This window comes from Panthera leo, chromosome A1 (assembly GCF_018350215.1).
Source record: "Panthera leo isolate Ple1 chromosome A1, P.leo_Ple1_pat1.1, whole genome shotgun sequence".
NCBI lineage: Eukaryota > Metazoa > Chordata > Mammalia > Carnivora > Felidae > Panthera > Panthera leo.
Genome location: NC_056679.1, coordinates 209852265 through 209968074, shown reverse-complemented (window position 1 = coordinate 209968074; position 115810 = coordinate 209852265). Strand labels below are relative to the sequence as shown.

Here is a 115810-nt window from a genome sequence, read left to right as displayed (position 1 = left end):
ATGAAATAGCAGTTCTGAATTCCTAAAGAATTTAGAGGGAGGCAAGCAACAATGAAAGGTGAGGCTAGAGAGGCAGATTACTATAAAAGGTGGATGGGGGTGTTTATAGCAGCACTATCAACGATAGCCAAAGTATGGAAAGAGCCCAAATGTCCATCGATGAATGAATGGATAAAGAAGATGTGAGGGGCGCCTGGGTGGCTCAGTCGGTTGAGCATCCGACTTCAGCTCAGGTCACGATCTCACGGTCCGTGAGTTCGAGCCCCGCGTCGGGCTCTGGGCTGATGGCTCAGAGCCTGGAGCCTGCTTCCCATTCTGTGTCTCCCTCTCTCTCTGCCCCTCCCCCGTTCATGCTCTGTCTCTCTCTGTCTCAAAAATAAATAAACGTTAAAAAAATAATAATTAAAAAAAAAAAAAGAAGATGTGGTATATATACACAATGGAGTATTACTCGGCAATCAAAAAGAATGAAATCTTGCCATTTTCAACTACGTGGATGGAACTGGAGGGTATTATGCTAAGTGAAATTAGTCAGAGAAAGACAAAAATCATATAACTTCACTCATATGAGGACTTTAAGAGACAAAACAGATGAACATAAGGGAAAGGGAAAAAAATAATAAAAACAGGGAGGTGGACAAAACCTCATAATGAGGTGGACAAAACCTCATTATGAGAAAAGACTCATAAATATGGAGAACAGAGGGTTACTGGAGGGGTTGTGGGAGGGGGGATGGGCTAAATGGGTAAGGGGCATTAAGGAATCTACTCCTGAAATCATTGTTGCACTATATGCTAACTAATTTGGATGTAAATTTAAAAAAATAAAAAATAAAACAAGTTAAAAAAAAAAGGCAGATGGGGGAAAGACATGGAAGGTGTTATATCAATGCTTAGGAACTTGGCTTTTATGCTGTATATGCTAAGAAGCCACTAAAAGGGGAAAATGATATGCTTAGCTTTGCAAATATTATTTATGAACAGGAATTTCTTAGAAGAAACAAGCAGAGAATAAATATCTGAAATATACTCAACCTTATTAGAAATTAGAAAAATACAAATTAAGGTAATTTCACTGAAATAGTCTTTCATATCCACTAGATTGGCAGAGATTAAGAAGTTTTGCCAATCTTCTAAATTATTTGAAAGCTATTACATCAAGGCTTTATTAGGCTAAACATTCCCAGTTATTTCAATAACTTCTCCAATGCCACAGTTTCTAAATATCATCTTAGAAACTTTAAATGTGTTCATGTATTCCAGTTTGTCCACTCCAAGTCTGATGTCAAAAATCATGCAGTACTGTGGGTATGATCTATTCATTGCAAGACAAACAAAAGTGCTTGCATTCATGAATTTAATATGAGTTTCAGTACTCTCAAACTACTAAAATAATCTGTAATGTTACTGAGTTTCAAACTCAAACCCCAGGTCTGGCAGTGCTGGTGTACTTTTCTAGAGTAAGCTTACCCAACCACCTGGTAAACACATCTCAAGAAGTTTACTTGTTTTCAACATTTTATGGGAAAAGTTCTATATCATTGTGATATTCACAATTTGAGGATTTACAAAGCTTAAGATGCATCCTTCCCAATCCCTAGATCCCCCTCCAACTCACTTCATGTACATTCTGACTCTATGAAAGATATACACCCCCGCCCCTTTTCTTTAATGGCATCCACATACTCTAAGACTTGCATAGGTCATTAGTCTCTGGGGTCAAAGGGTTCCTGGCTTTGGCAGTAATGGATGTAAAATAATAGTTTAAAGAGAGAACATTTTGACGGGCCATAAATTAAGCTGAATAACTTGGTAAAGTCTAAAGTCCTGTTGAAAGAGAAGACTGTTAAGTTTATTATATATCATATATATATATACATATATATGATATATAATTAAATATAATGTTAAATATATATCTAATATATTTGGGAAATATTTAATAAAATTTTAATAAAAGCAGCTTCTATTAAAATCTAAGAAGATGTGTGCTTTGAGATCACCTAATAACTTATGAAAATGATTATCATTGTATGATGATCTCTTCATGTTAAAGAGAGGTCAAAGTATGCAGAAAAGCCAAAAAAGGAGGTTAGATGAAGAAATAGGACAAACAGAAACTATAAGATGTTTCTACTATTATCCAAAATATTACTAAATATTTGCATAAAGATTGTAAGAAGGAATAGTACAGTGGACAGAAAATGATTTGAAAGTCACAAGCTAAATAACATGTTTCTGCTGTGAGTAACCATGTCGTAATCCAGAAATTTTCACTCTTTCTCTGCCTTCCTGATATTCTAATACTATTTTTGATTCTGTTGCACTGGCATTAATATATAGACAAGTAATTGAAGTAATCTAATTTTTTTTTGCTTGCTATTTGCAGAGAAGTTCAAGGAAAATCACAGAAGGAAAGAATGAATTCAAATTATATTAAAATGTTTGAGGCATTGAGAAAACATTGCTCTATCTCCACCTTAAAGTGAGGGCAAGAATGAACATGTTAGGAGGATAAAGATCTCTGTTCCCTGCTTCACTTTAACAATTTAGTGCAATCACAATGTTCCCCTATTGGCTAAGATCTTATAGGAAAAGAGAACCAGTTCTTTAATTTCTTCTCCAAATGTCTTCCTGTTTATGTTAGCTTCTAAAGAAAATTTTCACTGACTATGTTCTGCATCAGAGGCACTTTTTGGGATTGAAAAAAACGCAACCAACTGGGTGGCTCAGTCGGTTAAGCATCCGACTTCAGCTCAGGTCATGATCTCGTGATCTGTGTGTTCGAGCCCCACGTCGGGCTCTGTGCTGACAGCTCAGAGCCTGTAGCCTGTTTCAGATTCTATGTCTCCCTCTTCCTCTGACCCTCCCCTGTTCATGCTCTCTCTCTGTCTCAAAAATAAATAAATGTTAAAAAAAAAATTAAAAAAAAAAAAAAAGAAGTAAAGGATGCTGTATTTCTTCCTCAGTCACTAGAAAAATGAATTGGCTTCTCTTAGTAGCTCACTTTTTCACTAAGTTATACTCAGTTATAGGGAAGGAACAAAACTCTGAACAATTTATATTCTAACCAAATTATGGTTGAAAGAGTTAACTCAACTTTCACATGCCAAACTAAAATTTTCAGGCATTAGTTCAGGTTTTAGTGTATCTATATGTATCTATATATAATTGCTTTTATTACTGTAAAAGGTATTGTAACAAAATAACGTAACTTTGAAAAATTGTGTATTCACATGTCTACATCCAAATGAATATTGTTCTTCAAAGTAGCGTTTAGTGAAGTTAGACCCATTATTCCAGATAGATGTCGTCATTGTTCAAAAACTTTTCAGAAATCATTTTGGAACTGTAAATCTTATTCCCTAGTTATGGACTGAATGTTTATGTTCTCCCCCTAAATGTCTATGTTGAAGCCCTAACACCCAATGTGATGGAATTTGGAGATGGGGCCTTGGGGGATAATTACAGTTAGACAAGTTTATGAGGGAAGGGCCCTGGTGTAATGGTATTGGTGTATAGGAAGAGACCCTAGGGAGCTTACTGTCTCTCTGCCTGTGTCCCACAAAGAGATCCTGTGAGTAGCCTACAACCAAGAGCAGAGGCCTCAGAATGAAACCTATTTTCTTGGCCCTTTGATCTTCGACTTCTCAGACTCTAGAACTATGAGAAAGAAATGTCTGTTGTTTAAGCTGCGTAGTCTGCGGTATTTTGTTATGGCAGACCGAGAAGAGTAAGATGCCTCTAACAAGGGACTATTTAAGAGTGATGATCAAAAGTCATTTTGAAGTCATGGGGTGATCAAACTTGATTAAAAAATGAAGTATGGCTACAAGCACTGAGACTACTTTTTTGTGTGTAACTCATGAAGTATCTCTGAGACAAATCTCAAAAGAGGAGCATCAAAACTCTGTTGCACGATTGTTAAAATTATTACAGTCTACCATTATTATGGTACCATTTGGGGGCGCCTGGGTGGCTCAATCAGTTGAGCATCAGACTCTTGATTTTGGCTCAGGTCAGGAGCTCCCAGTTCATGAGTTTGAGCCCTGCGTCGGGCTCTGTGCTGAGAGTGCAGAGCCTGCTTGGGATTCTCTCTTTCCCTCTCTGTGCCCCTTCTTCATTCATGCACTCTCTCCCTCTCAATTAATTAATTAAAACAAATTTTATTATTAGATAAACACTTGTTTATTTGTTTTTGAGGGGGGAGGGGAGTGAGAGAGGGGGCAAAGATTCTGAAGTAGGCTCTGCACTGACAGCAGAGAGGTTGACGTGGAGCTTGAACTCATAAACTATGAGATCACGAGCCGGGATCAAGAGTCAGATGTTTAACCCACTGAGCCACTGAGGTGCCCCAATAAATAAACATTTTTTTAAAAAGAAAAGATTTATTTGGCTATATGTATGTATAAAAAAAACAGGCTCTATACAGCTACACCCATAAAATGTTAATGACAATTTAATTACATAAAGCAAAGAACGAGTTAACATATTTTACTTTTGTATACTTACTGTTTTGTTACATAGGTAATGTATTTTGTTCATCCCTTCAACAACTATTGGATGCTGACCTGGAATCAACCATATACAAGGTACAATGGATACAGGTCCAAGAACAATACTAAATTTAAAGAAATTCATACCATGAATATATAATCTTATAGTATTAGTAAATCCAAAGGTTAAATGAAAATACTCATTTCCCAGAAAATAAACACAACTTAATCAAATGTTAGCATGCAGTTACAGTGTTTTTGAAGAAATGACTGGAAATCTTTAAAATGTTTGTTTTATGACCAGACAGTATATGACTGAAAAAATAAATATCTTAGTTAGATATTTATCAAATCCAGAAATTTATTTTAACTATGATATCCACCAATGTGATGAATAGTCCAAATTAGTTATCAAACCCTATTCTAAATTACCTCTCCAAAAATGATAAATTTTGAACTTCCTAAGTCCATGCATTTCTTAAATTCTTTCATTTTCTCCACAATAATCAAAATGTAAAACCTTACAATTATTTGACTACATAAGAGAAAAATTTTAATTGCAACAAATTATGTTTTATGAACTTTGCTATAAAAACTCTTCAAGGGATGAATAGGATCTTCTCATTTACTTAAGATGATTTAGGATTTTCAGTAAGGTGATCAATCTTCTTGTAGATATTGTCACATTTATAGTAGATAGTGCTCATGAACAGGCAACCGACTGTCTGTGGGTCCACCTCGAAGGATCTGTGATATAAATTTAAAATGTTAGAAAATGTTACATTCAGATTAGATTTAATATTGAACACAACTGAACATGAATATGCATGAATTTGCTTACAGGTGATGAAATGCAAAATGTAGAATTTACATTTTATATGTAACATTTGGAAATTTGCTAATTTTAAATTTTAATTTTTTTTTTAACGTTTATTTTTGAGACAGAGAGAGACAGAGCATGAACAGGGGAGGGTCAGAGAGAGAGGGAGACACAGAATCTGAAACAGGCTCCAGGCTCTGAGCCGTCAGCACAGAGCCTGATCCGGGGCTCGAACTCACAAGCCATGAGATCATGACCTGAGCCAAAGTCAGACACTTAACTGGCTGAGCCACCCAAATTAGCCGCCCTGAAATTTGCTAATTTTAAACATGATATTTCAGATAACTAAACCCTTCCTTAATTCATGGGAAACAAAGTTTAAAAAATTGGACTTTTTATTGCTTTCATAACAGTTCAGCATTTGTATGCATCGCCTCCTGGAGAAAGTACTAAGTGAAAAGGGAAAAATGGCAGAGGAAGAGGGGTTCATATGGTTGACATTTATTTTCCATTATTTCCATTGTTTCTCATTTTGTATGAAGGTAGTTGTATATTACTCTTTCCTAAAATGGAATATAATAAAATATAGACTTCATAAATGTGACTTTTATTGATGAGAGAATTTTGCCATTTAATCCTTATTTCATGTTAACATTTCTAATAGATACCAATTCATTTTCCAATAGACCCTATTTTATTATTGACAATACAAACATTATAAAAGATGATTTTGTTTATACATTTCACACATTTTGAAGAATAAGAAACTATTTGTTTAATAGTGACAAGAAAAATCATATTCATTTAGTTCTTTGGCTCACTGAGTCAAGCAATCTATAATCCTGATCTGCATATATTTAAAAAAAATTTTAATGTTTCTTATTGAGAGAGACAGAGCATGAGTAGGGGAGGGGCAGAGAGAGAGGGAGACAGATTCCGAAGCAGGCTCCAGGTTCTGAGCTGGCAGCACAGAGTCCAACGCAGGACCTGAACTCACAAACCTTGAGATCATGACCTGAGCCAAAGTTGCATGCTTAACCAACTGAGCCACCCAGGTGCCCCCTGGTCTGCATATTTTGTACATTTTGATTACATTTTTTAGTATTAGGCAAAGGAAGATATTTCCTCAAGTTTTACACATGTGCTTTGATAGATTCTTAAATTACGTGTGATTAAGTTACCTTTAAGATTTAAAATAAATAAAAGTTGGAAAAATGCTTGCTAACACACTATCTTTGTAGGTATGTCGCTCAGTTCTCTGTAGAACAGAATTCAGGCCTAAATGAAACTATTACTGAAAATACTTGGCTCCATTTATATAACAAAGCAGGACTTATTATTTCCTAGACAATCTTTTTCTCCAAAAATAATCATAAGTTTTTGTTTTAAATCTACTCACCAGGGCAAGCACTGAAACCTAAAAATCTGATAACTACTGGTTCTATTTTAACCTTGCTCAATTCATGAATCCTGACAAAAAAATAGTACTTTTTGGCCTATGCAAAAAAGGTCCTTGAGAATAAAGCAAATTCCAAAAAAAGGAGATAAATAGGAGTTTCAGTGTTTCAAGCCAGCTCTGCCTGGTGGATCCACTGTAATATGTTTATTACATTTATGATGTATTTATAAAGTTCTTCTACTATAGCCAATAATAGGAAAATGAGAACAGGTGAAGAGAAATATGAATAAATAGGTAGTTTCAGTGTATGAATGTAATACTTTGTGGTATTTTTATTAAATTTATGCACAAGTGACACACAGGCATCAAAATGAGGATGACTTTTGGTAAAACCCTGATGGAGGCCACACATAGAAGGCAGTCACTTTCAAATCCACTCCTCTGATCCAAAGAGCTAGGACTCTAATTCCCATCCGCTTTATTTTTTTTTATAAAAATTTTTTATTTATTTTATTATTTTACAGAGAGAGCGGGGGGGGGGGGGAGAGAGAGAGAGAGAGAGAGAGAGAGAGAGAGAGAGAGAGAATCCCAAGCAAGCTCCATGCTCAGTGCAGAACCCGACACGGGGCTCCATCCCATGACCCTGGGATCATGACCTGAGACAAAATTGAGAGCCGGATGCCCAATTGACTGAGCCACCCAGACGCTCCCTCATCCACTTTAAACATACCAGTTCCATTAAAAACAACAACAACAACAACAACAAAACAATTTCATATATTAGGATTGTGTAGAAGATTTCTTTCTTATACCTCCGACCTAACAAAAGAAAAATTATTTACCTGATCTATTCTTAGTTGCTTTGATGAAATCATCCTCATCCTCATCACAGCTTTCACAGTTTAATTGTTGGAGGATTGCATCTGACTGGCTTTCCGCTTGGTTTACATCTTCCTGTTTACCAAAGCTTCGAAGTGCAACGAGCCGATGATGTATTGCCGCGTACAGATACCCTGTATCTTTGGCACTGGCCTGCATGAGGAAAATTAAGTTGTTAAGAATATAAATAACTGAATAATAGCCACGTTTTAGAGATTTTTAATCTTTCACTCTTAGTAAGGAAGGAATTATATGGCAGAAATCTAGGATATAAATAACCCTAGAAGTTAAAGGGTAAAAAGCCATACATCCTGAACCAAACAAATTAAATCCAAAAGTGAATAATTTTATAACAGGTCCCTATTTGTGTGTTTTAAACTGAGAAATGAAATTTTTTGATGTAAAATTTCTACTTGAATTCAAGACTATCCCTCCTCCGCTATTTTACACCATAGAAAATTATAGGGTTTGGTGAATAACAGACCTCCGCTTCCTTTACATCACTTTATTTAGACATCCCAACAAGCCTCACAGCTCTGTGGAAAAGCAGAGCTCATTAAAGCAGTCTAGTATTGCATCATAGAAGTCAATGCGCTGTCCACTGTGCCACAGAGCCGTCCTTATGATATTGTATCATAAACACATCATAAGTCTTTGCTTTCAGTACTTTTCTATGCTATTTTTAATAGTTGCTGTTAATATAAAAAATGGTGGTAACAATCACATTTGTATACCATTTACGGTTACTACGTTCTTTTTTTATTCAACACTTACAACAAAACTATGAGTTAGTCATTTATTCCATTTATATTAGCAAAAGCATTTAGCACAAGTATTCAATTTATACTTACTTCCCATGTCCCTTTACAGATGAGGAGATATGGCTCAGAAAGGTACAATGATTTGCCTGCATTTACATAGCTAGTCAGCAAATCTGCTGGGCTCGAATCCCAGACCTTTGTCATCAGAGTCAGTGCTCTTTTAAGGCAACATGGCAGTGGTTTACATTTTTGTATCTTTTCACAATATCAAAGAGAAGGTAGGTAAATTATTCTCTTTGCTAACCCTCCAGAAAGCTATCAAACTTTTCAAAGCAAGAACAAACTACATGCCAACTGTTTGGGAGAAGGGTCTTCAATTATATTTTTTTCATTTGCATGTTCTTAAGTTCCCTTAATTACTTTGGGGCAAAAAATAACTATAAATTAAATAAAGTATTTTTGTTTCTCATATTGTGCTAAATAATCTATAGGGGTGTTGAGTAAATAAATGTTGACTCTTGACTGATTTAATTTTTTACATTATGTGCAAAGATGTCATTTTTCCTTAGTACGTTAATAAATATTGAAAGTATTTAAAATATAAATGCTACTCTACCACCTTCACTTTCTAATATTAAAATTTAAATATGCCTTTCATTAGTCAATATATTGCCTTTGGCTAAATTCATTTAGATATATTCACTCAAGAAATTCAGAACAAGAAGTTAAAAATAAAATCACAATGACATATTTTTCGGATAACAAATTCTCAATGCTTAAAAAAAGTATAATTCCCAGGAAGTCCCATAAGAAACTGCTGGTGAGAATGAAAACTGGTTCAGTCTTTCTGAAGAGAAATTTGTCAAGACAAGTCAAGCCTTTTCCCAAGAAAATTAACACGTGTACAAAGAGAATTCCTCACATCTTTCTTGTAGAATTTATAATAGTGAAAGACAGCAAATTGCATAAGTATTTAACAAAGCAAGATTAATGGAATAAATTATGGTGCAGAATAGAATTCTTTTCACCTTTAATGACTATTTAATGACATGAAAACACTCATTTTCATTGATGAGTGAAAAGGTTACGCATGTGTACTTCGTAATCAAGTATTAGCTATCAAATCTACCCAACCATTTTATAAAGTGTATCATTATAATATTTATTGGGCAGATGAGTAAAATCAAGTTAAGGAATCTATATAACCTGCCTGAAGATCATACAGTTGGCACATTATATACATATGTACACACACACGTATGCTGAAATGACAAAAATGTTAATAGTGACCATCTCTGGGAATGGAATTTGGGGTGATTTTTATTTGCATTTAGCAAACTAAATTTGGTTTATTCAGCAAATATCCTACAATTTACAGGGTCAGTGCGGGTCAGACATTGAGCAGCAGAATCTCATCATAATTAATAGTCTCAATCTCAGTGACAGTGGCAGCAGGCTGCTTTACTCACTCAAAACCAGGAGATCCAGCCTGGTGGGTTATCAGGTATTGTCTGTCTCCCTAAATGGTAAACAGGGTTTGGGCATTATCTCACTCTAACATCTTAATACTCAGTATCACTTATACCTAACAGTGCACTTATTGGTAGTTAATAAAACTTTTGGTTTTTCATCACTGGGCACTGGCCAACTTTTTTTCCATTACTGTATGGAAGTTTATTTACTTGCATTGTTACTTTCCGCCTGAGTCACGTAAGTACCCAGTCTTCTCCAGTCTTCTGGGTCTCAGCTCATGTGGGAAACCTAGCCTTTTTTTCTAGCCTGATCCCTGCCAGCTCTCTCTCTCTTGTGCCTGGATTTTGTATTTGAGGTCAAGCATTCCTGCTGCCAGGAAGAGCTAAAGCTGTGCTCCCATCCTGTTACCTTGGCGACTGACACATGTCCAGAATTGGAATTTGCTGTTGGACTGGTTGTTTTAACTTACTAGCCCTGTGTTTTTCCATTTCTCAGGGGGTCCTTTCCAGTGATCTCAAAGCCTTCTCAGTTTCAGCATTCAGTGTAAGCACTGGGCTATGTATTCCACTGGACTCCTAGGAGCCAATGTTGACAACGGTCCCTTTGGTAACTTTGTAAGATTGTTGACATAATTTCAATGGAAAAAAAAATGTGAAGGTTTGAAGCATATATCAATACAAATGTCTTGGGACACATGCCAATTGGTTACTACAGATTTTGGTGTTAATCTGTAAATTTCATTTAAAATTTAGGTCTCATGTTAAACTGTAAACAACCAAAATAAATGGCTGGTTGTTTTTTGTTTTTTGGTTTTTTTTTTTGGCCAATGGTGCAAGTTATTACAATATAGTGAAAAAAAATTAGCAATTGCAGAGATCTATAAATATAGTAGGATAATCCTCTATCACTGAAATTTGTTACTTACCTGAATTAAAAACACTTTGATGTTATAGTCTTCTAAATCAGTAGCTGTTATTCGTAAATTTTTGTGGTTCGCTCTTTGAATCTCCATTTGAGCCCAGAGTTTGCTATTGAGAATCAGCCTCAGGCTGCCTTGATTGCGCATAACTAAAATAGGAAGGTGAATATATAAGACTACAGAACAGTTGATTCCTTAACCTTCCCCGGGGAACTTGCCATTTTTGAAAGTAAAGTAAATCCTCTAGTTGTTTTTCAGACTATATTTTCACTATTAAATTGTAATTTGGCTTGATTATAAGTTCGTTTTCAAATTGGCTTTACTAGGTTGGAAGACCATTTTTAGCTTAAAAGCTGGAATTATTTTTTTACTATAATAAACAATGATTACAATTTTAGAATTCTTTTGAGGACTTAGTGGTCTGAAGAATATTTATCCAAAATGGAGAAAACAGAAGCAAAACCTTAAGCATTCAAAAAATGGAATTAGCTAAATAAATGATGACATGGCTATTCAAGATAATATTACAAACCCATTAAGAATATTAAAGAAAGATCATTACTGGTGTAGAAAGGTGGTCATGGTATATACTATGTAAAAAGTAAAATCAGGTTACACAACAGTGTAAATACCATGCATTGTAACTTTTGGCAGGCAGTGGCCAGAGTGGCATTGAACAAGAGTAGAAAATAACTAGCACCTGCCTTGGGAATAATACTTCGTTGGGTTATTTAGAAACCTGTTTGCCAGTTATAGAACTGAAAACACGGTTCCTATTCTCTCAGTGTGAATTCTATTCCTTACTGGTTTCTTGAGCTTGATATCTGAAACTCAATAAAAATCCATATACATGGATCCCACTTCTTCCAGTGGTTCCTTCCACAGCTCTGATTGCCCAATGTTGGCCAGTAAACCTACACACCCCGCCCAGATCTCTGCCTATGCTCACTTTCGGTTTGGGCCTCTGAACAATGCCCAGTGTGTCTTTTCAGATGCCAAAAACTTTGAGAGCCTCTCAGTTTGACTGACTCCAGATTCCTACCATCACTATGGATGTCAGTAAACACGCACAGGATTCAATAACCACACATCTTAATTTCCTTGGAAACTGACTTCATCTTGCCCCACACAACATGCTTAGAATGCCAAGAATAAACTATAGGGCAAATATCCTCTTTAGGAAAAACCATTTTCCTTTCAAAAATATCATCATATTGCTTTCAATATTACCGAGATTACTATTTAGGGGTGTGCTGGGCTGTGTCATAGGTGCATTATCTCACTGAATTCTCACAATTGCTCAATAAGTCATGGAGTATTACTATCCCCATTTTAAGCTGATGTAACTAGGCTGTGGGGAGATTAAGTAACTTGCCCAAGGTCACCAATTAGTCAGTGATAGAGGCAGAACCGAACCTGTGTAGTCTGACATCAGAGCCTGCTCTAAACAGGAAGATCCTACAGCACATTAGAAACAATATTGTTTTCAACAGTGATTTGTTGACTATTTTATAACACATCTCCAGAAAATGATGTGTGCCTATTGGAAATTTTACCCTGAGAAATGGCAAGTTGCTTTACAAAATGATTCCTTACTTAGTCTCGACTGGAATGTTCCACAGTCACTGCTTGCTGTGTCATTCAGCCTCAAAGCTCCTCTGCCCCTTTCAGTCCAGGACTGTGTTGTTTTGTTGAATATAAAAAGCTTGCAGTTGATCTAAAGGACAATTTTTGAAATGTCAAATATATAAAAATTTATTTTAAAATTATTTCTTTCTATGCTACAACACTTTTATTTGCCTGATTTTTACCAGAATAACCTTGGTTAATGATTTGTAAACCAGCTTAAAAAATTTATTTAACTTTTAAAACATATAATTGTTAAATAGTTCAAATATCAAAAAGCAAAAAGATGTACAAAATGAAAAGTCCTTCCCAACCTTTGTTCTTCATCTGTTGATTTCTACCCCCTGTGATCAGGTGATCGCTATTGCTAATATTTTGTTTATCCTTCCAGAGATATGTGTGTTTATATACATGCCAGTGCCTATGTCCCCTATTTTTTCTATAAACAGTAGAATATCATACATACTTTCTGCATCTTGCTTTTCCACTTAACAAATATATTTATATGTACCACATTTTAAATGAAATTTAATGTTATTCAAGTTAAGTAACTTTATTTGTAAGTAAAGGAATAGTGCAAGTATTTGTATGCCTAAAATATTTCAAAGAATGCAGCATCAGAACTAGGATGTGGTACCATGGAGCACCATACTATAATTTAATGCTTACCAGCATTAAATATTACTGTGGTAAAGAATCCCACATGACTTGTTAAAAATATAGCATTCCAGGGCCTCACTGCTAGCAGTTACTTCAATGAATTGTGGTTAAACCCGATCTGAGAATTATGCTTTGAAGCACACTTGTATAGTAAATGTATCAGTAAACCATGGGAGAAGAGAAGAGAAATGGAGAGATTTGGGGGTAAAAACAGATGGATAAAAGGAAAGGGAAATCTGTTCCTTGTTGGAAAATGACTACCTTATTTCATGTGACTACGCTGATGGCTACGTCACTCAACATTCAAATCCTATGCATGATACTATATACTATGTGTGTGAAATTCTTGCTTTATATGAAATTCAAAACTTATTTAAAACAACTTTTCAAAGGAAACCAGAATTTTTTTTATCTTGAACTGAAATCTATTCATCTTATCATTTAAAAATGTCCAGTGTAAGTAGAACTTTTAAATCACACAATAATAGCACTGATTTGGGGTGCCTGGGTGGCTTGGTGGGTTAAGCGTCCGACTTCGGCTCAGGTCATGATCTCACGGTCCGTGAGTTCAAGCCCCGCGTCGGGCTCTGTGCTGACAGCTCAGAGCCTGGAGCCTGTTTCAGAGTCTGTGTCTCCCTCTCTCTCTGCCCCTCCCCTGTTCATGCTCTGTCTCTCTCTGTCTCAAAAATAAATAAACGTTAAAAAATTAAAAAAAAAAAAATAATAGCACTGATTTTAAAAACAGGCATGTAAAGTATAAAATGTAGGTCTGAAGTTCTTTTAAGACAGGGTCCCTGGCTGTCTTCTTTCTAAGAGACTAATGTGAATGGTTGTAAACCCAGTAACACATTTTCCTGAAAATTACCCATACAAAAATAAGAATACAACAAAATATTGGCTTAATCTTTGGAAGTGTCTAGCATGTTTAGTTAAGCAGCTCAGTCTTCATGAAAACTATACTTCTGCCTTTATTTTTAAAGGTGCTTCTGCTGATAGAAACTTGGTTTCGTGTATGTAAGTGCTCCCAGAAAGAGCAATGTGTGATATACAGACCTTCAACACATTATGTTCAGCTTCCTCCCCTGTTACAACATCAATTTTCTGCAGCAAGCATTTGGGTGATGGCTTAGAAGAGAAAGCAGCAGCTGATTCGATTAGGGATATATTTTTAATAGAGTCTGTTTGTAAGAAAAAATGGGAAAAGACACGTAAAGACCCCATTTTCTCTACTGTAAAAGTTCCTTGTTGTCCCCATTAATATACATGTCTCCTTTGCTTTTTATAATAATGAGTGTTACCAAAAATATGAAACTACTTGAGTTTAGATAAATCTCTTTAATGATTCCTCATATCCTTAAGTAAAAAAAATTTTAATGCTTATGTATCATAGAACAATATTTTCTATGCTTTAATCTTTGCCAAAAAGCTTTAAAGTGCTGCATTACTGTTTTTGTATTTTATAGCTATTGAACAGATGACATGGAAACACAGGAAATATAATAGTTGAATCAAATTTTTTACAAATCAAATAATTCTTACTTGAATTTAGAGAGTTGACAGGAAATTCTAGTATGGATTTGAATGGTTGTTCCTTGGTGTATGAATCATTTTCAGGTTGAGACTGGGTGAGATGTTGAATATCCTAGGTGAAGGAAAAAGATGTATTACTTAATTGTATACCCATATATCTGCAGTAAGCCAAAAGAGACCTTTGTTCCACTTCAACAGGGCAAATGAACTCAACTGCTCTGTTTTTGTTTTGGACTCCCTATGTGCTGAATGGGGAAATCCTTCCTATCATCAGAGGACCCTGGTTCTCATCCTCAGGAAGCATAATCTAGTTACCACCAGCTTATTTCAGGTGGGATCTAGTTCCAGGGACAAAGGGAGAAGGTTTAGAGACCAAGAAGGAGGTAGCAGCTGTTCCATGCTCCCACCAGACTAACCTGATGCCTAGAAGGAGACGTAACTATCATTTCTTTTCTTTTTGTTTTAATGTTTACTTATTTATTTTTGAGAGACAGAGAGAGAGAAAGAGCAAGGGAGGGGCAGAGAGAGGGGCGGGGCAGAGGATCTGAACAAGGCTCTGTGCTGACAGCAGAGAGCCCGGTGTGGGGCTCGAACTCATGAACCATGAGATCATGACTTGAGTCAAAGTCGAACGCTTAACCAGCTGAGCCACCCAGGTGTCCCTTATTTCTGTTTTAAGGTATTTCAGTGTTCCCAGCACTTCACTTTATACCCACTTCATATGAATGAATGAATAAATAAATAAAGTTGTCCAAAGAACGCACTAGCTGTCTCAGAGCTCATCTTTACAGAAAGAATTGTAATTTTTCTCCCAAGACAATTTATTTTTTTTAAGGATATTCTTTTTTAAAATGATTTATCTTTGAGAGAGAGAGAGCATGAGCAGGGGAGGGGCAGAGAGAGAGGGAGACAGAGGATCCGAAGTAGGCTCTACACTGAGAGCAGAGAGCCCAATATGGGGCTCAAACTCACCAACTATGAGATCATGACCTAGCCAAAGTTGGATGCTCAACCTACTGAGCCACCCAGGGGCCCCTCTCCCAAGACAATTTCTGCCAACAATTGCCTTTAAGGCTGCACACATGGGGCTTTGTGCATGTGCTATAATCAAGGTCTGTGAAAAAAAACCGAGTCATTGCCATGCCATTTCTGATACTGGAGAGCCCCCTGGAGAACAGGGAGAATTGGAACAGTACTTCAGAATTTAGGTTTCTATCTTTTTCTTTATGAACTCAAAATTCTTCCACATTATTTAACTGGACATTAAGATATTCTGTTAAAATCGGTAGAGTTGGGTGTGATTTTTAAAAAAATTTTTAATATTTATTTTTAAGAGAGAGAGAGAGAGAGAGACAGAGGTGAGTGGGAGAGGGGCAGAGAGAGAGGGAGACACAGAATCCAAAGCAGGCTCCAGGCTCTGAGTTGTCAGCACAGAGCCTGATGTGGGACTCGAACTCAGACACTGCGAGATCGTGACCTGAGCCAAAGCCAGATGCTTAACCGACTGAGCCACCCAGGCACCCAAGACGGGTATGATTATTTCCATTTGAAGAAAATAAACACTAAGGCTCAGAAAGTTTAATGACCCCCTTGAAAAGCACATGGTCAGCAAACAAATCAGGAAGGCATTCTGACCACCAAATCGCAAGGCCACAGGATTATAGGATTAACTAGAGGACAAATACAAGTGCTCTCTATAGCTCCTGCTGTCCTCAGATGTTATCAACTTAAAGAGACAGGAAGTACAGTTTCCTTCACAAGCCAGATTTAAAGTGCCCATAGGAAATATACGCAAGTACCTCCCTAAACCAAATTTACAATCCCAACTGTAGTTCATTTGTTCAGGGATCTGTCTCCCCTTAGATTATAAACACCTTTAGAGCACAGTGGCTCCCTTAGCTTTGTATAACCACTTACCCAGATGTTTTTCAATCCTGGTTGTACATTCAAGTCACCTAACATCTACCCTCACCCACAGAGACTCTGATCTGTTTGTGGAGATGCCCTAAGAAATCCTTTAGTGGCTCACCAGATGATTGTTAACACGCAGCCAAAGCTGAGACCAATGCCAGTGCTTTAGATGTCATGAGAACACAAAACATGTTTGTTGAATTGAATTGAATGTTAAAGTTGATCCTGTGAGGCTTGGGAAATGTTTTATTTGTGTCTGTGACATCTTATAGAAGCTGTGACTAATCTAGTGCCAAATTTGGGAATAAGTGGTTTGGAAGAAATGTGCCTGAATGTATTGCCCAGGACTTCCCTCTAGAAGTTGGTCGATTCTGGTTCAGATTCAAAGAGGTGAGTCAATAGCTCTAGAACTGTGGAGTTGACTTTCATCTTGAGAGTGAAGGATGGTGCCTCTAAGCTGAAAAGCTATGATACTACTCTTGGGATTGGGGTTCGGCCTGAGGCAGGTATGGCATAAACAAGGTCTTCAAAGTGATTGATTTGTGAAAGCCCTAAGAAACTTAGAATAGACTGACCTCATGACTTGGTCCTTTTGTTATTCTGAGCCTTTACACAGGTTTTAAAACCTTTGTAGCCTCCTCTGGATCCTCCATAGAACTAGTAGCCACAAGATAAACTGGTCACCTTGGCCTATGTCAACCAAGACCCTGGTCTGGGTGAAAGCAGCATGAAGGTGTGATGGACCAGGTGCACAGCCTTCACTTTGCTGTCTACTTCCCTGCTGTGCTTTACAAACATGCTCTGTGGAGGATGGGGCAGCAATGGCCTCTTGGAGGAGGATGCTTGATATTAGATAAGGATGATAGTAATACTAGTTAGGCATTTCCATTTGACAAGGATGTTTCCCTAGGCAAGTTAAAGTCTTATTATTTTCCTCTTAAAGCTAACAACAACAACAAAAAAAAGTTATAATGATGTTTTTCACTATAAAAGATCTAAGGGGAGGGTTGTTGTTAATAAGAAAAAATAAGTAAATAGTTTTAAATGCACCATGTTATGAAAAAGGCTATCAAAACCCTACATTAAAATATCGTTACCAGTTGAGCTTGTCTATTGCAGATGATTCTGGGATTTCCATGCATACCTTCAGTTTAACACACGTGAAAGAACTATTTAATATTTCTCATCAGTAATAATGTTATAATTATAGAATCCCCTTCCTCTGCGGGTTCCTGTCTATTATTCTAACAACTAGAACTTGCTTCCCAGGAGAACATTTCCATTAAAGAAAGAAAATGTGCCTTTGAACTCAGGAGTTAAAGTATGATCCAATTTAACATTGTTTTAATTAATTTGCCTCCAGAAACTTGAAGTGACAGCTTTTTATATAATAGACACCTTTGCCAAATTCTTACCAAAACTCTTTCTACCATGTTTTCTCCAAACACGAAATCAGACCTGCAGCTTTTAAAAGAATACTTCTGTTCATTTGGTTGACATCTAAGGAAAAGAAATAAGCATTTGCTATTTAAAATACATGGATAAAGCCATGTTAAACCTTAACACATGAAATAGTCAAATGGTTTAGTAGATTTATGTAAAGCATAAAAACATCTGTTAACTCTTACTCATCTGCAGATATTGAGAAATGAAGGGAAAACTGAGATAGGTACTTCCAGGGATAATAGTTAAAATATTTCACAGCTGTGACAGTGCTAGTTGAGGCCAGTCCAAACACGTGTCATGCCCATCACTCTTCAGGCCGTGTGATCAACCAGGGGCTGCCCAGCCCTTATCTTCTTGCTTTTCCAGCACAGCCTCTGTCAGTCTCTAATTTCTACTCTCCTCCTCCCCAAGTGGCCAATGTTCTTAGCCACCAGAGACCTCCAGAGCAAAGTCATGACCAATGCATCTTGTCAGTGATACTTGAATTTGCATTTGTCTAATTTGGGTTTTTCGTCCTGGAACTTTTTTTTTTTAATGGTAAAAGTGTTCTGCATGATGAGAAACTCAGACATACAGCTGTCTATCTGTAGGCCGATGTACTCCGGGGTCCACATTGCATCCCTAGTATGCGCTGTAGGTGAGCTCTGTGGGACCCACACGGGCCCTAACCATGTGAGTCCGTTTATGTCCATGGCTTGTCTTAATCTCCTCTCAACTCAAACCTGCCTTCATGCTTGATGATACCAGGAAATACTTACTTTCATTGTGCACATTTATACTGCTTTCTTTTGTTGTCTATCCAATGTATGTCAATAAATAATGAATAATAATTTAATATTCAAAGTAATTTAAAAAAGGGGAACATCAGAGAAAAGGTAGAAAAGGCTAAGCTAGCAGTCAGGTAATTAATTCCCAACTAAATAAAAATTTAGCTACACAGTTTTGAAATATTCTCACCCAAGTCAATGAAAAAGTAGAAATAATCCAATATTAATAGGATAATCTTTATATATTAGAGATATTGGGAAAAGCATTTTATTTTTAATTTAATTTTATTTAATCCAAGTTAGTTAACATATGTTGTAATAATGATCTCTGAGTAGAATTTAATGGTTCATCACTTACATATAACACCCAGGGCTCATCCCAACAAGTGCCCTCCTTAATGCCCATCACCTATTTAGCCCATTCCCCCCACCCACCTCCCCTCCAGCAACCCTCAGTTTGTTCTCTGTATTTAAGAGTCTCTTATGGTTTGTCTCCCTCTCTTTTTATCTTATTTGAAAAGCATTTTAAACTTGTGTTCTTTATAAAATATCAAACAGAAATCTTGACAATTTATCTGTGCATATCAGAAAGTTATTTTTCCACAAATGATTATAATGGTAAAAGAAAGCAAGAATAAAAGGATATCCTCTCTGTGTCCTCAGCATTAACTTACCCTACTGATGTAGCACCTAAACAATTCTGTTTAGTAGTCAGCAGGACTGAAATTCTGGTGCTGGGTAATTTTTCACCTAGCAAACAGGAGCTCCCCTCAGAAATCTGAAAGACAATCCATCAGAAAGTTCCTTTAAGTTGCCTTAAAAGGAGCATCAGACAAGGAAACAATAGTTACGGTTAAATGTATTGAAAATTTACTGTGTTCAAGTACTACCCTAAGCATTTTAGGTACATTATCTCATTTACTCCTCACAACATCTCTCTATAGGTTGTATGTCTATTATCCACATTTTACAGTTTACAGATGAGTAAACTGACCTAATGAGTTTAAATAACGTGGCTAGGCTTGGGCAACCAGGAATGGGGTTGACCTTAGAGCCAGGGTCTGTCTGACACCAGAGACTGTATACTTAGCCATCATATTCAGAAATCCCACCTCCTTTTGTTATCTTTTTAGCCACATGGAGTTAATTCTCATTTCTAATTTAGCAGATATATCCTTCAGGACTGTTTAACCCCCCAAAACACCCTAAGAGCTTTACCAGCACAGCCACCAAACGTTGGAGGGAATCCCATTCATCTCTTCATCTAGAAATTTTTGACTGGTAACTTAATCAACTAGTTTGTCTGATGTATATACATATGCACATTACCTGACTAATGTATAGATGAAGGTGCGAGCAATTTTTTTTTTTTATTAAATGTTTATTTTTGAAAGAGAGAGAGCGTGCCAGTGAGCCTGCCAGTGGGGGAGGAGCAGAGAGAGAGGGAGATAGAAGGTCTGAAGCAGGCTCTGCACTGAGAGCAGGAGAGCCCGATATGGGGCTCAAACTCAGCAACCATGACATCGTGATCTGAGTCAAAGTCAGAGGCTTAACTGACTGAGCCACCCAGGTGCCCCCAGGTATGAGCAATTTTAGAACCAGAAGGAGCCCTATAAATTATCTGATAGAGTGTCTCCAATGTTTTCTACACCTCACCCTTCCCCCAGCAGGGATTTGCAAAGATGTTGCAAGAAGTTCATATCTTTAAAGGTAGATAGGGTCTGTTTCCACTTCAATTTCATATCAATCAATAAAAATAATTTTGAGCATTTTTCCCTTTATAACAGAATTTATAGACCTGAGAAATATGTATGAAGAGAATACATGCTGTTGGCAAGCAAAGATCAAAGTGCATGCCTCATGACTCCGTCACTCAGATGACTTAACTCTCAGCCAAAATGTACTTTTATTCTTATGTACTTAAAATATACTCCTATGTAAAACAGTACATATGCTATATTATATGTATAGTGCATAAGTGACCATTGATTAATGACAGAATGATTTTATATACAAGTTAATAAGAAACATGAAAATAATAGTTCTATGAAATCCACCAAGAGATAATTTTCACTAGATCTATAAATTACATTTTGTCAGAATTCTTACATTGCATCATTATGCTTAATACATTTATTCAAGAAGAAATGCTTGCAAACAATAGCCTGAAAATTTCTCTTATTCTTTATCATTTAGGAAGAAAATACAAGAGAAATATTAACAAACTTTATTTTTAAAATATATAATGCAAAAAAAAATAAAAAAATAAAATACATAATGCAAAATTTCAATAAGCCATGCCAAATAAGAAATATTGATTTATAACATGTAACAAAAATTTTAATCTATAATTTATAGTATATACTGTTCCAAAATCATATGCAATATAATAACATTTAGAAATTAGTCAACATATCATACTTTTTTAACATACTTTAACACAAATTAAACAACATGCATCATTTCTTAAATAGATAAAAGTAAGAATTTATGTAATATGGTAATGATTATTAGATTATATTTCAATGAAAACTTTTAACAATCTACTGATTTGAAAGTTTTTTGAGAGAGAGGGTGCAAGTAAGCGAGGGGCAAGAGAGAGAGAGAGAATCCCACGAGGGGCAGAGAGAGAGGGAAGGAGAGTGGGAGAGAGAAGCAGAGCTCACCCAAGTGGGGCTCATGTTTTTACCCAAAGCAGGGCACGAGCTTACAAACTGTGAGATCGTGACCTGAGCCGAAGTCAGAAGGTTAACCGACTGAGCCACCCAGGCACCCTGGTTTGAAATTTAAAACATGGTTTACTTAAAACTCATACCATATACCATGCAGAAATGATTAAATGATTTTTAAAATTCAAAATAAGTCTCATGAAGTCATATCTTACAAAAAAAGGATTTGAAATTATAAAAATATTGTCAAATGCTGACCAAGTTCAACTCTCTCACTTCACTGATAGAGAAGATTGGGTGCTTTGTCCAAGAGTGTAAACATAGTGGCAGAGGTAGGATTACCACCCATCTTATGTTTTTTTCATTGCATTGATGAAATGGCTGGTATTATCAGCTTCCATGTGTCACTCTCTTTATGTTCAGTATGGAAAACAAAACAAAACAAAACAAAACAAGTGACCAACCCTCAACAGTTTAGCTGGAGACGAATGAAGGATGGCATTACTCTCAAATCCCAACCTACTGATTTTGGTACCATTCCTCTCAACTATTGGCTTCTGGAAGACACAGAATATCCCCAAACCCAAATCTGCATGGCTTGAGCAAAATGACAATCTCCCTAGAAAGGCCCACACTGAGGAATTCAGTCAGCCACAACAACTGGAAGAGAGACTTCTTCCCTGTCTTCAGAAGCTTCCCCAGCCCTCCCAATTCCCTACCCTGTGGGGGTAGTTCCCTGCTCCCATTATCCATGAAGGTGGGTCTGGATGGATACCTGGTGTGACCTCAACTGGCAAAGCCACACTAGGATGTCAACCACCTGGAGATGCTGGAAGCCCATGTTCCTTTTTTGACTTCTGACTCCTGGAGCTGGCCACCTCATTGCTCCCCCTATTCTCACGTGGGATCAGTGCACTGGAATAAGACCCCAGAAGTTTCTACCCCAAGGGACTCAGTTTTTCAGCTTAGGGGAGACCACAAAACTAGTTCCTAGAAACTACTCTCCAGTTTAAGAGGACAAGTTGAATAAGGTTACTGAGGGCTTTTTGCTATAGTCTGGGGTGTTTCTCCAGCCTGGCAGTGATCTGAGCAACAGAACAAAAGTCAGGCAGCCCCTAACTTTGGATGTAGGGCCCACAGCAATCTACTAAATGAAAGACGGAGAATTTGTGTCAGTCCTGCCATTGGAGGTTCCTTACCTTATTTTTTGTTTTGTCTTTAATCTTGCAGGATTCCAAGGTATCGTGTCCAAATGTTTTTCTTGCTTTTTCACACCTTTGAGCTTGAGGTGGTTGCAAAATAGCAGGTCTTAGAACATGTTCGGAATGTTTCACGGGACCTTAAAAGAACAGGATTCGAGAGTCAATATATCTTTAGGGAAATACTTCTTCCTCCATATTTTGACCAATGTAACGCTTATTTTCTAAACTCATCATTAAATGAGGGGTTAATGTTAATTAACCAAAGTCAAAATAGCCAATGAATTGGTTAGTGCTTACTTTTGGCCTAGATTTTACCCAATAACCAGTCATTTTGACCATGGGACTTGGCTTACCAAATATATTTTTTTCATGTTTTGTCACTGGGTCCTACCTTCATACCCCAACACACACACACACAACAAATTAAAATATAAATGGTAAAATGTAAAATTTCAGAGGTTCTTGTAATAAACTACATACCTTGTTCTGCACTGTTCATATCAACATTCCTTTGCACATGAGTTGATGTCATAAAAACATTGTTTTTCTTCACTGTAAGAAAAACAATTTAGAAAAATTTAAATCTAAGAGAGTGTCAGTTTCTACATGATTTGGGTTTTAACAGTCCTGTCTTAAGCTCACCAGTAGATGTCACTGTTGGCAGTGTGCTGAGAAGGCAGGTGGGCTAACAATGACTGATGGCAGTGAGTTTTGCCACATAGTTCTGTTTGCCTTCAGAAATATAAGTGAAAATTGGGCCACTAATGGAATAGGCGGTCTTCTCTAGAATCATAAAAATGAGTACTGAAATGAGTACATATTATGAAATCTGATGATAGTGATCCCTATGTGTACGTTAATATGTATTTCTTATAAAATGTTATGAACCTATTAGCAAATTCTGCCCCTTTCTCTACCCTGGTGATACCTACAGACAGAAGATGACTGTTATGCTAGGTGATTTTTCTATGAGGTGTGTTCATAGTATGAAGAATATGGTGGTAGCTGAAAATACAGAATTACTGTACATTTCAAAGAGATCATCTCTTGGTTGCAAACTGCAGAAACAGCAACCTTCGAGCATTTGATTAGTGGAAATGAGAAAAGAATAAGAATTGCTTCTTCTAAGTATTATAACATATTATAAATGTTGGGGTAGAATTGCTTCTCTAATTCAAAGTGCAACTAAATGGTTTATGATCTTTATTATTGAAAACGAGCACCAAAGGGCCGTATAAAGTTGTACTATTTTTCTCCATTCCAACACCACCAACATACTGCACAACATAAAGTGGAATGATGTTTACTGATATCAATGTTCTTTAGTCTTTTTGTGTATGTATGTCTAACTTAAGATACTAATAAATCGAAACAGTTATTCAGATACTTACAGCCATCCCTTTATTTTATGCACAAATACAATAAAACAAATTCTCTAGGCTAGGACCCCAATTCCTCTTAATGTCTGTAACTTGTCAGTGAGGTTTAAATGGGGTATATTGAGCTAGAAAGTATTTCTTCTGTATCTGAAAGGTATCTGACATATATGTTGCTCAACCATGCTTGGAATTATTAATAAGAATATAAATTCGTTAGTTTGAGAACTCTGTGGCTCTCAGGTAGAGAGGCATCAGTTGAAAGGAAGTGAATAGTTTGTATTTTTTTAGTTTCTTAGTGGCAAGATTAACTTGGAAAAGGCAGCTGGTTGTTCAGTAGAAACAAACACAAAAAGAATATAAATCATAATTTTTATGTAGAGAATGTTCCAACCATCTCAAATATTTTGTAATGATAAAACAGATCTAATTAGCAAAGCACTACAAATTCCAAATCAAAAGAAGTAATGTTTTAATTAGTGAAAAGTTTAAAAGGGATCATATTCTAAACCTTAGAATATCATCTAAAGCATAAACTTTAGAATAAGAATCTGAAGCATAGCTGTATATTTTGAGTACCATAGCTACCATGAACCATACAGATGCACAATAATAAGTGAAATAAAACAAGTTACTCTGTATGGCTGCCTTACAGAAAATATTTTTATCATAAACATGAAATCCTAAAAAAATTCAAGTTCAAACTTTCTACCAGAAACAAACAGGATTTGTGGAGGTGGGATTCATAAGGCATTCTTCTAATCATACTTGGCTAAGGGCTCTATTTTATTTTCCACTAAAATGCCAGCATTTTATAATAGCTGAGTAAGAAAGTTCACCATCAACGAGAATGGATTTTGAAAAACCAGAGTGTCAGGCTTGAAGTTCCAGAAGCTGTTTATTACCTGGCCCAGAAGGAGGGAAGGTCGGGAGGTCAGTGAAGGATGATGATCTCATTCGATTCTGGGACAAGGCTGATGCTAGAAGCAAATTGCAAACTAAAGTCAGTAAGGAGGTTGGTTTTTGTGTGTCTTTTTATTTGAACTTCTGCTGTTTCAGAAAAATTTCTAAATCACTAATTTAGACAAGATTTTGTATGTTTATCAGTAGAAATAAAATGTGGCTGTGGTGAGAATTATAAATTAATTTCTATTCGGACCAATAAATATCAGAGTACTCAGCACGTGTAAGATACTCTATCAGGCAAGAAGATGACCCCCAGGAATTCACAGTGGGAAGCAGACACGCACACAAATAGCTGTAGTACAAGGCAGGGGGCAATGCGGTCATTTATAAAAGGGATCACCAATGAGCTTTGAGTGGAGAAGAGAGGCAAACTAAGTTATGGATTTACTCCGAATACGTACACGATGAAGTTCTTAAAGTGTTCTTTTGAAGGCAAACATCTGTTTGTTTAAGTAGGTGGTTACTTAGGGAGAAATGGCAGTTTCCTCTAATTACAAAGCTAATGCATACTTAATGCAGACACTTTGGAAACACAACAAAATATAAAGAGTGGGTAGAAAACCCCAAATCACCTGTAATCCCATTACCTAAGACAACCACTGCTGACATTGTGGCTTATGTCCTTTCCATCTTTCATCCAATGTTGATAAATTGAATTTGTACATAGTGACTCACTATACAATCCATTTTTAGACTGCTGTTTTCATACAGCAATTTATTACATTTTTTTTTTAATGTTTATTTTTGAGAGACAAAGCACGAGTTGGGGAGGGGCAGAGAGAGAGGGAGACACAGAATCTGAAGCAGCTGCAGGCTCTGAGCTATCAGCACGGAGCCTGACTCAGGGCTTGAACTCACGAACCATGGGATCATGACCTGAGCTGAAGTTGGACACTTAACCGACTGAGCCACCCAGGGGCCCCTCATACAGCAACTTATTATAAACATTATCTGATGGGTAGACTTTTAAAACATTTTCCATCTGGAAGGTTTCTCAGTAATTTCACACTCGGAGTAAACATAACAGTGAACGGCCAACAGTCAGGTCTATACCTACCTCCTTGAGACTGAAGATGTGTAGTATGCAAAGTAAAAGATGAAGACCGTACGCGCTTTCTCAGAAAACCATTAGACTCTGTAAGAAATTCAATGTGAAGGGTAAAATTGCTTGGATAACAAATTATCCTCAAGCAAAGATATGGAAAGGCAAATAGAATTACCTCTTGCCTACATAGATCATCATCTGATAACATGTTAACTCCTGAAGCACAAGTTTAAATACTGGGGGTAACAGCTTGGTGATTATAAAGCAGTAGGCATATCATCCTAGTAAGAACAATTAGAAACAAGTGGCTTCAGCAAGAAACTGCATACGAATTTTGAGATCGTACAGAGAATGTTTTTGGCAGGTTGAGACACAGGCAATGGAGAAACAAGGGAGTTTAGTGTCACTAGGGTCAGGTTCTCAGGACCTACATGTCATCTGTCAAAACAAAAGCCACTCTCCTTTCATGTTTAAACACAAGAAAAACCATTACATTTTACACAGTTGTTGCCACATGTCTACATGCTTGTGCCTGCTTATTTTCTTTGTATGCAGATTGATTTTGAAATAAGGATGTAAGTCATTACCATGTTCTGCTGCTTCGTACAGGGTGTCTTCTGCAGGTCTCTGGAAAGAAGCAAAGCTGTCAATGAGAGCTGAGTACTTGCTGATTTTAGGTCAGAATTCCACCCTGTCACTTGATCAGAGAATTCTCAAAAGCCAGGTCTATTCAGATGGGCCAGGTTAAAGCCACTCACCTTTGCTCACTAGGTATGTATTCAAGAAAAAGCAAAGTCTTCGTAGAGCGGTTTTGTATTTCAGTGACTGCAGAATTGCTTGCGGGAACTGATTTAAAAGTTGGTTGGTTTTGAAACACCAACTCTCAAGATTCTGAAGCGGTTGGCCTGGGGTGGGGCCCAGGAAACGGACTTTTCGACAAGGGCTTGGGGTTGAGCTTTTCTTTAGTTAGTTTTGTGGGTGGTAGGGTAAATGACCTGGCATAAGCAAGAACGAATAACAAGAAAATCCTAATCAAGCTAAAGAGAAAAGCCATGAATCTTATCGTTCGTCTTTCAAAGCAGTGGCTTTTAGTTACGAGGCTGAAAAGGCAGATAAATTCTTCAAGATCCCTTTTAAATCAAGTATCAGAGTTTAGAACTTATCTGATACCCAGTTTTAAGCTAGGTCAGTGGTGGAGACCCACAAGGAGTCTCAGTCCTCCTGACCTCTTTCAGTCCTGCCCCTTTCCAAGTCACTCCAAAAAACCCTATAATTTTGGTAAAAATGGTATGTTATTCATAGCTTCAAGACAAGGCCTCTGGCCTCCCATTTCAGCCGAATTGCTGCCAGTAAAAACCGACTATATAAATATTCTGGAGGCACTTCTCTGCTAAGTAAAGAACAAGAGCCTAAACTAAGGCAGCAATGATATTTAGTAACAGCAGCTTCTTGAGAGATAATTTTCTTGGTCAAAGTGAAAATCAAACAAAGAAAAGTAGCTTCGTCTTACCTTAAAAGTTTGTTCTCTCTTTGCAAAAACAAATATTGGCTGAGCAATGACAGATTTTTCTGTAAAAGGAAAAGAACAGGCAAAAAGTCAAATCATATTCTGACATTTCTAACACCAACTACGAGTATTTGAAGATTTTTTGTTTTGTTTTGTGTTTTTCCCTGCCTTTAGGTAAAATCCAAACTGTGTTTACATGGACACTAGAACTTGCATATTTACAAATGATTTTCAGTTATTTACACATATAAATAGTTGGGGAAAGTGATAATAATTTGTTTCCACAAATAGTGAGCTCATCCCATTAAAGAACACACTTTAAGTGTTTAAGGAAAACAAAGTATAATTACCTGCATTTAGAATATCATTAGGGCATAATGATTAACATGTTTACTTTTAGAATGAAAAACCACAAAGGGCTGAAAAATGTCATCTAAGAACAGTTCTTCTACTTGGGTTGGATCTCAAGTAGATCCTTAGAATAATCCAGAAATAACGCATACTTCCTTGATTAGAGGAAAATACTTGCCATGTTTTAAATATTTAAACTAAGAATCAGTCTTGTTAAAAAAAAATGTTTCTACATTTTGAGAGAGAGAGAGAGAGTAGGGGAGGGGCAGAGGGAGAGAGAGAGAGAATCCCAAACAGACTCTGTACTGTTAGCATGTAGCCCAATGTGGGGCTGGAACTCATAAACAGTGAGATCGTGACTGAGCCAAAATCAAGAGTCAGATGTTCAGCTGACTGAGCCACCCAAGGTGCCCCTAAAAATCAGTCTAAAACAGTGTTGTAAAGTAGATAAACTTTGTCTTCAGCCCCATTGACCTTATTAATCTTTTATATTTTCCTATTTTAGGTAAGACAATGGAGAGAAACTCATTTATTCTAGGGTGTAAATGAGGGATAACAGATTTAAATATCAGCACTCCAGAATTCTTAGGGAAAATGACATGTTTGTTAAGAGCTTAGGCTCTGTAGTTAGGGAGGCTTGTGTAGCACTAATTCTTGGGGAAATAATATGTTTGTATCTTTAGTTTCTTCATCGGAAAACAAAATGAAGACTATAACAGTACTTACCTCTCAGAGTGTATGTGGCAATGGATTTTTAGATATAATTGCTTAGATTTTTACAAGACAAAAAAAAAAGCTTTAAAGAAAGAATATTAAATATATGGCACGCCACCAATCCTTAGCTGACATTGACCACTTAAGACAACACTTTCTTTTTTAAATTGAAGTAAAAATGACACTTTCTTAATGAGCCCAAATATGATCTCAGAATTTTTCTCATTATAGGTTTTCAATAGCCATTACCAGTATATTGTCCTGGCATACAAGCCAAGGTAATTTGCCATCCCTGGGATGAATAAATAAAACTCTCACTGAGGAGTTTCAAGGAACTGCCAATTACATTTTGTTATATGCCAGAAAGGGGTTCTCCAGTTCCCCATATTTGAATCCCGTAAGAGAGTGTCAAAACTCTGCCAGGCCACTCTTGCCAAGCTCCTGGGGCCCTATGACCTGGGGGTACTTCTTGTGGTCCACGGAGATAACCTGCTCAGTTTTTCATGCAAGTTTTTTACTGCACTGTCTGTCCTTGGAACCAAGTGAGTCCCAGCAGAAAATACTCAAGAACATACTGGCAGTCCCATCCACATGAAACTATCGTTCAATTCTTTATTCCTTCTCAAACAAGCTCCTGTTCAGCAATTATATTAGAGTTAAGAAATGAGAACTCCAGTGACTTTGAAAGAAAATAGGCTTCGTGAATGTGTAGGGGAATACTTATGAAATGGAATTATAAATCAGCCTCTTCTAAACCAAACTTAGGATAGTTATGCCTAAAATAGCATGATGAGGCCTAATTCTAGACAAATAACACGTTGACTTTCCCTCAATCAAAACATTCAGCTAAACACAGGCAAAAGCACTCTTCAATGCAGCATTAAGGAGGAAATCGTAAAGGGTTACTTGCAGCTTGGAGAACATATGATAAAGTAAGAATGTCACTTTTATTCATTAATTCAACAAATATTCGTTGGGCATCCTTTCTGTGCCAGGCATTGTGCTGGTATGTAGGGATACATTGTCTGATTGAAGGTTTATTAGCCTCAGCATAGCCACCCTCTCTCCCTGACTCGGCCCAGCACATAAGTTGCAAAGCAGATAATCTCCATACCTCCTCTTCCATCTGGATTCTGTTCCCCCCTTCCAAGCAGTTCTTTTGGCTCCAAAGCCAAAGCCAAAGGTAAGCATTTATCCAGCCGTCGGGTCCATAACAGTTTTTTTACTTAACCCAGTAGGAAATTTTCAAAATAAAAGCAAGGTTCTTATGATTTTCTAATTTTAAGTTTATGCTTTTTTGCTTTATAATGTATTCATTAATCGCTTCTCGGCCTTTTGGCTAAGATCAAGTGTGTAATGTATTAATTAATCAATCTATTTATTTAAAAAAAATATATGTATTGAGGGTTGACCATGTACAAGCCACCTTGCAAGGTAAGAGAGAGAGGATCAGTGGTACAAGATGAGGCTGAAGGTGAGTAAATATAAACTTTTCCTCCTTCTAATATGTACCATAATTCCCCTCTCCCCCAGTTTTAGGTGGGTCATAAGGCCTTGTCCCTATCCTTTATTTTCATATGTTTCATCAAAACGTAACTGGAGGATTTTCCCAATGAATCATCTCAGAGAAGGAGGTTCAAAAGGATCTGCAGAGCCAAAAGCAGATCCAGAAGAGGAGAAAGACACTGAGCACGGAGCACCCCCAACTCAGAGTCCCAGCGGGGACAGGACCAGCACCCTTAGGGGCCCCAAATTTCTACTACACAGCAGAGTCCTGCGGACCGCCTCTTGCTGCGTTGGGATTTGGGGAAAGGTGAACACTGAATCCTCCACACTGGATAGAACCAGGCTGCCCTAGCCGGGGCCAGAAAGGTTGTGGAAACGGACTTGGCAGGAAAGAGAGTGGCAACAACCCCTCCCACTGAGAGGCAGGTGATGCCAAATGGGTCACCTCTTAATTGCTACCAGGACTGGAATTATCCACTTGGGCTGCAGCCCTGGCAGGTCCTGCCTTTTCCTCTCCCTTTCTTCCTGGGCCTATCCACATGTCTGCCACATCCTCTTCTCTAATTTCTTCTCCTTGTGCACTGTCTTAGCCCAGGCTCCAACATTGTTCATTATGCCCCTGTCCTCTCCACCCTCTTTGACTTGTGTCCAGCTCTCTAACTGGTCAAAGCATGGATTTGGGAGCTCGGAAGGCAAATAGTCCTAGAACTGTATTTTTTTTTTTTTAATTAATCCAAGCCTCAGTTTTATGATCTGTGTCTCTGTGTATATATTTTAAAAGCTTGTCATGAGGCTTGAAGCAATGTATGCATATAGAAGCATCTCGTACGGCTTCCTCCTCAAACCCATTTGGAACAAAGCAGAACCATCTATCATCTATCTATTCTCTATATTTGCACACATCTCTCTATATATCCAGATATTTACAGTACATTCCAGTATCTATTTGCCTATCATCTATCTATCTAGCATCATCTATCCATCCATACATAAACATATAGCAATATATCAGACCACAGGTTGCACAGGAGACATTCAATAAAAGTGAGATTCCCTGTCCTCTTCCCCTCCAGTCCGATATTACCTGTGGGTACTCTGTGACTCTTGTTAGTCTGAGGGAAATGCCTCATTGTTCCTCAAAGATCTTTCTTTTTCCTTTCACTCATTACCATATTCTTATCCCTAGTTTTCTTCCTCATTTCTCTTCATCGAGCCCCTATCTTTCTTCTTCTTCTTTTAATGTCAGGAGCACAGCCTGAATTCAGGCTGTGGTCCATACAGAGTTTTAGAGATTGTTGGTCAAAGTGTGGTCCAGGTAGACCAGAAGCATCACTGGGTGTTTGTTAGAAACAGAAACTCTCAGGCCCACCCCATACCTACAGAATGATCGTATTTGACACGATCCCTAGGTGATGTATACATATGGTTAAGAGGTAGTCCTAGAAAGCACCTCCAGGTCTCTGTCACCTGATACCACATTTAGGAAGATGGCAGTGGAGATTCCTGGAGTCAGTGACTAACTCTCCAGATGTTCTGAGTAACCTGACAATTAATGAGAAAAGGATTGCTACTCAAACCCCATACTATGATTATGATTCAGTGTAAGCTGAAGTTAAGGGCTATTCAGAAGACTTCAAAAGAAATCTCTGTAGTAAGGATATTAAAATATTGACACTGATGCTGAAATCAGTCATTCAGATATTTTGCTTGAAGCCATTAATGATTTCCTCTCAAATGCAAAAGTTTGTTTGCTGTTTTGATATGTCTGAAATCTGACGTTGGTGTCCCTGAAAAAAAAAATGTTTTTGGAAAATGTCTTGGCTTGAGATTATTAAATGTTCGTTAAAATGTTCATTTCTGAGAGGCAAAAAATTAGGCTGGAAGCATAAACTACATCAAAAACATTGCCATAGTACTAGGATTCTTCACCAAAAATTTGAAACCTCTGAAGTTTCAACTCTAAAAATGAGATCTTCTGTAGAAAAAATAGGCAAATCATAGGAAGTGACCTTAGTCTCTGTATGGAACCCCAGAAAGAAGAGACACAGAGGGTCTGAATCATAATCTTGATTTTTGTAAAAAGAAAAAACAAACCTCAACATTATATTAAAATATTCCAAGACATTTTTATTTTTTTTTCATGTTTATTTATTTTTGAGAGAGAGAAAGAGAGAGCACAAGCAGGGAAGGAGCAGAGAGAAAGGGAGACACAGAATCCAAAGCAGGCTCCAGACTCTGAGCTGTCAACACAGAGCCAGACACGGGGCTCAAACCCATGAACCGCGAGATCATGACCTGAGCCGATGTCAGAGGCTTAACCAACTGAGCCACCCAGGAACCCCTCCAAGACAGTTTTAATAAGGGCAAGTGGCAGCCCCAGAAGAAAAAGGAATCTGCCAATTTATGAGGGAAGCACTAGCATGAGATATTCTGTACTTATTTCTAGCCCTACACGGAGGAGCTCAATAAAAATGCAAGAAGAATGAAATAACAAATTACCCACCATCATATAAAAAACTATGTCTTTACAGAGGGGGTGGTAGGGCCACAGAGTGACACTATTAACTGTGATGGAACACTCTTGGTTCTATTTTATGAGATGTTTTGTACTGAGGTGAAGTAAAATAACCAGGACCCCAGAGGAAAATAGAGGCAGTTTACACAAGAAGTTTCCAGGCTGATTCACAAAGCTACTAGCTCAACTTGAGACACAGGATGAATGGATCCTGCTGGAAGCATTCCAGTACTGGTCATTGCTGCTAAAGCAATAACCAATTCTGTGTGCTATAAATATAAAACTGTTATAGTAGTACAGTATATGAAGTAGAAGGGAAAAACACTCAGCCTTTCAACTAACGTCTAATTTGTTTGAGCTGCTTTAAGTTCTTGTTGAAAATGAAGTTATGAAACTGCCAACTCGAAGAAATCGAGCATTTCTAGTTTTGATTCATTATGAGAGGCCCACACTAGAGACAAAAAATCAACATTAGAACAGAAAAAGAAAGCTACTCCTCTTCTCGTCAATACCACGCTGATAAAGAAATCACTCATTTTCAGAATGGGAATCATTTCATAATAGGAAATCGGAGAAGATGAGAAAACTCTCTCTCAACCCACTGAACACAACCATCATCACCCCGAGTTTGCCCAAGCCATCCTATTTTCTGAACCCATCTGCTTCTCATACTGATAGTGTTCAAGGGATCTGTTCATCGTAAGTTCTAAAGAGTCTAGACACTTTCCTCCCTTGGTTTGTACATCGGTCTAGATGTATACACAGACCAACTTTGGAAAATCAAGGCATAGAGATAATAAAAGTCTTTGATGTGAGCAAGAAGCAAAAAGACTCAGACTCTGTGTCAAACATGGCCCTTGCTACCATTCTGGAGGCAGGACCAAGCCCTCAGAATTCCGTGTTGAATGCATTCACCCAACCTCACCTCTAAACTGTGCTGCTTAATTTATAATCCAGTTATGTGCGGTAGTGGGCGATAGCCAGTGAATTAATTTCACTTGCATTTTAGAATCTGGAGATTTATAGCAGCAGGAATTCAACTGAAGAAAATTTCCTATTTTTCAAAATCACTTCACTAATGCCTGTGTAAGTAGAGAGGTTCACAGATTAAATAACAAATAATTTTAATTAAGTCATGTGGTATAGAACATCTGGCAAAATCACTCTGTCAATCAAAACACAATGGTGAGGGGTAAAAATGGCTTTATAATTTTGAGAGTGTTCTGTAATTGACCCCAAAAGATACGGTCATCATGTGTAGTATGCTTTATATTTGGGGGTGAGTGGTGACCTTTTCAATAGGTATCATAGCATACGCCATTAAATTTTACTATTATTCCAGTGTCAAAACTGGAATTTCTTTCTTAAATTATTAAATTTAAGAAATTTCTTTTTTCGTTTCTTTTTAAATTCTTTTTTTTAATTAAAAAAAAATTTAATATTTTATTTATTTTTGACAGAGAGAGAGCCAGAGCATGAGCGGGGAAGGGGCAGAGAGAGGGAGACACAGAATCCGAAGCAGGTTCCAGGCTCGGAGCTGTCAGCACAGAGCCTGATGCGGGGCTTGAACCCATAGACTGCGAGATCATGCCCTGACCCGAAGTCGGATGCTCAACCGACTAAGCCACCCAGGCACCCCGACTTTTTAAATTATTTCTTTTTTTCATTCTTAAAGACAGTAGCTACTATATGATATGCTTATGCATGTCACGACTAATCTTTATCCTTTTGCCTTTTGTTTAACTTAATATGACCTTAAGAAGTAGTATAAAAGGTTGGACCTTGGTGACCTCCCATGATGCTTCTTTTATGCACTGGGGTAATTTAAAGACTTCCATTTCCATCCTACTTTACCTATTGTAAGACAGATTTAAATATATTAGTTTTTGGTGACTCAATGAATCCTTACTAAGGTCCGGAATGCGTGGTTTTAAAAAATCCAAGCTTTGTTGGAAAAGAGACCTGGATTCAAATTCCATCTCCTGAATTTACTAACAATAAGCCAGGGCAGGGCATTTGATGCTTCTGAGCCCAGGTTTCCTTGTCTGTAAGACGGAGATAATAAAACATACTTCACAGAGTTGCAAGGTAACGGAGGTGAAACACCTGGCACGTACGAAATGCTCAGTAAGCTGCCGCTCTTACTGAATTACAGGATTCTCAAAAAGTAGGTTATTAGACCCTTGTGCTTATGAGAAAAGAAAGCCTCTAAAATTACAGGATGTGCCTGAGACCAGACAGCTAATATTTAGGGACTAAAGCACGGGAGAGATTTTTCCTGTAAGAAAGGGTCCCTCCTGGCTTCCATTGTGAGTTAAATGACTACTTGACAGCTTCCTCTCTTCTGAAGTTGTGATGTGCCTGGGCTCTGAGGGTTCTCCTGCTTCCATGGTTTGTAAAAGCCTCGTTGAGATGTGGCCACAGACTGTGTTAGTCTAGCTGCACTTTGGTTTTGCCCTCTGTAAACACTGTAAGATGCTTCACTTGGTCTCACCATTTTCTCTTCGTATTCTGACCAAAGAGGTTTGTTTTGGAATGTCGGCAGGCAAATGGCATGGTGAACCTTGCCATCTAAAATCTTCTTGTCAATATATATATATATTCAGCTGACGAAAATAACCCAGACGAATGTATTACTTTGGACAGAGCATACCCATTTCTCCATAATTTGAAGGTGTTATTTTGTTTATAAATAAAGCTATGTTGTGATAAGGTTACTTGCAATCTTTGATTACTTGAATATGTGTCCCAGCAACAAACATGGGACTTCCGGATGGAGGATGCTAAAAGGGGCTGTTTGCCCTTCTCTAAACTGTTCCTTCATTTATGCATATGGGGTAATAAAGATGTGGAATCTGTCATAGGATGTGCTTGGTCAACTTGGTACCATTTGGAAATACATATTTCATTTGACAGCATTTATGAATCACATATTTTCCCCTCGGAATAACTTGCGGTGTGAAACTGCTTCCATATGTTAGAAATGGGTCTCTCCATTTTGCTGAGGGAGGGGGAACAGAAATATAGTCAAGGTTTTATGACATGTTGAAGATTAATATTGACCAGGCACATGCACAGGTTTAAAATGGTATCTCTTTATTTTAAGTAATTCTCTAGCATTTCTGTACTGCTAAAAGTAAAGAGGTGATTCTGACACGAAATACCATATTAGTAAGAAGTCACTCTTCACATAGACTATTAATAAATCAATATGGCTGAAGCGTAGCTTCATACACTGAATTCAGATAAATTTAAGCTCTTCCTCTTCACTAAAGAAACACACTATTTTTAAATTCCTTCCTAGATTCCAAGGACACAGACCGGATGGAGAAGTTTGATTGCGGCTTCTTCTAATTCCAAATCTCTTTTCCTTATTCCTCTTTGTCCTGAGGCTTTGAGCAAGCAGGAAAAAAAGGCTCCTTGTTTTCTTGTTTCCACAAGACTAAATGGATGTTGTTCCCCTGAGAACAAGATGTTGGAGGCCTAGGCCAGAAGAAAGGAGCAAGAACTGCCCACCCAAGGAGCTCACAAGCCCAGAAGGCCCAGACCTCATTCTCTTCTTGGGAATTCACAGAAGCCGGCAGGCGGCCATTCATCGTCACTGAAATGCCCTGCTGGCCCACGGGCACAGAAATGAGCAGGAATACAGCAATGCCGGCCGCAGATACCTTATTGCATTGATTTAGAGCTAGTTTGGCAGAAGTCAAGGCCAGGTAGCAATTTGTAAGCCTTACCAGAAACATTTTGTTCATCATGCTAAAGAAAACTATAAGAGAAAAACTTTCACTTTTCAAATGTATACGACTTGAAGAATTCTCAAGAAAACTGAGAACAAGCCTTTAAATCTATTCATTTTCTTTCCTTCAAGTTTTCATGATCAGTGAACTATTGTGATAAGTCCAAAAGAAAGGATTAGAGGAGATCCTGTAATCAATTCATTTCTTTTAAGTGTTTTTTTTTTTTTTTTATTGTGGGAAAATATACATAACATTTTACCATTTTAACCATTTAAAATGTACGGTTCAGTGACATTACGTATATTCACACTGATGCGTAACTATTACCACCGTCCATCTTGGAACTTTTCCATCATCCTAAACTGAAACTCTGTATCCACGAAGTGCTATTTCCCCATGTCTCTCTCCCCAGAGCCTGTGTCACCACACTCTACTTTCTTCTTTTTTTAATTTTATTTTTTATTTTTTTAATTTACATCCAAATGAGTTAGCATATAGTGCAACAATGATTTCAGGAGTAGATTCCTTAGTGCCCCTTACCCATTTAGCCCATCCCCCCTCCCACAACCCCTCCACTAACCTTCAGTTCTCCATATTTATGAGTCTCTTCTGTTTTGTCTCCCTCCCTGTTTTTATATTATTTTTTCCCTTCCCTTATGTTCATCTGTTTTGTCTCTTAAAGTCTTCATATGAGTGAAGTCATATGATTTTTGTCTTTCTCTGACTCGTTTCACTTAGCATAATACCCGCCAGTTCCATCCACGTAGTTGCAAATGGCAAGATTTCATTCTTTTTGATTGCCGAGTAATACTCCATTGTATATATATACCACATCTTCTTTATCCATTCATCCATCGATGGACATTTGGGCTCTTTCCATACTTTGGCTATTGTTGATAGTGTTGCTGTAAACATGAGGGTGCATATGTAGCACACCTGCATCTCATGGATAAATGCCTAGTAGTGCAGTTGCTGGGTCGTAGAGTAGTTCTATTTTTAGTTTTTTGAGGAACCTCCATATTGTTTTCCAGAGTGGCTGCACCAGCTTGCATTCCCACCAAACCACACTCTGCTTTCTGACTCTGTGGATCCACCTGCCCTAGGACACTTTGTAGAAGTGGAATCATGCAATCTGTGTCTTTTTGTACCTGACTTACTTCACTTAGCGTATCTTCAAGGTTCATCCGTGCTGTAGCATGTATGAAGAATCTCATTGCTTTCTAAGGCTGAATAATATCCCGGTGTATGTATGTAGCACATTTTGGACCTTTTTTTTTTTTTAAATCAGCTTTTCTTCATTTGCTTCTCCTTTCTTTGCTCTCAATTGGCTGCATATTTCTCTCTAGTGCCTGGTTCCTCGCTTCTCCGCGCTTTTCCCTTCCTCCCTCTTCCTGTTTCTCCTTCCCCTCCCTCGTATACTCATCATTTTCTCTACCTGCTTAATACTAAGATTATTACTCAAGTAAATACTCTTTCTGTGGGTATTTTTAAATAAGGTACAACTCAAGTTTATTTTGTCTTAATTTTTTAATGCATTGTAGATACTTTTTATTATGCTGGCCCTTTCTTCATAACATTCTCAAACAAATGTAGAAGTATAGTACCGGCTCTTTGCACTAGCTATTAACTTTGAGTAAGTCACTTCTCTCCTCTGCTTTCAGTTTTCTAGTATGTGAAGATCCATTGCCCTAAGTGGAGTTTAAAGCTCGAACACTCAGTAATTTAGGAATATTAATCACTTGGATGAACTTTTGGGGAAAAAGTATTGATTTACTAAATAAACATTAATAGCCTGCTACGAGCAAAGTAAAAGACAATAACAATATTGTGGATTTAAACCTTAAAATATAAGAAATGTTTACAAAATTAGAAAGACATCGGCACATCTATTATGGGTGTTTTTTGAAGATTTGTTTTCTAAATCTTTATGCTTTTTTTCTCTTTTTATTTGTAGCTAGAGCTTTCTGCAAGTCCCTCAAAATCTACTTTGCTTCAGCCTACGATCAAAACAATCACCTCTACTAATTAATTTTAGTGTATTCAATTTTCAGAAAGAAAAATGGCAACTAATACCAAAACTAATCCACACTTGAATCCATACTTCATACATGAAGTTCCTTATGACAAAGTCGGTCTTGTTGAACGAATAGACCCTCATAATCTGTAGCTCTGGTATATGTCTTACTCACACTCAATTTATAAAAACACACATACACATAAATCCTTATCTGTGACTTCATTTCTCTGCAAGTCAACTACAGTTTAACACAGACAGGCCTAGACCAAAATGGTCCTTTTCCATCAAGTCTCCCTGCTTTACTCTTTTTTCTCCAGATGGTAACATACCTTCTTGTCATGAACTACTTCCTTTTATCAGAACAAGAAAGGATTTGGAGCCAATTATTGAAACCAGTCATTACAGATTCCTACTCAAGAGGGACAATCCAGTTACTAAGCTGTCATGTCCGGAGACTTGGTACTTTCTCTGCATCTGCTGAGGGAAAGGAACTTGTGTCCTGTTAGCTGTGGGTTCTTTTAGGACCTGAAGCCCATTCTGCAGTGATACGGGAGACTTAGAAAAATCTTTTCGCTCTCCCGTTCGAGTATATAGGTCAGTTTCCATTTCATCAGTTACAGTTTAGCCTCTGTCTCCTTCTGGCTCAATTCACAGATGCATGTTTCATGCTCTTTGATGGTTTAGTATCAAAAGGTATCTTCCGACTATCATCATCTCTTGTCAGTAATCTAGATCTCACTCTTATGACCTCGTGCTTATTTATTGACCATCTACATAGGGTGAGATATCTGATCATTGGGTAGAAGGAATGCAGCTTTTTACTGGATATGAGTATTTACTGCATTTTGAATCCTGCCTTTGGTTATTATGCTAGCTTTACCAATAGATTTCATTAAAAAGCAAGTCAGGTGTGAAATTTACCTGGCCTAAATGTTAAGATTTCAAGTCAAGTTAATGATTTAATATAATGAGCACTTTGAGCCAGCACTTTATTCTGAATAGAGTCCCCAGTTTAAATAAAAAAGTGAGTTATATTGGGGCGCCTGGGTGGCTCAGTCGGTTAAGCGGCCGACTTCGGCCCGGGTCATGATCTCGCGGTCCGTGGGTTCGAGCCCCGCGTCGGGCTCTGTGCTGACAGCTCAGAGCCTGGAGCCTGTTTTGGATTCTGTGTCTCCCATTCTCTGACCCTCCCCCGTTCATGCTTTGTCTCTCTCTGTCTCAAAAATAAATAAATGCTAAAAAAAAAAAAAAAAAAAAAAGCGAGTTATAATAATGACTATTGCTTAGCCTCTGTTTAATTTGGACTTTTTGATACTTCTTATTTATTTTGTTAAAATCTAAATCATCTCTCCAAGGCCATATTGGCCCAGTTCCAAAAGTGGTACATTGCAATCTTTCACACTTCATGCAGTTTAAGAAACATATGTCATGCAAATATTTAAATTTCAGTGAAAACTGCTAGCCCAGTAAGCAGGCCACCTGCTCTGATCTGATGTGTTTGCACTGATACTGCTGCATTTTCTTACCTATTGTTTTACAGTTAAATACCCCTTTTGGGAGACATTTGGATGTGGTGAGCGGTTTACATACAGATCAACTGGTGACTCGAATAGCAACACATTTAAAACTGAATGACAAACTGAGTTCAAGGGCCAGCCATCACTCAGATCGTTTGCAGGTACTTAAATGAGCCCACATGAGAGGAAGGAAACTCGGGCTATAGCACAGGCTCTGGAGTTTTTGGGTTAGGATGACATATGACAAAATATGATTTGTTTACCGTTGACATGTAGTGCTGTGAGTGGTTTCCAGTATAAACCCAGTTTACTGCTCCCAAAGAACTTGCACAACACCGTTGAGGAGACAACATCAAAATGAATGAAAGAATTGGGGGCAAACCACAGAATCTTGGTTTTGAAAGGGATCTTGCAGTTGCCCTAGCAGAATTTTCCATCTGAGATGTCTACAGCATCCTCAGGAGATGGCCTTCCATCACACAGCATAAGGGTTAGAATCTATGCTACTGCCAGAGCTTACCAGCCCATGCGCGGCAGCGTACTGCTGTATGAGCTGCACATGTGCCAAGCCCTTGGTCCTTCACCCCATAGACCAGCCTCTTGGCTTCACCCCCCAAATGTCGTACAGTTTCAGATTCATCCATGTGGTTATGTGTAACCTCAACTTACTGCTTTCTACTCCTGGATAACATTCCAGTCTACGGACATACCACAGTTGGCTTATCCATTTACGGGCTTATGTACATTTGAGTGGTTCACATGTTGGAGCTCATAGGTATAAAATCTGCCATGAACATTCTTCTCTAAGCTTTTTGTTTTTCATTCCTCTTGGGAAAATACCTAAGAATGTGATCGGTTATCATAGGGTAGGCGTAGATTTAGCGATAAAAGAAATTGCCGGACTATTTTCCAAAGTGGTCGTATCACTTTACAGCAATACATAGGAGTTCTGATTGCTCTACAGTCTCTGCAACACAGTATCATTGGCATTCTTAACTTTAGCCATTCTAGTGAATGGGAAGTGATATCTGACAGAGGTTTTAATTTACATTTCCCTGATGACTAATTACGTTGAGCATTTTTTGATGTGATTCTTAGACATTTATATGTCCTTTTTCTAAAGTGTCTGACAGATTGTTTGCTTATTTTTTAATCAAATTGTTTATATTGAGTTCTTTACATATTCTGATTACAAGCTTTTTTTCCAGATCTATATATCACAAATGTTTTCTCCCAGTTTCTCTTTAAAAAAAATTTTTTTTAATGTTTATTATTTTGAGAGAGAGACAGACAGAGCACAAGCAGAGGGATGGGCAGAGAGAGAGGAAACACAGAATCTGAAGCAGGCTCCAGGCTCTGAGCTGTCAGCACAGAGCCCTACATGGGGCTTGAACTCACGAATTGTGAGATCATGACCTGAGCCAAAGTCAGAGGTTTAACCAATTGAGCCACCCAGGCACTCATCTCTCAGTTTCTCTTTTCTTGTATTAATGTAATCTTTTAAAAAACAAATATTTTTAATGTTGGTAGTCTAGTTTATCTATTTTTTATGGTTAGTACTTTCTGTGTCTGTAAAAATTACCTGTTCCAATTTATGAAAATATTTTCCCGTGTTTTTCCTCCAGAAGTTTTACAGATTAAGCTTCTGTGTTTTCATATTTCATCTCAAATTAATTTTTGTGTGAGGTGGGTAATGAGGGCTATTTGTTCCAGGGGTATTACAAAAAGTAGTATCTTTTCCTTCTTTGAACTATCTCGATATCTTTGTCAAAGACTGGCCAAAAATGAGTGAGTCAATTTCTGGGCTCCCTCTTCTGTTTCAATAATAAATTTTCTAACTTTATACCAATATTATACCATCTTGATTATTATAAGTTGAAATCCAAAGCATAAGTTATCAAATTTGTTCTTCTTTTTCAAGATTTTAGCTATTTTAGGTCCTTTGCATTTCCTTATAAATTAAAGATTAGCTTGTCAAGGAAAAAAGAGTCTGCGGGAATTTTGATTGAGATGGCCTTGACTCTCTAGATCAATTTGGGGAGGGTTAATATCTTAATAAATTGAACCTTCCAATTTATGTATTTAGTTCAATCTTCTGTAGCTTTTCTCTACAATGTTTGTTTTAAGTGTACCGGTCTTGCACATCTTTTGTTAATAACTCCTTTACTATTTTTTTTATAAAAAATGTACTACTAAAAGAATACTTAAAAGTTTTCAACTTCCAATTATTCTTTGCTAATATATAGAAATATGGTTGTTTTTAGTATACTGACTTTGTATGCTGTTATCTGTGATCTTGGTAACTCATTTATTAGTTGTAGTATTTTTTTTTCTTTTAATTGATTCCTAAAGTTTTTCCTATACCAGCTATCATTCATCTGTGAATATAGTTTTACCTCTTTATTTCCAAAATATAAAATTTTATTTTTTTCTTTTTCTTTTTTAAAAAAAATTTTTTAATGTTTATTTATTTCTTTTTTTTTTCTTTTTTTTTCTTTTTAACGTTTATTTGTTTTTGAGACAGAGAGAGACAGAGCATGAACAGGGGAGGGGCAGAGAGAGAGGGAGACACAGAATCGGAAGCAGGCTCCAGGCTCTGAGCCATCGGCCCAGAGCCCCACGTGGGGCTCGAACTCACGGACCCTGAGATCGTGACCTGAGCTGAAGTCGGACGCCTAACCGACTGAGCCACGCAGGCGCCCCAATGTTTATTTATTTCTAAGACAGAGACAGAGCATGAGTGGGGGAGGGGCAGAGAGAGAGGGAGACAGAATCAGAAGCAGGCTCCAGGCTCTGAGCTGTCAGCACAGAGCCCAACACGGGGCTCGAACTCACAAACCATGAGATCATGACCTGAGCCAAAGTCAGATGCTCAACCAACTGAGCCACCCAGGCACCCCTATTTCTTTTTCTTAACCTAGTACATTGGCTAAGACCTTCAGTCCTATTCCATAATGTTGAATAGAAGTGACTATAGTGGACATCCTTGCTTGCTTCCCAATCTTCACAGGGAAGTATTAAGTCTTTCATTGACAATGAAAGCACTATACTAGCTGTCAGTTTTTTGAAAATGTTCTTTTTGGGTTGAGGAAGTTCCTTTCTATTCTAAATCCTTTTGGAGTTTTTATGTGAGTGGCTGTTGAATTTTTTTTTTTTTTTTTTTTTTTGGTGTCTTTCTGGCACACTGTTATTCATAATATTCCTTTATTATCACTCTAATAGCTGTAGGATCTATAATGACACTCTATATCATTCTTGATATTGGTAATGTTTTGTTTTTTTTTTTTTTTGTAAAAATTAGGAGTTTATTAATTTTATTAATGTTTTCAAAGAAATAGCTTTTGGGAATCAGAGATGAGCAGAATATTTCCTTCTAGTTTTGGTTTTAGGAATAGGAAAAATGAAGGTTTGTTTTGTTTTTGTTTTTTTAAGCCCAAATTCAGAAACATAATTAGGGATGGCTTTGGCCAGTAATGGCTTAAAAATTTTTTTCATACCGTAAAATTTACCATCTTACTCATTTTTAAGCACATAGTTCAATAGTGCTAACTGATTCACACTATTGTGCAATCTCTAGAACGTATTCATCTTGCAAAACTGAAACTCTATACCATTAAATAATAACTCCCTATTCCCCCTCCCAGCCCTTGGCAACCCCCATTCTGCTCTATGTCTCTGAAAATGACTACTCTAGCAATCTCATATGAGTGGAATCATATAGTATTCATCTCTTTGTGACTTGCTTGTTTCATTTAGCATAATGTCCTCAAGATTCATCCATGATGTAGCATGTATCAGAATTTACTTTCTTTTTAAGGCTGAATAATATTTTCTTGTGTATATATATATATATATATATATATATATATACATATATATACCACATTTTGTTTATTCACTTGTCAATGGAAAGATGTGCTTTAACCTTTTGGCTGTTGTAAATAATGCTGCTATGAGCATTGGTGTGCAAGTACCTGTTTGATTCCCTGTTGTCACTTCTTTTGGGGATATACCTGGAAGTAGAATTGCTGGATCACATGGTAATTCTATTTGTAGTTTTTGAGGAATTGCCATACTATTTTCCAGCAGATGCACTATTTTCCATTCCCACCAGCAGTGTATAAGAGTTCTAATTTCTCCACATTCTTGCCAACACTTGTTATTTTCTATTTTTTTTCTTTTGATAGTAGCCATCCTAATGAGTGTGAAGTGGGAAGATGGAGTTTAAACCATTATATATATATTTCAGATCCTCATAAATGTGCCATCTATTAAGAAAGCTTAGTGGAAAGAATTCCTGCACTGAGTGGGAGCTTGAATATGATCAAATCTAATAGAATATGAGTTCTCTCCTTTCTAGTTATTTTTAAATGGTCTATATTTGTTTCCACCAATTTGTGCCTTTAAATGTGAGTAATGGGGGGGGGGGGGGCGCCTGGGTGGCTCAGTCGGTTAAGCGGCCGACTTCGGCTCAGGTCATGATCTCGCGGTCCGTGAGTTCGAGCCCCGCGTCGGGCTCTGTGCTGACAGCTCAGAGCCTGGAGCCTGTTTCAGATTCTGTGTCTCCCTCTCTCTGACCCTCCCCGGTTCATGCTCTGTCTCTCTCTGTCTCAAAAAATAAATAAACGTTGGGGCGCCTGGGTGGCGCAGTCGGTTAAGCGTCCGACTTCAGCCAGGTCACGATCTCGCGGTCCGTGAGTTCGAGCCCCGCGTCAGGCTCTGGGCTGATGGCTCGGAGCCTGGAGCCTGTTTCCGATTCTGTGTCTCCCTCTCTCTCTGCCCCTCCCCCGTTCATGCTCTGTCTCTCTCTGTCCCAAAAATAAATAAAAAATGTTAAAAAAAAAAAATAAATAAATAAATAAATAAATAAACGTTAAAAAAGATTTTTTTTTTTTTTAAATGTGAGTAATGGTTTTGTAGATAGAACAAAACTCATTTGAGCCACTTTGAGGTTCCCTTTTGGTGGAAGAAAAACAAAAATATGTGCAGGGTTCCTTCCTCTGATCCTCGTTTATTTAGCCATGTATCACCCAAAAGATGTCATGTTGTCTATGCCATTTCACTGTTTTAGAATCACAAAGAAGGAAACCTAATACAAATCTATTTTGAGAAGCATAATGTGTGTATCTCACATTATCTTTTCATATAAAAGGCATTATTTCATTGTTTGCCACCACTACGTTTCCTTTCTCATGGTTGTATCTTCATTCCTTAGCACTTAAATTTTTTAAGTGTTCTAAATTAAGTATATTCATAAATGTTCACAGAGTATTTTCAAGGGAAATAGTGCATTTGCGGCAATCTAAATATAATTTGTGTTTTATGGTTTAGACTCAGAGCAAATTTGGTCTCACAGTAAACATGCCCCACTTAGCCTTTATATTTATATTTACTAAGTTCAAAGCTAAATTAAGTGCCTTCTGAAACCCTCAAGAGGAGTGTGGCCAAAATACACAGAATGAGGATTAATGCAGCAGGGTCACAATATTATGGAGTCAAATCACTTTTTCGTTCACCCAAAAAGTTGAAAAAGTACCATTAGCTGAGTTCTTATTACTGAATTCCTCAAAAAAGCACATGACAGAAAATAAACTTGGGCAGAAAAACTTGCATTTCTGGTGTCTAATATAGCTCGCAGCTCTTGGTAAAAACTGTACTGAATAAATAAGTGGTTGAGGGCGTTAATCTGTGCTCCTTGACTTGCAGGAAACTGTCTTAATATTAAGAAAAGAATTCATCCTGAAAATGACAGCCAAAATGTGATGTAATAAAGAATAGATCTGGTTTTAGCTCTCCATTCCCTGCACAGAGCTTGAAAAACCCTCTGAATTTCCTAACTGATGGCCATTTGTCTTTGTTATGCTAACGAGGAAACTCAAGGGAGAGGCTGGCCACACCAAAAAGAACAAGGTTGTATAGGCTTGGACCTTCTAGCCCTACTTTCCATTTCCAACCTCCAGAGAGGGAAGAGAGACTGAAGCCAGAGTTCAATCATAGTCACTGATTTAATCAATCATGCAAATGTAGCGAGATCCCATGTGGAAACTCTGGACACCATGCTTACTGGAGCTTCCTGGCTGATGATCTTACTGATGTCTTGAGAGAGTGGGATACCCTGACTCCATGTGCTCAGAAACCCCCGACACTTTGCCTTATGTATCTGCTCAGCTGGCTGTTCATTTGTATCCTTTATAATAAAATGGTAATCATAAGTATAGGGCTTTCTTGAGTTCTGTGAGTCATTCTAGCAAATTTTCAAACCTGGGAGAGTTGTGGGAAGCCTTAAATTTGTAGTCATCCAGGCAGAAATGGAGGTGGCTTGGAGACACCTGAAATTTGTAGCTAGCATTTAAGTGGATCGGTCTCTTGAGACTGAGCCCTTAACTTCTGGAGTCTTCATTAACTCTGGATAATGACAGAATTTAATTAAATTGTAGTACACCCAGTTGGTGTCAGAGCAAGAAAAATCAGAAGGAACACTAATGCATCTTGAATATCTGCAGAGAAGTTTCTCTGATATGGATCAGTAAAAAAAAATTAAACATTGCATCTCAAAAATCATGGATTTTATGAGATAGCTATATATGAGCATGAGCAGGGGAGGGGCAAAGAGAGAGGGGGAGACACAGAATCCAAAGCAGGCTCCAGGCTCTGAGTTGTCAGTGTAGAGCCCAATGCGGGGCTCAAACTCACAAGCTGTGAGATTGTGACCTGAGCTGAAGTTGGACACTTCACCAACTGAGTCACTCAGCTGCCCCTGGATGATATTTACATTTAAACTGGTGGATTGTGAGTAAAGCGGATTGCCCTCCAGAATGTTGGTGGGTCTCATCCATCAGCTAAAGGCCTGGATATAAAAAAGACTGACCTGCCCTGAGCAAGAGGGAATTCTGCCAGCAGACCACTTTCAGATTTCAACTGTAATGTTGGTCAGCAATTTGCCTGGGACTCCAGCCTGGTGGCCCACACAGTGCATTTTGGACTTGCCATCTTCCCTAATTGTGTGAGGCAATCTCTTAAAATAAATTTTGATCTCTCTCTATCTACACACACACACACACACACACATCCTAGAGATTCTGTTTTTCTGGAGAACCTTGACTAATACACTACCTCACCTGACTATTGTAAGAATTAAATAAGATAATGTATTGAGAATTGTGTAATTTTTAAAGCATTCTAAACATTTACTTTGTGAATTTTAAAGTATATAAACATAAATATGGTTTATAAAACATAAGTATGGTTAAGTCTACCTCGCACATGTAATGTGAACTGAACTTTGTTGAGGCTTTGTAGACATATAAGTTAATGTTTATAAATGTGATCTCAGATCAATGTTATAGATAAATGGATTTGAACTATCACAGAAGAATCTATAAAGACAGCAACAAGTAGGGAGAGAAGCCTACTGGATTCCTGTGCTGGACTGTTTAGCATCTGCTGCTGTAGAATGTAAATACTATGGGGACTGGAAACCATAGTTTAGTTGGCTTGGTTCAACTGATGTACCATGTCTGGCACAGTGCTTTGCATAGTCGTCGTTCAGATAGTTGCTAAACAATAAGTGACTTTTATCTAAATGATCACCCAAAAAGTACAATTTTATAACATAAAGCACTTCAGCATATAGCAGGGAGGGTTAGAAAGTACCTATGTGTTGAATCTGGTTATGCCCTCTGAGGAGTTAAATGCCAATTAATCATGGTCTGTATATTAAAAAGCTGGAACTTTGGTGTGGTTGGTGGGGGGGGGGGGGGTAGGCCAAAGCCACAAACTCAGAATGCCTCCATAAACAAATCCATAGCCAGACCTCACTCTCTGAAACCAATCGCTTTGCTTTCTTGGACCTCTGCTGAACTTTGCATAATAGCAAGGTGCCAATGTAGCTTGGAGGAAAAAAAATCAAGGCCACTATGCTCAATGAATACTTTTAAACTCCAGAAGAGTAACTGAATGCTACTCAGCAGCATAGCAAACACTGCCCAGTGTCACTTGTCAATTCAGATCTCTAGATGATAGTTCTTGTAGCAGTCAATGCTGTTGAACGCTGTTCTCAATTGCATTCACGTGCTTTACAGCCTTATGGATTGTGGTTTCTGGGGACTGATATTTTGAGACTCAGTTGTGGAAGAATATGGTTGCTTTCAAAATATTCTAGGCAAAAGCTTCAGTCTGAGAAAAAAAGACTAGACTTCTAGTCTTCTTGGTATTTTGGGAAGTATGTCATCATAATGATTTTTCCAGTCTCCTCTGGGTATGGCCAATAAAGGAAGAGAACATTAAGACAGCCTGCCTTAAATTAAAACCACAGTAGCATAGTATTTTCCACTTTGAAAATTGGGGAAAAATAAAAATAATACCCAATATTACTGAGAATATACCCCTATACTGCTGATTGGAGGGCCAACTGTCAAAAAATAAGCAAACAAACCAACAAAAAAAACCCACAACAACAAAAATCTTAAAAAAACATATATATCCTTTGACCTCACAATTCCACCACTAAGAATGTATCCCAAGAAAATAATCTTACCTCTGCAATGATTTATCCATTTGCTTAGGTTAAACACAATGTTGTTTGTAAAAGGGAAAAAATAGAAATAAAATACATGTCTAATCATAGAGAATTGCCTAAAGGAATTTTACTACATCCATTTAAGGAAGAGCATACAACTGCTAAAAACAAGGCTGCAGAGGGGCACGTGGGTGACTCGGTTGAGTACTGGACTCTTGATTTGGGCTCAGGTCATGATTTCAGGGTCATGGGATCAAGCCCAGTGTCGGTCTCCATGCTGAATGTGGAGCCTTCTTGGGATTCTCTCTCTCCCTCTCTCTTTGCCCCTTCTCTGCTTATGCACTCATGCTCTCTCTCTTTCTCAAAAATAAATTTAAATGAATGAATGAATGAATGAATGAATAAATAAATAGCTAAAATAAGGTTGTAGAAGAATATATGCACATGAATGATGACATGGAAATTTGTTCATAATCAATTATTAAATTAAAAAGCAGTTCATACAATGTTATATATAAAATAACTCTATTTTGTTTAAAAATCAAGCAAAAGAGTACGTTGTACATGGGCACAGAAGAAAAGGCTGGAAGACTATGCACTAAAGGGTTAAGAACAACACTCTCTGGATGGTGATTTTAACCATCTCCTCTATGCTCCCCCTGGCAAATTTTATATAATAAATATTACATTAGCAATTGGAGTGGGGAAGTAGCTTTAAACATTTCAAACAAAATGAACAGCCAACAAAAACCTATGATGGACTAGCGTTTACTAACAGAAGAGCACAACTTTTATAGTGCTATGATTAAATTCTGGCACATTCCAGGACTTTACATGCTAAAGCAGTTAGTTTAAAATGACTTGTTTCAGCCCTGATGACACCGAACGGTCTCAAAAGTTTTTGCTGTTTCCATTTATTATAAAGCATTTTCTACCCCCACTATGGTAAGCCTTGTACAGCATGAAGTCCAGGAACTAATGCAAGAAAGTGGCCTGACACCTTCATGCAAACGTTAGCACACAGGTGCCACCTTGGAAATGGGAGGTTTCAGCCCGTTAGCCAGCTCTGTCTATGCCACTAAAATCTAAAACCGTGTCTGTGGAAAAGTAAATAAAGAGCATGCAGCCTAGATCCCTACATAGACAGATCCATCAGTGGTTATTAAGGGCAAGTTAGAAATGTCCGGGGCCAATCCTTAACCTCTGGGGAGTGATGATGTCATCTGTGACAGCACCCTGCCTTTTTTTCAAGTGTCCTTTGCTGTCCGTGCCAGAATGGGTTGGAAAGATCATCTTGTCTATTCATGTCAGCCATCTGCCACTAATTGATGCAGCTGGCTGGGTAGTGGATTTGAAATTTTAAAAAAGACTGATGGTGAAAATGGCTGCCAGGTAGATAGCTTAGTCTGAATGAGTGCCCATCATGTGAAATGTGACCCTTTTCACTGTCTTTCTCCAGCTGTTCCTACATCGTAACAGGGAAAGAGCCAAGAATATATTTATTTTTCCCACGAATGAGTGAGTCAGAGATCCAGGCAAAATTAGGCTTCAACTTTAAATCCAAAAGTGTGCCATTAGTGGCAGGACAGGGAAGACAGTTCCAGTGTAACATAAAGCTAATCTCAGCAAATTCCCCTTGTAGCTGATTTAGCCTTCCCTGGATGGGTGTTTTGAATTACACAAATATAGCATACTCTAGAAAAACAACAGTGGCTGGAAGTCTCAGCACATAAGCCTCAGAAGGACAAGTCCAAGGAATAGCATTCTTGATAGTCTCCCATAGTCCTTTAAAAACCAGGAGTGAACCCAAGTTAACTCACCCTTATGCATCACTATTATGTCTATTCTCAGAGTTAAAAAAAAAAAATCAAAGATTATAAAGCATCTTCCAACCAGAGATTCCCCAGGCACTTCCCCAGCCTACCATTCCTCCTGGAATGCAAATGGCCAGGTCACAGAACGCGTTAGCCTGGCTGACTCACCTTGCTGTCGCTGGTCTTCTGGAAGCTTCAGTTTACAGGTATAAAAACTGTTAAACAGGTGCCTGCTGTCTTTTCTCTGTGCAGTAGACATGGTGCTGGCAATACGGCTGTGGTTCCAGTATCACTAGGACATTTCCTTCCCCTGGTTAGTCACCTAAAATGGTCTTCACCAGACACCCAGAGCCACAGAGGTACATGCAGATCCTGTCCTTGAGTGTAAAACATTTACTTCTCTAATAAACTTCCAAGTGCTTTCTAGTCATGATCCTTGAAATAAATATTGACCAATATAACTTCCCCTACATACAAAGATGCCAATTCATTTGGATAAAAGCACAGCTTAATTCGTCTTTCATTTCAAAGTACTTTGAAGCTTTCCCCTTTACAGTGTAAAATCCTACAAAGTAACTATTTCTAACCAATTACAGTTTTGGCAATGTTTTGACCCATCTGCTGACACGAAACCTAATGCCTCTAGTATTTCGAGAGGACTGCTAGAATAAGATACACAAAATTTAAAAAGTGCTGCTGAGTTAAATCCAGTGATTTCCAAGCCTGGTCTGAGTTACCCTCTGTGACAGCTGAAAGTGAACAGTTCTTAAAGGAAGCTGAAGGAGGAGGGGCCGAGGGAGCTAGGCTGATTAGCATAAAGAGGCAGGCAAGAAATGGCATTGGAGTTGCTTTGAATAATAGTGACCAAAGCAGGGATTCTAAAAAGATGCCCTGATGTTATAGTCACCACGTTTCTGACTTGTGCTACTTTGTAATTAGAACAAAAGCTCAAGGCAGGGGTTTATACTGCATGGATGTTCATTTGCACATGCAACATCTGAAGGGTATAAGCGGAACTGGTAATGAGCTCATGGAAATATACTGCTGGGACTTTCAGTTTCTGTAAACACCTCTGAGTCTTCAGAAGGGGGCAGTTATAGAGCAGCCTGCCTGCCAACGCAACTATTTGGAGTTCTGGAAGACAAATAAACACATAAAACATTATCTTCCCAGAAATCTACCTCTGATTCCCTTTAGACTCTCCATGTCTACTTCTAGGTCACAAAACAAAGAGATTTCCAGTGGTTTCTTGTGTTGAAATAGCATATTTCATTGAAATATTCATTGAAATAATAGCATAGTTAATTTCTGTTTAAAAACAAACACTAAACACCTTTCATTTAACTCAGAAGCTGTTACCCCTGAAATTGTAATGAACGTTAGTAGATGCTGCCCTTCAAGATTCCACAGCTCTTTGTAGATTCTGAACGGAGGTGGTGGGCCAGGATGAAGGAGAAAGGCAGAGTGCTTAGCCTCAAAGTCTGAGCTCCACAGCTTCCTGGGCGCACTTGGAAATTGGTACTAAGTTTGAAACCCTAACTAGAAGGTTACCTCTTTGCCGGATCTGGATGGGTGTTCTCCTTCCACTTTGAGGCGATGAACAATTCCCCAAACATACTCTGACTTATAAAAACCCTTGTGATATGTGTGATTGTTCTTTCATAATTGCCATGACTTATTAAACCACCTTTATTATTTTAATAGTCTACCTGTTTTGGGCCCCTCACAGTACAACAGGTTATAGAAGTATTTAGCTACTTTGAAAGAGATTCCAATTGTTAGAGAAACATAGTTTCTGCTTTAACGGTTGGCATTTATCTCCTGCTTCACAGCAGTCATGGCAGAAGGCTAAAGCATTTTCTTCCAGAGTGACATAAAGCTATCAACATTCTATCAAGTTACGGACCTCACTGATAAGCATATTATTATATAGGTAAGTCAAATAACCCATAAAACTGTAAGTCAGCCCTTGAGAGAAATGGATTCTTTTAAAAAAAAGTTTTATAGTGAGAAATTTAAATATATATATATGTGTGTATATATATATATATGTATATATATATATGTGTGTATATATATATGTATATATGTATATATATACACACATATATATATGAATTATATATATGTGTGTGTGTATATATATGTATATATGTACACACACATATATATATGAATAGGTAGAAAGAATAGCATAATAAGCCCTATGTGCCCATCACTTGGATTTAATCATTATCAATAATTTCAAAACATTTTTACATTTTGTTCAAACTGGACCCAAAGGTCTACACATGGTCTTTGGTTGATATGTCTCATAAGTCTTTTTCACTGTGTAGGATTCTGAGAGAAAATATTGCATGGGGATTAATATCTTACATTTACCCTGATTTATGTCTGATTTTTCAAGGAAGCCCCTAGACGCCTCCATTCTTCTTACGCTTGGATGTAAAGCTGGGGAGAAGGGGGAAAAGGAATGGTCAGCTGACCACAGAGGCTAAAACAGCCAGCCTTCTAGCCCTGGTGCTCCATTAGTGGACTGTGTAACCTTGAACTAGGTACTTAACATCTCTGAGTTTGTGTCTTCATTTGTCAAATGAAACAAATGTTTGGTAAACAATGCAAGAGGTTATTCAATACTTATTCTGTGAATATAAAGACTTGAGAAAATAAGGAGATTCCTGTTTTGTCTTTGGCTATAGCCTGAGGAGAAAGAAATAGATTTAAAACAAAAAATATGAGTAGGATTTGGGAGTGTATCTGAAAATCTAGGCCCTTGATTTTCCAACCTGGCTGAGCACTGTAATTACTCTGGGAATGTCATAGAGATTCCTGACTCCCAGCTGCAGTGTTGGAGGTACGGGTGGTGTCTGAAATATATATATATGCATACATATATATATTTAAACATGGTTTATATTTTATATAAATATATGATTTTTTTTAGATGGAATATTTATAAAGTCCTCTTGTCCAGGTAAACATGCATAACCTGCTTAAATAGTATGCTTTGCTCATTCTTTCATTCATTATATCTCTCCTGAGGGCTGATGACACCAAAAACAAGAATGCTTTAAACTTAGTTTCCAGTGCCACAACATTAGGGAATAGGGACAATCCCCAGGGAGACTTACTGCCTGGTTCCTCTATGTCCCACTGTTGTGCATTATTGAGTCAGCCCTGGGCAGTGACCCTGTGGTTGATTACTTGAGTTACAGAGACTCCTGGGTTCTTACACAGCATATCGAGTCACATTTCTGCTCTGGGAGGAGACTGTTTTGACTCACCAATTTCCACTGGAAAAAAGCCAGGATAGCTGAAAGTATGTAATAGGAATATGTAAAATAATATCAGCTCTATCAGCCCTAGTTAGAATCAGTTATAATAAGCCATACCCTTATTTTTCAGAAACACTACCAAGTTAGTAGCTCATAATGGGCATATTATACTTTGCTTTTTGCTTGTAAATAAAAGCAAAGAGTCAGAGTGTAGAAAGTGAAGTCTGGTTGGGTCAAAAAACAAGTGAATAATATTTGGCATTTTTTACTTGCAATTTGATTAAAGATGAGTTAGAATTTCTATGAAACTCGAGCTTATTCCCTTACCAACTCGCTGTGATGTCAAAAAGACGCCACTGTTGAATGGCATGTTACAGGTAAATAATTGATCTTCTCAACGACTGCGTTGGGGATGGATACTGGGAAAAATGATATTTTATGATTAGAACTTATAGCTCAGAAAGCATAGTGCTTGGTTAAATAATATGAATGGTCCTAAGTTTATAGGCGAGTTTTCTTTTTTCAGTTGAACCATATTTAAGAAGCAGGAACATATGCCTTGGACATTAGTATGCAAGTGAGTTATTTAATTAATAACCTGCCTTGTTTCAAAAGTGTTTATGATAGTGTATATCTACTCTTCGAAAGTGTTCAGAGTGCTTTGAATGACAAGTGTAAGTAAAAAGCAGCAGTATTACATTTATCACTCTTATCCTCAAAGAATAGGATAAAAGACCCCTAACATGCAAACATGAAAACCATGAAGCCCTGGCCAGAGCCTCACTACAACCCCCAAAGCACTGCAGGGATTATTACATGGCCATTTTAGTTCAATACTCATGAACTAGTGTTACGACTTTAGAATTTCTATTGATTTTAAATAACAGATCCTCTGCTCCTTTATAACATTCCATGGTAGATTTTTTTTTAAGATCACGCTTCCTTCCATCAAAGACATTGTGGACGAGAATGTAGAGTTTCAGGCTCTCACAATGGCTTATGTAACATGCTTATCATAAAGCTCATCAAGGCAGGCTTTTGTGGCTGTCTAGAGTTGTGTTACTCTAAGTCACTGTATGTTTTTAGCTCAAAGAATTTCTCAGGTAGCACAGTTGGCTGGATTCCCATAATTGCTATTTGTTAAAACATGGGAGATGCAAATGGCTGTATTAGAGGTTGTTCTGCTTGAAAGCTTGTTCCTCTCTACGAATTGAGGAGGCGACACTGGCATAGCACCAAACTGCTTACCTATTCAAGGTGCTCACACTCTGAAATTGCCACCATTGATCTTTAATCCATTGAACATCAACATTCGGGTCTTGGTTATCAGAAATATTGCCTCACTCCATAAACATTGCCTTGGCATTTGAAGCAAAATTAATTTTGGCCCTTTCACAGATGAGCCTCAGATCTGGCTACAACAGGGCTCCCTCTGGAGGTCAGCAGAGACCAAGGTCAGTTAGCAAAATAGCCTTGGCCTCAGCACAAAATAAACCCATGTCTTTAGAATGGGGTCTTGTATTAGTGAGCTCAGGAAGTGCTTGTCTGTGTCTGAAGTTGTAGGAAAGTTACCTGATTATTCTCCTACGGGTGAAATTTGATTGTTGCTATGTGCTGGTATTTAATCTCTGTAGCTGTACATTTTTTCTGTCTTTATAGCCAAAGTGAAAACAAGACAAAATAAAACCAAAGGGCAGAAAAATGCAGAGTTTTATTTTGTTTGTTTTAAGTGGCAAGGAAACTGGAGTACGGTGGTTCTGGTTCCATAATGTCCACCATCTGGGTAGGATCAAATGATCCTACAGAATCTGAATTCCACCTAAAAGTGTTTGAAGAATATGGGCATGGGGTCAATGGGTTTGCAGCAAAACTGAACTCTTTGAAGGTAAACACTCATTAACTGGGATCATTTCCAAAATAAAGCAAATTAACTTGCACCAGACCCAACTTTTGTTACTTGATATGAATTTACATTCACAGGAATAAAATAATCACCGAACTATGTTTTTCCCTCCCTACCTCCTTCATACCTTCCTTCTTCCATTAGTTTGTTTGTTGGTTCCTTCCTTCCATTCTTCTTTTTCCTTCTATTTCTCCTTTCACTCATTTTCTTTTATGTTAATTAAATGGAGTATAATGTATTATACTCCATAATATACGTCTGGAATCTGCTTCAAAATAATTTGAGTGAGGGAGATATGGAGGGTATAGACAAAATAAGACTTGCCATAAATTCTACTGTATTTTAACTAGTGGTTGTAGGGGAGAGGTGACTGAAGAAAACAAAGTCACTTCCCTTTCTTCAAATAAGGCTAAAATTTGAAAAAATGTATTTTTTGTTCAGTAAAAATAGGAATAGAATCCCAATGTCCTAAGCCATAAAGGATCAGTTCCACTGAAAAGTGTACAGTGGGGACTCAAAATTTTAAAAACATTTGGGGACAGGGAAAATTGGCTTTCTGTTAATTGGCAAGCATTCCAGTGGGACTCTGTTTTTGTTGGGATGTATTATGTTGTGTGTACACATATATGGACCAGAGTCTCTGCTGAGTCTATAAGGTTTAGGAAAAAATGGTTGATAAAATCTTGCTTTTTGTCAACTTATCTCAATAAAAGCCTATTGGAATTCCCCACCCCCTGCTCATAAAAAAGACTTGCCATAAATTGATATTTATTAAAACTAAGTGAACACATGAGACATATTATTCCTTCATTTATATATTCCTACATATATATATATATATATATATATATATATATTTAATTTCCATGATTAAAAATTTTAAATATAGTTACTTTTAATGAACCTGATTGAAAGAATACAAAGAATGGGCAATGTGATTTATTAGGACGTGGAGAGAAGCTCTCCCCATTTCTTTTCCTATTTAACTTTTTACTCTCTATATTATAAAACATATACAAAGATGGGAAATGTTAACATTCATACTGTATTTGTGGAGCAGCACATGAATACAATTTATAAGCAAACAAACAAACCCACATTGGGCTACACTCGGAAACATCTGCTATTGACAAAGGGGCATGATCATTAAGCTCAGAGAGACCTCTGTGGCAGAGGAGAGCCACGTAAGGCTGGGCCTTACATGAAGATGCCACACTCATTTTTAAATAGGACCAGATGGTCATTTTACTCACTACTTCTCAACCGTACAGATGTTCCCTTCTACACCACTTAAAAAAATTTATTACTATTTTATTTTTAAACTTCCGATTAAAAAAGCAATTAGGTTGTGTGTTATGGGGCTGCTGTAACAAAGTATCATAAACTGATGGCTTATAAACAACTGAAATTCATTTCTCACACTTCTGGAGCCTGGAAGTCCAAGATCAGGGTGCCAGCATGGTGGGGTTCTGGTGAGGGCTCTCTTCTGGCCTGCAGGCTGCTGACTTCTCACTGTGTCCTCACACAGTGGGAACAAGGTGAGAGACCTCTCTGGAGTCCCTTTTATGAGGGCACTAATTCCATTCAGGAGGATTCCTTCCTCATGACCTAATCACCTCCTAGAGGCTCCACCTAGCACCATCATATTGGAGGTTACGATTTCAATATCTGAGTTTGGGGTTGGGGAGGAGACAAACATTCACTCCGGAACAGGTTGTATTTTCAAGAATGGGAGAGGTTTTAATATAAATTCAGCTCCTTGGCGGGGCATTGGAGAAAAGGTATCTAGGAACTCGTTACATTCCCACATATATGACTTCAGAGGCCTGCTCATGATAGTCAATAAATATTGACTGTTGGACTACAACCACTTCTTGCCTCCCAAACCACACACACACACACACACACACACACACACTCCTTATCTCTCTGGCATTCATGACTGGCATGTGAGGATCAGGTTTTGTAGCTCAGACATTGATATGTAGCTTCAAATAACAACAGCACCTACAGTGCTGTAGGTGCTCACCTACAGTGAGCTGTAGGGTGGGGACTCCCTGAACAGTTGTGTCAGAACCAGGGCCACCAAAGCCACTCCTTTGTTGTACAGTGAGGACCCAAAGCGACTGAGGTTGAAGAAGATGGAAGGGTCAGAATACAGGATCCTGCTCATTGTCTCAGGGGTCCAGTTGGGTAAATCAAGAAAGAATCAACCTTCTACTTCTGATCTTTTAAATTGTTTCTCAATTCAGAGGAGCTTGAAGCTCTCCCAGGAACTCTGCAGTCTACCTAGACTTAAGTGTTATTGGTACAATTAAATAAAACTCCTGGTATGTTTTCTTGTATATTACATACATCAGCTGCCAGCAAACATACACTTCTTCACTGTCAGCTTTCCAAAGTAAGCCCATGTAGATAATCAATCCTAAAAAACATTTAAAGAAGACAATAGAGAAAGGAACTTTTAAACTTACTTACAAAAAAGACTAATTAAAATAACAAGCTGAGCACACACTTCAAAATCCATTCAGAAAATATGAAAAGTCATACAAAGGGGTAAGTAAAAAATATAGGTGATGCTCATTAAAGTGTCACCTTTATGTACATGCCATCGTTGGATGAAAAATTATGAGGACTTCTAAGAAGATTTAAAAAGGGGGGGGGGTGGTGGAATCTGAACAATAGAGTGGAATAAACCATAGTAAGAGAAATTTGGCATCAATAAAGATGAGCAACACGGACAACCAGTATGTATTAACGAGAAAACTGCATGTGGAAGAGTAATGTTTATCCACAGGATGAATCCTGATAATTTAAGAATGTAGGTTATCTGCTTGGAAAAGTCTTCTAAACAGGGCCCAGAAAGAGAAGTAGAGCTGAAAGTAACCTAAGACCGTCCCCTTTCCCCTTCCACCCAGAAAGAGACTGGAAAGAAATGTACTGAAGCCTTCCATAGCCAAAGTCCTCCTTTGTGGTAATTGGAGGATATCTTCAGGCTGCCTGTCTGCTTTATATCCATGAACCCAAAAGACTGTCAATACAACCAGGGCACTTATACAAAGCATGCAGTCAACCCCTAGGAGAAGTCTGCTGGGGAAAAATGACTCACACACCTACAGAGGAAAATCATGCTAAGTCTCCATACAAGTCAACCTAAACCTTCACTCATAAATGGGACTGACAAATGTAAGATCATTAGATATTTGAGGAAAACCAATAAAAGTAAGGAAAAGGACCAGATGAGCAAACAGAATAGATGACCTTGGAAAAACGAAATAGAATTAATGCAGGAAATGAAAGAGAACTTAAAAAAATAATTTGTTAGTGTCCTTAGAACAGAAAGGATATTACGTCCATAATATATGAACAGGTTGCCATCACAAACTGAGTTGCCAGGACACTAGAAAAATTCTTGGTAATTAAAAATATGATTGCCCAAAAAACCCCACACCTCAATTAAAAAGTGAACTAAATAATGAACCTGATTAAAGATAGAATTAGTCATATAGAAGATAAAGTAACGGAAATTTCGAGAACATAGAGCAAAATGACAAAAAATTTTGAACAAGTTGAAACATGAAAAGTCTGTTTAGGAGGTCCATGTACTCCTCTGCTGACTAGCTGTGACCTTGGGCAAGTTGCATAACACTAACACCCAGTGTTAAGTGTGTGTTTACTGTTTTCCAGCACTGTTTTAAGTCCTTACACATGTTAACCCATCTAATCCCCTCGGCAGTCCTCTGTAGGCTGTCCTTCCGTTTGCCATCATCTACTACTACATCCTTGATTTGAGGAGCTGGATGTTCTGTAGTACTTTCACCTGATAAATTAATTTCTGTATAAAGTACCAAATAAGGGACATAGAGAGTCCACAACCTACCATTCATCCTCTCTTTTCAAATATTGGCCAGGGATCCCCTCTCTGCCTCCCTGCAAATACTGTTGCATCTGTGGTAGAGTCAAAACACACAAGCAGCCAGTCATAAAGCCAAGAAGTGTTGGAGGCAAGAAGCCATGCCAAAGAGGCAGTGGTGATGTGTGGACATGTGGTTTTTCCCTAAACAGGGCTTCAAATAATATTGAATTAACAAGCAACCTTTAAAAAAAAAGAGAGACCTGTAGATTTTATACAAAATTCTAAATTTCAGGTTCTTGTGACAAAACTGGAAGATTTGGTCCCTCTTCAAAAAAGGTAACGAGTGTGTTAGTTAGGATAGACTATTGTAATAACTAGCCTCTAAGGGCGCCTGGGTGGCTCAGTCAGTTAAACCTCTGACTTCGGCTCAGGTCATGATCTCACGGTTTGTGAGTTCGAGCCCTACGTCGTGCTCTGTGCTGACAGCTCAGACCTGGAGCCTGCTTTAGATTCTGTGTCTCCCACTCTCTCTGCCCCTCCCTCACTTGTGCTCTGTCTCTCAAAAAAAATAAACATTAAAAAAATTTTTTAAATAATAATAAATAGACTCTAAAATGCAGTGCCTCAAAGAAGATAGAATTTTTTCTTTTATAATAGTCCAGTGATGATCAAGAGGTCCAGACTAGGTAGGTGGCTTTCCCTGAGATCATCCAGGATCTCTGGTGGCTTCTATTTTGTTGTTCCAGAAGAAACATTTTCATTTACCATCTTTGATTTTAGAAAAGACTACTTTCACAAGAAAACAAATCCCTTGCCTTCTATACGTATTCCAATATCGAATGAATCAAGGCCAATTTAAAATCTCCTGCACCTTGCAGATGATGGATAGATATTTCAAAGCACTTTTATAAAGCACTGTTTTGAAAATGATAAAGATGTGACAAAACAAAACAAAAACTAACAAAACTTCTCTACAGACCATTATACATGACCTATAATGATATGGATGGTACTAACAGAGAAAATATGCAATGCTCCTTCTTCATTAGTACAGGAGTGCCAATTAAGTATCTGTACTTAACTGCAAAGTCAATCACCTTGTCCCTTCATTTTTCATTCGCTCTGTAGCAGACATAGTTGAATGCCTGCCCAGCAGCGATTTCCTCCCTCCTTGATGTTGACAGAACTCTGACATTGTGCAGCTATGTGCTTCAGGAGAGGCGGGCCTCATCCCTGTCATCATGGATTGGTCTAAATCATCACGTAGACCCCACTCTCCTTGCATTAAAGATTTCCAAGAAAATAATTTGTATCATGTCACATGGCTTTTACAACAAACAGGAAAAGTACTGAGAAAAACCGCCTGGGTGGCTCAGTCGGTTCAGCAGTTGACTTCAGCTCCGGTCATGATCTTGTGGTTCATGAGTTGGAGCCCCCACATCGGGCTCTCTGCTGTCAGCACAGAGCCCCCTTCAGATCCTCTGTCTCCCTCTCTCTCTGTCCCTTCCCCAGTTGCACACGCACATACACTCTCTCTTTCTCTCTGTCAAAAAAAATAAACACTAAAAAAAATGAAGTATTTAGTATCATAATTTCCAGGAGAGAGAGAAGTCATTCCATCAACACTGACTGGCTCGGTGCCATCCCTGCAGCTGCCTCACCTTCCACTCTAACAATGCTCAGAGCAGCAGGACACTTGTCTTTGGAAACCACACTTTGCCAATATCAACACAATACTTGCTCGGCTCCACCTTTCTGCATCTCCCTTCCTCTTCTTAATATTGCACTGAGTAGTCACTGGTACAGGAATCTGTAGCCAACAAAGACACATCAGGACTTTTCATACTCTGTGCTCTCTCCCTGAGCTGCTCTTCCTCTTGCCTCTTCATTTTTCAAGCATCAACATCAAGTGTCTTCTGGGTGAAAGATTCCGTGGCCCCACCGTCTTCAGGATAGAGTCAACCATACTCTCTTCTGGGCTGGACCTATATTTTGGCTATATTTCTCTTATTGTATAATGCGTATTTCCTGATAATTCTCCATACACATATGTTTCTTCCCACTAGGATATGAGTGAATTGGGCTGAATATATGGTACTTTTAAATAGGAATAAAAGGCAGAAAGGAAAGGAGATGATAAGAAAAAAGAGAGGGAAAGATGGAGGAAGGGAAGAAAGAGAAGTGTTATGGTTTCTTTCTTTTTTCTCAATGAGACCATGATGAAATAACCAACTTGTGTCATGTTTAGATCCTAGCAGATGGTTCCCCAAACTGGGAAAATTTCTGCTCCATTCATGGTTAAGAAACAAAATGGAAAACACTGAAGCCAATTTTTAAAAATATTTATTTGGGGGGTGCCTGGGTGGCTCAGTTGGTTAAGCGTCGAACCTCGGCTCAGGTCATGATCTCACAGTCTGTGAGTTCGAGCCCCGCGTCGGGCTCTGTGCTGACAGCTCAGAGCCTGGAGCCTGTTTCGGATTCTGTGTCTCCCTCTCTCTCTGACCTTCCCCCATTCATGCTCTGTCTCTCTCTGTCTCAAAAGTAAATAAACATTAAAAAAAATAAAAAAATATTTATTTGGGAAACATAGATTCATTAAGTGATTGACATCCATAATAAATAGAAAGAATAAAGTGCTACTGACCTAAGAACCAAAGACAGGCTTTTATACCATTAAATGAGATCAAGATCATAACATTGGAAGGTCTCTGAAATCAGGCAGGCCTGCTGGAATCTGGGCTTCACCCTGTGCTAACTGTATGACCTTGAGCAACTTCCCATCTTCTAGCTTCCAGTTCTGCATCACACAAAATGAGTACAATAACACCGATCTTATATGATTAATATGCAGTTTGCATTAAATGAGATAACTGTACCTAGCTCAATGCTGGGCACAAGCCAATTAGATGTTTAGATGTCAGCATCTTTTTATACATGGAAAGTACTGACTAGAATATATATATTTCTTACCATGAATATATACATAATGTTCTGGTTTGTTTAGGATGAGTCAACTCTCTATAGAATGACCATTCTTGGACAAATTGATAAATTTGAGTTACCTAATTTGAGGCCTGTGGAATGCAGGGGTCTCAACAATAGAACATCAAGATGTTCTGTGGACAGGGAACATGTCTAGTTCAACTTTGGGTCCCAAGAATGGAGCACAGAGCCTGGCACACCCTAGATGGCAATGAGTTTCATTGGAAGAACGAATTCATGAAATCACTCTCAAGGTCTCATCTGAGCCATATTGCTAAAATTTATATCAACATAAGATCCCAGAACTCCTGGCAGGATCTTTCTTTGTAACATGTTTTTAAAACCTGCATAACATCAAACAGAAAAGAAGTAGGGTTTCATTCTTCCTTGACTTTCCTCGCATTGCCATTTTCTCTCAGTGCAAGGAAACCTTTTTCAGCTCCATGGCTGAGAAACAGCCAACCTTTCAGCTGTAAGAATTTTCCAGATGCATGCGAGAGCTTCATTAGAAACCTTCTCCACTCTCACCCTCAAAAAACCCCCAAAACACAAACCAATAAGCAAACCAACAAGCCAACAAACAAACAAAAACAGATATTTTTCTTTCTCTTTTTTCCGACCCTGTTATTATGGGTTGTGAACTGCAATGTTTAAAATTACATCATTCTTATGATTTATGAAGTTCTAAATAAAATACTGTTTACAAATGCACAAAGCACAAAAGATGTTAACTAGATATGATGGAAAGATGGAGATAGCTGCCCAGTCTGAACTGAAGAAGAGCACCCCACTGGGAGTCAGCTAACATGATTTATTTTGTCAGCATTTGGCAGACCCAGTAAATTACAAACATAGCAGATACCAAGTGGAATTACCTACAATGCATTTCAGAGGGCCAGCTGTGCTTGGTATAAGAAATAATATTTCATTTAAGGGAATTAGTATTATGAGATAGAGTTAAGTATGTAAGTGGGAGCTGTCTAAAAATTATTTTATAAAAATACTTGGTTTTCCCTCTTTGAAGCTCATTTGAAACAAACTTTATAAACTTCATTTTGAGTTTAAAAGGAGGCAAGCATTTTGTAGTTTAAAGACACTAAGACTGACAGAAAATTAAGATACCTGAATTGTCTAGCAGTACACGGCAGAGATTTCTGAAAGTCTTTGTGTGGTTTGGGAAGCTGGTTCACAGCCTGGAGTCAGCCTGGTGTTATACCCGCGGGCAAAAAGAAGTCATTAAAGTCATGAAAAAAGTGATGTCCTCCAACCTGCAATGTGGCATAAAGCCTAGTTCACCACAGCCAGCTGGTGAACAGTCCTGGGATGATTTCAGAATGGCAATCTACACGTCTTACTTTCTTCCCTTTGCTATGAACTCCTTCCTGGGTCAGAGACCGGACACAAGGACAGATGTGTAGGCTCAGCGAGGACCAGTCAGGCGTGAGACAAAAACAATGGAGTGACTCAGAAGTGAACTAGATGCCTCACTCCACCGCTAGAGGGTGGTGTGCAGAGTGATACAAGAGAAAGACTGGGGAGACTTCTTAAAGAGATCTTGGAGTGTTAGAGTTGGAAGCCTTGTTCTTTCCACATCCTCACACTCTTGAGAAAGGGGAGCACTTGCCATGGTTTCCTATAAAGAGGATCCCCAGAGAATTGCCTGTGAAGTTCAGGGATACATCTGAACATAGAGACTGGTACCAGCAGAACCCGTGGGCACGTCCAGAGCTGCCAGGGCACGGGCAGAAGACACCAGCGGGCTTTGGACACAAGCAGTGGGATCAGAAAGAGGGCAGAACAAGCCAGGAATGGCTACAAATTACCCCCGCAGTGTTCCACAGAGCCAAGACGGTTCTAATAGGGAGTCTAAGCTTCCCAGGGCCCCGGAGGTCCAATAAGATGGTTGGAAGCACAGGTCAGCTGGCTCCGCAAATCCTCTTTGCCCAGACACACAGGAAGCAAAGGTTCCAGGACCACGCTTAGTCTTGGCAAGAGGGACCCCCGTCCTGGACCCCATCTTTACAGGGCTCTGCTGATCACCAACAAGTGCATTTGCTGAAGAATACATGGTGCTGCTGCCACCCAGGATCCAAGGTCAGAGGCAGCACAGACCAACGTAAAACCCTAAATATTTGCTCTCCGACTGACACTATTCAGGCCCCAGGGAAAGCTTCTCCATTCCCTTAGATCCTCTAAACAAAAGGCAATTGTGTCCAAAGCCCAGAGTTTTGTGGACTGCGCTTGTGTCGATGCTGCTTGGGAGCATGGGGAGGATTTCAGCCATGTATTTGGTGACAACACTTTGGGGAGGAAAAAGCCAAATTAATTAACTTGTAAATCCTTCCTCTCAAATAGTGTGAATTCAGAAGTGTCTTTTATAATGAAATAGCAATTCCCTTATGGTGCCAACTGTCCGTTTTCTTTGTTCCCTTTATTTTATTTTTTGTACTTTGCAGAGGTGCTCATGCATTTGCCCACTATTTTCTTTTTTTTTTTTTTGAATGAAAAATAAAATAAATACATATATATATATATATATATATATATAAGCATATACAGTTAATGGATCACGTTTCCTGAAAATACTACATTCAATTAAGTCACAATTACCCAGAAAAACCAAAGAGATATAATAACTGGCTTATTTATTTATTTTTAAGCATCCCATTTTTATTTATTTTATTTTTATTATTATTTTCTTATATAATTATTGTCAAATTGGTTTCCATACACTACCCAGTGCTCACGATTTTCAACAGTTAACCTGGTATCTGAGAATTAGCTACAGTATTATTCATATTATCCTTACGTGCATGTATAGTGTAGGTCTAGTGTAACAGGCATGAAGCGCAATCGCTTTCCTTTATATTGGCAATTTCATGGGCATTCAATGCTAGAATTACAAATAGTTCTGGTTCTATAAAAATATTTACTAAGAATTAAAATTTTGAAATTTATAGTGTCAATGAATCGCTTTGCTATAAAATTTTGTGACAAAATGAATTGATATTCATTGTACTGTGTAGTTTGCCGTTTAATCTTAATAGATAATTTAAATATTTAAAAAAATTTTTTAAGTTGGCTTATTTTTTCGAGAGAGACAGAGAGAGTGAGCGGGGGAGGGGCAGAGAGAGAGGGAGGGAGGGAATCCCAAGCAGGCTCTGCACTGTCAGCATGGAGCCTATGTGGGGCTCAAACACACAAACCGCGAGATCATGACCTGAGCCGAAATCAAGAGTTGGACGCCTAACCCACTGAGCCACCCAGGCGTCCCAATGATTTTAAATATTTTAGAAGAAATCTTACTTACTTAACAATCTAGGCAAAACAATTTTATTTGTTTACACTTACTTTAAATTTTCTTAAAACCTTACCCAAATTTTATAGTTTGGATATAGTTACAGTTTACTTTTTAATTCATGTGTTCATTAGTGAACACAAGAAAACAAGTTATATATGAAAATTTTGATTATATCACCAAAATTAGTGACTTTACTTGAAATGATGGCCAAAAATTTGGATTCCAGGAAACCAATATACACTAATTTCTGAACTATTACTCATCCAAACATTGCCATCCCATCAAGAGAATGCTCTGGCATGTGCAATACAAATTAAACTCAGTTGTAGTCAAGTGATATTTTGCTAACTCTCAGCTTTATATATATTTTTCTGATGTGTCCTTACAAAGTATATATTTCAAGTTAGGAGGATAGAACATATTTCATTTAGCAATTTATTGATCTGATTTATAACTTTTAAATATATAGACTTAAGATATGTGGACCTCCTTTTGCCTCGAGCCCTAAAAAGGTTGGGTAATTGGGGTGCCTGGGTGGCTCAGTTTGTTGGGCATCCAACTTTGGCTCAGGTCATGATCTCACCGTTCATGAATTCAAGCCCTGCATCGGGCCCTGTGCTGACAGCTTGGAGCCTGGAGCCTGCTTCAGATTCTGTGTCTCCCTCTCTTTCTGCCCCATCCCCACTCACACACTGTCTCCCTCCATCTCAAAAGTAAATAAACATTAAAAAAAAAAAAAAAAAAAGGTTGGGTAGTCATGAAGGAACCCCACAAGCAGAGATTCAGCGTAGACCAGCACTCTGGGGATAAAGCAGAAGTGAATCTGGGGATAAAGCTAGGAATATTCAGGGATTGCGGAGCCAACAATAAGATGCCCACAACCAGATGGGGTGATGACATTGGCAGTTGGAATCAGCTCTTCAGTTTTCTGCCCTACCGGTCTGTTACCAGTCAGCTCACTCACCCTGACTTCATCTCCCTGCTGCTTTCACAAAAGTCAAGCATGACATTTCTTCCCTGGAAATTCAGTAAGAGTAGGGAGTAAAGGCAGCTTGGAGAAAGGATTTTGAACTGGATAGTGATTGAAATGGTTTGACCTGAATATGATTACAGATACACTAAATTAGACAGATGATTACCTAATTACACTGAATTATATTCTCCTCCTGCAGAACAGAAATAGAGGCTTGGAAAAGGAAAATGGGCACCAATACCAAAATAAAGGGAGTTTCACATCTGCTAACATCTGACTTGGCATTTTTCTAATGCATAACTCTTACTGGTAGCATCTTGCTGGAGAATAGGACACCTTTTGAATGGGAGAGACTAACAAAGGTAAAAAGATGGGGATTATTAATTTCTTGGCTTGACACAGGAATTTGTAACCCGAGCTATATGATGAAATTCCTGAAGAGCTCTACAAATATTCAAATTTCCTTCCCCACTTCAGAGTAATTGAGGCTGAATTTCTGGGTATAGGGTTTAGTATCTGTATATTATAAAAACAACTCAAAGGAGCACCTGGGTGGTTCAGTTGGTGGAGCATCCGACTTCGGCTCAAGTCATGATCTTGAGGTTTGTGAGTTCTAGCCCCATATCGGGGTCGCTGCTGTCGGCCTGTCAGCAGACAGCCCACTTCAGATCCTCTGCACCCCCCTGTCCCTCCCCCGCTTGCACTCTCCCAATAAATAAATAAATATTAAAAAGAAAAAATAAACACAACTCAAGTGATTCTAGAGAGCAGCCAGGGCTATATTCCATAGGGCAGGTATCTTCCCAGTCAGTTCTTTGTGTCTTTGTTCCCAAATCTTGGCAGATTCACCAGTTAATGCTATACTGTTTCTTCTATCCCTGTCTAGGTTGTCATGGTCCAAGATCCTGCCAACTGATTAGGTCCCGTGCCTCAGGTGCCTTGCGTATCAGCTTATTTACAGTGTGTGTGACAGCCACATCACTGACTTGGGGAAATTAGCCTGTGTCAAAGCCAATTAGTCTCACTGTTTCCACTTTAATGAACCAGATCAATTAAGAAGAGGGCTACACTGGAAAATTCCTGGGCCAGCCAGACCAGCAGTCCTTAGGTACTATGTGGTTAGACATCAAATTCATTCATTCATTCATTCATTCACTCATTCAATAAGCATATACTGAGCAGCAGCTATGTTCTGGATATTGGAAACAAAATGTTTAATGAAGATACACTCTCAACATTCAAAGAGCTCACAGTTTTTTATTTGCCACCTTAGAAATCAAGGGGCACCTGGGTGGCTCAGTTGGTTAAGCATCTGACTCTTGATTTCCACTCAGGTCATGATCTCATGGTTCTTGAGATCAAGCCAAGATCTTGTTGGGCGTTGTGCTAACAGTGCGACACTGTGGAGCCTGCTTGGGATTCTCTCTCTTCCTTGCCCTCTGCCCCTCCCCTGCTTGCTTGTGTGCATGCAAAATAAATAAACATTTTTTAAAAATCAATTATTTCCCAGGGGCGCCTGGGTGGCGCAGTCGGTTAAGCGTCCGACTTCAGCCAGGTCACGATCTCGCGGTCCGTGAGTTCGAGCCCCGCGTCAGGCTCTGGGCTGATGGCTCGGAGCCTGGAGCCTGTTTCCGATTCTGTGTCTCCCTCTCTCTCTGCCCCTCCCCCGTTCATGCTCTGTCTCTCTCTGTCCCAAAAATAATAAATAAAAAAAAAAACGTTGAAAAAAAAAAAAATCAATTATTTCCCAGCCATCTGAAGTTCACCTGTTTTTAGTCCCAAAATTTACCACTCCTTTCCAGACTTTAGAATTTGATAAGCCAGTATGTTTTTTAGTTGGAAGATAAGCAAGTTTTAATTTTACAAGGTAAAAAACAAAACCAAATGAAAGTCTTTTTAACACACAAAAGTAGCAAATATATATCTTAGCGTAAGGAACTGACATTTAAATGAAAAAAATTAGCTTCATCAAGAACTCTACACTATTCTTTTTTCCCTCATTTTGCTACCTCCCAATAATCTCTCTCTCTTTTTGTTAAATGTTTATTTATTTTTGATACAGAGACAGAGCATGAGCAGGGGAGGGGCAGAGAGAGACACACACACAGAATGGGAAGCCGGGTCTAGGCTCTGAGCTGTCAGCACAGAGCCTGACACAGGGCTCGGGCCCACGAACCATGAGAGCACAACCTGAGCTAAAGTCAGATGCTTAACTGACTGAGCCACCCAGGGGTCCCCCAGTAATCTCTTTCTATAAGATTTATTTAAAACCAAGTTTTCCTTTCTTTACTTCTTTCTTTTTCTTTCTTTCTTTCTTTCTTTCTTTCTTTCTTTCTTTCCTTCCTTCTTTCCTTCCCCGCCCCCCCCTTCTTTCCTAATAGTGAATAGTATCTATGAAGAAGTATATTCTTCTCCAAATAAACATGCTGGAAACTGAATTACACTTCTGGCTGAGGTGGGGTAACAGGACCAGATTTACATTTCCACATTAAACAATCAATAAGTGAAGAAAATATATGAAACTATGGTTTTCAAGACACGGGATATCATGAAACGAAGAATATCAACTTCTGAAAGAAAGGAGACAAATGAGGTGAGTCCTGTGATTATCCCAGCATACTGTCTTACGAGGGATTCCAGGCTGTAGTGCAAGAAAGGGGAACACAAGTGGAGCCTGGGTGATTCCCTGACTTGAGGCGGAGCTATAAGTGTGCAGTGAACAAGATAGCTAGAGGTCACAGGAAAAAATACTGGAGAGAAAAAGAGCTTTCTAGACAGAGATACCTGATGATCTGCAGAGTTTCCCTTGAATTTTCACTTGAGTACTAGCTAGCAAATTCATGTGAGGACACTGCTTTAGGCCAGGGACAGAATCTCCTGGAAAGCTAGAGAAAGAGTACCAAGCACCCATCCAGAGACAGAATAGTGTTTGCACCCAGAATTCACACTGGGAACCTCATGATTCACAAAGCAGTAGGTAGAGTACTCAGAAAGGTGTCATCTTGGTAGTGGGGAATAATCAGCCCTATACTGAGGACCGTTCTGATCTTACTTAATAAATCATAAAAGCAAGACCCCCCCAAAATCAAACTGTTTTCACAAAATGTAACTGCGCCCTGGAACAAAGTACAAAAATATGTATAGAAATGTAGAGCACACGCTTCGGCAGCACATATACTAAAATTGGAACGATACAGAGAAGATTAGCATGGCTCCTGCGCAAGGATGACATGCAAATTCGTGAAGTGTTCCGTATTCTTTTTTCACTCTTAAGTGGATCCTGAGAAACTTAACAGGAACCCATGGGGGAGGGCAAGGAAAAAAAAAAACAAGAGGTTAGAGTGGGAGAGAGCCAAAGCATAAGAGACTCTTAAAAACTGAGAACAAACTGAGGGTTGATGGGGGGTGGGAGGGAGGGGAGGGTGGGGGATGGGTATTGAGGAGGGCACCTGTTGGGATGAGCACTGGGTGTTGTATGGAAACCAATTTGACAATAAATTTCATATATTAAAAAAAAAAAAAAAAGAAATGTAGAGCACATATCAAGGTAAAACTCACAATGACTGGCATCCAATAAAAAATTATCAGGGGAGTACCTGGGTCGCTCAGTCAGGTAAGCATTTGACTCTTGATCTGAGCTCAGGTCATGATCTCACAGTTTGTGGGATAGAGCCCTGCATGGGGCTCTGCACTGACAGTGCAAAGCCTGCTTGGGCTTCTCTGTCTCCCCCCTCTCTGACCCTTCCTCAATCATACTTGCTCTCTCTCTCTCAGTAAATATATAAACTTAAAAAAAAAATTAATGTCCACTCTCACCACTGTTGTTTAACATAGTGTTGGAAGTGCTAGCATCAGCAATCAGACAACAAAAGGAAATCAAAGGCATCAAAATTGGCAAAGATGAAGTCAAGCTTTCGCTTTTTGCAGATGACATGATATTATACATGGAAAATCCGATAGACTCCACCAAAAGTCTGCTAGAACTGATACATGAATTTAGCAAAGTTGCAGGATACAAAATCAATGTACAGAAATCAGTTGCATTCTTATACACTAATAATGAAGCAACAGAAAGACAAATAAAGAAACTGATCCCATTCACAATTGCACCAAGAAGCATAAAATACCTAGGGATAAATCTAACCAAAGATGTACAAGATCTGTATGCTGAAAACTATAGAAAGCTTATGAAGGAAATTGAAGAAGATATAAAGAAGTGGAAAAACATTCCGTGCTCATGGATTGGAAGAATAAATATTGTCAAAATATCAATTCTACCCAAAGCTATCTAAACATTCAATGCAATCCCAATCAAAATTGCACCAGCATTCTTCTCGAAGCTAGAACAAACAATCCTAAAATTCATATGGAACCACGAAAGGCCCCGAATAGCCAAAGTAATTTTGAAGAAGACCAAAGCAGGAGATATCACAATCCCAGACTTTAACCTCTACTACAAACCTGTAATCATCAAGACAGCATGGTATTGGCACAAAAACAGACACATAGACCAATGGAATAGAATAGAAACCCCAGAACTAGACCCACAAACGTATGGCCAACTAATCTTTGACAAAGCAGGAAAGAACATTCAATGGAAAAAAGTCTCTTTAACAAATGGTGCTGGGAGAACTGGACAGCAACATGCAGAAGGTTGAAACTAGACCACCTTCTTACACCATTCACAAAAATAAACTCAAAATGGATAAAGGACCTGAATGTGAGACAGGAAACCATCAAAACCCTAGAGGAGAAAGCAGGAAAAGACCTCTCTGACCTCAGCCTTAGCAATCTCTTAGTTGACACATCCCCAAAGGCAAGGGAATTCAAAGCAAAAATGAACTACTGGGACCTTATGAAGATAAAAAGCTTCTGCACAGCAAAGGAAACAATCAACAAAACTAAAAGGCAACCAACGGAATGGGAAAAGATATTTGCAAATGATATATCAGACAAAGGGCTAGTATCCAAAATCTATAAAGAGCTCACCAAACTCCACACCTGAAAAACAAATAACCCAGTGAAGAAATGGGCAGAAAACATGAATAGACACTTCTCTAAAGAAAACATCCGGATGGCCAACAGGCACATGAGAAGATGCTCAACGTTGCTCCTCATCAGGGAAATACAAATCAAAACCACACTCAGATATCACCTCACGCCAGTCAGAGTGGCCAAAACAAACAAATCAGGAGACTATAGATGCTGGAGAGGATGTGGAGAAACAGGAACCCTCTTGCACTGTTGGCGGGAATGCAAATTGGTGCAGCCATTCTGGAAAGCAGTGTGGAGGTTCCTCAAAAAATTAAAAATAGACCTACCTATGACCCAGCAGTAGCACTGCTAGGAATTTACCCAAGGGATACAGGAGTACTGATGCATAGGGGCACTTGTACCCCAGTGTTTATAGCAGCATTCTCAACAACAGCCAAATTATGGAAAGAGCCTAAATGTCCATCAACTGATGAATGGATAAAGTAATTGTGGTTTATATACACAATGGAGTACTACGTGGCAATGAGAAAGAATGAAATATGGCCCTTTGTAGCAAAGTGGATGGAACTGGAGAGTGTGATGCTAAGTGAAATAAGCCATACAGAGAAAGACAGATACCGTATGGTTTCACTCTTATGTGGATCCTGAGAAACTTAACAGAAACCCATGGGGGAGGGGAAGGAAAAAAAAAAAAAAGGTTAAAGTGGGAGAGAGAGCCAAAGCACAAGAAACTCTTAAAAACTGAGAACAAACTGAGGGTTGATGGGGGGTGGGAGGGAGGGGAGGGTGGGTGATGGGTATTGAGGAGGGCACCTTTTGGGATGAGAACTTGGAAACCAATCTGACAATAAATTTCATATATTGAAAAAAAAAATTACCAGGTATACAACTTATTACTAGGGATGAGGGAAAATACAACCCATAGTAAGGGAAATAATCAAAATAAACTCAGAACAAAATAAATGTTAGAATTAGAAGACAAAAAATATTAAAACTGTGATTATAAGTATATTCCTCGTGTTCAAAAAGTTAAATAGAGACGTGAAAGATATAAAAAAATAGACTCATTTTCAGCTCAGGCCATGATCCCAGGGTTGTGGGTTCAAGCCCCACAACAGGCTCTATGCTGAGGGTGGAGCCTGCTTAAGATTCTCTCTCTTTCTCCCTCTGCCGCCTCCCTAACTCTTGCTCACTCTATCTCTAAAGTAAATAAAATGAAAAAAATAATTAAATAAATAATAATGTGATATATAGAGAAAAGAGATTTTTAAAAAATGAACAGAGCATCAGTGAGCTGTTAGGCAACCTCAAGTGAACTAATATATGTGTAATGTGAGTCACCAAAAGAGATAAGAGAATTGAGAAGGCAGGAAAAACATTTTTTTTAAATAATAGCCAAAATTTTTCCCAGTTTGATGAAAATGATAAGCCCATAAATTCAAGCACAAGAAAGATAAAGAAAACTACACCAAGTCACATCAATTTGTTCAAAACCAATAATAAAAAAATTTAAAAGCAGTTAGTGAAAACATGTGTCTAACACATGTGATATACAGGACAAGAAAACTAAGGTTAGGAGCAGGTTCCAGATTAGAAGCAATGCAAGTGAGGACAGTAGAGCAACATCTTTGAAAGTATGGAAAGAACAGTACTGTCAATCCAGACTTCTACTCCAAGCAAAAATATCTTTCAAATATGAAGGCAAAATAAATAATTTTTTTACACACAAAAAGCTGAAAAAAACCTAATCACTATAAGACCCTGACTATAAGAAATGCTAAAGGAGGTCCTTCAGGCAAAAGGAAAATTATATCAGTTAGAAATGTTGATCTATACAAAGGAATGAATATCACTGGAAATGGTAACTACATAGGTAAGTATATATGATGTTTTCTTATTATTTAAATACATTTAGAGGACAACTGTTTAAACAAAAATATTAACAATGGTGTGTGAGATTTATAGCATTTGCAAAAATAAAATCTGTGGCAACAATAACACAAAGATCAAAAGGGAAATAAAAGTATGCTGTTCTAAGTTTCTTAGACTATGCGTAAAGTGCTACAATGTACTTCAAGGTAAGCTGTGATAAGTGAAAGGTGTAACTTAAACCCTTGAAACAAGAAAACAAAAAGTTAGAGCTAATAAGACAACAAAGGATTATAATTTAAAAAATACTTTGAGAGAATGAGTAAACAAGTTGAAGACTGGGAGAAAATATTTGCCTAAGACATATCTGATAAAAGACAGTTGTTATCCAGAATATACAATTAACTTTTTAAAACTCAACAATAATAAAATGACCAATATGATTTGAAAATTGACAAAAACCTGAACAGACACCTCATCAAAGAAGATGTACAGATGACAAGAATATGTATGGAAAGATGTTCAATATCAAAATTGTTGAACAGAATTGTAAATTAGAATAATGAGATACCACTCATACCTATTGAATGGCCAAACTAAAACACTGACAACACAAAATGCTGATGAAGATGTGGAGTACCAGGAAATCTCATTCACTGTTGGTGGAAATACAAAGTGGTACAGTCACTTTGGAAGACAGTTTGGCAGTTGATTACAAAACTAAACATATTTTTACCATATGTTCTAGTAATTTCACTCCCAGGTATTTACCCAAAGGAGTTGCAAATTATATCCACACAAAAACCTACACAAAGGTGTTTATTGAAAATCTATTCATAATTTCCAACACTTGGAAGCAACCAAGATGTTTTTCCAGTAGGTGAATGGATAAATAAACTGTGGTACATCTAACCAATGGAATATTATCTGGTGTTTTTAAAATGAGCTATCAAGCCATGACATGGAGGAAACCTAAATGCATATTACTAAGTGAAAAAAGCCAATTTGAAAAGACCACATACTATGATGACATTCTGGAAAAGGCAAAACTCTAGAGGCAGTAGAAGAATCACTTGTTGCCACATGGGTTAAAGGGGAAAAAGGGATGAATAGGTGGAACACAAAGGATTTTTAGGATAGTGAAACTATTCTGTATGAAACTATAATGGTTGATATCTGTCATTATATACTTGTCAAAACCCATAGAATTTACAACAAGAGTAAAGTCTAATGTACACTATTGATCTTGGGTGACAATGATGTATCTATATAGGTTCATCAACTTTAAAAAATATATCACCCTGGTGCAGGATGTAGATAGTTAGAGAGGCTGTGCATGTGTGGGGGCAGGGGTATATAAGATACCTCTTTACCTTCCACTCAATTTTGATGTGAATCTAAAACTTCTCTAAAATATATAGTCTATTTAAAAGTAAAACAAGGGGCACCTGGGTGGCTTGGTCAGTTAAGCGTCCGACTTCGGCTCAGGTCATGATCTCACGTCCGTGAGTTCGAGCCCCGCGTCGGGCTCTGTGCTGACAGCTCAGAGCCTGGAGCCTGTTTCAGATTCTGTGTCTCCCTCTCTCTCTGCCCCTCCCCTGTTCATGCTCTGTCTCTCTCTGTCTCAAATATAAATAAACGTTAAAAAAAATAAAATAAAAATTTTTTTAAAAAATTAAAAAAAATAAAAGTAAAACAGACAGTAAAAACAATGCTCAATGCAAAAGAAGGCAGAAAAAAATGAAAGACAACAAAGACCAGATGGGACACAGAGGAAAAACTAGCAAGATGATAGATTTGAACCTAATCATATCAATGATCACACTAAATATAAATGGTCTAATACCCTGTCAGAGATTGTAGATTAAATTAAAAAGTAATACTAACTCTCTGCTGCTTCCAACTGACCCACTTTAAATGTAAATACACAAAAAAATTAAAAGTAAAACAATATAACAGGTATACCATGCTAACATTAATCAAAAGACAGCTTGAAGGGTGCCTGGGTGGCTCGGTTGGTTAAGCTTCCAACTGGATTTAGGTTCAGGTCATGATTTCATGGTTCCTGAGATCGAGCCCTGCGTCAGGCACTGCACTGACTGTGTGGAGCCTCCTTGGGATTCTCTCTCCCTCTCTCTCTGCCTCTCCTCTACTCGTGCTCACACTCTCTCTCTCTCAAAATAAATAAATAAACTGAAAGAAAAAAAAAAAGCAAGCAAGCAAGCTTGAGTGGTGATATTACTATCAAATTACATTTCAGATAAAAAACTATTACCAGGAATAAAGAAGAGCCTTTCATAATGTTAAAGGGGTCAGTTCACAAAGACAACATAATAATCTTAAATATTTATGCACATAATTATAGATCTTCAAAATATATGAAGAAAAAACTGATAGAATCTCAAGTATAAATAGACAATTATAGTCAGAGATTTCAATACCTCTCTCTCAATAGTTAATAAAATAAGTAAACAGAAATCAGTAAGGATATAGAGGACCTAAGCAACACTATCACACAATTTGACCTGATTCATTTACAGAATTCAACAACCCAGAACATATTCCTTTCAAGAGTACATAGAACATTTACCAAGAAAGATCATATTGTGAGCATCAAATAAATATGCATACATTTAAAATTATTCAACTTATACAAAGTATTTCTGTAACCACAAAGGAAATAAATTAGAAATCATTAACATAATGATATCTGAAAAATTTTCAAGTATTTGGAAACTAAGAAACAAACTTGTACATAACCTATGGCCCTAGAGAAACCAAAAGGAAATTAGAATGTATTTTGAAATAAATGCAAATGAAAACACAACACTTCAAAAATTGTGGAATGACACTAAATCAATATGTTGGGAGAAATTTATAGCAGGAAATGTCTACATTAGAAAGGAAGAAAGTCTCAAATGAATGACCTCTAAGTCCACCTAAAGTTATGATTTTTATTTTATTATTTTTTTTTTAATTTTTTTTTAATGTTTATTTTTGAGACAGAGAGAGACAGAGCATGAACAGGGGAGGATCAGAGAGAGAGGGAGACACAGAATCTGAAACAGGCTCCAGGCTCCCAGCTGTCAGCACAGAGCCTGACGCAGGGCTCGAACTCACGGACCGCGAGATGACCTGAGCCAAAGTCGGACACTCAACCGACTGAGCCACCCAGGCACCCCTTTGATTTTTAAATAGAGAGTGAAACCCTGAGTAAATAGAAGGAAATAAATAACAAAAATCAGAAAAGAAATTAAAAAACAATAGAAGACAAAACAAAAGAAAAAAATCAGTGAAACCAAAAGCTGTTTTTTTCTTTGAGAAAAATTAATAATGTTTATTAACCCTTGGCACACTGATCAGGAAAGAAAGAAAATATAAATTACCAATATCAGTAATGAGAAAGGTGACATCAATACAAATAGATGGATATTGAAAGGATAATAGGGAAATACTATGAACAATTTTATGCCAAAATCTTTAATAACTTACAGGTAATTGGCAAATTCCTTGAAAAACACAAACCACTAAGCTCAATTAAGAAGAAATAAATAACCTGAATAGCCCTATATCTATTAAATAAATTAAAATTGAAGTTAAGCACCTTTCACACATAAAAAAAAAATCTTATAAGGCTTTGTTGGTGAATTTTACCATACGTTAAAGGAAGAAATGATAGCAAGTAGATAAAAACTTTTCCAGAAATTTACGTAGGAAGGACTATTTCCCAACTCATTCTATGAAGCCAGCAGTACCTTGATTCCGAAACCAAAGATATTACAAGAAAAGAAAATGACAGATTAATATTTCTCATGAAAATAAATGCCAAAATTCTAAGTAAAAAAATTGTAGATCGAATCCAAAAATATGTAAGAAGGATAATACATCATGATCTGTTTGGATTTATCCCAGAGAAACAAAGGTGTTTTATTATTTGAAAAGCAATTAATGTAATTCACTGTATTAAACAAAGAAGAAAAACCATGTGAGCATCCCAACATACCCATAAAAAGCATTTTATAAAATCCAACTTTCATTTATACTGATTAAAAACTTCTTAGTAAATTAGAAATAAAAAGAACCTCCTGAACCCTATAAAGGGCATCAATAAAAAACCTACAACTAACATCATACTTACTGGTAAAAAATCAATGAATCTCTCTAAGATCATGAATAAGAAAAGGATATCCACTCTTACCAGTTCTATTCAATATCGTATTGGATTTTCTAGTCAGTGCAATAAGGCAAGCAAAATCCATCCAGATTGAAAAGATAGAACTATTTTTTCTCAGATGACATCATCGTTTAAATGGAAAATCTTAATGGATTTACAAAATAAACCAAATGAATAAGTGAGTTTAGCAAGGTGGCAGAATATAAAATTGATAAATCGTATTCTTATATAGCAGCAAAAAACAATCAGAAACAGAAATAAGACAACAATACCATCTATAATAGCATCAAGAAATATGAAATATTCAGGGATCAATCTGACAAAATATGTGAAAAACTTAAATCTGAAAACTAAAAACAATTTGCTTAAAAAAATTGAAGGCCGATATTAATAGAGATATATTACTGGGTTCATGGGTTAGAAGACTCATTATTGTTAAGATCTCAGTTCTCTCTGAATTGATCTATAGATTGAACACAATCCCAATCAAAATTTTAGCACACTTTTAAATAAAAATTGATCAACTGATTCTAAAATGTACATGGAAATGCACAGGATCTAGACTAGCCCAAATAACTTAGACAATGAAGAACAAAATTAGAGGACTAACACTACTTGCATCAAGACTTATTATAAAACTATATTAATCAAGACACTGAGATATTGGCATCAAGATAGACAAATAGATCAATGGAAAAGAATAAAGAGCCCCCAAATAGGTGAACACACATATATACAACTGATTCTTGACAAATGTACAAAGGCAATTTAGTGGGGGAAAGGATAATCTTTTCAACAAATGGTACTGGGACATTTGAATATCCATGGGCAAAAAAATTGAACTTTGCATTTATCTATACCTTCCATCATATACAAACATGAACTCAAAACGGATCATAGACCTACATGTAAAACTCAAAACTTTAAAACTTATGGAGGAACATATAGGGAAAAATCTTTGTGACCTGGATTAGATACAGATTTCATAGATAGCATATGAGTGGTTTATAGGCATGAGCCATTAATAAATGATATATGATATGGTCATAGACATGAGACATAAAAGAAAAATGTGATATAATGAATTCTGTCAAAATTAAAAACATCTGCTCCTCAAAAGACACTGTTAAGAAAATAAAAAGACAAACTACATACTGGGAGAAAATATCTGATAAAGGACTTGTATCCAGAATATAACAAGGAACTCTTAAAGTTTAATAACAAGTAAACAAGTCAATTTTTATCGTTTTAGGATTAATTTCAATTTTGCAAAATAAGGCTTTTTTTTAATAAGTCATTAGGAAAAGACATAATTTGGAACTAGAATTTTTGTCAAATAAACTCTTCCTCAAACTTCAAACACTGTGGCTACAGAAGATAGATATATAACATCTAGAACTGGAATTAAAACTAAATAAAGAAATATGTAGTTACTCAGTAAAATAAAATGGGCAGTTCTATAGTATTTTATAGTGATCACATATATTAAGAATAAAAAACCTTACAGCAATCCAAATATGTATGTCATTTGTATCATATGTATATATGTATGTATTTTATATATGTATATATTACACATATATAATACATATATATTATATATACATATGTATTTTATATATATATATATAGAGAGAGAGAGAGAGAGAGAAAGAGAGAGAGAGAGAGAGAGAGAAATCATATGCTATGAACTAAGTCAAAATTTAATCCTCTAGCCAGAACTGCTGACTGCTTAGGGTACCTGTGATGAGTTGTGGTCTTCAGTTAACGGATTAAGAGGTCCAGGGGGGACCTGTTTCTTCTATGCTCTTAAATGACACAAGAACTTTTTAAGCCCTCCATCAAATGTTTTAAACTGATGAAGCTTCAAGGGATTCACACGCGATCATGCTTGTGAATCTCAGCAGGGGCTCGCCAGGTGCAGCAAGCAATTGGACTCAAGTTTGAAGCATTTCTGGTTGAACCCAGGTCAAATTCTCCCAAAAGAAGAAATGGAAATGTACAGAGTTCCAGAAGTTTAAGACAACACTTAGATTTTGGCTACTTTGTATGTTAAAACAATACCAAATCTATGAAGGAACCCTCATGCAACATCGTTGATTCTACTGGAAAGAATAAGTTTTAGAATATTAAGTTCTTTTCACCTTTTTTAAAAATACTAAATATATATGTTCATGTCTTAGCATCACTTGCTGAATTTTGATTCCCGGTTCCAGTTAAGGCTTTTTCATCATATCTTTAAAATCTTTAAGTATACTTTCTCCAGATCTTTTCTTGTCCTTGAAAAATAAACATATTTGCCTTTGTCTTATTTTAATAAGATTAAGGGCAAGCCTGCATAATATTGCAGTTTTGCTGTGTTATCAGCAAAATTCAATGAAATGGATTCTAAATAATAAATTAAGAAATACTGTTGGGTGAAGCATGCAATTTTACACAGTTTGACACACCCATCATCCTCTGCTTCAGATGGGAGTGTCTCTTCTTTGCCATCTTTCTCTGGCTCCTAACCAGAACCGAGAAATACAGAGATACATGAGCAAATTTTTAAAAATTAATGGATTTCTAGTGCTGAAGAAAGGGGGCTACTCAAATATTTTTGACCAAATAAATTCTCGTTTCATTGGGAAAGCTTTCCCACACAACTTCTCAAAGATGGCTTATAAATCCATTCTAGGAGGGGTAATGTCAATATCCTCAATTATAAATAATCTCTGAGGATGAGGTATTTGAATGAGTCATTGTTTTCTGTCTTTTGTTTTATGAAGTTCACTTTTCAAGTATTATTTTGATTTTCAGCTTTTCCAAATTCAAAGACATGAAAACATTCTAATGAAATGATTTGCTATTCTCTTTTGCCTTTACCTTAACATATATTACATATGTATGTTACATATTACATATACATATATGACAACTTTTGTCCCTTTATTTTTTTTAATCTTTATTTATTTATTGTGAGAGAGAAAGAAGGAGAGTGGGTAAGGTGCAGAGAGAAAAGAAGAGAGAGGGAATTCCAAGCAGGCTTCATGTTTTCAGTGCAGAGCCTGATGTAGGGCTTGAACCCACAACCTTGAGATTATGACCTGAGCTGAAATCAAGAGTCTGGCGCTCAATTGACTGAGGCACGCAGGTGCCCCAACTTTTGTCCCTTTAAGTTTGTACGTGCATTCATATTATTTACCTACAGTTACCAGGATTCAGTTTTTATCAAAATAAGTGTGCTTATACCAGAAATAAGAAAAATAAAACTTACCAGAAGACCATGGTCTTTTTACTATTTTTCCAGCTGCCCCTCTTAGAACTTACTGCCTGTAGCTTGGAACAACATTTTTCTTCCTGCCTGTGGGATCCTGAGATGTTGGATTTGGTGTTTGTTTATATGTTCTTTTATTCCAAACATCAAGAACTATGTCTTTGAGCATTTAAAAAAAAAAAACAAATAAGGAGATAGCAGTGAGCAGAACAGCCCCTGCTCTTCAGAGCTTGTGCCATGTGAGGAGCATGAAGTGAAAGAAAAAGTAATGAGCATAGGCTAGGAAAGGTCCTCAGGAACTCCCCGCCTACCCTGGGGAGCCTTGTAAAGGACGGGACCCAGGGAGGCTGACAGATAAACTGTTAGTGAGTTGGACCTGGGTGGTGTCCCACCTTCTCTGATGCTGTTTCACTTGGTGGGTAGAAGTCACAACATGGATCCATGTCTGGGCTCCTGCTCTCTTGCTCTAAGCAGACTCTCTTTCATCGTGTCTCACCTCCCTTTCCATCTACTAGCCCCTGCCTCATTCCTGGACAAAAACTTGGCTCCTTTCTCTTTTATTCTTCACTTCCCTCTTCATTTCATCTCAATAAGCCTATTGGGTGTGCCTGGGTGGGTGGGTCAATTGGTTAAGGGTCCGACCTCAGCTCAGGTCATGATCTTGCGGTTCCTGAGCCGAGACCTGCATCCGGCTCTGCACTGGTGGTGTAGAACCTGCTTGGGATTCCATCTCTTTCTCTGCCCTTCCTCCCTTGGGCTCTCTCTCTCTTTCTCTCTCTCTCAAAATAAATAAATAAACTTAAAAAAATAAGCCTATTGATGACTTTTGTACATAAGAGTAATATGAATAAAACATCTCATTAAGTCCAAGTAAAACCCTGTGTTTTGAAATAAAATGAGCTAAAATTAATACCCAGTTGACAGCAACTTCTCTACAAAGCCCTTGAAGACACTTGGAATTCTCCTCTAGGAAGCCCCCATCTGCCTTCTCATCTTGTTGTACTTAATTCTGCTTCTCTGTACCTCTGTTGCTGCTTCCTTGGCCCTAAGCTGAGCCACTTAAATTAACCTGTGGATGCACTTATCCCCTCTCCAGTCCAGAATGGGGCCAATTCAGGCCATGGGTAGACAAGATTTCAGAAATTCTAGCCACAGCCCTCCTAAAAGTCATGTTTTACTAGTGAATGAGAATGAACTAGGCTGAAGTCTAGGAATGTGCATTACTATTATTGCTGAGACCTGGAACTCTGCAATTTGATGGCTCCCCAGTTCTGATACACACTAAAGTTTGAGATTCTTATAGGTCTCAAATCTGGTTAAAATACATTTGTATGTATGTATATATGTATGTATGTATGTATGTGTAACCACACTTTTTTTTAAAGAATTATTCTTTTGTTTCTCTGAGTAAATGGAATGAGAGAAACTAGTTAAAAGGAAATCCCTTTTTAAAAAATTACTCCCTAAAGGAATTCGTACTTTGAAAATTCTTTTTAATGTTTATCTATTTTGGAGAGAGAGAGAGACAGAGACAGAGAGGGAGTGGGGAGTGGCGGAAGGGCAGAGAGAGAGAGAGGGAGACACAGAATATGAAGCAGACTCCAGGCTCCAAGCTGTCAGCACAGAGCCTGACACAGGGCTCGAGCCCACAAACAAAAGATCATGATCTGAGCTGAAGTCGGACGCTTAACTGACTGAACCACCCAGACACCCCTAAAGGAATTAGTATTTTGAAACTTTACATTCATGTGACAGGAGCTTTAATGATGGATCTTGTCCACATTTGCATAATTAATGCAAGTCCTTCCTTATACCTCAGCCTTAATCTGGACTATGTTATTTCATTTCTACCTGATTCCATTGAGCCAATATCCATTTATTTATTTAGGAAACAACTGTTGAGGGTCTTCTATGGGCCAGTCACGGCTCTGAGATGGGAGATGACTTTAAGGATCTCATACATTAAGAGAAGTGTGGTGGGAGCAGTTTTGGAGTCTTACAGGTACCTAGAAAGTTCTAGTACAAGGCAAGCATCCTGGTGAGATATGCACAATACCCAAGTGAAATAAACTACAAAAGCAAGCCAGTTCCTAACCACAGGACTAAACTCCTGTCTTCTGCAGTTGTAGAGCCCCGTGGTCATGGGCACGGTGTGTGGTTTTTCTGTCACCAGCTCAACTGGTGCCCAACTCAGTATCTCTATGAGTAAGGCTTCAGAAAAAGGAATATTCACACTCATACAGAAGAAAAGCAGTTTAGACATAATTATAACTGGGATAAAATATCCCTAACCTTAAGGGGCTTTTCCTAACAGGGGAAGCATAAATGTTTTTACTGCTCCTCTTACTTCTAAAATGTTAGTAGGGATAGAATTCTGCTCAAAACTCAAAGATATGCTCAAGAAAGCACTATAGGTTTGTAAGGTTTGTTGATTCTTTGTGTTGCTAGGAGTGGAGTCTTGGAGTAAATGACCGACCGTTCAGCAGAATACCTTAGTCAGTATCCAGATTTGCAGATGTATGCCCTTACTCTAGTTTGGTTGGATGGGTGGGAGTTGATCAGAGTTTCTCTGTTTCTCAACGTCTACGCTACTGACATTTTAGGCTGGATAATTCTTTGTTATGAGGCTGTTCTGTACAGTGTAGGACCTTTAGCAGCACCTCCCTGCCTAGTCAGGACAATCAGAAATGTCTGTAGAGGTTGACAAATGTCCCCTGGGGAAAGGGAGGCAAAATTGACCCCAGTTGAGAACCACTGAGTTAGATGGATAAACTGCTCTGTACTGGAAATCAACAGAAATTTGGAGATGGTGCTGGCATCTAGGGAAAGAGAAAAAGGAGACGCAGCTCCCAGCACCATGGCAGCAGGCCTGGCTTGAGAAATTCCCAGTGATTATTTACATAAGAAGAGTAATGTCTAATAAAACTGTAAATTTCAAATTGTTTCCTGCTTTATGCTGAACCAAAATTTCTCTTCTTTTTCCTTTTTAAACTCACAAACATTTAATAAGATTCTATGGAGGGGATTGTAGCCTCCGCCACCTGACCCCCTGGTGAAATCAGCTGATACCGCCTACCAGATTTCTAGGCGGTGACCAATAGTGAAATGAATGGAGGCCCAAGTTCACCCTAGGAGCTATGAGTAGGAGCCAGAGAACAATAGACAAGCTGTACTGAGTTACTTAGATGTAGACTGGAGACACACTCCCCTCTCCCCCAAATACTACAGGAAGGAAGATAACCATTGTGGGGGAGGAGATAGGCAGATACAAGAAAGGATAACTGATGGCAATAAATTGTGTCTTTCTCTTTCATGTAAATGTCTTTGAATATATTAGCAGGTGATCACATTTCAGATAGATTGATCATTATACTTTCTGCATGTATGGGAAAAGATTAGACAACCTCTTGGAATTTCTAAATGGATGACTTTTTTAAATATAATTTATTGTCAAGTTAGCTAACATACAGTGTATACAGTGTGCTCTTGGTTTCGGGAGTAGATTCTCATGATTCATTGCTTACATACAACACCCGCTGCTCATCCCAACAAGTGCCCTCCTCAAGGTCCATCTCCCATTTTCCCGTCCTCCCGTACCCGTTGTTTCCTGAGTTGTTCATGTTAGCCACTCTGACCAGCGTGAGGTGGTATCTCAGTGTGGATTTGATTTTGTATTTCCCTGATGATGAGCAGTGTTGAGCATCTTTTCATGTGTCTGTTAGCCATCTGGATGTCTTCTTCGGAAAAGTCTATTCATGTCTTCTGCCCATGTTCTTCACTCGATTTAAATGGATGATTTGTTTTTTACATTAATTTATTTTTGATAGAGACACAGCACAAGTGGGGGAGGGGCAGAGAGAGAAGGAGACACAGAATCCGAAGCAGGCTCCAGTCTCTGAGTTGTCAGCACAGAGCCCATTGCGGGGCTCGAACCCGCAAACAGCGAGATCATGACTCGAGCCAAAGTTGGATGCTTAACTGACTGAGCCACCCAGGCACCTCTTAAATGGATGATTTTAAAGGAAGACGTTGTCACCAGCTAGACCCCAAGACCTAGACTTTACTGCCAACCTGCTTGTACTCACTAACCTTTGTCTTACATTTTTCCTTAAGCTCTTCTTTCAGGCTTTCCTCTTAACTCAGGCAATGAAACCTGAAACCACCTCTTCAGGTGACTCTGTCAGGTGACTGCCCTGACACCCCCAGTAGGCCCAGACCATCCAGACCATTTGTGCTAAATCCGACTCACGCCAATGCCATGGAGTGACCTGTGGAAAGTTGTACAACTACCCTTACTTCATTATAGTGCTAAAATCTCTGCCCAAGGAGGAGACTCAGCCTCATTTACATAACATACAACAGGTGTATAGACATGTTTCCTTTTAGGCCTGCCACTACATACGATGACAAGGCTTCCCTATCTAAATATTTATCCTATCCTAAATGAAAGGAACCTGTTCACCCTCTCTTGGGGAGTCACCACTTTGGAAACCATTCCCTGTGATCTTATTTGCTGCAAATAAAGTTTTCTTTGTGTGACAGCTAAACCTGGTAGTTGCTGACTCACCAAGGAGCAAACTGACTTCAATTCAGTTACAAATTGGATATCAAAACAATAATAACTTTGATCTTCATTTTTTTAAGTGAATAATTGAAGTAAGGTATTTTTTTTTTTTTGAATGATTTATCCAGGAGAACTATAAGAGCATACAAAATAAGTCCTTAGATTTTTTGTACATGGTTGAATTTGGATGGTGGGGATATAGGTAATCCTTTCTTTAGTTCATTGACTTTTCAAAAGTGATTATTACCTTTTTAGTAAAAAACACTTTTTATATATAAAATAAAAAGATAAAATAAAATTATAGATAATGCATAGTTGGTACATAGATACATTATCTGAGCCTATCACACCTAATCACAATTGGGAAATTCAAGCAAATGGAGTCCATAGGAAACAGATAAGATTATCTTTCTGCAGAAGTCACTGTAACAAGGTGGCATTTCCTAGGCTGAATGTAGAAATAGGACCTATAATGTTATTAAGATTTGAATAAGTGTGAAGGCAAGAGAACTGGAGTCCAGCATTTTCCACTTCTATTAGTCGTGAGAGACGTTCTGAGAAATAAAAAGTACTCAAATAAGTCTGAGATATGCCACATAGTAGATTCCCTTCTTGGAGCCTCATGATTCACATCAATACATAAAGCCTCTGAGAAGTCCTACAGGGAGAAACAGTCTAACTTAATCCAAAAGTTTCCAAGCAAACTTGTTATTTTATAGGATATACTTTGAAAAAAAGGCTAATGAATGGCTTTAACATCTGAAGAAAGAATGAGTAAGCACAACTATGTGGAGAGGGAAGAAAGAGGTTGACACGAAATCAAGAAAAGGGAAACTCCCCAAGATTAAGAATGTGTCAGCTACGCTTAGCACTGGATAGAAGAGACTCAGACTGATGAATCTCAGTTTGATTGGTAGGCATGCACCTGATAGAGGTGGAAATGCCCTTCCTTTCTCGTTTGATACAATAGCCATTAAGATCATACACATATAGACATAATTTGTTTTATCGCACTTTGCAGATGTTGCTTTTTTTCACTTTTTTTAAATGTTTATTTTTGACAGACAGAGAGAGACAGAGCATGAGCGGGGGAGGGGCAGAAACAGAGGGAGACACAGAATCGGAAACAGGCTCCAGGCTCTGAGCTGTCAGCACAGAGCCCAACGCGGGGTTCCAACTCACAGGCCGTGAGATCATGACCTGAGCCGAAGTCGGATGCTCAACCGACTGAGCCACCCAGGTGCCCCGATATTGCTTTTTTTTAATATACAAATTGAAGGTCTATGGCAACCTTGCGTTGAGCAAGTCTATCGGTGCCATTTTTCCAACAGCATCTGCTCACTTCATTCCGTGTGTCACATTTTGGTAATTCTCACAATATTTCTAACTTTTTCATTATTATATTTGTTATGATGATCTGTAATCAGTGATTTATTTTTATTGAGGTACCCTTGACATATAATGTTATATGGGTTTCAGGTGTGAAACATAGTGACTTGACAAATGTAATCACTGATCTTTGATGTTACTATTATAATTGTTTAGGGACACCATGCACCATGCCCATATAAGATGGCAAACTTAATAAATGTTGTGTGTGTTTGGAAACTTAATAAATGTTGTGTGTGTTCTGGTGTCCTGTGTTGTGCCAACCAGTGATTCCTCGGTCTCTCTCCTTCTCCTCAGGCATCCTCGTTCCCTGAGAAATGACAATATTGAAATTAGGCCAATTAATAATCCTACAATGTCCTCTAAGTGCTCAAGGGAAAGGAAGAGTCACATGTCTCTCACTTTAAATCAAAAGATAGAAATGATCAAGCCTAGTGAGGAAGGCATGTTGAAACCTGACGTAGGTTGAAAGCTAAGCCTCTTGTGCCAAACAATTAACCAAGTTGTGCATACAAAGGAAAAGTTTTTGAAGGAAGTTAAAAGTGCTAGTCCAGTGAACACATGAATAAGAAAGTGAAACAGGCTTTCTGCCGATACAGAGAAAGTTTCAGTGGTCTGGATGGAAGATCAAAGAAGCCACAACATTCCCTTAAGCCAAAACCTAGTACAGAGCAAGGCTCTGACTCTCTTCAATTCCGTGAAGTCTGGGAGAGGTAACAAAGATGCAGAGGAACAGTATGAAGCTAGCAGAAGTTGGTTCATGAGTTTTTAAGGAATGAACCTGTCTTCATAACATAAAAGTGCAAGATGAAGCAGCAAGAGCCAATATAGAAGCTGCAGCATGTTATCTAGAAGATCCAGCTAAGATTATTAATGAGGGTGCCACACTAAAAAATAGATTTGCATTGTAGATGAAACAGCTTTATGTTGGAAGAAGATGCCATCTAGGACAAATCATAGCTGGAGAAGAGAAGCCAATGGCTGACTTCAAAGCTTCAAAAGACAGGCTGACTCTCTTGTTAAGGGCTGGTGCAGCTGGTGACTTTAAATTGAAGCCAGTGCTCATTTATGATTCCAAAAATCCTAGGGCCCTTAAGAATTATGTCACGTCTACTCTGCCTGTGCTCTATAAATGGAACAACAAAGTCCAGATAACAGCACATCTATTAGTGACATAGTTTACTGAATATCTTAAGCCTATTGTTAAGACCTACCATTCAGAAAAAAAGATTCCTTTCAAAATATTACTGCTCATTGGTGATGTACCTGGTCAACTAAGAGCTCTGATGGAGATATACAATGAGATAAATGCTGTTTTCATGCCCGCCAACACAACATCCATTCTGTAGTCCATGGATCGAGGAGTAATCTCAACTTTCAAGGTTTGTGTTTTTTTTTTTAAATATTTATTTTATTTTGGGGGAAAGCGCAAGTGGGGGAGGGGCAGTGAGAGGGAGACAGAAGATCCAAAGTGGGCTCTGCACTGACAGGCTGACAGTAGTGAGCCTGATGTGGGGCTTGAACTCACGAACTGAGAGATCACGATGTGAGCCGAAGTCGGACACTCAACCAACCGGGCCACCCAGATGCCCCTCAATTTTCAAGTTTTATTATTTAAGAAATGCATTTTGAAAATCTACCCCTCCCGCAGATAGTAATTCCTCTGACGGATCTGGGCTTAGTCAATTGAAACCCTTCTGGAAAGGATTCACCATTCTAGATGCCATTAAGAAAATTCATCATGCATGGGGAGAGATTCAAAATATCACCATGAACAGGAGTTTGGAAGAAGCTGATTACAACCCTCATGTATGACTTTGAGGGGTTCAAGGCTTCAGTGGAGAAAAAACAGCAGAGAAAAAAATAGCAAGAGAACTAGAATTAGAAGTGGAGCCTGAAGATGGGACTGAGTTGCTGCAATCTCATGACAAAACTTTAACGGCTGAAGAGTTGCTTCTCGCCGATTAACAAAGGAAATGGTTTCTTGAGATGGAATCTACTGGTGGGGATGCTGTGAAGACTGTTGAAATGACAACAAAGGATTTATGTAAACCTAGTTGATAAAGTGGTTTGAGAGGATTGATTCCAATTTTGAAAGAAGTTCTATTGTGGGTAAAATGCTATCAAACAGCATCTCATAGTACAGCAAAATTGTTCGAGAAAGGAAGAGCCAATCAATGTGGCAAACTTCACTGTTGTCTTATTTTTAAGAAATTGCTCCAGCCACCTCAACCGTCAGCAACCACCACCTGATCGGTCAGCAACATTGAACATCAAATCAAGACCTTCCATCAACAAAAAGATTGCAACTCACTGAAAGCTCGGATGATGGTTAGCATTTTTTATTTTTATTTTTATTTTTTTTTTTCAACGTTTTTTTTATTTATTTTTGGAACAGAGAGAGACAGAGCATGAACGGGGGAGGGGCAGAGAGAGAGGGAGACACAGAATCGGAAACAGGCTCCAGGCTCCGAGCCATCAGCCCAGAGCCTGACGCGGGGCTCGAACTCACAGACCGCGAGATCGTGACCTGGCTGAAGTCGGACGCTTAACCGACTGCGCCACCCAGGCGCCCCTGGTTAGCATTTTTTAACACTAAAGTACTTTTTAATTAAGGTATGGATGTTATTCCTTCAGACACAATGCTATTACACCCTTGATAACTTTCATATGCACCAGGAAATCAAAACTTCATTTAACTCATTTTATTGAAACATTCACCTTATTGTGGTGGTCTGAACCAAGTCCACAAGATCTGTGAGTTTTGCCTGTACTCCTATGATTCTATGCTCAGCAGGCAGACTGGTGGCTATGATTTGGCTTTTTATATAACTTTATCTGTAGGGGAAAAAAGCGATGACAATCTTCCAATGCACCTGATAATTTATCTCTGCAAATTATTAAATTAGCTTCTGGCATGAGTCTCTTATGAGCTTCATCAGCTGAGGAAGTCCAGCTAATCCTAACCACTTCAGGGAACTCTGGAAAAAAATCAGCTTTGCACTTGCAAGCTCAGGACTGATCTTGGGTTTTAATGATTCTTCCTAAATACTCATACTTTCCATTCTAAGGCCAAACCCAAATGTCCTCCTTTAAAAATAGCTCCTCTCCAGTCCTCTATAACTACAACCAAATGACAAAGGTGAGTCCTGGAAAAGAAAGCTCTTTTTTAAACAATGGCAACAACAGCAACAACAAACGCCATTGCATAAACCCGTGCTTCTCAAACTGAGAAAGCACAGATGCAAAGCCACCAGACAAAGACGGTCTTCCAGGAATATCCATTTTGCTCCACCTAAAAATTAATTTTATGTTGAGTCAAATATAAGCATACTTCGGAATAGAATTTAAACATCCCCCCAAATTTTTAGGATAAATGTGAAACATCAAAAATTTCACATTTGTGGAGGACCACTTTGGACTTTGCCCTTAAGACTGCCCTGGTGGAATGTTAGTATTCATCGGTGACCTTAATGGAGAAGAGTGGGGGCCATAGCTTAAGCAGAATGTAAAGAGAAGCAGAAAAAAACCTTAACATTTGTTCAAGCACCCACCATGGACCAAGCATTTTAGATAAATGATCACACAAAACTCCCAGTAGCACTATCAGCTAGGCATTGTATCCATTTATAAATGCGGAGGCAGCAGCAATGGTGCCTCCAGAATTTGGACCCAGATCTACCATTTCTGTGTTCCTGCCATGACGTTAGAAGTGTTTTAAACAGCGAATTGCAAACCATTAGCACAGGGGCTGCAAACGTTTTTGTTAAGGGCTGCGTGATAAATATTTCAGGCTTTGTGACCATATGGTCTCTGTCACAACTACTTGAGTCTGCCCTTGCAGTGTAAAAGTAGTTGTAAATAATACACAAATGGGTGGCTGGGTTCCAAGAAAAATTTATGAGACTGAAATGTGAATTTCTTTTCATTGTTGCGTATCATGAAATATTCTTTTTGTCTTATCAAAGTACTTAAAAATGTAGAAACCATTCTCAGCTCATGAGCCACACAAAAACATGACCAGTTTGTCGGCTTCTGCATTAAGGAATTGTAAGACTCAATTTAGTGAGTTGCTTCCACCATTAAAAAAAATTAAAAAGATTCAAAATAGAAAAGAAAAAATATCACAATACATCACATGTGGTAGTTGTGTCGTGAAACTTCGGTTTGTTACCATATGTTATCACACCTAAAAACACTAATTATGAGATGCACCTTTAATTTATGTACCTCCAAGAAAGAAAAAAAATGCTTACAATTATAAACTCCACATCTCATCAGCTGTAACGCACATCTCAATCTAGAGATGTTAAAATGTGAAAAATTATGTAACTTACAAAGATAATACAATAAGATAGTTTTTACACAAGTGTGTAAGTGTGTCTGTGGGTGGGCACACATACTAGTTGATGATATATAATGTAGTTTTCACCACGAGTCATAGTCAAAAAAGTTTAAAAGCCACTACCTACCTATACCATAATGTCTTTCGAAATAAACGAAGAAACGAAAATAAAATTTTAAAAATGGTTCAGATTCAACCATCTTAAATTATTTTTCCATACTTCTTTCCAGTTTTTGCCAAATACATCCCTGATTTTAACTTAGCTATAATCATAGCTGCTTCTTTTCTGTGTGTTTCCAGGTTGCTACATTATCATTTTAATGGCTGCATCACATCTAATGAAATCGATAATTTTTTTGTGAAAAAATTTTTAATGTTTATTTATTCTTGAGAGAGAGAGACAGAGCCCAAGTGGGGGAGGGGCAGAGAGAGAGGGAGACAGAATCCGAAGCAGGATCCAGGCTCTGAGCTGCCAGCAAAGAGCCCAACAGGAGGCTTGAATCCATGAACTGCGAGATCATGACCTGAGTGGAAGTCAGATGCTTAACCAACTGAGCCACTCAGGTGCCCCTTAAATTGATATTTTCTTAAGCATAATTTACCAAGCCATTCTCCTAAAGTAAGTTAGGTTACTTTCTATTTTTCCATAGACTTAGAGTGAACACCTTTGGATTCTAGCCTTTTCTTAGAATTTTGATTATTATGTCATATGGGACAAGTGTTTTCATGACTCTTTAGATGCTTTGCCAAATAGTTGCTTAAATGGAGAGTAATAATTAACATGTTAAATACCTCTCAGCATTGTTTTAAATTTCAAAAATAAATGTTAAAAAAATACAAATTGATGCTTTCTTCATTAAAAAAAAAAATTGACTTTACATCTGGAACTTTAAAAATAATGATTCTTTTTGAAGAAGCAAATCCCAGGAATTAAGTGTCCTTTCAGTTGATTGCACCCTACCAGTGGGTGGGACAAGTCTTGAGTAGAACTTACTCCATGCCCCAGGGCATGGGATTGTTCTTTAAGAAGATGTGAAAGATAAAGAGGGCAAAGAAGAAAAGATGGCTTCTATAATGCCTGCCTGGGTCACTGGAAGATTGCATGATTTATAGAGATAGAGAAATTGGGAGGAAAAAGCACCTTTGGGCGGGGATGTGCTTCATCTCATTTCAGATACGCTGAGTTCAAGACTTGCAAGAGTGGAGTACTGGACAGGAGTGACAGGATGGACTGGAAATACAGTGGTCTAACCTTTGACATAAAGGTGATGCTAACTGCATCTATGATAGAGACGTAAGTTCTCAGAGAGGGAAAGGGAGAGCACCTGCAAAAACACCCACTTCCATAGAGTGATGACAAACTTTGGCCGGTCAGCAAGAAAAGCTGAACTTGACATTAAAGATATCAGTTTTGACCTTTTAAAGGTGCATATTGGAGGATTGGGGGTGCGGGAAATTGAAGCAAATTTCTTAGGGGGGATGAAAGCAAAAATGGATGTTGTAAATGGAGTCTACTTGGGTCCAAGTGGAACTCAAGGATAGAGAAGTGGAGAAGGAGTGGCAGACACAAGCAGAGCTTATTATGCAGGAGAGGCATGCTTGGAGGCTGGGAAGGGGGGTGGGGAAGACACCAAGAATAAAGATGCTAAATGAGAGCAGAGGCAGTGCACTACTCATAAGCTTGCTCTGGTCAGGGTCGTACAAAGCCATGCACACGTGTCAATCACATGCTCTCTGACAGTAACTTTCAAACTTTTTGACTACAACCAAGAGCGAGAAAAACATATCTAACTGAAACAAGTTTCACCCCAATATTTTCTGTTCTATTGTCTTCTATTTTTCATCCTTCTCTCCTCTCCCACCATCTTTCCTCCTCCTCCTTTACTCTTCCTCTTCTTCCTCCACCTAGTTGAGTCCCACTAAATAAATTCCATAACTCACAATTTGGAGAACACTGACCTGTAAGGTGACTCTCAAAGTAACATTCATCTTGGGGGGAGTCGCGGTATATCAACAATTTCCCACAATATGCAAGCATGTTTTATTGCACTGCTTTAAAAACACAAAATTCAGATTCATATCAAACACAGCTATACTGTGATGTTCTTCCTTCTACCGCAGAGACCAAAAGAGCCAAATATTTTCCAGCTTCACTTATAGGCTTATTTATAGCCTCGCTTATAGCCTCGTTTGTGGCTAGGTGGCCAGACAGCCAAGTTCTGGCCAATGAGACATAAGTAACTACCTGCTGGGATATTTGGAGGGTATTTGTTGTCCTGCTGCTGTGGCTCTGGGCCTCTTTTTCCTTTTGAGAGGACAGATTAACCCTGAAGAGAGAAAATCTTAACTCCAGGCCTGTCATTATTGCTCCCTCGGCTTTCTCCCCTCAGGACTGGTGGCTTGGCAGAAAAACCCCCGTGGCCCTGAAGGTCCCATTGGCACTAAGAGAAGCAGATGAGACATGGTCTTCGGGTTCCCCAGCGAACCCTGGCCAGGCAGTACGTCTCAGGCTTGGTCTTTTGCATCTCTCATTGCTGGCCTTGGTGAGAAGGTCAAAGTCTCTCTGGGTGAAGATAATTGTCAGGGCTGAACCATTTTCTGGGCCACTGTCAGGCTCAGTGTGAATCAGTGTGAATCACCACAGATTGATCAGCTGCTATGACACCACCTGTATTAATCAGGATTCTTTAGAGAAACAAAACCAATAGGGTATGCGTGTGTATGTGTGTGTGTGTGTGTGTACTTACTTCCTCCCTCCTTCACTCTCTTCCTCTCTCTCTCTATCTCTCTCTCTCTCTATATATATATACATATATATACATATATATATACACACATATATATATGCACATACACACATTTATGTTCTATATATGTAATTTATTAAATATAAAATATATATAATATATTTTAAAATATGACATATATTAGGGGCACCTGGGTGGCTCAGTCGGTTAAGCATCTGACTCTTGGTTTCAGCTCAGGTCATGACCTTATGGTTTGTGAGTTTGAGCCCTGCATTGGGCTCTGTGCTGACAGTATGGAGTCTGCTTGGGATTCTCTATCTCTCTCTGTCTCCCTCTCTCTCCCCCTCCCTTGCTCATTCTCTCTCTCTCTCTCTTTCTGTCTCTCAAAATAAACAAATCAACTTTAAAATAAAATAAAATATGACAAATTAAAATATAACATATATAATATATAAAATATAATATATAGAGAGAGGTAGAGAAAGACAAAGGAAGGGAGAGAGTGAGAGATTTATTTTAAGGAATTGGCACATGCAAGAGCGGAGGCTTGCAAGTCAGAATTCTGCAGACGAGGCCCTCAGCTGAGAGACCCCAGGGAGAACTGATGTTGCAATTCAACTCTGAGGCAGAATTCCTTCTTCCTAGGGAGATTTTATTCTTTTTCTTAAGATATTCAACTGTCTTGATGTGGACCACTCACGTTATGAAGGTCACTTTGCTTTATTCAGTCTATAGATTTAAATGTCAATAAGATCTAAAAATATACCTTCATAGCAACATCTACACTGGTGTTTAACCAAATATCTGGGTACCGTAGCCTAGCCAAGTGGACACATAACGTTAACCACCACGTTAACCACACTCCTTTAATAATGAACCACACCTCCCTTTCCTAGCCTTCTCCAAATAGGAAGACAGAGGTGTCTGTGTCTGTCTGAGTTTCCAAGTACTTTTTGCTACTTCGATCAGACAAATTAAGATTTTCCTCAAAAGGAAATGTAGCAGTCGGAAAAATTCTTTGAATTTAAGAGGTTTTTTTTTTTAAGGAACTTGGAAATAATGAGTTTAAAAGCACCGCTTAAAATATTTCAGACTGCGATTCTAATCATCTTGCATTTGTAGGTTGTATTGAAATAGCTGGCACCTACTTTTTTCTACTTGAAATTCCCAGAATTTCTGGCACAAAGAACAAGCTATGGGAGAAAATAAAAGTTTCATCTTTGCATGCATGTAGATTTCAATCTCCTTATCTGCAAATTAAAGGGATTGGACTAAATTATCTCTAAAATATTTTTAAAATGCTGTCCATAACCATGATGAGTCTATGACCATAATGACTGTAGTAGGAAAAGGAAAGTGCAGGTATATGAAATGGGGCAGCATACCACATATCACATATGGCAATGACACCAGAATCTGGGTTCTGTTCTTTTTCTTTCATTGTCATCACTCCCCAGCCCCACCCTGCCATTCCATCATGACTGCCAAGAACAAAGAGAATAGATTGCCCATAGCCAGGTTCGGTGGGGAATTTGCCAGGTGTTAGATGAAACTGATTTGAGCAAACCAGACCTGATTTGTGACCTTTGCCACGAGGAGACATTAAAAGGGCTGGGGGAAGTGAGACTGGCTCGTTTTGGAGAAGTGAGAGTTTGTGGAACCTTCCAGTGCTATGGGAGAAGACGGTCAGAGAATCCACCCAGTGACTCTTGAAAGAATCACTCTGAAAGATAGGGCTGATGTCCATCTGGAGCCCTCTGGAGGGTCAGTAATGCACAGAGGTGCTCCACAACAGCCAGTACAGGTGAGAGACAAGGAGAAGGTGTCTGGGGATAGCCCAAGTCACCATTCTGTGGTGTGACAAGGGTGTATGAGTTTTCCATGGGCTCAGCAGGAGTTCTGGAAGTTTGTGAGCACAGAAGTTGACTTGCCATCCAGATCTATGCAGCCTGAAGAAGGATCAGTGTCATGGGTGACTAGAGATGGGCCTCTGGGTGAAAGGAAGAAAGCACATCCTTGTGGGAATATCTACACTTAGAGATACGCAGAAGGTCACATCGAATGCACCATACGTGAGGACTCTCAGTAGACAATGATACAAATGGCTGGAGCCAGCTAAGGAGTCCCCACAAACCAAATGCAGAGCCTTCCATCACCAACACTCAGCCAGGTGCCCTGAGGCCTCTTCCTTCTCTTTGCGAGGCTGTGACTGCCAGGAATAGTCTGACAGGAAGAAGGGACTAGCAGAAGCTTGGAGAGAGTATTGAACTAGACGAAAACCGATCATGATAATAGAGATAATAGTTGTATTTGATGGAATACATACTGAAGGGAGATTATGTTTCAGTTAAAAGAGGCTAAAAAACTTAGAGGATTGGTCTGACTTCTCTAAATTGTCCTCAGTTTAGTTCTCCAGTTGCCAGGGAAATATGGGGGCTAGTCAAAGGAATATGGCTAGTCAAAGGTATAAAAATAGAATGAGATCCATATTTGCACATCACTCTTTTGTGATTTTCCAATTCATACCTGACACATGGAAAGTTTCAGAATGAGTAGTCACTTAAATTCAGTGCTGTCTTTCAAAGCTCATATGTAAGTATGGCAAGTGTTTGCCATGTCTGTTTTTGCCACGTGGTTCTACATGTGTTGATTTAATCCTGCCTGAATTCAGCCTTGCTCTACTCATTTTGATAATCTTCCCAATGGAGAGACAAGTTGAGATGATTGGAGGGGATTTAGGAAGAAAAGAAGAAGATGCAGTGCTGATCAGTAACTTTGTCTTAACACTACTGGCTTCTACTTCCTGGAGGGATGGTTTGACCAAGGCTGTATTGAACACATTATTTTTTTCAGGAGAGGCAATATTTATAAATACAGTGTCCAACACCCAGGAAATGGTTATTAACTTTGTTATTTGCAGATGCATCATCTTTCATTACTTCATCCCGACTAAGATATTGTCTCTTCAAATGCCTCAGTGGACTTCATAGCTGAGTTTCTGGAAAAAATTAGGTAGCAAGGGTGGCTAGGAGACCTTCTAGTGTGCAGGGAATTGCCCTGGGCATCTGGGTAGACACCTCATGCTTCTGACTAATTGTCTGTGTTTGGGGGTGCCCAGTAGCACTGCCTACATGTTATCCCTAGGGAATTCTCTAGGGGTAACATACCATATACTATATGCAAGTGTATACTAGTAACAAAGCAGCTTACTTTTCAGCATTTTTATTCACGAGGCTTTTTTCTTCCTCACTGGTTTTTGTTTCCTCATTTCAGAACTCCTGAAACAAGTTAATGGCTGGTTTTATGTGCTTCTCATCACCGATAATCAACTTCCAGCACATGACTTTCCTTAAGGCCAGCAAATACATCAAAAACCCAGGTAGAAAGAGTTCAGGGAATTTTGAATTCAAATTTTGCTTACAGGGCTGTATACTCTGAGCCGGTTTAGCAGGGGAGATAGAGTATAAATGAAAGATAACTCACCCTTCAGATAAAAATATACCAACAACTACCATTTACTGAACACATGTATGTAGTCTCCCATGTCCCAAACAGTCCTCTGGGACAAGGTATTTTCCCAATTTTACCTTAAAGTTTGAGGAGATGAGGTAATTTATTCATGGTCACACAGCTAGTAACTGGATTTGAATTGCAGCCCCTACTGCCTTCAGAGCCCACATTCTTTCCTCTGTGCCAAACTGTCTCAGAGGTGTCCTTGGCCAAAGAAATAACGCACATTGGTTGAAAGAAGGATATCTGTTCACTCAAGCAGTCTACCTTCGTTAAGTTATCCAAAACAACAAAGGAGTATGAGTTGGTTGAGGATGATAGAGGAAGGATCCTTGAGAAAAGTAGGAGTCAACAAAGTGAAGAATAGCTCAGAACATCACCCCAGGCAGAGAAACTGCATGGGCAAAGGCCCTGGGGTAGTATGAGGAAACACAGTACACAAAGGATTAAAAGAAAGCCGCTATGATTGGAATGAAATGGCAAAAAGCATCTGGATAGCACCACTCACTTGTGACGTTAAGGACTTTCAAATTACTACTAAAGTAAGAATCAAGTAATTCGGGTTACCAGAGGTGAAGTTTTTACCAAATGACTGACATGTATGACCTAGATGCCATTTCTGAAAACCATATAACAATAACTATTTAACAGTTATTCCATGCTTACTTTGTACTAGATACTGTATTAAGTACTTTCTGTTGATTATCCCATTTGTATCTCACAACATTGCAAGGCATTAGACCCCCTACGTAACAACACTATTCACTGAATTTTTAGAGGTGAGGAAACTAAGGCATAAGTAGGTTAAGTAACTTGTATGGAACCATGCAACTGACAATGATAGAACTCAGATGGAACAGTGTTTTCTCTGTTCTTCAGCCTGAGTTTTGTTACTATGTTATATGTAAATATTCTCCCGAGACTGTGGTTTTCCATTCACCACTTAGGGGGGACACAAAGAAACTAAAATTTTCCTAGAGTAGATGTCCAAAGTGAGCAAGATGATTCATGAGGTGTGGGGAGAAAATATTTCAAATTCTATTTTTTAATTTATCACTGTTTCGTTTCTTTTTGTCTGTTTTATAATATATATGATGTGTTGGTACAGAAGTACATACACATGATATAAAATAAAGAAGTTAATAGGGGCGCCTGGGTGACTCAGTTGAGTGTTGGACTTTGGCTCAGGTCACCATGTCGCGGTCTGTGAGTTTAAGCCCCGCATCGGGCTCTGTGCTGACAGCTCAGAGCCTGGAGCCTGCTTCCGATTCAGTGTCTCCCTCTCACTCTGCCCCTCCCCCACTCATGCTCTGTCTCTCTCTCTCTCTGTCAAAAATAAATAAACATTAAAAAAAAAATAAAGAAGTTAATAGATATATATGGGAAATAAATGTCCATCTTTCTTTTTTTCTTTTTCTGATAAGAATGAGTAATGAAAATGTTTAGAAAGCAGTGGTCTGGAGAAGAACATCAAAGCTGGCCAGGAATAGAAGACAGTTGAAAGGAAGAAGACAGAAGACAAATATGTCATGGCTGAGAGATGGGGGAGGGGGCTTGTGTTGCTCCAAAGGGTAGCAGTGGAATCACAAGGTAAAGCCACAGGGAGGCAGATTTCAGCTCAACAAAGACAAGACTTCCTAACCATTGGAAGTAGCTAAAAAAATGGCACAAGCTGCTTTGTGACCCAGTAAGATCTTGGATCGGAGAGATTTGTTTGGAGCATGGATAACCGTAGATCTGGTCCACTTTGCTGAACATTCCTGCATGGCTAGGAGGTCAGACTGCACAATTTTTCAGTCTCTCCCAACTCTGAAAGTCTATAGTTTCCATGATTTTTAGAGGACATGATGCAGATGGTTAACAGAGGACTTGAATTCCTCAAGCGTGGCAGGAGCATCTTAGAAACTATTCTGTGCCCACTCTTCCCCACTGAAATGCTCTCTCCCAGACAATTGCTTCCGTGGCTAATTTCCTTGTCTTCTCCCAGTGTTTTCAATGAGGCCTCCCTGACCACACTATTTAAAATTGCACCTGCTGTCACCTCTGCTAGCACTCCTAACTCTGCTTCCCTTGCTCTACTTTCTTTTTTTATTGCACTCATCATGCATAATGCACTATGTAATTCACTTTGTTAATTCATTAGTTGTTTATTATCTCTGTCCCTCTGCCAGCTCTATGGGGTCAAGGACTCTTGCCTCCTTTGCATCCAAGCACCCGGAACAGCTCTTGACATATTGTAGACAGTCAATAAATATTTGTTAACTAAATAAAGAATGGAACAGGGTGGGCAGTCTGATCTCAGGTTCTCCTGGGACTGACTGAACAATTTTGGGCAAATCAGTTAATCAGTCTGGGTGCCTATTTCCTCCTTGGGTCCATACATCTCTAAGAATAATTGTGTGATTTTAAAATTCAGTTGGGTGGTTTATTGTTTGCCTCTTAAGAATATACTAAGTAATTCCAAATGGCCACCAATACAAATGTAAGAAAATATGCAAATTATCTCTTTTGAGCCACAGTTTGTTCTTTATTTAGCTCGGCTGCTAACCTGAGCCTTTCACACTCGGATTCTTTCTTGTTCAGAGAGCCATTTATTATTGGAAATACCATGAAAGATAAATCTAGTGACCAGCACATGTTTACCACACTTCCTCTAACCTTCGTGCTGGGGATTTTCCACTGCTAGGTTACTGCTTAGGGGAAAATTTTAGAGCAGCAGGAAAAAACATTGATGGTCTGCTCCTTTTACTGGTATAATTTATCTTGATTGGCCTCTCTAAGCACACTAGGGGATATATCAGCTAGTACTGATTGTTTGATGGCTTTTTTTTTTAAACTGACACACATTTTGTGAATTTTGCTATTGTTTTCCGATGTACCTTGGTGGCACCACATGAACATGAAGGAAGCATGTTATATATGCTCTATGAAAGTAACAGCTACTAAATAGTCATATCTAACAAATATACTGTATTAGTGAACCAGAAACATATACAATAAACTGAAGTAGTATTTTCCCGTAGAATAAAAAGCCTCAAGAATCTAGAAAACTAAGGGCAAAATTATTTCAAGTAAGCAGAAGGAAGGCAATAGTAAAGTTAAGAGCAGAAATCACTAAAACTGAAACCAGAAAATCAATGAATCCAAAAGTTGGTGCTTTGAAAAGATCAATAAAACTGAACAATGCTGTCAAGACTGACAAAGAAAAAGCAAAGACAAATTACCAATATAAAAAATGCAGTAGATTTTGTCACTACAGACCCTGCAGACATCAAAAGGGTAATAAGGGAATACTGTGAACAAATCTACACACAAATTTGACAACTTAGATGAAATACACCAATTTCTTGAAAAGCACAAATTACTATAGCTCATTCAACATGAAAGGTATAATTTGAATGGTCCTATAACTATTCAGGAAATTGAATTCATAATTTCAAAAAGCCAACAACAAAAAATCTCTAGGTCCAGATGGTTTCACTGGAGAATTCTACCAAATATATAATAAATAATTAACAACAATACAATCCTACACAATCTCTTCTAGAAAAATAGTAGAAGAAAAAGAAATACCTCCCTAATGTTCAGAGTTAATTAAGGTCTGAAATTGGCTGCTATTTGGATATTTAGGTGTTCACATCCTGTCTTTCCTTAGAAACTGGCAATAAGATTTTTCTCCTTAGGTTGTCTGACATTCATAGGAGGTTCTTGATAAATATCTGTTGAGGAATTTTCCCAACACTTTGCCCAACTAGATGTGGAATCAAGTGGAATCAAGGCTGCATTACACTCTAGTTTACTTATTTGCAAGCATTCTAGGATTGCTTTAGTTGATGTCACCCTAAGATGCAGTTTTTGAAAATTGCTAATACAAAATAGCAAGTTTAACAGAACTTCTACCTAAGATTCTCTATCTGAAAATTCTTTGGCATAACTAAATGCCCGAATTGTATCTCACAATGGTGTCAATTAGTTATTTCTCTAAAACAAACCTTCCCAAAGTTAATGGTTTAAAATGATAATGATTTATTATTTTTCATGATTTGTGGGTTAAAGAACAGTTTTTCTTTTAGTCTTATGTTAAGTCAGTCCTATAACAACATTCAGATGGCAGCCAGGCTGGAGCTATGAACTGTCATGCCTTAATTCTCCTCCATGTGTTCCCTCCATAGGGGAGCTTGAGCTTCCTCACAGCATGGTAGTCTTATGGCAGCATTCCAAGATGACTTTATGACATGTCTGGCACTTTGGTTGAGATGGCTGGACTAGCTGGGGGCTGGCCGTGTGGTCTCTTCAGCAAGGTAGCTGGACTTTTTGACATGATGTCTCAAGACACTAATAAAGCAAAGCCTCCCAATGTTTAAAGTGTAGCCTAGACTAAACTAGCATCACTTCTGCCACATTACGTTGAACAAAGCAACACACAATGCCAACCCAGATTTGACAGGAGGGAAAATAAATTCCATCTCTTGATGGAAGGAAAGCAGAGAATCTGTGGCTATCCTTAATAATCTCTAAATTATTTATTTTCCTCTCGTATGCAAAATATACTAATCCTTCCCAAAAACCTACAAAATTCTCATTCCATTATGGGATCAGGCCCAGACTTGAGATCCAGGATTTTGTCATCTAAATCAGGTACAGATATGAATGAGCCTCCTAATATAACTCCCCTGAATATAGACAATCAGTATGGCTCCTATCTATGCAAAGATCTGTTAATTAAACAGACAAGTTATCTGCCTCCCTAAACACCCAACACACAAAAGTGAGACAAGGAAAGAATAACAATATTGGACACTCCCATTCAAAAGGGGAGAAAACAGGAGTACATAGCCTCCCTGATTCATAGTAATTTTGAAATCCACCTGGGCAGTAGGGTCTCCTACTACAGTGCAGGGAATGTTCCTTGATTAGGGTCCAGTTCTGCCCTCTCAGAGTCTTTATCCAGCCTACTGTCCTTGGTGGCTCTTGTTTCTACCCTCTACATCCTGGCTCTCTCACCTGAGAACTCCTTTCTTTTCTGTAAGATAAGTGTCCAGTTTACAACTGAGTTGTTTGGGGTTTTTTTCAACGTTTATTTAATTTTGAGAGTCAGAGACGGAGTGCGAGCAAAGGAGGGGCAGAGGGGAGACACAGAATCCGAAGCAGGCTCCAGGCTCTGAGCTGTCAGCACAGAGCCTGACACAGGGCTCCAACCCACGAACTGTGAGATCATGACCTGAGCTGAAATCGGACACTTAACCAACCACCCAGGTGCCCCCAGTGAGTTTCTTTCTTTGCTTAGTTTCTGTCTATATAAATTTAGGAGCCCAGAATCTCATTTTATTTTGTATTACCCTATCTTTTTTAGTCCAATCTGGTGATACTTTTGCCAATGCAATTCTCTTTAAATTTTTTATGCTTTCTATGCATCACATTACAAATTCAGTTCATTAAATAAAATTCACACCCATAAAATTCTTCAAGGCAGGCCCCTCTTTCCTTTAGACTGCAAGTCAGGATGCTGCGGAGCAATGCTCTTAAGATTCTTGCATCTTTCTGAGGTCAACAAAAGGTCTCATAAGCACAAATCAAGGTCATACAACCTTGATTTGTCCTTAACTTGGGTCCAGGTTTTACCAGCAGCATTCTGGATTTGACCTTTACCGTGAGTCCATTTCTAACGTGGAAAGTCTTTTGACACATGGAAAGGCTAGAAATTTCCCAACCTAGCAAGTCCAGAGCTTATCAAACATTATATCTTCCACAGAAGACTTACAGTTCTTTGAGAGTAAGGTCTGGAGAAGAATAATTTAAATATCTTTCTAAGCCTCTTATATAGAGTCTACCACATAATAGGCACTCAAGAAATGATTTCTGGTTAAATGTTGGTATATGGGCTACTCAGTCTGACTTTTGTAATGTATACATCATTTTATTCTACTTTCACGTAAAATTGATTTCTATTGGGAAACTGGTTGACACTCATTAACTACGATATCTGATTAACCAACAGCAGAGTATTCCCTAACTATTGCTTTGATAGCAGTTTTCCCATAAATACTATCTTCTGTGGTAGAATGGAGCCTCCCATTACCCCTTCAGGGTACCAGTTCTTAGCCCTCACTGCATAATAGAATCATCTGGGGTGCTTTAAAAAATACCATGCCAGAGGTCTTCCCCCTAGATTAATTACATCAGGATTTCTAAATGCATTAGGATTTGTCCATAGGTGATTCTAATAGGCAGCCAGTGTCATGAGCCACTTTTCTAGGGCTAATGCTTTCAACCTGTGTCTTGAATTCCAAGGAGGTAGCTTTGCCCTATGTCACTCAGCTCCAACCGTAGTAGTCCAGCATTTTTATCCGATATATATAGTGAACAATTTAGTTCATGAAAAGGACTTGATGTTGAGTTAAAGTTTGAAAACACTGGTATGTTGTGATAACCTAGGACTCTTGGCTTTGTGAAGTAGAACAAATAATCATTGAAATATTTTTCTTGGCATCTTTATGGCTGATCTATATGAACAACTTTGAGGCTATGATTGTTAGTAAGAGGCAGGGTCTGCCTTCCAACACTTCTAGGGAATTTCTCTATGCAAAGTCTACTGACCACATGGTGGATCTGAAGCACATCAATCATCTCTGTTTACCCAAAGGCTACATAGACCTAGTGTCTGTGTATAGCACATCAGGAGACCCTTTCTTTGCCTCTATGTGAGTGCTTTGCAGGGCTCAGTGTGACTAACCCCCACAGCTCACTTTTCAAAAGAAGGGATGCCAATGGATTTTTCTTGAACTCCACAGACTTAAATCTTATAGGCAATCTCTTTACTATAGAGAAGGGCAAGAAAAATTGCTGGGGAGAAAATATTCAAAAGCATTATTTCCCTAAGGGCTAAATAATGTTTACAATAATCAGAGAAGAATCAGGTTTAGAATGCTCTGTTATGTGGATTCTTCCTCCGATCAAAAGTTCAGATATGATTGTTTCCCATCCTTGTAGCCAGGCAGGTCAGTTCTGGAGATTAAACCTCAGCAATTTAGCAAGCCAGACTCTTCAGGAATAAAAGCTTATGAGCAACGTCTACGTGGGTCTTCATGTTAGGATCCTTCAAAATAATGGCTGGTCCCATCCACATTTCCTCTCCTCCCTGTCACTCCTCAGTCTCTTACAACCTGTGTTATGCTCACCCCATTCCACTCAAACTTCTCTGGCAAATCTTGCTAAATCAATGGACAGTTTACAATCTTTAGCTGGCTGTACTTCCAACTGTGTGTAAGCAGGCATCTCTTCTCTGAATTCTTTACTTCCTTGACTTCTCTGGCAACAATCTGCTGGTTCCCTTTGACCATTTATTTTCTATCCCTTTAATAGATTCCTTATCTCTTGTCCTGACCTTAAACTTTGGGGATACCCAAGTGTTCATGCTTGGCCCCCACTCTCCTCATGTTACATTGTCCAGTATTTTCATTCATGCTCTTTAACAATCAACAACTACTGATGATTCCTACATGTTTTTGGGCTCAAATGTTATGTACTCTTGTACTCAACAAATATTTTCCAAAACACAACCACAGTGCTAATGTGGACTGGTCTGAAATTCATCTAGCAACACCCACATGTTATGCTATAATTCTCCACCACAATTCCTTATGTTGATTTCTGACCATCACTCTAAGTTTTCTTTCCTCAGATAATTTTATTTCAGGAGCATGGAGGCCTTTGCATGCCCTTCCCTTCTTCTCCTACCCTTGAACTTCAATCAGATATGTTTACAACATCTCAGTGTGAGATCTAGAAGTTTGTGCCATGAGAGAAGAGAGATTTACAGTAAGATTTACTAGTCTACCCTTTCTGGGCAATTAGGCATGCTCTGCAGGGGTGTCAGCTGAGTGCCTCTTTCTTAGGATTATATCCAAGTCTTTCCTTTTTCTTTTTCTTGCAAAAAGACACTTTAAGAAGACATTTTCCCTTTTTATTCTGTACTTCTGTTTCCACGTTGCCACACATGCTCCACATCTTAGTTATTGAAGGCAATGACCTTTTATCATGGACTTTAACCAACATTTTGGTAGATCTTCCTTTTTCCATGTTAACCCGGGGTGCTTAGAGAAAGGCCAGTGAACTACATTACAGGTCTTGGCAGTTTACTACCTAGCACTGTTTCCTATGGTGATTAATGTCTCCTGTAGGACCCGATTACAGAAACATTTTGTCTCTTTCCTCTTGCACAGCTAAATGGCATTTAAGGGGTCTCTTGAGAAGCTAATTGATATAAAACATACTCCTACATTCGGTATCTTTCCTGATTTACACACGTAGCTAGAGTTTTACCTTTACTGCACATTGGAGACACTCCTGACTCTTTGGTGTCAGCTCATTTCTGGTTATTTAAGATTATCCTTGACTTTACTAAGGTTGGTGTTATAATAATTTGAGGTGGTACTCTGTAAGGCAGTATCCAGGTCTGCCTTAGTTACTGTTCTATTCTCAGTGTGTAGCACATGGTAGATGCTCACTGAAGGTTTGTTTTAAAAAAAATCTATGAATGACTACATCCTTACACCTTTCAGCTAATAACCTAGGTCTTTCTTGCTAATGGTGGCTGAGTAAGACATGACACATTGCTTAGGCCACCAGGAGTGTGAGTTTGGGAATTCATCTTGGCACCAGACAAATTTTGACAATTACAGAGAAAGATTAGCTGCTCACATCTTGCGCTGTTGTGTCAAAGGTCACTTAGTCCCTGCCCTTTCAAGGAAGAGCCTGGCCACTTGCTGAGCATGACTTCCTGGGCTGGTTGCATAATAAATTTACCTCAGCATTAGGTTACTTTATAGTTCATTAAAAAGGAGTCAGTCAAGAAAAGATACTAAAGGCCTTTTAATGGGAATAGAAATTAGGGAAATAAGGCATCTGATCTCAAGTACACTTATGAAAATTTACCATAAGAAGGTGGTTTCTAGGAACAGCCTCAGAGACTGAAACATCATGGTGGGCATTTTGTCCAGCCTTTTCAGATCACCTTGGAAAAATTCTCAGATGGCTAAACTCAGCTGCCTTCCGCAGCTATAAAAGTTGAAGGACCCTGGTGAACAAACCAGGGTGTTTTCTCAGAGAAGAATCAATACTACTGCATTTGGATCACAAGGAACCCAGACGGTCAATCTTTTCAAACTTTTGTGTACATCAACAATACTCTTCAACACCTGTAAGACTCTTTTTATATTCAAACATTTAAAACCTACATACTCTATACCAGTATTTTCCAAATGAACTTTCTGTGGTAATGGAAATGTTCTATAGCTGGGCTGTGCTATTCAAAACAACAGCCACTAGCTACATGTGACTACTAAGCTCTTGAAATATGGCTAGTGAGGAACTGAGTTTTTAATCAACTTTAATTTTGATTAATTTAAATTTGAATATTCACATGACATTAATGGCTACCATATTAGACAGCATAGCTCTATACAACTGAGATACTATGTACATGAACACAGAGTAGAGCACATGAAACACATATTCTAAAATTATAGAAGTAACAAGATGCCAATAAATAAAAAGTGTTAGGGATGCCTAGGTGGCTCAGTCAGTTAAGCGTCTGACTCTTGGTTTCAGCTCAGGTCAGGATCTCACGGTTCATGAGTTCAAGCCCCACATCAGGCTCCATGCTGTCAGTGTAGAGCCTGCTTGGGATTCTCTCTCTCTCCCTCTCTCTCTGGCCCTCCCCTACTTGTACTCTCTCTCTCTCTCTCTCTCTCTCTCTCTCAAAATAAATAAATAAACTTAAAAAAATTGTTAAATGGACAAACATGGGGAAAAACCCTAAAAATACTCATATTGCAATATCTAAATATAAGTATTATTAACATTGTGGTGTATGATACTCTTTCTATGATTTCTCTTCAGTTTTATGTAAAGACAGAAAATAATGCAAGGTAGCCAATATGTAATTAGAATGATCAAAAGAATAGCATGAAAATCCCAGATGAACCTGGTTTTAACTGATTATGATAGCTATGTCAAGATCTGTCTGCATAGACAACGGGCCAGCTGGCTGCTCTGTGGAGTGAATGGCCCTCCTGTCCCCGCATAAATTTCCTCCCCATAAGCTGTCTATAATGTCCTAAACTCCCATAATGTTTAGAATGGGATGCATTTCTGTTAACAACTAAATATTATGCACAGCACACCATGACATTCCAGCCTTTAACTTCCTAGTGGAGCATTGTTTAGACTGTCAGACCTGAGCTTCGGGTATATAAGGCAGCCTGGGCAGCTAACAGGCTATATTTAGCCACTGGGACAAGCAAAGAGAGCACCGAAAGGGAAGAGAGCAGACAAAAGAGAGATGGAAAACATCATTTTTATATTTTGTTCTAGGACAGGGTCATATATATTAAAGACATTTATTCGTTCATTCAACAAGTAATTTGTAAGTACCTATTCTATATCTTTCAGAGGAATATGGATATATTGGAACAGAGTCATATTCAGTCCCTTATGGATTTTGAAGTCTAATATAGAAACAGACAATAAGCAGTGGAATACATTTTTTTTAAATACTTAATTACAAGTTGAGAAAAGCGCATGAGGAAAACATGACATGGAGATGAGTGTGCAAAAGAAGGTTCTCCATGGATAAGAACAGAGAAGGACCTTGAGAATAGTTGAAGAAAGGACCTTTCTACTGAGATAATATGAAGATTGGGAAGGAGTTGTTTCTGGGAAGTGTGTGTGTGTGTGTGTGTTCACCATGCTGAAGAAAACATTTGCAAAGGCCTGGTAGGGCAGATCTTGGAGCATAGTGAATGAAGAAAAGGTGGCTTGACCTGAAATTAAGGAGGTAATCAGGGGGCGGATCAAGTAGGCCACATAAGGGCTTCCTTCAGTGTTTATTCTAACAGAAATAGAGAGATTGAAGAACTGTAATCAAGAGGGTGACATGATCATCAGCACTTATTTAGGTAAAGCACCATTCTAATTGCCGAGGATACAGCATGGAACAAACCCTACACCAACCCTTGTCTTTATGGAGCTTCTGTTCTGATGGGAATTGATGTAAGAGTAAAGTTGAGTTTGGAGAAACTGTTGAGATTTCAGTGTTGTCCCTTAAGATGACTGCAGACCTCCCAGAGGCAGATGCAGCCAGACAGGTAAGACTACCTGTGAGCAGCAGTCTCTGCCTACCATCTCAGGAAAAGACTTTTCACCTGGATCTCCGGCTCCACCTTGTCTAAATGTTTCCTTGGCAAACCATTCACGTGTTTCCTGACCTGATAAGCACAGAGCTCCCTCCAGGCAAATCAACTATCTTTTGGTCTAATGGTATCTGAGGGCATAGTTCAGGTCTTGTCACTCGTTTATTACCTAAATCAGATTAGTATGGGCTGAAAATGTCAAGCTAGCCAAAGTCAAAAGCTTAACTATAAGCTAGGGGCATGTTAAATAATGTATACTCCTTCCTGGAGGAATTTCATCTGCTGCTTAGGCTGCAAAAGAGACACAGCCAAAATCTAACCAGTCTTTTGTTGTCGTTAATGTTCATTTATATTTGAGAGAGAGAGAGAGAGAGTGAGCCAGGGAGGGGCAGAGAGAGAGGGAGACACAGAATCCAAAGCAGGCTCCAGGTTCTGAGCTGTCAGCACAGAGCCCGACGCTGGGCTTGAACCCACCAGCTGTGAGATCCTGACCTGAGACAAAGTCAGACATTTAACCGACTGAGCCACCCAGGTGCCCCCAAATTCTAACCAGTCTTAAAATGACTTTCAATTGATTTCTTGTACAGAAGCCTCAGAAATTCACTGGCCTCTGTCCAGCTCTGCCACAGACCAGCAGCTCATCCCTACCCTCGTGACTGACTGTCACAACTCCTGGAAACACAGCGCAAAACCATAGCTGAGCATGACCTTGCAAGGAAAACGGACAGGATGCCCAGTTCATGTTCCTTTATAGATGCAATTTCTCGACCCAGGGAAGTGACGTGAGGTTTTCTTCTTAAACACTCCCTATCATTTGGCTATGGCCTCGAGTACAAAATTTAAGAGGGTGTTAAAAAAAAAAGCCACCCCTCAGTAATCAAGATACTATTTTAATACAATATTTTAAAACTTAAAATTATTGAAAACAATTCGTGATGGACAGAATATCATAATTTTAACTAAAGACAGTATCTATTGGGGTGATTGCCCTTGGCCGGGCTTCAGCAGACCTGGGGCCTTCTCCAGCTATGCAACACCCAGTGAATTACTCCACTTCCCTGCCTCTCAATTTGCAGAGGAACAAACCGAAACCAGAGAGGTGCTCATTCTTTCAAGGAGCTATTAATTAAGACAGATTCTCTTGGGGGAGGAAACTCATGCTTGACATCAATAAATTTTACAATGCTGCCCAGCAATTCTCATGCCCCCTGGGGCTGAACGGAACCGGCCTAGGGAGTAGCCTAGCTGGTCTGATAAACAAATTGCAACTAAAGTATAGGGTGCTAAGAGTGGATTCCTATATTCGTCCCCGCCACGTGTCCTCAGCTCTCTGTCAGTCATACTCTCAGTTTAGGACAGTATGAGGGCAGGGTGGGGTCATGGAGGAGGGTGGAGCAATCTTTCTGGAGTTCCTACTTCCTCCTGTTATCATGCTAGGTGCTTGTCATTTGGTTTAATTCCCCCCACCATTACATGAGGTCAGGACAACTACCTCCATTGAAGAGATGAGGAAATGAACGTCTTTACACGGGGAAGGCTTTCATGAAAACCCTCATCTAGCCTCACAAAGCAGAATCGTCCAGTGGACTATCAGAACCTACTCATTTCGCAGACCCACCAAAATGCAGCTTTCATTGAAATAATTGGAAAGCCCCCCCCCCCCACCCCCCCAGTCCCCAGCAGCTTGAAGGTGATTGGAGCAGAATTCTGCAGCATAGGGTTGACCTGGCTCTGGGGTCTGATGAGGATGGGCTGTGTCTAGACAGAGATCCTCTCTCCCCTTCCCCATCTCATTTCTCCTATAGTTACCATGGGTTGAGCTCTAACTCAGTGCCAAGCACTCTCCAACCTTTGTATGTTATTTTTAATCTTCATGACAACCCTAAGTGGCACGAATTATTGACTCAGTGATGTCAAGTAACTACGTGGATACTCACCAGCTGGTAAGGAGCAGTTAGGATTCAAAGTCAGGTGCTCTTACCCCAGAACCTGCATTCTGATGCATGGTTTATACTGCATACCCTAACATCTGTCTGGTTAGGAGCAGCTAAAAATGAAAAATGGTGGGCTGGTATAGCCATTCAGCTGGTCAGAGTGTGGAGCAGGGGCTATCACTGAAGACCCAATGGTTTCCCACTTGTAAATAACATAAAATTTCCACCATCTGGGTATTTTCCATTTAAGGAGATAGCATATCTTACCTGGGTGGTAGTTTACTCACAGCCCAAGGAAATGCTTGAAATTAAGGACTCTCTATATTTTGTCTGACCTCATCCCATAATTATGGAAGCTTACTTCTGAGCATACCAGTAACTTTCCACTTCAAGCTGGATTGGAAATATCCCCCACCTCCCAAAACCCAGTGTGCATTATTCTTGTAGGATCGGTCAGAGGATACAAAATGATAACAACATCAGTATTCAGAGCTTTCTCTTCCCTCATAGTTAGCCCAAACATACCGTTCATCTTTGGCCCCGTTTTTCTAAAAAAAAAAAAAAAAAAAATTGGTACCCAGAGAAGATCCTTGAGATGTTGGAGTCCAAGGATTGTATCTTACTCGCTTCTGTACCTCCAGGACTGAATACAGTGCCTGACACAATGTAAGCTCCCAGGAAGAATGTGGCAAATGAATGAATGCTACTCTAAATGTGAAGAAGGTGCTATTGAACTACCATTGATAACATAAGCAGAGAAATTCTTTCTAGAAATGCAGATGGACTTTCAGTAATCTGCCTACTACGTCTGGAGTTAATCAAGTTGGGGACAGGAAGTATATCAGTGGCTTAGGTGTCCACCACTTACAGGGGCTTAAGAATAGGACAAGGTCCCAAAGTTGGATTCCGAGTGCTCAGCTCTATCCACTGGGTTCACCTTAACCCTCAGAGTCTCCTGAGGCATCTCACCTCATCCTCCCAGCCACCCAGGAAGGCAGATACGTGTGCCTGTTAGGACTGGGTCTGTGTGCACAAAGCAGAGCCCAACAACAGCTGATGAGCCAAACAAGAGCTGATTTTTCTCACATGACAAGAGGCTGCAGTACCATTCAGGGCTCTCCAGGGGCTCCCCACGCTGTCAGCTCTGAGGCTTCCTTCAGCTTCCAGTCCCACCCAGCTGCGCCTGTGGCTTTGTGCTTACTGGTCACCAGAGGGCTGTTTCTCTTCCAGAGTCCTGTCTGAGTTTCAGGCAGAAAAAGGGGAAAAGGGTGATGGGCAAATGCCATGTGCCAGCTGAAGTGAACCCTTGCACAGGCTCTCCCACAGCTCCTCCCAGCGATTTCTGCTGATATCTCACCAAAACACAACTGGGACCCTGGGATATTAGTATTTCTAGGTGATCGTGCTGTTTCTGAAACAAAACTTGGGGCCCCCTTCCTAATGATAAAATGAAAAATGATAAACGGAATAATGTCTGGCTGCAGTTAACAGTGTCTTGCTGCAGAGTGACAGCATATGGTGCTCCAGGGAAGAGCCCTGAGGGTTATGGCGTGTCACCTCCACCCTTGGGTGGCCCAGTCCACAGCACCAGGCTTCCATTATCACCCATCCTCCCTCCTCCCTCAGTCTCCCTCCGGCACTAGAGTCTTGACCTGAAGCCTCACCACTTCCCGACATCACTTCCCCACTTCTCCATCAGCCTCTCTCACCACTAGCAGAGTCCTTCTGTCTATTGACCAGTGCTGGTCACTGTGCTGCTCGGCCTCTGGCATCGGTCAATGGATGGCACAACCTTGCGTGCAGTCCCCTCACTACCAGGCTGGACCTCCTTGAACTTGAGACTGTCCAATTCATCTCTACCCTTGTCCAGATGAGCCAGAGCCCGTTCCTACAGTCAGGTTAATTTCAGTGCCCAGAAAGCTGGAAAAAGAGGATCTAGTTTCCTTGGTCACAAAGTTTGCAAACGCTTTGCATTTGGCCCTTCTTGAGGTTGGATGTACTTGGAGCTGGAGGGAAGCAGCCTTTATTCCCCCTCTGACATCACCTGACTACCGAAAGAGTGTGGAGGATGTGGTTCCCCCGTGTGCAGAGATAACAGCTCTAGGGCAGCATCACAGGAGGTAGGATTCAGGGGAGCTATGAGGCTTGTAGCTTTCATCTAGGCTGACTGTTGTGATTTACCCATGAGAAACTCAAGTCCAGAAAGGTGGAAGTAAATTTTCCAAAAGGGGAGGAGCTGCATACACCCAAATAGGATCCCAGCCACACAGCCCCCGGGAAGGATGTCAGGGTGAGCTAGGGGTCTGAACCAGTGGGATGCTTCCCAGAACCCTCTCCCAGCCTCCTTCACCTGCAAGCAGAACATCCTACCAATTACCGAGAAGGCAGAGGGAGAGGACATCAGGTGGCTACAGGGAGAGCTTTCTGTCCTCAATGAGGAGAGCATTTGGGCAGACAGCTGGGAAGACAGGCGCTTCAGGAAAGGCAAGTGCTGAGTGTTTGAATGGAAATAATTTTAGACATTAGTAGTTACAGGCACAAATAGGGAAATAGGTCTAGAGCAATGGTGGAAATTGTTCAAGGATGTTGAGGACTGCAGTAACAGAGGGAAGAGCAACGGAAGCTAACATTTACTGAGCGCCTACTGTGGACCAGGCACTATGCTTAGAACTTTACCTGAATCTGTTTACTTAATCATCATGGCAGCCCTATGAGTTTGGTACCAACCTTGAGGCCAAATGTATTTCCAGTTCAGAATTTTCCATATTTTAGAAAACATAGCGCAGTGGATGTACTGCATGCTATGTAATGATTCCCGCACCCAGTAAACAAGCACATTGAGTTTTCTGCAGCAAATAGGCTGGACAAAGACCATCAAAACCCTCAGGTCAATCTTGCCACCAAGTAAGGGCAGGTGCCTCGCTCATAAGAAATTTTAGGTTTCCGAGCTTCGGAGATTTCAGAGCTTTGGGCTGCATCATTATCCTCATTTTCCAGAGGAAAAAAACTGGCTTTAAAGAAAGCCTGGCTCCAGAGTTGCTGCCATTAGCTATTTTGTCCTGCTGTAGGGTGATAATGCACACCTATCATACTTTATACTTCCTATATCACTATAACGTATATAACCAGATCCAGTCCTCACAGAAGTGCTAAGGAGAGGGAGCAAACTCTGTTGCACCCCTTTAACAAATGGGGAAAATGAGGCTTGAAAAAGTGATGTCTTGCTCAAGGGTATAGAATGGATAGATAGAGGCTCAATTCAACACAAAAGTTAGGTCTACAGACTGCTGGTTCTCCTGACTCCTGCTCCTGTGCCATTTCGACACATTCCTTAGAAATTATTTGAAGGAAGAGTAATATGACGACAATGTTAATATTTGTGATGCTTTGAAATATAGGTTTGAAGTGGCCGCAGAATTAGAGTAGAAACATGGAAGTCTTTGCTAACATTTTGGACAAGCTGTAGAAGACTCCTTATCTTCCCAAAATGCCACAGAGCGAGGTTCCAACTGGTCAAGCAAGGGGACATGACAGGGAGTGCATCTGTAGACAACCCACCCCTCCCAAAGCTAGAGCATTTGCTTTCTGAGACTGCAATGATCCCTCCTGATGTTAGGGTTATCTGAGGTCTCCTGCCTATCTCCAAGGGCATCAGAGGAAAAGAAAACAAAAAACAAACAAGCAAGCAAATAATGTCCTGAACACTGGAAGGTTTGAGCAGGAGGTCTCTGCTGTCATGCCCCAGGGGTTACAGGCCAAATATCAGAAAGCCACAGCCACAGCATGTTATGAGAAGGATGGTCTGCAATATTCAGAAAGGGAGCAGGTGAGGAGGGTATAAAATTAGCTCCAAGAGCAAATCGCTGAGGGACGTAGAGGATGCTGTCTAGCTCCCTGTGTTCAGAATATGTATAGTCTCTAGCATGGACAGGAGAACAAATAGGGGTGGGGATCAGGGGGAGAGGCCGGTGGCCCTGGAGAATCCAGGAATGGTGGAGAGATGAACACATGGAAGAACTTCAATACTTTCCCAACTTTTTCCATCACCACATCATGGAGCATTACTTCCAGCAGAAATCTCTGAAGGTGTTTCCACTACTGGCTATAGCTATAGTTTTTCTAAGATGCTAAATTGGCAGTTAACTACATTGTATTATTTAAGGGCCCCCAAAGCCCCCCCTGCCCTGGCCTGCAAATATCTCACTCGAATATCTCAGAGAAACTCCTTGGTACTAATGAATTCTCCAGAAGACACCGCAGACACAGATTTTGCCAAAAGTATGCCTATGCACATACCATCTGTCTGGAATGTTCTCCACGGACTTTTTCTGTTAAATTTCCATGCATCTTTCTAGACATTCCTTGGGTCCATGCCTCTTTCCTGGATACCCAATAGCTTTCTTATGTATACTTCTATTAGAACAATTGTTACTCTATAAAATCATTACATGTTTACAGACTGGGTCCCCCCACTGGGTGGAGAGTACAATAATATAACTCACAATGACTAAATGGGGCAGTGTATGTGAAGTGTTTGGCATGGAGTAGGCACCAAGCAAATGTTAGCACTTTTTTTCTCTTGCCTTCCGTCAGTTCTTCAACCAAGCTGTTTCTAGGATTCACTTTTCCCCTTCCTTATCACCATTGTAATTTATCCCTCAATTACCCTAAGAGCTTCCTAACTGCCTTTCTATGTCACCAATGTCTTTCTCTTAATAGATCCTACAGGCTGCTGACTAATGAATTTCCCTATGATATTTCTTCCTTGTGTTCCTTCACTGCTCAAGGACTGCTCTGGTCCCTAGTGACCTACTGCCCCAGCCCCAAACACCTACCAATATACCTAGAGGTAGCATTTGTTCCTCCTAGTCATAAAACTCTTATTAATCTGGGGCGCCTGGGTGGCTCAGTTGGTTAAACATCTGACTCTTGATTTTGGCTCAGGTCATAATTTCACGGTTTGTGAGTTCGAACCCCACATTGGGTTCTGTGCAATTACAACATGGAGCCTGCTTGGGATTCTCTCTTCCTCTCTCTGTCTCTCTCTCCCCCTCCCCCACTCTCTCACTCTCAAAATAAATAAATAAACTTTAAAAAAAAGAACTCTTACTAATCCTTTTTGGGGGATCTAATCCTTAGGTACCAAAAATGCTATTCTAACGACTTATTCCAGGACCTCTGTTCTTATATCTCCTAACCCTCAATACTCTTTCTCCACACCATCTTTCAAATACTCCCTTCCAGGTTTAGATTAAGTTAGAAATCCTCCAAAAATCAGTTAAATACTTTATTTTTTTATTTTTATTTTTTTAAATTTTTTTTTAACATTTATTTATTTTTGAGACAGAGAGAGACAGAGCGTGAACAGGGGAGGGGCAGAGAGAGAGAGGGAGACACAGAATCT

General features: G+C 38.7%; 1 protein-coding gene, 1 non-coding gene and 1 pseudogene across 4 annotated transcripts; 2 read left to right on the top strand and 1 right to left on the bottom strand.

The window, feature by feature from the left end:
• Positions 1-4441: 4441 nt before the first annotated feature.
• RANBP3L (RAN binding protein 3 like) lies at positions 4442-50419 on the bottom strand. Of its 3 annotated transcripts, XM_042908034.1 has the most exons (15): positions 50310-50419; positions 27456-27514; positions 26533-26572; positions 25958-26035; positions 24840-24914; positions 23039-23110; positions 22556-22695; positions 19362-19465; positions 17890-17974; positions 14573-14675; positions 14087-14211; positions 12344-12464; positions 10754-10896; positions 7558-7747; positions 4442-5243 (listed from the first exon to the last, which is right to left on the bottom strand). In XM_042908034.1, the coding sequence occupies exons 1-15, from the start codon at positions 50398-50400 to the stop codon at positions 5200-5202; spliced, it is 1470 nt and encodes a 489-aa protein (XP_042763968.1). In that variant the 5' UTR covers positions 50401-50419; the 3' UTR covers positions 4442-5199. The 3 variants fall into 3 exon arrangements, with proteins under 3 accessions (XP_042763968.1, XP_042763948.1, XP_042763957.1); XM_042908014.1 differs by lacking the exons at positions 27456-27514; positions 50310-50419 and adding an exon at positions 26704-26801; XM_042908023.1 differs by lacking the exons at positions 26533-26572; positions 27456-27514; positions 50310-50419 and adding an exon at positions 26121-26184.
• On the top strand, positions 29837-29948 carry LOC122203177 (annotated as a pseudogene).
• Positions 50420-69588: 19169 nt separating the features above from the next.
• Positions 69589-69691, top strand: LOC122202457. Its single transcript, XR_006194676.1, has one exon. It is a non-coding gene; the product is annotated as a U6 spliceosomal RNA (small nuclear RNA).
• Positions 69692-115810: the final 46119 nt, after the last annotated feature.

Coding starts and splice junctions, on each gene's coding strand:
- RANBP3L (XM_042908034.1), bottom strand. CDS start 50,400: ATGTCTACTGCACAGAGAAAAGACAGCAGGCACCTGTTTAACAGTTTT. Junction 26,573..27,455: donor AGAGAGAACAAACTTTTAAG/GTAAGACGAAGC, acceptor GCTTCTTTCCAG/AGACCTGCAGAAGACACCCT. Junction 24,915..25,957: donor ACATCTTCAGTCTCAAGGAG/GTAGGTATAGAC, acceptor ATTTGCTTCTAG/CATCAGCCTTGTCCCAGAAT.